This window comes from Micropterus salmoides, unplaced genomic scaffold, assembly GCF_014851395.1.
Source record: "Micropterus salmoides isolate LMB-PRFRI ecotype aquatic unplaced genomic scaffold, ASM1485139v1 Ms_hic_scaffold_7, whole genome shotgun sequence".
Lineage (NCBI taxonomy): Eukaryota > Metazoa > Chordata > Actinopteri > Centrarchiformes > Centrarchidae > Micropterus > Micropterus salmoides.
Window position 1 is genome coordinate 16,362,995 of NW_024044459.1, and position 102,212 is coordinate 16,465,206.

General features: G+C 40.7%; 5 protein-coding genes across 10 annotated transcripts; 2 read left to right on the top strand and 3 right to left on the bottom strand.

Annotated features, from left to right (window-relative positions):
• Positions 1 to 2,451: 2,451 nt before the first annotated feature.
• erap1b (endoplasmic reticulum aminopeptidase 1b) lies at positions 2,452 to 19,703 on the bottom strand. Of its 2 annotated transcripts, XM_038703572.1 has the most exons (21): positions 19,462 to 19,703; positions 17,837 to 17,914; positions 16,294 to 16,404; positions 10,662 to 11,186; positions 10,288 to 10,426; positions 9,942 to 10,076; positions 9,597 to 9,717; positions 9,044 to 9,198; positions 8,652 to 8,765; positions 8,186 to 8,317; positions 7,803 to 7,934; positions 7,260 to 7,343; positions 6,822 to 6,979; positions 6,305 to 6,384; positions 5,997 to 6,180; positions 5,549 to 5,705; positions 4,937 to 5,121; positions 4,628 to 4,789; positions 4,292 to 4,432; positions 3,895 to 3,976; positions 3,230 to 3,400 (listed from the first exon to the last, which is right to left on the bottom strand). In XM_038703572.1, exons 4-21 carry the CDS (start codon positions 11,153 to 11,155, stop codon positions 3,230 to 3,232), a joined length of 2,826 nt encoding a protein of 941 aa, XP_038559500.1. In that variant the 5' UTR covers positions 11,156 to 11,186; positions 16,294 to 16,404; positions 17,837 to 17,914; positions 19,462 to 19,703. The 2 variants fall into 2 exon arrangements, with proteins under 2 accessions (XP_038559501.1, XP_038559500.1); XM_038703573.1 differs by lacking the exons at positions 16,294 to 16,404; positions 17,837 to 17,914; positions 19,462 to 19,703 and adding an exon at positions 11,653 to 11,988 and having other exon boundaries at positions 2,452 to 3,400.
• A 6,493-nt stretch (positions 19,704 to 26,196) lies between these two features.
• On the top strand, positions 26,197 to 35,902 carry naaladl1 (N-acetylated alpha-linked acidic dipeptidase like 1). The gene is made up of 19 exons (XM_038704503.1): positions 26,197 to 26,396; positions 26,757 to 26,929; positions 27,483 to 27,604; positions 29,161 to 29,280; positions 30,269 to 30,461; positions 30,654 to 30,747; positions 30,839 to 30,943; positions 31,111 to 31,196; positions 31,306 to 31,425; positions 31,517 to 31,602; positions 31,965 to 32,028; positions 32,366 to 32,433; positions 32,542 to 32,633; positions 33,159 to 33,252; positions 33,726 to 33,807; positions 34,070 to 34,243; positions 34,792 to 34,879; positions 34,976 to 35,068; positions 35,500 to 35,902. The coding sequence occupies exons 1-19, from the start codon at positions 26,197 to 26,199 to the stop codon at positions 35,675 to 35,677; spliced, it is 2,232 nt and encodes a 743-aa protein (XP_038560431.1). The 3' UTR covers positions 35,678 to 35,902.
• A 3,284-nt stretch (positions 35,903 to 39,186) lies between these two features.
• LOC119892090 (protein FAM214B) lies at positions 39,187 to 69,005 on the bottom strand. 2 transcript variants are annotated; one of them, XM_038704182.1, is made up of 10 exons: positions 68,644 to 69,005; positions 47,692 to 47,878; positions 47,258 to 47,418; positions 45,536 to 46,880; positions 43,892 to 43,950; positions 43,443 to 43,542; positions 42,394 to 42,552; positions 41,465 to 41,533; positions 40,936 to 41,141; positions 39,187 to 40,665 (listed from the first exon to the last, which is right to left on the bottom strand). In XM_038704182.1, the coding sequence occupies exons 4-10, from the start codon at positions 46,706 to 46,708 to the stop codon at positions 40,512 to 40,514; spliced, it is 1,920 nt and encodes a 639-aa protein (XP_038560110.1). In that variant the 5' UTR covers positions 46,709 to 46,880; positions 47,258 to 47,418; positions 47,692 to 47,878; positions 68,644 to 69,005; the 3' UTR covers positions 39,187 to 40,511. The 2 variants fall into 2 exon arrangements, with proteins under 2 accessions (XP_038560110.1, XP_038560111.1); XM_038704183.1 differs by lacking the exon at positions 68,644 to 69,005 and adding an exon at positions 54,626 to 55,151.
• A 1,136-nt stretch (positions 69,006 to 70,141) lies between these two features.
• Positions 70,142 to 76,352, bottom strand: cenatac (centrosomal AT-AC splicing factor). Of its 3 annotated transcripts, none has more exons than XM_038704184.1 (12): positions 76,231 to 76,352; positions 76,043 to 76,130; positions 75,416 to 75,582; positions 74,849 to 74,947; positions 74,684 to 74,750; positions 73,696 to 73,758; positions 73,194 to 73,261; positions 72,979 to 73,093; positions 72,842 to 72,872; positions 72,228 to 72,329; positions 72,011 to 72,143; positions 70,142 to 71,290 (listed from the first exon to the last, which is right to left on the bottom strand). In XM_038704184.1, exons 1-12 carry the CDS (start codon positions 76,290 to 76,292, stop codon positions 71,164 to 71,166), a joined length of 1,122 nt encoding a protein of 373 aa, XP_038560112.1. In that variant the 5' UTR covers positions 76,293 to 76,352; the 3' UTR covers positions 70,142 to 71,163. The 3 variants fall into 3 exon arrangements, with proteins under 3 accessions (XP_038560112.1, XP_038560114.1, XP_038560113.1); XM_038704186.1 differs by having other exon boundaries at positions 76,224 to 76,331; XM_038704185.1 differs by having other exon boundaries at positions 76,043 to 76,342.
• A 1,429-nt stretch (positions 76,353 to 77,781) lies between these two features.
• On the top strand, positions 77,782 to 88,831 carry LOC119892093 (zinc finger protein 239-like). Of its 2 annotated transcripts, none has more exons than XM_038704188.1 (2): positions 77,782 to 78,066; positions 87,273 to 88,831. In XM_038704188.1, exons 1-2 carry the CDS (start codon positions 78,060 to 78,062, stop codon positions 88,097 to 88,099), a joined length of 834 nt encoding a protein of 277 aa, XP_038560116.1. In that variant the 5' UTR covers positions 77,782 to 78,059; the 3' UTR covers positions 88,100 to 88,831. The 2 variants fall into 2 exon arrangements, with proteins under 2 accessions (XP_038560116.1, XP_038560115.1); XM_038704187.1 differs by lacking the exon at positions 77,782 to 78,066 and adding an exon at positions 86,600 to 86,901.
• The last annotated feature ends 13,381 nt before the right edge of the window (positions 88,832 to 102,212 follow it).

Genomic DNA, 102,212 nt, shown 5'->3' on the forward strand with positions numbered 1-102,212 from the left:
ACAGGATGTTGAGGTAATAGGATATAAGGAGGTCATCAATATCAAAGTCTGACACAGCACAAGATGTGGTCTAAATATTATTTAGTGTAACACAGTTTCAAAGGACAACAAACCTGCCTTGATTTTTTAATTTATCAGATAAACTGGGTTGAAAAGATTCTCCTAACCCTATGCAGACCTTTTAAAAACCCATTACATTACCTGGAAAATACATTGCCACAAAGCTGAGAAAAGCACTGTTTTTGGTTCATGAAAAGTTGTTGTTTTGGAGATGCATTTGTTTTTAATAGGACAGTACAAATTTACTGATCAGGTCAGCAATCAGGGGCATATTGGCCCTCTCACACTGTTCAACAGATATATTATAGCACATAGAAAAACACCCTTGAATCACAAGTAAATGACTGTTCCTGTCATTCATATCAACAGACTCAGATTAACAGCCCAAAAACTGTTCCAGACACAGATCTTATGTGTCCCTACAGGAGCCTGATGCTGAGACTAAATTTAAGCAGGTTTGCCGCAGGTATCACTATGAACATGTTCTCACTCCCGCTTGGTCATGGCTTAGTGAAATTTATCACAGGTTTTGCAAGATATTTTGATATTTGCTACCATCAGGTGCTACCAAAGGTGATAAATCTTGATCAAAATTAACTGAACTCATCACTTGAACTTGGAGTGAAGTCAAATTTATTTATATAGTGCTATATCACAAATCACATAGCGCTATATAAATACATTTTTTTGTACAATTTGTGTAGTATACAACGCCCTCTGTAGACCCTCTGTTCAGGAAAAACTAAATTTCAAGCCTTTAAGCTGGAGAAAATTTTAAGAAACTTTGAGAAGAGCAACAGTGGAGGGATCCTGCTCCCAGGACATACAGATTTTGAGGTGGTCTAACAATTCCACTTTTTACATACAGTAAATTATTACGCACAAGCAAACAAAAGACCACAAAGATCACGATAGGTATGTGAGGTCAGAATTCACAATACATGATCAGCAAGCACATTGGAACACAGCTCAAGTCTGTAAATACCGACTAAACAAATAAGCAGCTGCAAATATGTTTACTTTGAGATAGGCCTACTTCATAATAAGACAGAATTTGATCAGTAACAGAAAGCAAAAGGATAAACTTCAGACTCTTACCTCCAGGCCAGAGACGACTTTCCTTCCCAGGTGTTTGACTGGGAGAGAAAACTCACTGGAGCAGAGTGCAGTTTCTATTGCGGGTGTGTTGATGGGGGGGAGGTGTGTGTATGTGTGTACATGGCGTGGCAATGAACACCAGCCCTGTGGTATATATAAGCCCCAGCACCTTAAGAACCGAAGTATGTTTAAGCTTGTGTTTAGCTAATACACATATGTGTATAAATATGTGCTTATATATTTGAATTTATGTGTTTTATCAGTTGGACTGTGTGTTTTATCAGTTTGTGCTAAAGGCTCGTCAGAAGGATTTATGGTAGCATTAGAAGATATAAAGAAGCCGCATCCTTCTGCGCAAGGAAATATTAAAACTCCTGAAAAAGCAATCAAGGGAGGGAGAAAGAAGACTTCAAGCCTGTTTCCCAAGTGAAGAGTGCCTTTATCTTGAGGTCCTGTTGTGTTTACATGAGTATAGTCAGTACTGGTGTTCCAGAGTCCAAGCAAGAGGTGAAGACACCCTTCTTCTTCTTTTATTTTAGACAGCTGCCAAAGCACTTGTAAAGCACGTGTGAACCCACATGCGTTTTTCTTTCATTTCAGGCATTGTTTTTCACAGGGGCTTGAACCAGGATGATGGTGGCTTGATCAGATTTAAAGTGGGGTTACTTGCAAAAGACTGACACAGAGGAGCTGTCAGGATTTAGATAGCCTGAGTTATGGGCAAAGAGTATAGTAAGTTCTTTGGTATGGGTCAAGCTCCAACACACCTGCATCCTACATTTACCAACTCAACACCCATGTCTTACAAACTCCAAACACCATCCCTGTTTGTCAAGAAGGCTGTCTGTTCTACAAACCCAAGCCCAGATAACCCCCTGATGACATCACCAGAGGTTATTTGAGAAATGTCCTTTGGAGCACCAGAATACATTATGCACCTTTGTCACAGGCCAAATAACACTGCCCTTGACAAGTAAAGGGATCTTATTGGAGTTTCCTTTTAAAGACAAATACTCCTTGAATAGTTCTACTACCTGCTCTAGTTCCGTTTTATACTGTGCAAGTGTGGGCATGTGTGGCTGAATAGAAACACCGGTGAACTAAATGGCTGTAAAATTACCTAAATGTAATCTTTACTGCTGGCAAAGTGTATGACCTGCTCATCATATCAGAGGAGTGAAAAGGTACAAAGGTTACATCCATATAACTCCCAGGGCTTAACATCCAAAGATTACCAATATTACTGTACTAACAATAATGGAATACATATAATAATAGAAATACAAATGAAAATTAAGTCAAATTAACTTTATTTGTCCAAAATATAATTTAACCATTCTCCTTACAAAATAACAGAATTGCTTTGAATCCTGTCTTACAGAAAAGGAATTTTGCAGTAGCATAAAACACTACTGAGTTGTTGAATAAACTTTTTTTTTGTAACTTCTTATCTATAGCGCACTTTCTTTTGTCATCTAAGAGAATTTCAAAAAAGTAAAAAAAACAAGAAGGACCAGTGGTGTCAGAATTCATAATTAGGTTCCAATATTGGAAATTCAAGCAAACAATGCAAAAACTGTATATGATTTGATTTTACAGCAGTGTGCTTTTGAATTTTACACATATTCAGGTCAGTTGTGGTTTAACAACCCTTACACAGTGCATAAATCTAACAAGTGCATTAGGATAACTTCAGATGAGGAGGAGTAGTCTGGTACATTAATATGAAAAAAAAAAAAAAAGTATATTTAGTATTTGTACAACACTGTACAATTTTCTTGCTGTTGCTTTCTGTGGGGATAATGCAACATGAATGAAAATGTACTTCACAAAAACAGGTTTCACACAGGAATCCTCATACATATTGAAAATGTCCCCACACAGGATCAAGTCTTCATTTGCTGGTTATGTTTTTTTTTTTTTTTATCTTTATGTTTAGCAAATGTAAGTCAAGAGTCATTGGTGTTAAAATCAAAGTTGAATTTCAAGAGATGGTCCAAGTCTTGCGACTCGCATCCACACCTCTTGTAGTTTCTGCCTTTAGCGACATACTTTTTTGTTTCCCCTGAAGCTACAAATCGTCATGCACGGCTCTGCGGGTGTGTTTGTCCAACCAGGCCTGGAGCACGGAAAGATTGGTGTCCATCCAACGGATGTTATCCTCTATGGTCTCGTAGGTCTGCCGGATACACCTCATCTCTGAGCCCGTCTCCTCGGTCAGGGAGCCAAAGAAGTTTCGTACCTGAGTGCATACAGTGTAGGTAGACTTAAAAACATATCCAATATTTGACATAACTTCCACCAATTCATGAAATAAAAAAAGCTAACCTAGAGAGAGAGGTTAATTTTGTGTAGTCAGAATACAGTGACAAATTCAGATGAACACATTGTATTTAGTTACTTAGAATGCCCTCTTTTTGTTAGTAGTCAGAATGTGAAGTTACAAAACCCAGTGATCAATAAATCAATTCACAAACTGCTGTTCATGGCTAGTAATTACTGTTCCCATTTGAATTAGTATTTTCATTGTTTTTGAGCATTTCATTTAAATTAGGAACTTAAATACAGAAAAAAAAGGAAAGACTGTAGATGAAATGTGGATTTTACTCTTATTTAGACAGATAAATAATGAGATACATTTCAAATGAAAAACTTAGGCCAGGTTCTTTCCATAGACAGACATAAGTAATAGAAAGCCAAAGGAGTGGTCTATAATGGACACACATCCTTGCTTACCTCATCCAGCATCTCCCTGGTAGAATACTGGTTGGTCACCCCAGTCACCATGTGTGATATAGTGTTGGAGCCCAAGTCAAATCTATGGCATCAAAGTAAACAGACACACAAAACCAAAGTTTCATTGTTTTCAAAAAAAGATATTTTACTGACTCGTTTAGAATCTTGAGGGTAGCCCATTTGAGTCTTTCTTATAACATGAAACACTGAAAAACACTCAATTGTAAAGTGTATATAAATACTGAAATTTAGAAGCATGTGTATGACTTGTCTGCAGGGAAGCTTGATTTAACAAGTATTTTATAAACATGAAGCATTCTTGGAGTACCAATAGATGCAAATCTTGTGTGAAAATTAGAGAGGAATGTATAGTATATGCATGGTGGTGCTGACTGACTTCTTGATCATGGTGTGCCAGTTGGCCCGGAGGAAGTCCCAGGCCAGCTTGTAGCCATGGGGGTTCTTGCTGACAGAGACGACCACATCTGGGAGGTCCTGAGTCTTCATCACCTCACCGTGGAGGCTCTGCTCCATCATCCTGCAGACAGACATAAGCGTAAAATGAAAGGGTAGAGCGAAATAGAGCGGAAGACAAGAAGAACGAGGATACTGAAAGGGCAGAAAGAAATGGGAATTAAGAAACCCAGGGGGAGATAGCAGAGAGTAGGGAGTTGGAGAGTGTAAAAAGAATGGGAAAGATAATGCTTGTAGAAGTGTGATATAATGTACCCACCACTTGAGCTTGTCCTGCAGTGGGCTGACGGCCATTGCAACCTTCATACGGCTTTTCACAGACAACTGCAGGGAATGGCGGTACTTTTCAAACAGGAAGTTCCACCCCTCTGGTGTTCGAGCTCCAATCACAAACACTGCCATGGTGACGTCGACAGGCAGGCTGAAAAACAGAGAAGACTTTCAGTTCAGTAACAATAAACATCTCTACGTATGATTGCTTATCAATATTAAAAGTGCAGCTCTGACTACAGGAAGTATTTGTGGACAAATATCTAAAGGCGTGCTTTTTAGGACTATGATCTCTGACCTCATGGTGCCATCCGAGTCCTTCCACTTGTTAAAGAGCTGGGTGGCTTTGGTCAAACATGGAGCGTAGTTCCTGACGCAGGCGAACAGAATCAGGTAACTCCTTAACATTCGCTCAGACACTGATCCAGAGTCAGTCCATTCCTGCCGATCAATCAGTCCCCGGAACAGATCCACGATGTAGCCCTGAGAAACACATGTAGTCAGTGTATAAATCTGACATGCTGACCATGTATCAATTCAGATTTTGCCAACTGATTAACCGTTTTAGCAGTTTATAGATAAAGGTTTTACTATAAATAGATGGGATTGGTTGGATTTAAGTAAACAATTTTTAAAAGTTCACTTTTAGAAAGACAGATAATGAAGAAATTACTATTTTTAATATTGTAATTTCCATTAAGAAATTTATGAACCAGAAATATGACTTCAGCTTTATATTCATGGTTTTTTGACTGTGGGTTTGTTTTACAGACAAAATAATCAATTAATGAAGTGTCCCAAACCCTGTGTAGCAATATGAACAGGTTCACCCTTAAGGCAGACCACATTCATGCATTTTACTGACATACTGTCAGTTTTCTGATGTGCCATAAACGCTGCCTTCGCTAACCTTCATCTGGTTCTCCAGAGCAGGCATGTCTCTCTTCTCCATCAGTTTGTAGAGAGGCACGAGCTCTCCAAAGCCCTGAGTCACGGCCATGATCTCAGTCTCTTTGGACAGGTACAGAGACAGCTCCAGAGCCGTGTCCAGCCTCACCTTCCCTATACTGCAACACACATACAATATTTTTTAGGTTAAAAGCTTAAAAATGGCTGATTAAAACCAATCAACCAATCAATTTTGAAAACCCACACACCAGTTTCAGGTAGTAAGTAAATAAAGATGCTGATTTATATGCTGGTGTTTGGCTAAATGTTCTTTATGGGAATTGTCAGCTTGATTAAAATTTTTCTTGGAGCCAATCAGATTCCTTCACTAAACTGATATATAGTGATACTATAGTGTGATGCAGGACAAACAGCACATTCAACTGTCATTATCAGATCTTTAAACTGACCTGACCAACTGGAAGACGTTGTGGATGAGGCTGGCACGGTCGTTGCTGGTCAGGGCTGTGTGGTTGTGTAGCAGCAGTTTGATAATAGAGTTCCACCCTTCGCCTGCGTAGTGGACCATGTAGTAGCCGCTCATGTCCACATTGAACTTCACCCAGTCCACCTCCTCCGGCAGGTACAGGACATCTGCAGAGAGGAGTGAAGAGAAGCTTTGAGGTGACTTGTAGAATTCAAATTGTATGTATGTGGATAAAGGACATAAATATAGCCATCTAAAAATCATCCTCATCACACTGAGCAACACACGCACCAGTCTTGGTCTTCAGTAGGAAGCGGTGGATGGTGTTGGAGGCGCTGGTCACGTAGGTCAGCGGGATCTGCCAGTGGAATCTGTCAACACAAATGAAAATGAATTAATAAACAATACATTATCACACTGTTTAAGACGATACACTTAAAATCATTGTGGAAATAAAATGTAACAATTACTGAAACTATATATTTAGTGAAAGAAGATGACACACTTTTCACTGCGTGCTTCAAAAACCACTACACAATTACATTATTATCCCCAAAAGGAACTGTTTAGAAAACTGCACTTTTGCGTTTTTGTAAGCCAGAAGTTGCAACAAATGATGCAGCGATTTAGCTATAAAATGATGGATTTTTTAATTTAAGATACGACATGTCTGTTGTATTTCAAAATTCCTTCCTTTGTCACTATCTGGTGGCAGCATAAAGAATGACACCGTGGCTTTAAAATATATTTGAAATGCGGGAAGGGGGATCAACAACTGATACTTTACACTCATCTTCTAACATTTTACCCTTCAGTGAGGGAGGTGTCGTCTGTCTTCAGGTACCGCTCCTGACTGAGCCTGACCTCGCGACCTCTGACCTCCACAGTGACCAGTGGGAAACCCTCCTGCAGCGTCCAGGTGTCCATGATGGCTTTGACATCCAGCTCATCACCAGAATACCATTTCTGCATTATGTACACACATAACACATTTAGATAAATTATGTATCATAATAAACAGTGACAGATTTGTGGCGTTGTGCAATGGACACTATAGAAATACAAAAATACTGTATTTGTGTAGTAAGTAGCAAAGTATGTATGTATAATAGTAAAAAATACTGAGAACCATAAATATGACACGGGTGAAATTCCACTTTGATTAATCATGCTTGCTGAGCTTAACTCTCTTTGCTCGGTTAGAGTGCTTTGTTGAACCTGGTTGTTGCAAAGCATGAAGACTTACAGAGGCTCCAGACTGGAGGTCACGCTTGGAGCAGAATTCTTTGTGTTTCTTTTGGCCTTCGTCCAGATCATCTGAGTTGCAGATCTGGTGGGGAGGCGCATAAAACTTTAGCAGAGAATCATAACAGTGAAGACACATTGAGCACACAATCTTAAAAACACCAGGTCCCAAATGATGTATTCACAACCATTCTAGTGATACTTGGAGGTTACATAAGGAGGAAAATAGTGGTGATGGCGTAATGGATAAGACTCATGCCTTTGGGGTAAGAGACCTGGGTTCAATCCCCCACTGTGACCCATCCACCATTGTTTCCCTGAGCAAGACACTTCACCTTAAGTTGCTCCAGAGGCATGCTAACTCTGACATATATAGCAATTGTAAGTCGCTTTGGATAAATAAAAGTGTCACCTAAATATGTAAAATAAATATTGCTTATTTGTCCTCCAAACAAGATTTGCATCACAAGTTAAAAAACAGGTAACACTGGGACAGGCCATATTAACTACCGAGATAAAGTTAAGTGAGAACCATATCACTCACATCAGTCAGGCTCTCCCACAGGTGACTGTTGACAGTGTTTTGGTAGCTGTAGCGCTTGAGGTATCGGATGATGCCAATCTCAAAGACCTCAGGAGTCAGGAAGTCCCGCAGCATATTCAGAATACATGCTCCCTACAAAAACCAAAAACACAGACATGCTGAATAGTATGTCTAAAATCTAAAACCTTTCTGTTGTTTCCGCTGTGAATATCTCACCTAAATTTTAATGTTTTGTTTTGCAGTTTGGGTTACGCTTTTAGAATAACTCATTATGATTTAAGGAAAATTACTTTTGATGAGTCTACTTTCCCCCAGATAATTGTTTCAACAGTTCCATCATCCACATGCATCAACACCAAATGGTTGGACACATGGAGGCTGACCTTGTCATATGACACATCGTCGAACATCTCCTGGATCTGCGTGGGGTTTTCCACGTGGGTGGAGACTGGGTGAGAGGAGCTGAGGGAGTCTACCTCCATGGCCTCAAAACATTTCCCCAAGAAGAAGTCATCCTGGGAGAAAGAAAGTGTGTTTACAGTAACACACCCATGGCAATGTCAACATAAACTAGAAATACTGTAGTTTGAGGTAGCTTATATGTGAGTCTTCATAGTCATATCTAACAAAAAGCTGATGGCAAAAGAGTTATTCAGCTAATGTACAGTACTATACTTTAATACTACACAGTACCATTAATATCTTTTTTTGCTATGACAGTAAACAATTTATGAATTTAATTAGAAACAGAGACAGAAATAGAGATACACAGCAAATGAGAGGATCAAGATCAGGATAATTCACATGTTATAATTAAGACACAGTCAGTTCCCTGTACTCGGCTCTCACCACATGCAGCTCTGGGTAGGTGATGTCGAGAGAAATGAACTCCATGAACTTGGCGAAACCCTCGTTGAGCCACAGGTCATTCCACCACTCCATCGTCACCAGGTTCCCGAACCACTGGACAGGCAGGAGAACATGTGAGAACAGCTTCACGTGCAGGAACAGTGTTTAAAATACAAATGCATCCTCACGTCTGGTCCTGTTAAACTGCACTAAAGACTCTGGATGTGACAGATCTGTAACGTGCTGACATTTAGCCTCAGCTTGTAGCATAAGACTGCGTCTTCCAACTTCAATCCATAATCGGCCCGTTAAAGTGAAGCAATTGTTCTTGAACAGAATGATGAACATTGACTATTTTCTTTCTTTTTTTCAAAAACATGCAGGCCGGCTACCTGGTGTGCAAGCTCATGGGCGATGACCTTGGTGATACCCAGTTTGTCTGAGGCTGAGGACTTGTCAGGGTCAAAGAGCAGGCCCGTCTCCCTGTAAGTGGTCAGACCCCAGTTCTCCATCGCACCTGACTGGAAGTCAGGGATAGCAGCCAGGTCTGCAAGGAACAACAGCAAGCACATAAATACAAATAAATGTGGTACATTCATGTCACCTGCTGGTCCAACTAGGTGTCTCTTCAATTCTCCTCTGAAAATTATTTTTTGGGTGTTAATTATTTCTATAGGTATTGCTGTTTTAATGTCAAAGTGTTTAATGTAAAAAAAAAAAATGGACATATGTTTAATCTAGTCAGGGCACAGAGCACTTGCAAAGTTACTAAGTACTGTAAAAATATGTACATTACAACATAAAACTCTGACTAATTCAGTTAGTTCTTCGTGAGTCAAAACAGTAAACTTAATCTTTACAAAACGTTTTACAAAATAAATACTGCAGCTACTGCTATTAAAAGTGGCTACGTCTTAATAACATGGTAATAACATTTCCACTGACCCTGTTTGGGAAGCGGGTAAGGAATATCAAAATAGTCATCATAGAAGTCCAACAGCTTAACAGCAGCATCCAGCGCAAACGCGGTCTGGTTGATCCTCTCAGGTACAGCGTAGATTGAAATCTGATGGGAATCACAGTACAGAACAAACTCCTCTGTATTAATCTTCAAGCAATATGCTTAGATCAGATTAATACTTAATATATACGTTATATCAAAGGAAGCATGTTGTTATGTGAGAATTTCAAATGTTTACTGTATACATAATTTTGAAAATGTCTCCGAAATACAGTCTCTGAGTAAGAGAACTAAATGATGGCATGGCCAGCGCCTGTTGTCCTCCTCACCTTGACACCGTGCTGCGTGGTCCTGCTCACAGACAGGAAGTCAGACACAATGTAGGCCACCAGGTAAGTGCTCATTTTTACAGTGGTGTCGAAGTGATCCTCAAGCAGGCCACCTGGCAACTCCACTGTCCTTACCTGAGAAACACAGGTGTGTAGTGATGAAAATTAAGAAAAGAAAAGGGTCAGTCGCAGAAAGAGTACGGTGATTAGAACCTTATGGGAAGTAGTAACACTTCTTTCCTGTGTTGTGCGCTTCTTTATTAAAGTTTGATTTTGTCAACCAGATTTTATTTGTAATAATTGCTCACTTGTATTAAAACAATGTAATCTGATTATTCGTGTGTACCTTGGGCATGTTGGATATGGTAATGTGGCGTGGCTCTCGTATCATCTGTATGGTGAAGTTGGCTTTGAAGGCGGGCTCATCAAAACAGGGGAAGGCTGCGCGAGCAAAGGTGGCTTCAAACTGCGTGGATGCCAGAACCCTAAATATGTAAATAAATAATAGTGAAATAAAAGTTATTTAATGTTTAACACAACATGCTGTAAGAATAATAAAAGACTAATGAAAGCTGCTATGTAGCATTTTCAAAAATCTATTTATCACTGCCATCATTACCAAATATATTGTGTTTGAATTAATGTGAGGCTGATTCAGTGATTTTAAAATGATACATAGTACTCCTTTAAAAGAAACATATTAGTTATTCCTGCCCTTACCGGACCTCCCCACTGCTGGTGCGGTAGCTGCTCTTGTAGAAACCGTGAAAGCTGTCAGACAAGTTGGCAGCAAACTCCAGCTGAACTTCATACTTCCTACCTTTGGTCAGCACCGAGTCTGACAACAAGGCGAGCTGGTGGAAACGAGGATACTCCAACACCTGGAGGGGCCTCACACCTTCAGGTGCAAGAAGCAGCACATTGGATACTTGCATCTGCTTGGCATGGAGAACGATGGTGCTGGTGTCTTCGTGCACGTCCAGCTGGATGCGAACTACGCCGGTGAAATCGAGCGTGGTCAGGTTGGGGTGGATGGTAAGGTCATAGTGGAGGGGGGAGACGGTTTTAGGAAGTCTCATGTGCTCCCAGGGGAATGGCTGGCCGTTGGTGGCTATGGGGACAGCCTTGGCTTGGCCTTGGTTTGGTAACTGCGCTCCTGATGAAGAAGGGAAGGGAAGGAACAGCAGCAGCAGCAGCAGCAGGAGAGGTAACATGGTGAGAATGAAAGCAGGAAATCCTTTTCACCTGTAACACAAAGATCATATAAATGCACGATGATGTGTAGAAATGCTTTATTGTACATAACCTACATTTTATTTACATAACACATCTTATTTCCTAAGGACCAGGGGACAACCTGGGGACAGTCCTGGTTGTTCTTAGAGAACAACCACGACTGAATTTGTCCACTGAGAGAGCATGTAGCATCACATTTCTTAGGTGTAGGGGTCACATTCTTAACATCTATCTCGTTTTTCCAAAAGCTCACGACTGTGCAAAGTTCATCAAACGACTGCTAAGCAAACACAGGGTAAATAAGGCAATGGCTACACACAAACATGACAGGTGGGCAGGAAGTGCATCACGTTTCCATTCATTTATGGTCACGAATTCCTATTGAGAAAACTCCGGCTGGTATATCTATTGTTATCTTACATTGTTAACATGAGTCAATTGCGTACCATATAGGCCTATGTCAAAATCAACTTACCGTGTCGTCTTCTGCACGCCGATATAGCACAAATAATTCAAGAGTGAAAGTGAAACAGACGAACGACAAGTTGCATGCTGGGAGAGATCAGAGGAAACGTCCAATGCGTTTGATGTCAGTTGAGGTCATTCAGTGTGACTCCACTACCTGCAGCTGTGGTGATATGATTGTGCATTTCAGATAAAATGATTTTTTTTTTTCATTTCAGGACGTCGTTTCAATGTCTGCAGCTTGTACAGAGAATCCAGGAAGTACGAGTAATAAATACATGCGAAACCACCAAATAAGTAACAACTGTATCACTCTATGGTTATACAAACGTACTAAAGCAAGAGCGCCGTGTCTTAAAATAGGAAATTAAAAGAAACATCGACTGTGAACAGGAAGTTCCCGCGTTGTTGTGTTCCGCAATAATATATTTATCCTCTAGAGGGTACCATTGCTTTGATTTAAGACTATTTCTGTTTCCTGTAGAATCATGTGATGTTCAGTTTTGTTCAGTCCAGTCATCCTATGTAGCCTACATTTGACCAAACTAACGAAATTAATTAAGTTTAATTAAACTGAAGAGTCAATTATTTCTTTTCCAACACCAACAGGATTCATTATAAAATAAGAAACTAAACTCAACTGTTTGACCAGCAAAACATACACTATGGTTCATACTGACTACTCTGTATCCAAAGCACATTAACTGACTGGTTAATAGAATAGATCAGTTATAAAAATGTACAATTAAAAGATGTCTGTGAAAATTCTACACAGTTAAAAAAAATCATCATCTTTCCTCAAACCCTGAAGTCAAGTGGTATGATGTGGCATGATGTATTGAAGATACAAGTAGACCATTGACCTGTTTGAGTCCATCATCACATCAAATAATAAAATAGTTTTAATTGAATGTACAGTTTACAACAAATGTAGGAGGCAGAGATGGTCACTTCTACAAGTTCCTCGGGTGAAACTCAACAATACACTGGACTGGACGCATACAGGAAAGGACAGAGCAGGCTGTTCTTTCTGAGGAGGCACAGGTCCATCCATGGGTGCACTAGGCTCTTACATATGTAAGAGCCTAGTGCACCCATCTGTAGTGGCCAGTGTCATCTTCTTTGCTGTGGTGTGCTGTTGAGGTGGCATCGGGACTTGTGGCGCTAACAAACTGGGAAAGCTGGTAAAGAAGGGCAGCTCGGCGGTGGGGATGGAACTTGACAGCATGGAGGCAGTGACTTAGTGGAGGACGAGAGAGAAGCTGAAAGCCATCAAAGACAACCCCTCTCATCTTCTCTATGCTGAGCTGAGGCAGCTCAGGAGCACTTTCAGCCACAGACTTGTCCAGTCCTGCACCTCAAAGCAAAAAGAGGCTCATTTGTGCTCACAGACATCAGAGTGCACAATGCCAAAGCACCCAACATTTCCCTTCTCCGCTGATAGACTCTTTTTTTATTTGACATAATGTGTATATATTACTGATTCTAATTTATTGTTTGTTATTAATTCTTTGCACTACATTCCCCTGTGCTGCCTCACCAATTTGAATTTCCCCCATAAGGGATCCATAAGGAAACATCTTATTATTATATATTATTTTATCTTATACACACACACTGTAAACCCGAATAAGTTCAGAATACTCAGAATATTTGTGGAAAGCGATTACCTCAATCTTTTTAAGTAGTGGTAATACTATTTTTGAGTAAACCTTAACTTAGATATAATAATTTTTTAAAAACCTTTAATTTAATTTCCGCATACAAAATTACATTGATTCACTGATGCTTATTAAAATTAAATTCCACTAATTCTTTATTCAATAAATGTAATTGTGCACAACAATTCAAGTTCTCTTTATTAGTATCATCTTCTCACAACATCTTCGTGTTTTCTACATTTAGCAGACACAAAATAATGCACATCTTGCATAAAGTGTGGACAAAGAATGGACAAAGTAATTGACTGCTTGATCAGATAATTAACCAGCAAGAGTTTTGATAATCAATTTGTTTTCATTCTTTTTTTGCAATAATGTTGAACATTCTCGATATCCAGATTCTTAATGAGATTATTTGGTGTTAAGTGATAATAACTTGAATCTTGAGCTAAGTTAAATTTCCTTTTACTACTTACTTTACTGTGTTTTGTGGACAAAGCGACTATGCATAATTTTATACCATCAGCAGCACTTTTAATTAAATAATATAAAAGAGAGCTTTAAATGTACAGTTTTATGGAATCATAAGCCAATAAAGATAGCTAATAAAGATTGTGTAAAATAAGAAGTCCCACACTATGCAAATTTTTAAGTCAGGTAGATGAAGTAATGGAACAATATCAAGGTTTCTGCAGGTTTCAAAGACCTTTTCAAGACCATTATGAATGAAATTTAAGACCTATATCACAACTTAAAAAAAAAAAACTCACAAAAGGAAATGCAGTCACAAATTGCAAAAAAAATCAATGTATTCAAATTAGGGTAGAGTGATGTCTACAAAATTGGCATCGGATGATGTCAACAATGAAACACCGGGATGGACAATGACATTGATAATACGTAACTAACAAGCTGGCATGCAGTGCACCTGCTGACGTGAAAAATAGATCACCAGTAGAAAAATCCAGAAAAATAAAGAGTTGTGTCTTTTTGACTTAATAAAACTTAACCTACTGCTGATGGATAAACTCAGGGGAGCAGACAGGGAGACAATAATAAACTACACCCGAAAAGCTAAACTTGCTAAATAAGTCTACTGGGGATTGAATTATAATTCAATTCCGCATAATTATTAGATCTCGGAAAATTCTTTAGTTTTGATGCACTCCACAGTGATTTTATATTCATTGCGCAGCACTAGGGCTGGATGATATGGCCAAAAAAGTTATCACGATTTTTCCTCAACAAAATACACATCTTAATAAAAAAGTTAAGTCCTAATTCAAGTGAATAAAATCAAACATTTATTCAATATTTATTGAACATTTGTTATATTGATATTGAAAAAAAATATATCGTGATAATTATTGTTATTAATTTATTGTCAAGCACTAAGCAGCACCAAGCTGTTTTGAGCCTCACCACCTTATAATGGCAGGAAAACAAATGACCTCAGAATCATTATTCTGTATTATTATAAGCATTTCATTTGTACATCAAATCCAAAAGAATAATCTCCTTATTAGCTTAAAAGGACTAACTTTAGTTTGCATCCCTAATTTGCTTTAACGTTACTAACCTCAGCTCCTCCGTGGTCAACACCGTCCTCTTTTAATGTATCTATCAAGATGTCCAATAAAGGACAGAGCTGTAACCAACTTAATGCTGATCTTATCCTCCGCTAACTTTCACCGTCACTTTTTGTCGCACTCTCCCTCACATTCGCTTGTCATTTGAAACAAGATGAGAGGGAGACAGCCATGCGTTGAGTGTTGCCATAGTTTATTGAAAATCATTAACGATCGTGTGAAATTTTAACAGCGGCGCTCATTTATTAAGCAGCGACAGTAGACTTCAAATACGTTGCTAGAGACTGGTTTTAAGCCCTAAGATCTGTTTTTCCATCCAAGAACCGATAAGGTTGCACTTCCCCATAGCTGAAGAATAAATCTGTTTTATATCTGTGGTACAATCCGAAAGACTTGTGCCAATAACATGAAAGCTGCCTGTTGGTCTTTGTAGTCGTAATACAATTTGGACTAGCGACAGAAAGAACTACACCACCATGGGAGGAAAAACCCTTCTGGAGAGCTATGGTGCCATTTCAATGAGCATTAGAGGTAGCGTTACATGGACGCTGGAAAATAAATATCCGTTTCAAATTATTTAAGACCTAGAACACAAACTTCAGCGAATTTAAGACTTTTTAAGGCCCTGCAGAAACCCTGCAGGACGTCTACCTGAGAGGTGCTGTTATCAGAGCAGCTCCTTTAATCTGGAGGTCTCAGAGTGATTGTCCAAGTGACAGAAAGTGAAGGTGAATCTCAGAGGAGGAAAATATTCTGGCAGTAAAAGTACGGTGTTGGTGTGTCAGTCAATAAATGTTTCAGCTTCTCCAGAATAACAAAAGTCTGTTCCCAAACGGCTAGAGAAGTGAAGCAGATTAACCAACATCTCCCCTTCAGACTGGAAGCTGAGCAGGAAGCTAACAGAACGTCTTTTAGTTAAATTTATAGAAAGTAACAAGCAGCTGTATTTTATTCCAGCCTACCCATCCAGCAGAGAGAAAAGAGGTGTTCAGCACAGTCCTGAACACAGACTTAACATTGATGGGGTACAATATTTGGGTCACACATAGCGACTTGTCAATCACAAGGTAGCCCCGCCCTAATGCCTCCCATGCTTTCTGGTCTATTTTCCTCTAAATGGGACAATAATTTACTAAATGAACATCATGCTGTGTTGAAGAAGACTTGAAACTAGCGACTGAGACCATATGTGATCCAGTGGAGTGGAGTCGCCCCCTGCTGGCTGTTAAGAGAGAATGCAGGTTTGAGGCTTTACTTTTCAAACCTGGAGGTTCCTTCTTGGTGAAGACACAAAGCTGTTTCCTGGTTTCACAAATCAGACACATAAAATATCAAATTTCCAAGACGCAGATTGTCAGGTTGTCCTCACAAACAGGAGCAGGTGGAAGTGGGGCTACGTACCGAGGTGCTGCTGGAGGCGCTCTCATCCTCGTTGTTGGTGGGCAGAGCCGCTCCTTTCCGGGAGCGGGGCGAGGAGGCCGGAGCCTTACCTGGGCGAACAGGTCGCTGAACCTGTAGCAGGAGGAAGTGAAATCATCAGCCACCACAGTCGGTGTGTGTGTGAGTGCGTGCTTACCTCATCTTGTGGAAATCGTCACAGCTGACCTGAATGGCCAATTCAGAAGTGCTTTCCGGAGTTTGTACATGAGTTACATTAACATTTAAATAGTGCTGACCCTGAGTAGTCGAAGCTTCGATGCTTTATGGGCGGAGCATCGAATCTTCTCCCAATCAGTTAATATAAAGCCTATTACAATATAAATTTCAATGTTTAATGCTGTAAATAAACATGTAAAAAGAAAAAAAAAAATCAATAAATGTTTTTAAAGTGCGTAAATAAACCTAAAATTGTAACCCTAACCCTGGGTCGTTAGTGCACATGTGTAGGCGTAGTGTGTATGTGTGTAGTGGCAAAAGAGGACTTGCTGAAGAGACAGAGACCCAGCTTCACCGGTGTTGTGCCGAGTTGTCCGTAACTCGAGGGACTTAGATCATTTATCACCGTTGATGAACCAAACAAAGAAAATTATAGCATTTTTAAATTGCTGGATACTCGAAATAGACCCGCGAGGAACCGCATTGGAAACTGCATGCAGTTGCACGGCATGCACGCAAAACTGTGCACAAGACCAGTGAATGGCAGGCGAGAGAGAGAGAGAGAAAGGGGTCTTCAAAAAGCCTCAAAAAACACTCAGTTTAGCTGGAAATTTACAGTGTACGTTGAATGAACAGAGACTGAAGCTCTGCAGCTTCTCAAGATTAAAGCGGAGCCACAATGTGTTAAGTTATTTATCAGTGTTACAACAAAACCAAAGACTTATAAGTTATGTTATACTGTTAACATGTTTAATTGGTTATTAAAAACATCCTGGATATAAAAAAACTAAGCTAAAATGTAATCACAGTTAAAATTATAAAAAATAAAAAGGTTAACAAAATAATTTACTTTAAAAAAAACAACATACTAACATGACATGCTCTCTCTCCTGCTGACAGCCATTTAATAAAAAAAAAACTTTACACAGAGCAGCGGACACAAGTCGCCTCTATCCTGACAGCTTGCCATGGTAGCGACCTGTCAATCACAAGGTAGTACCGCTCAAAAGTATATACTGCATTATCCTCCATTTCCCCCTAAATAGGACCATAATTTGCTAAATGAACATCATGTTGTGTTGAAGAATACTTGAAACTAGCGACTGAGACCATAGAAGCATTATGAAAGGTGTTTATAGAGGTTATAATTCAGCTTAGTAGTAGAGTCATTTTACCATTATTTCTAATGAACCGGACTTCTTTCTGCAACCAGCAGACTCGCCCCCTGCTGGCCGTTAGAGAGAATGCGGTTTTGAGGTTTCGAGTTGGTTTTCCGTAGTACATTTCATTACATTTCTTACTAAATGTTGTTGATATTGACATTTCTGTGAGTACACCGAGTACTTACATTGCAGGTTTTGAAGACGTCAGTCATCCGCTAGCAGGTTCACTGGAAGGCAACAACAAATCCATCCAGCTGCAACTACTAAAAGACAAGTCAAAATTAAACAAACACAGTGACTCAAACAATGGGTGAGAAATAGAAGCTAACTATAACCTTAAACATAACAATAGAAGAGATTTGGAAGCCAGTGCAGTAGGGCTGGACCCAAATATTCGACTACTCCTTCATGGGGTTGGTATTCAGCTCTGTCCCGCACAACGCTGCACACACACCAGCTTGCATCGGCCTTTTCAGTTTCTCTCTTGCTGTATCATACAGCGACAGACACATAAAGGCTGCTATCTGTCTGCTTTCAACTTTTTATTGTCAGCCGTATATTTTACTGCCCAAAAAACACAGCTTGCGTTTTGAACTTTTTCACCCATGATTCTGTGGCAACAAACGCAGGCTGCTTGTGTAGAAGGCCTATAGTACATCTCTCTCTTTTTGTGTCTCTGCAACTGTCAGTAGACTGTATGGCAACCGATCATGGATGGAGTTGGTCTCATGGATGGATAGAAAAATAAAAAGTCATACTATATAAATATAAATCTGAGCAAAAATTAGGATTTTCTGTCTTGGGTTATGTTTTCAGGGTACCCCAAGAATTTAAAAATAAGCTTGTAAATGGCTTTTAAAGCGATGAGAAATGACAATTGAAAGTAGATGACTATCCTCCTAGTCATCACAAGACAATATCATAATCAAATTTCAATATTGCAGTACTGAGGTCCCAATTTGTATTGACTGACCAATATGTGGTCAACATTGTTGCTATGGCAAAGATAATCTTAAACTAACCTGAAGGTCATAAATCCTGACGATCTCTACAGGGCCTCTACTCTCTTGGCCTTCTGCCTGTACAGGACAATCAGTCGTGGTGTGTATCTCTCAAGCTCGCAGTAGAATTGGTTGCATAGGTTCAACATTTGTAAAGCCATTAACTCAGCAAACACCTGCAAACACATAAATGTATATAGACTAATGGTTTCCAACTTGGACCTTGACAGAAAAACATAATGCATCACCTACTTGTTTTAAGCAGGATGGCTGACTGTATGGCAAAAAGAAGATAGTTTTTACCTCTGAATTGTACATGGACTACTGCACAGATAAGAGAAAAATTGCAGGGTCACCTAACTTAGGTTTTGCTGCATCACCTTGGCAATGCCTCTGATGAAAGAGTCTATAAGTTAAATATAAACATATTAAATACTTATCATAAAATCATAATAATTACACAGTTCCAGCTGATCTGACTTGAAAATCTCCCAACTGGAGGGGTTTTCATACCATATTTAACTTATATCAGTGAAACTAGGTTCTATTGTTCCACATTATGTATGTTTTTACTTTTGAGGAACCCTACATCTTACTACAAACACTGCATTCAGAAACAGCGTGTTAACTTATATGAAGGCAGAGCTTGACTGTCTCCACAGTAACGTTATGGGACTAATGTAACGTTAACTAAGTGTAAAGTGAACATTAACATTACCTCATTGTGTTAGCCAGCTAACTTCAAGTAATGTTAACGTTAGCCTTTCTGTTAACATCACTGCGCCTGAAAACAGAACGTTTTCACTTACCAGACCAAAGCCCATGTAACAAGGAGAAGCCCCTGATGAAAAATCACAAGTGTTGCAGACTGTCTGGAAAGGTTTCAGCCACTGGTGATATGTTAGCTAACAGTTGCTAACGTTAGCATAACAGCAATGCGGCAAACTGACTCCACATACTGAGAGAGGCTGCAGCTGTCCGGTTCTGAGGAGCTGGATGTGCTCAGCATTATGGAGGAGGAAGACTTCCAGGAGCCGGATCAACGTCATCAGTCAGTGCCCAGCTATGACGAGCTCTTGGAGCTGGTGACACGGGCAGTGGGCAAGCTCCAGCTCGATTGGCCGCAGGCTGTGCCAGACACACATGCTGCGAGCAAGCTGGATGAGTGCTTCCTGCGGCGCCGCGTGCCGCCTCCGTGCCAGTCTCTGCCTTTTTTCACGGATTTGCATGACGAGTTGTGCAAATCCTGGGGCAAGCCCTTCTCAGCATGTCTGACTACTCCCCCGCTCTGGGTTTACAGCGACGTCGTGGGGGTTAAGGGTTTCAGCTATGGGACGATGCCCCGAGTTGAGGATGCTTTGGCCAGCTATCTCTCACCCGGTCTTGAGTCGTCCCTTAAAGAGACGGCGCTGCCCACCAAGCCATATCGCGTGACATCTGCTCTGGTGGGCAAGGCGTACATGGCGGCGGGCCGGGCTTGTGCGAGCCTGTACACGATGGCGGTTTTGCAGGCATACCAGGCCAACCTGCTGAAGGACATAGACTCAGGAGGGGGCCCCTCTGAGGAGGACATCGCTGAGCTCCGCAGAGCTACGGATTTGTCACTCCGAGTCACAAAAGAGACGGCCCACGGCATTGGCCGCTCCATGTCAGCGCTGGTGGCCACGGAGCGGAGAGGGAACACGTGGGCGGACGCCGTCGTCAGCAGGTTTCAGCATGCCAGGACACAAGGATAGGCATTCCGGCAGTATCTCCTGTGCCGGTCTGGGTCCAGGATGGCGACGGCTGCAGAGAGACAGTCCCAGCCGTTGTCCAGCTCCTACCGCCAGAGCCAGAGACAGAGTGTCGCTTCTCGTGGTCCCCCTCAGCACACCCGGGACTCGAGGCGGCGCTCTCGCCCACAGCCCCCCGAGACAACAGATATGAGAACCGTTCTTCAGTCTTGCCGGGGTCGGGGGAAGAGGTCCTGAGCCACATCTCCATCCGTCCCTCTCACAGGAAGTTCCTGAGGTTCGCCTTCGGGGGCGCGGTGTACCAGTATCGGGTTCATCCATTCGGCCTAGCACTCTCCCCTCGCACGTTCACCAAGTGCATGGATGCAGCTCTGGCCCCGATGAGGCTCCTGGGCATCCGCATGCTGAACTACATCGACGACTGGCTCATTCTGGCCAAGTCTCGGGAGTTAGCGGTTGGGCATCGAGATGTAGTCCTCGCCCACCTTCAGCATTTGGGGCTGCGGCTTAACGCGAAGAAGAACGTGCTTACGCCCGCCCAATGGACTACGTTCCTAGGGGTGGTGTGGGACTCGACGACGATGCGGGCCCACCTGTCGCCTGCATGCGTCGGGTCCATTTTGTCCTCAGTGACCAGAGTGAATTTAGGCCGCACCATCACTGTGAAACACTTTCAGAGGGTGCTGGGTGTCATGGCGGCAGCGTCCAGCGTAATCCCGTCTGGCCTGCTGTACATGAAAACCCTGCAGTGGTGATTAAAATCCAAGTGATTCTCCCCAAGGGGAAATCCGTTCCGTCTGATACGGGTTACGAGCAGGTGCCTTCGTTCCCTGTCAGTATGGAGGAAACCTTGGTTGCTGTCCCAGGGTCTCGTGTTGGGAGCGGCATGTCGCCGGACAATTATTTCGACAGACACCTCACTCACGGGGTGTGGCGCGGTCATGGACAGCCACTTTGTGAGAGGCTCTTGGCAGGAGCATCGTTTCTCTTGGCACATAAATTGCCTGGAAATGTTGGCGGTTTTCAGAGCTCTGAGGAGTTTTCTGCCCCATCTCCGCGGTCGCCACGTCCTTGTCAGGACTGACAACACGGCAGTGGTGGCCTATTTGAATCACCAGGGGGGGTCTGCACTTGCGCCCATTATGCAAGCTGGCACATCAGATCCTCCTGTGGTCCCAGCAGAGATTGCTGTCTCACAGTGCGACGTATATTCCTGGGACCCAGAATCAGGGAGCAGACCTGCTGTCGAGACAGGGGCTGAGGCCCGGGGAATGGAGACTCCACCCAGAGGTGGTGGAGTTATTGTGCAAAAGGTTCGGCCCTATAGACGTGGACCTGTTTGCGTCCCAAGAGACTACGCACTGTCCACTGTGGTTCTCCCTCTTGCCCCCAGCCCCGCTAGGGCTGGATGCCATGGTGCAGGTGTGGCCGAGGCTGCGTCTGTATGCTTTTCCCCCAGTCGCTCTGCTCCCGGTGATTCTGGAGTGGGTCCGTCAGGACGGTGTCAGCCCACTGCTAGTAGCCCCGTTTTGGCCGGCCCGAGTGTGGTTCTCACCGTGGCAGGTCCCTCTGAGGGACCTGCTGTTTCAGGCGGAGGGCCAGGTCTTTTACCCTTGCCCCGTCCTGTGGAGACTGTGGAGACTGTGGGTCTGGCCCCTGAGGGGGCTCAGTTCCTTGAGGCGGGCCTGACGGCGGGAACAGTCAGGACGCTGCTCAGCTCCAGAGCCCCGTCCATGAGAAGGACATACGGCCTGAAGTGGAATGTGTTTGCCACCTGGTGTAGAGAATGGGCGGTGGACCCAGTTACCTGCCCGGTGACTATGGTACTGGAGTTTCTCCAGGACTGTTTCTCTGCTGGCCTTTCCCCGTCCACCCTCAAGGTGTATGTGGCTGCCATGGCAGCGTTCCACGCCCCTATGAGGGATGGGCCTCTGGGGAGGCTTCCACTGGTCGTGCGCTTCCTCCGTGGAGCCTGGAGGATGAGACCCGTGACTTGTTCCAGGGTTCCCACTTGGGACCTGGCAGTGGTTCTCGAAGCACTGGCTGAGGCCCCCTTCGAACCCCTGGAGTCGGCTGAGGCCAAGCACCTGACCCTTAAGATGGCCTTTCTCCTCGCTATCACCTCTCTGAGGAGGGTGGGGGATCTCCATGCACTTTTGGTTTCTCCTCGATGCCTGGAGTTTGCCCCGGGGTGGGTCAGAGTCATCCTGCACCCCTGTCCGGGCTATGTCCCTAAGGTTCCGTCCAGGTTGGCAGGGTCTACGGTGCTGCAGGCGTTTCACCCCCCATGGAGTGCCTTGCTTCATAGAGCTAATGTGTCCGGTGTGCCAGCGTGCTTATATACGCCTCCAGTTACGCTGTCACACGCTACCATTCTAGCAATGCCAATAGGATTGGAGTAGTTTCATTCATGATTTCAGCCCTGCCACGCCCAGAGGCGTTCCCATAGTGTCGTCACCGACGCAGTGTCTCGTTCCCCTTCTCGGGGAACAAGGGTTAAATACGTAACCCAATACATTCTCTAGGCACTACGTGACGCTCACTTGTTCCTGTTCTCGCCTGCCTGAGTCTTTCATGCAGCCGTGTGTGTAGTTGCTCGTCAAAGTCACTTTTCGTTAATCAACCAATCCCAGCCTGGAGTAGGCGGAACATTAAAAAAGGTTGAGGCAATACAGCAAACTTTAGAAATGTTTAACTCGTTGTTCTGTATGCACAATTTTTATTATTGACAAGTTAATATGCATAAACAAATAAGACTGACCACCATGTAGAGCATTTTTCTTGCACAAGAATTTAGTGACTGAAAACAACCCACAGAAACTGCTGTTTTGTCCAACTGGAATTAATATGAGGTTACTAATGGTAAGCTATAGTAGCCTGTAATATTATCTGAAATTATAATGAATATACAAACATTAGCACTAATCAAACCTTAACCACACTGGTGTGAGCTAATATCAGAAAATGATATTATTTGTGACACAGCTAAATCTCTACTAATAAACTATCTGTAGACAGATTATCCAAATAGTGTAACATGTAAATATATTATGCTAACATTATACTTATCTATTTAATATTATTAATGTGTATGTATGCATACAATTTTTGTTTATTTGTTTATCAAATGGTCAGAAATAACACGAGAATGCATAGATTTCGGTCATTACTTAAGTCATTGTCTTTAATGAACGCGTACCCATCATGCTTACTGTCATGCGAAGTCACCCTCCAGAGGCACATTCTGAGCCATGAAAAACCCTGACTGTGTGTGCAATAAAACCTTCCCAATTAAAAAAGACAATACTTTATCAGTACACCTGTCTGTAAGGTAAATCATCTGTCCTCAGTCTGTCATCCTGTAGGCTGTTGTTTACTAGCACAGCTAGTGTTAACATGGCAATTACCCAAATGTTAAAAACAAGCTAAATAGAAAGCTGTCTTTCTGCAGCCTTAAAATTTGACACATTGTTGTAAACTCAGCTGCTGGCTGAGACAAACCAGCCAATCTTCCCTCTACCAGGTAACGTTACCTGCAGGCAGTGAAGAACAACAGAGGGGAAGAGGAGGAATGATACAGACTGAGTGTTCAGTAAGCAGGTCTCTCTATGTTGCAGCTGCAGGAGATGATGTGTCACATGATGATGGGGAGCCTGGTGATGTTCAGGAAGGAGTCAACATCCTCAGTGAGACTCTCTCAGAGGACACCTGTCCTCACGTCTTCCACCTGTGTCCACCTGTCCTCGCGGCGGCTTCTTCTTCATCATGTGTCCACCTGTTCTTGTGGTGGCTTCTTCTGCTTCATGTGTCCACCTGTCCGTGTGGTGGCTTCTTCTGCTTCATGTGTCCACCTGTTCTTGTGGTGGCTTCTTCTGCTTCATGTGTCCACCTGTCCGTGTGGTGGCTTCTTCTGCTTCATGTGTCCACCTGTCCGTGTGGTGGCTTCTTCTGCTTCATGTGCGCTCAAAATTGCTTGTTGCTGCACAATGAATATAAAATCACTGTGGAGAACATCAAAACTAGCTAAATGAGTTTTCCCAGATCTAATGGTTATAAGTCAGGCCCAGTAGATTTATTTAGCAAGTTAGCTTTTGGGGTGTAGTTTATTATTTCCCTGTCTAGTCCCCTGAGTTTATCCATCAGCAGTAGGTTAAGTGACGTCCATCCATGTTTCATTGTTGACATTGTCCGATGCCATTTTTGTAGAAATCACTAATTTGAATACATTGATTTATACATGTCAGAGGTTGCCCGCCTCTGGAGCAACTAGGGGGTTAAATGTCTTGCTCAGGGACACATTGGTGGATGGGTCACAGTGGGGATTGAATCCAGGTCTCTAGCACCAAAGGCATGTGTCTTATCCATTGCTCCATCATCACCATTACTCTGCAAGTAATTTTGTGACTGCATTTCCTTTGTGCATTTCTCTCTTGAAGTTGTGATATAGGTTTTTATATCATATTTTATATTCATAATGGTCTTAAATTTGACCAGGTGAAACCTGCAGAAACCTTGATATTGTTCCATTACCTCGTCCACAATTTGCATAATGTGTAACTTATTTTAAAAGTTTTTTTTGTTGTTTTTTTGCTTATGAAAACTCCACATTTAAAGCTCCCTTTTATATTATTTAAGTAAAAGTGCTGCTGATGGAATAAAATTATGCGTAGCTGCTTTGTCCACAACACAGAAAATTTTATTTGGCTCAAGAGATTTAAGTTATCACTTAACACCAAATAATCTCATTAAGAATCTGGAATTAGAGAATGTTCAACATTATTGCAAAATGAAATGCAGAATGAAAACAAATTGATTATCGAAACTGTTGCTGGTTAATTATCTGATCAAGCAGTCACTTACTTATTACTATTCAGCTTTATGCAAGATGTGCCTTATTGTGTCTAAATGTAGAAATGACGGAAGATGGTTAAGGTTTTGATACTAATAAAGGGAACTTGAACTGTAATAATGGTGTTGCATTTGTGTTGTTCAGGACTATCGGAAAACAGGTATTTTGTAAATTTCAAGTTGACTAGTAGTAATTTTGTTGAGTGAGTTTCCATTAGTATTTGAGTCGAGTACAATGTTTTTTGAGTAGATTTCCCTCAGAGTATAAGTTGTGCACAATTACATTAAGTAAAGAATTTGTGGGATTTAATTTTAATAAGCATCAGTGAATCAATGTAATTTATCATGCAGAAATTAAATGTGTTAAAAAAAATTTATTATATTTAAGGTTTACACAAAAATATTATACTATACTATTAAAGTTTATTTTTTATTAAGGTAATCACTTTTTCACAAATATTTTGAGTATTCTGAACTTATTTGGGTTTACAGGAGTGTCCCTTCGAAGCAGAACAGTCAAAAGAACATGGAAAATAAAATTCAAATACAAAGCAAACTATTTGCATCCAAAACCTCTTTTCAAAAAATCCTCTCTAAATCATAATCTCACTTTAGAAACTGAGCATTTAAACTTTCAAACAAAAATACTGAATATAAGATCCAGATATCTGAGATATTAACATTGAAAATAAATTTAAACCCACTCACACACTAAGGGATAAAGTCCATCTTTTCTGCAAACATTAATGAGTAAACTTTACACTGAGCGTGTCTCTTTCTAATGGGAGGTCCCTTCAGCAGCTACGCAAGTGCTGCAGTGATCATTTTGGGAATCATATGTGAGGATTCGTAGGCACACTACAAAACGTTCCTGATCTTTGGAGATAGCTCCCTGTCAGGCACAAGATTCAAGTCCAAAGAGAAGCTACTTTCTTTTTTGAAGACCTAATTCCAGAAAGAAGAATGATAAAGCAGGTGTTGATTGGGATTCTGTGTGGTGCTGCCGTACTGACGGTAGGTATCTTAATCGGCCACTATGGTATCGTCAAAAGCAGCAGCTCTGCACCATCCTGGGTGAACGATGTGGCGAAGGATGTGGATGAGAGCCTCATTGAGAAGTTTCTGTCTGAGGTGGACAACATCCAGATTCAGGAGAACCTAAAGTGAGTTTATGAGTGATCAAATACAGATTATGTTGGTCAATCAGTTATGATTTTCATTTTGTTTAGCGGCTTAAGTGATACACATCGTGAGAACAGCAGGTGAGAACAAAGAGGGGTATTATAAAGAGATTTCAACCTACTAAAATAATCAAGCTTTTCGGGTTTCACAGGGAAGTGTCTCCGTCTACATCTACTCATACACATTCTTAGTCATGGGATTAATTGAGGTTCTTAGTTTTTCCCTACAGCGTCACAATCCCTTTGTGGTTTCCTCTTTAAATTCCACAAAAGGCCTTTAAGGTTTTAGACATATCCAACATAATATTTTATCAAACTTTTTGTCCTGATCTGCCTCCACAGGGAGTTGACCAAAGTGCCCCATATGGCCACCACAGCAGGAGACGAGCAGACAGTGCAGTTTATGCTAAAGAGATGGCAGGACCCCGAAACCGGCCTGGACCAGGCCTGGAGAGAGGAGTACATGGTCTACTTGTCCTTCCCTAACCCCAAGAAACCCAACAAGGTCACTGTAGGTGGGTCTACAGGTTGTTGAATGTGTTGGAATGAAAGTAGGGACAGTCTCACGCTATTCGGCGTGTTGTTAAGGCTGACATTCACCTGTCTAAATCAAATAATCAGATTATAAAGTTCAGGCATAAAGAGTTATTAACAAGACTGGTAACTCTCCAAATGAAACATCACATTAGATGGAGTGGGTTGTGCTGTATAATTTACTGCTGGGGAAGCTGCAGTAAAACTGGGTTTAAATGACCTGTAACATTTTCAGCATTATCACAAGGAAGCAACAGTCCTCACGCTCATAAATTATTTAATTTAGCTCATGTTTACCATCATGTTTCATCAGAAGCACTTTAGCTGGAAGTGTTATGTTTTTTTGTTTTGAAACATTTACTTTCCATACAAAATCCAACTTCCCAAGAAAACTGGAACTAATCTAAGTCCAGAGTCTGAAAGAGTTTGACTTCATTTTTGTGGTTTCTAACATTCAGGAGGTTTTCATTACATAACGTGCTAAGTTTCACTTTACTTACTTGCAGACCAGTCACCATGAGTTGTTCATTTCAGTGAGCCCGTCTGATTCCGTGCTGCACACTGTCAGAGAAAAAGAGAAGCCTTATACTTCGGACAAAGAGGATCCTGAGGTGGTTCAGCCGTATGCTGCATTCTCCCCTGCTGGAAACACAAAGGTACAAAGGCTGCATCCCAACAGATCTGCAATTCTGTTTAAAGCTCCCTGAAAAATCTACGATATGCCCCTGAGATGAGTTAATTTCATTAATGAATCATTACATTTAATTATTGAAAGTATCTCTTAATCCAATATTTTGATCAGACTAATAATGATCCTGGTTAGCACCAAACGGAGCTGACCATAGCCTGGCATTCATTGCCTGATTATACACAAATCAGAAAAATATCTGTATATCATACAATTTTAGAGATTGTGATATATATGTTGATAAACAGACCTCCTTCAATGAATGTAATGGGATGAATACACAGAATAAACGGCCTCATGCTCCACAGGGTTCCTGATGTAAAGTAATTTTAACCTCAGTGTTACATAGTTCTTTAAATCCTTACTTGATATAAACATTTAACCAAATAAAATTTGGATAAAATACTAATTTTTGGAAAAAGCCAAAAACAGAAATCAGTTGACAACCTTTGTCTTGGAAGCCAAATCTGTGTCACCTGAGCCAACATAACACCTGTACACCATAAAGAAGCCAATTAGTACCATATAGTTACAGAAAAGGCATCCAATATTTTATTGCACAGCTAAATTGACAGCTAAATGGACAGATACGAAGCTAAGAGTCTGTGTTTATGAGACTTTAAATGAAGCATATATAGTATCTGGAAAGTAACTCACTGAAACTATAAAAATCATGTGATTGTCACATCCATGTCTCACACAGTACAACCTTATCTGTTATAACCCTTGAGGCCCCTTTCTTAAGTTCTTATGTCTCCTGTTCAGGCTCACGTAGCTATTTTACTACCTCTTCTGACAGAGCAAAGCATGTCAAGTCATTACTTGACTTGAATGATGACTTAAACAAAATGGTAAAATGCAACAAAAGTAGATCTGAAGCTTGAGGGAAGGTTTAGTTTATATATCTCAGTACAATGTGAAAACCTTAAAGAGGAAAGAGATGAAAAAATAATTTGGTAATGATTATACTTTGTCAGATATGACTGGTAGATTGCTGGTGCTACAGAACTGTTTCCTAACAGATCGTCAAGGCTAAAACCTTCTATGTCTTATCAAGTACTGATAACATGACAAGTTATGATGTAGACAGAGTTGACAAACCAAGAAGAGCCCATCTGTTGAGGGTGATAAGGACAGCTATCAGAGGAGGAGGCCATACTAAGGATTGGAATGAATGAAGGCTATAATAAGGATTTAAAGAAAGATGCATACTGTCTTTTAGTCAGAATAATATTTGAAATAACAGAAAAGCAATAGAGTCTAGTGAAAAGGAGCAGTCTGATGATTGGGGAAGGAGTTGTTTGAGAATATGAAGGACTGGGTACATAATACTTATAGAAAATGATCTGCCAATTTCCTTTTCTCCTAGATTCAGTTTACAGTCTTGTAACTATAAACTAGAAGAAAAAAATGCACACTGTGTTCACATTTATGTTATAAAAACATAACACATTGCCTGGCCCTGACATTGGTTCACTTCAGTTGATGCTATTGACACAATGTTGACTTTTATGATGGTTTTAGGGGAAACTGGTGTATGCCAACCAGGGGAAACCCAGTGACTACCAGCTGTTGAACCAGACAGTAGACCTCAGAGGAACCATCGCCATCACCAGATATGGTGGAGCAGGAAGAGCTGATAAAGTGAGTTGCACTTTGTGCTAATTAGAGAGTTAATTCTAGACTATTCAAAATCAGAAATACTTTATTGATCCACGGGGGAAATTGTTGATCAGGTTTGTGTTTGGATATTTTTTGTGAAAAATAAGCAGAAACAATTTGTCCAGGAGAGAGAAGACTTTATTGTGCTTAGTGTACAGTGTTTGCAGAATTTCCAAAAAATGTGATTTTTATTTCAGCAGGTTTCACTCAGCTATTTAACCTCAGTGGGGTCGTTATCTCGTTAGAGAACGATGGTCGTTCAGTCTTGGCCACAGGTAGTCTCAACGACTGTAACGACTGTCGTCACAGCAACAAGGAACACTAACGAACCAGCGGTATCGATGACCCGAGATAACGACCCCACTGAGGTTAAATAGCTGAGTTTCCCTGCCAGTCAGTCAGAACTGAAGAAGTCCTTTGGATAAGGGACGAAACGTCTTCCAGTAGCTTCAACCAAGCTTCAACCAAGTCCAGTTGCCCTTTCATTTTAACCTTCGTTGGATAACTATGACCTGGATGACTGAGAATCTTCATAGACATATTTACATTATTAATTTAGCTGACGCTTTTATCCAAAGCGACTTACAATTGCTATAGATGTCAGGGGTCGCACGCCTCTGGAGCAGTGTGCAAGTGTCTTGCTCAGGGACACATTGGGGGATGGGTCACAGTGGGGGATTGAACCTGGATTTCTCTCACCAAAGGCATGTGTCTTATCCATTAAGCCATCACCACCCCATGATTTACACTACATCACCAATCTGCACCATATAAGTAGGATTTACCCTCAAGGTTTGAATCACTTTATCAGCTAAAAGTTGTTTTTTGTTTTGTTTTGTTTTTTTTCGCTAGCAAAATCCCAGATTAGTCAACACTGACTGCAAATATTGCAAGCACAAAAAATAAGGTTTAGTAAAGCATGCATTCAGTGTTGTATTTACACAATAAATGCCATGTGTTTCTACTCTAGGCTATCAATGCAGCACCCTTCGGTGTCATTGGTGTGCTTGTCTACACAGACCCTTTGGACATCAACGATGGTCTCATGTCAGACACCAATGAGACATATCCTCACTCCTGGTACATGCCACCCTCTGGTGTGGAGAGAGGATCCTTTAAAACTGGCTTTGGAGACATGCTCACGCCCTACATGGCTGCCAAAGGTAACCAGTGACTTGTGTAAAAACAGTACACAAGGTACACATACAACAGTGTATTTCGGGGGAGGGACTTTTCTGGCTACAGTACATGGAGCTTCAAACACACATATATAGATAAGATCTGGTCATTTTTCATTCATCATTTTATTTGAATATTTAACTATGAGTTCTTCTGATCTATGAATTATTTTCCAGAGGACACCTACAGAATTCCAGTCAAGAACATTACAGGGATCCCTCCCATTCCAATTCAACCAATCGGATTTGAGGATGCCTACAGACTTATCTGGTTTGTGATGAGATGAATTTGCTTGTGGAATTAATACAGCCCAAAATGGGAATGAACAAATTCAAACTTGTTTTTCCATTGGTCATTTCAGTGAGCTAGGCGGACAAGCCGCTCCAGCTCAATGGCAGGGAGCATTTAACTGTTCATACAACTTTGGCAGCCCGGGGTTCAAACATACATCGGCTTTCAACAACAGGTATTCAACTGGCAGAAAAATTCAGGCACCTTATTTCTCATTGTTTTTTTTCATCATATCAAATCTTTTACATCTTGGCAGTAGGGAGCAAAATTCCAAATACATCCTGTTGGAGCAGCAGCATTGCAGTGTTGCTTCATACTTCTGAAGTTGAACCTCTGTTTCAGTGATGTGAAAATGGAAATCTTCAACTATGAAGAGGTGAAGAACTCATCCAATGTGATGGGAGTTATCAGAGGGAGTGTCGAGCCAGGTGAGACTGGGGACCATGTCCAAAGATACCATTCAGTATCATCTGTTTTCAGCTTGTAATTACTCGGAGGCTATTGTGTTTGTGCTCTGTGTGTGTGTTTTTTGTTCAGACAGGTATGTGATCTATGGGAACCACAGGGACAGTTGGGTTCACGGTGCCATCGACCCGAGCAGTGGGACATCGGTCATGCTTGAATTGAGCAGAGTGCTGGGTAGGATGGTCAAGCAGGGTGAGCAGAGTTATAGCTGAATGAAAGACTGTCACATTGGTTTGTTTATAGTGCTGGATGAAGAGTTGAGCTCTGATCCTCTCTGTGGCAGGCAAATGGAGGCCTCGCAGGTCCATTATCTTTGGAAGCTGGGGAGCAGAGGAGTTCGGCCTTATTGGGTCTACAGAATACACAGAGGTGATTTACAAACAAAAACTGAGCAATGTGTAAATGTGAGTCTAAATGGTTGGTTTTAAAGTAAGACTATGTAAATTTTGAAAGAAGAAACAACAGTCTTTCTTTATAAATGAAAAGATGAATTCAGCCTGTTGCTCGATTCAATACACTCAGGAGTTTTGCTGATAAAACCTTTCTTGGTCTGGTGTGACCAGTAGCTTATAGTGGCTAACGTTAGCTAATGAACTAATGCTCTACTTGTGCTACTATTACACTAGATTTACCGTTATTCTGTTATTTGTCACTGAAGTGGCAAGTTACATACACTTACTACTTATACACTCACACTGACAAATGTGACTTTGATCTTGTCTTCTCTACAGCAATACTTCGCCAAGCTCAGTGAACGAGCTGTTGCTTACATCAATGTGGATATAGCTGTTTTTGGTAAGAAGCACCTGTCAGGAGTATCATTAAAAAATATATATTGCCTTTAAATAGTCTCAGTCCGTGGGTTCACCTGGACAGATGCAGCCACTTTAGTTAGACACATTATCACTAACTTTCTAAACTACAAAACATTTAGAAATTTACATTATTGCTAATTTGTCAGCCGTCAGATGTTTGGAAGAATGTCCTTGAAACTATCTTGTTGACTGACAATTACTTTGTGGTACAAAATGTTAAATGCATGAAGAAAAATTCTGCCACCGTAGGATGTATTCACTGACAGCAAATCTTAGTGATGTTAGTCCAAAATGCTCATTCATCTTCCACTACTCAGCCAACGCCACTCTCAGGGCTTCTGGGATGCCATCAGTCCAGAATGTCATCTTCAAAGCCGCAAAACAGGTGAGCTCATGCATCAGCTCGGGTGTTTCTCTCCAGCATTTTAACTTGAACAAAACTGTTGTCCACACACCACCAGGAACCTGTCACATGTAAGTGTTTGTTCTCCAGGTCGATGCACCCGGACTGGACTCCACATCTGTGTACGACAACTGGATCCGATATTCCAACAGGACAAGCCCGGCCCATGGGCTCATTCCCAGGTAAAGAGCTACAGCTAAACCTCTATAACTTACCCACATCTTGCACTGAATCCTGGGAGAAGAGTTATTAAGGTTTTTATTCATTGCTAGTTGAAGGTTTGCTGAAGTGATTGGTTATTTGCCCGTTACTGATCTAGACCAAAAGTCCATAATCTGTAATGTATAGGTTTAAAAATAAAGAACAGGCAATTGGGCATTTAAAACAATGGGGTTAACTGTTCAAACCCTGGATCAAATGTCCAGCAAAGGAACACCACGACCATACAGATCTAAAGCTTAGACTCTAGCAGTAGTAGCTCCATACATACTTAACATTATTTTTATTTAAAGATCCTACAAATCATTGCATCTTTGTCTAGCTAAATAGTACCTTCCATACAGTATATAGTTTATTATCTGTGTTGTGAGGTGATTTGCATCATGAACTTCACATATTTACGTGTACTGTATGTGTCCCCACAGAAATGTCAGGTCTGTCATGTTCTCAATAAAAGATGCATCTTGTTTTCTGTCTTCCTTTGACAGGCTGGGGTACCTGTCAGGAGCAGGGAGCGATTACGCTGCCTTTGTCCATTACCTGGGAATCGCATCCATGGACATTTCATACACATATGACAAAGTATGTAAAAACAATCTTCATAAACTTGCTGCCTTTGACTTCCTGTAATAGATTTTCGTCTGATGAATGTGAGTGCTGTAATGTAGGATGTAGAAACACTGTATGGTAAGAATTATAATTTCAGAAGTTCTTCACCTGTAATACAGTTTGATTTTTGCACCTAAATATGCAGACCATGGAAGGCAGCAGCAACAAACACGACACATCTCTTCAATCTATGGTTCAGTGCTGTGGCCATGAATGAAAGCGTCATTTAGTTTCTCTTCCTTGGGTCCTGCCACTTGCATCTTAAATTTGCTGCACTTTGCTGTCTTTGTGTTTACTTTTAAGTTCTCTCATTTTACCTTCTGTTTGAAATAAGTTGTCAGCCAAGAAATATGTCATATTGGCGTGCACATGTGTGAGAAGTCAGAATAGAGCTGAACCCATTGAGTCATGTTAGCACCATCATATTTATATTTCTCTTCGTACAGAGTAAAACCAATGCTCGGATTTACCCTGCATACCACACAGCATACGACACCTTTAACTACGCCTCAAGGTTCATTGATCCCGGTGAGCAATAATGTCTCATGTTATCATATATTGGATTTTGTTTGTACAGCCAGTGGTAGAAGTCCCAGTCCTTACATTTTTATATCATGGCACTGCAGATTATGCTTTCTTTTATGTTAAACCATTGGACATTTTAAAATATATTTTAACAAAACCCTTGCATTTCTCAGCCAAGCAGTTTCTACTCATTTTCTCCAGGAAAGCATTTTCCCAGCGATTTCTCTTGTGTATAACATCTCATTCTACCACCTCCTCCTCCCAGGGTTCGTCAGTCACCAGGCCATTGCCAGGACAGCAGGAAACGTCCTGATCCGATTGGCTGACAGCCTGGTGTTGCCATTAAACTGCAGTGACTATGCTGAGACTCTGGAGGACTACCTGAACACAGCAGTGACCCTATATCAGCAGAAACTGCAAGCTTGGAATATCTCAATGGGTAAGTACAGGGCAGTTCGAGATGTTTCAGTGATGCACAGGAATATTGCAGTACACAACACAGACTAGGTAGGTAGGTTTGTCACAATATAACAAGTCATAGAGTGAAACTGAGTTTTGTAACTTCCTTCTGCTACATAGCAGAAATTATACATTAATAAAGAATCAATTATGAAAAACGGTAAACAGAATAAATAGTATGCAGGTGAATCAAATCTAATCCTATCTTTCAAATGGAGGAGTGGATGTTGTGTTTTTATGTGCTTTTATCTTGGGCCAAAGCAGCTCAAAAAAACACTTGACTAACTTGATCAATTCCAGTTGTTGGATGTAAGATCGACAGTGTCTCTGACTGGTACCTGCATTAGCCAAAATGTTATTTGTAGGAGTAAAAAATTGAGGACACAAGAGCTAAAATGTCTTCAGTCTGCACTTAAGAACAGAACTAACAACAGAAGCAGCATCTGTTTCTCCTACTAGCAGTCAGAGTATTAAAGAAGGGGAAATCTTTGCTGAGAGGCTGCACAGCTGATGTGTGTCTTGTTTCAGAACCACTAAAACGGGCAGTGGCCAGCTTTCGCAGCGCAGCTAATCAGTTGGACCAGGTGATTCGCAGTTCAGACCTGGCAAATGAAACGTAAGAGCACAAAAATACATACAGTATAAAGACATATTGCTACCTCCTTTGCCGTACACATAGAAATTAATGCCAGCTCTGTCTCTCTTCTCTTAGACCTCTGAAGGTCAGAAGGATCAATGACCAGCTCATGCTACTGGACCGTGCCTTCTTGGACCCTCTGGCCTTCCCAGATAAATATGCATACAGGTAAGTAGATGATTAGCCAGTCTCATGACTGCATGCTTTATGCAAAATAATGTTAAAGAAAGTAGGACGAATGGGGGCTGTGCCACAACAAATTTTTCATCCAGGCTGAAATATTTAAACAACTATTGGATGGAGTGCCGTGACATTTTGCAGAAACCTTAATGGTTCCCAAATGATAACCTGTAACCTACTGATACTGGGATGCTTTGGCTTTTTCTTTATGTCACTATGAGGTTGACAAATTAAGTTTTATGAGATGTCTTTACAACACTTGGATGGGTTGCAATGAAATGTTACATGACATTCATGTCTTGTATTGTTTAAGTACCCTACCTTGACTTTTCATATAGTGCTGTCATCAGGTCCACTTTATTGTGACTTATTACACCTCTATGAATTATTCACCCTTTATTTCCCTGTTCCCTTCACAGGCATGTTATCTGGGCTTCAAGTAGTGCCGGCAAGACAACCTTCCCAGGTCTCGCAGATGCATACGCCAAAGCTGAGTCATCAGAACAGTCCAGCGACTGGGACAAAGTGCACTACCACCTTTCAGTCCTGAGCCAGGCCATCGATGGCGCAGCCAGTACACTTGTTGACGTCATATAGACATAGATGAGGAGCAAGGAACTGCACTAACTCAGGAATTTCATAAAAAGACAGGGAGATGCAGCCATTAAACACTCATACACACACACACACACACACGCACATACAATGACTATATGTGTTAAGCTGGCCATGATGAAACTATTTATGGATGCTAAACTGTAACATGAATGATGTCTTTTCTATTAAAGCACCTCATTAAAGATGAACCAAAACAGTTGTTAATCGAGTTCAGTCAGGACAACTTTATTTGCTTTCAGTAGTTATGTTTGGCGGTGTGCCTCTGTTCTGAAAAGCCATAAGCCAGGGCAAGTACACCTCTCTGCCCTTCCACGTGCCAATAGGGCGCACCTCCCTACCCATCCATGTGCATACATGGAAAGCTTGAGGCACAGAGAGCAGCAGCAAAGATCCCGCAGGGTACAGAACAGAGCAGCATCAATACAATTACAGAAATACACTGGTCAGGAATAGCCTGAAAGGAGGAGATGGGGTGGTGATGGGTTAAGTGAATGCTAAAAGGGAAATCAACTGAGCTGCCACCTGGTGTAGCTGACTTAGACATGGGCTGCTTTCGGCTGATGCACTGGGATTTTGATCTGTGCTTGACTTTGTTGCCAGCCTGAACTGATGCAATGCTTGAGTTGTACTACTTATTTAAGTGTACACGAACAGTTCAAGTTTGCTATTATCAACATAGGTTAAAAGCACGTGTATTTGGCAGCACATATTTTACTGCAGATAACTGATCTCTACTGTGAGAACTAGTCTTTCTGCATTGAGTAGTTAATATCAATGAGTACCATAAGAGCAATAATGATAATACTCAAAGGCAAATCTAATTGACAGTGGTCACTAATGACATAAGAACACAAATATCCACCTCAGTAAAGTAGTAGAAGACATCATCTTATCTTACCATGTCCTCATAAGAGAAAATCAATGACCAGCTCTCTGATTTTGTCTTTTTTCTTCTTTTTTTTTTAAACTTAATGGAGTATGAATCTCATCAAAGACAAGATAGCTGAAAATCTCCAAGTCAATGTTGGCATTCCTTTTTAAATTTGTAAAATTATGTCTGAAGGTTATAAATGTTGCTGATTGATGCATGGTAGTATTTCATTTTGTTTTCAAATTTAATTCTTGTTTTTATATACATTTAAAGAGCTGAGTAATAGCAGAATAATTCCAGAAACGTTTTCTATTCTCATTGTAGAGACCTAATTTTACATAATTAACATTTTAGGGTCTTGACCGAGACATGTGGTATTTTTAAATTCCAATGGTCAAACACAGCACATTTCTGCTTGAGCACAATCAAGAAATAATGACAATTTCTTTTAGATATTAACATAATCTATGTGTGCTAAAACTGTTTAATCTGAAAGGAGTGGTAAGCAGTCATAACTCTGAGCCACCAGCCTCTCTGGGAATGAGGAAAGCAGGAGTTAATGATCAAAATCATCCTCCACTGCATGTAAGTTAGACAGATTTGTGCAAAGGCTTGTCATGTTAGGATGAATGCCTAACAGCAACACTTGCCACCTCTGCCAAGGATATCTGGTCATCAGCACTTTGATTTGTGCATATGTGTTTGCAGCAACATGAGATGACCATCGGTGCTTCAGAGGGTTTCAGTATGGAAAATTTCAGCAGCACTGACAAACAGCACCTCATCAATAACCTGCACTTAACATGGGCCTCAGTTGCATTCAGCCCTGTACGTGGAGCCGCAATACTAGCTCCTGCCACCAGGGGTCAAAATATGCTTTGAGACATTCATATGGGTCAAATCAGCATTAGGGATTTGAAGTGTTGCTGTCACAAAAACTGAGTGAGTTCTAGCTACAAACCAAGTCAAATCAGCCTGACTCAGAAGGTAATTTATTTCAGAGTCACCTTATGATAATGCTGTTAAGCCTAGGTAATAGTCATGTATATTGAAGAGGTATGAAGGAAGGGGGAAAAGGCTACTAAGAGATATGGGAAGAAGAAGGAGCTTGGCTACATGGGTTCTTTCTTTCCTGTTCAAAGTCTCCTGTAAACACACAGGGACTGCTGGTTTTATCCACTCCCTCCCCTCTGGTTAGAGTTTTCAGTGTTAGTCACACCCATCTGAGCCCTTCGAGCCGCTGCAGAAGCACAACTTGGGGGTAGCACTGTTGTTTAAATGAACAACTGTGCGTTTGTGGATGAGAGAGGTGGGTGGGTTCATTTTATTTTTAGCCTTTATTCTCCATAAAAAAGATTTGGTTCTTGATGATTGTTGAATTACAAACACCGCTATAAAGTTGAGTCATACGAAGTTAAATGTTTTATTTAGCGACATGGTAAGGTGCTTTCAAAGCAACATGAGACACCTGGAAGAGCTCCAGAGGCAAGCTGCAGGTGTATCAGTCACATAAACCGCAAAACGTTTGTTTCTCCAAAAAGAGTAACAGAATATATGAGTTAAAGGCAACTGGCAGGGATATAGAAGACAGAAGATATACGTTATTTATCCCAATAGGAGAATATGTTTTGTATTTCTTATAGTGGACAGGTGCAGTATATAACATTTGACAAACAACCTAAAATTAGTCACGTGTGTGTTTATGTGATTTTGTCTAACCCTATATTAGAAAATACACTATCGTGGAAACCATCTTGTCACATAAACTACATAGTGACATAAATAGTGAAAGATATGAAATAATTTTGCAACTTCAGTATCAGGTCATAATCTTTTTTTTTTATTTATCTTGTTTAAAGTTAATTCTTCTGACATTTTAAACAGTGAATTGCAGGAATGTTGGTGATATATATATATATATATATTTATTGTGCAGTGTTTTTAGTTTGTAAATATTTACAGAAGACTGATTGTTTTAGCAGTTCTGCACTTGGCGTTCACAGTTTGACATTAATACTTTTAGAACTGCCCAGAACAGTTATGAACAAACAGAAGTCTGTCTGTTCCTAGCCACTGAGCAGTTTCAGTGGAGCTGTAGAAGCAGGGGAAGGAAGTACTTTCTAGCTTAAAGGTTGCTCTCATTCCAATTTCCATTTAATGCAGAGTAAAAAGCTCATTCTAAGTGTACTGTAAATTAACTTCTGTAAGCTTGATGGAACACTACTTTCTTTGTGAACTGATCTTGTTATTGAGGACTTCCATTGCAGATAATTCTCAGATGGTGCACAATGAACCTAAAATATAGTAGTATAACACACATTTCTGGTTTGAAAGTTTTTACTTATCAGTAAGCTTCCTCAGAAGATTGCTTTTCAAAACAGAAGCGATTCAAAGCAAACTTAACTGACTTTCCTTCTGATGATGAATGTAACTATTAGGTGCAAACATTACATTTTATAATGACACGCTGAAGAAACTGTATTTGAAATGGAACACATCTAAGTCCCTTAATTGGGTCAGTAATTGAGTGGAAAGCCAATGTTCAATAACAGCAATGATGTGGTAAAAAGTAGGATTTCCACAATGATTGTCAATCAAACACAACAACAAACGCAGGTGCTACTCGCCAGTCGCAGAGTTTATTCTTTTAAATATACATAGACTTTTTCCTCATATTAAATACCCCACCACCCTTCCCTCCCTTATCATCCCTCCCTCCTCCCATTTCTTCCCTCACACAATTCTTTGCTTTCTCCGTTCCCCCCTCCAGAGAGAAAGCCCGTCCGGCTGAAAAACACACTCTACTTTGTGCAGCATATTGCTTATTAAGACATTTGCGAAAACATAAATTAAAAATACTACGGCTTTTTGTTTTTTTTAAATTTTTTTCCTGATCCAACATCAGACTGATCTGAACAGAATCTAAAAAAAATAAAAATAAAAACAGCACAGTGTCCCTCAGTCTGGCTACATATAATAAACTGGATTCACCTGTTTTTCATGACTTGGTGTGACCCTCCTGGCTTGAATTGCACACAGTGGTCTGTACCATGATAGGTGAAATGGTAAGAATAGAAATTTATTCTACAACAGACGTCCTGAGTTTGGTCAAATCATGTCCGTGTGTTGTTCATCATGTGTTAAATGATAAGACATCCAATCAAGATAGCTGATTCCATTTCAGCCTTTGCTTTCACTAGGGTTTGTGTCCCTGCTCACCTTCGCAGGTCATAAAGTGTGTAAGTGCGTGAAAAGTGGAAGGGGGAAATCATTTTATTCACCCCACAATCAGTGATGTGCTTATTGTTTGTGGCCTTTTGTCAAATCGAAATTTGTGAAAAATGATTGGTCCGATGAGTCGGTTGGAGCTGCAGGCAGAGTGAAGGACAGTGTGATACGGCACTAGAGGAAAATTCAGGTGTTTAAGTCACAAGGCATGCATGTTAACACTGAACTCAGAGTCTCCACCAGAAAGTGTTTCAGCTGTGACGTGTGTGGTATGTGCTGTGCGTGAGTCTTGTCAGTCTGTTTTGGTGTGTGTCAGTGTCGGTGACTCTCTTTATTTGTACAGATGGAGGTGTTGTAGAAGTCCTGCTTTTGACTGCATGCATGCTGGACTGCTCCTACACTAGTATTTCTAATATTTTTTATATATTTTCAGTGAATGGAAAATACAAGGAATGTCGTGTTTGGTTGATTGACATTGTTCACCAATTTGTTTTTTACTTTAAATGGAGAATAAATGCATAAAAAGCAGGACTTTTGCTATTACCAACTCTGTATCATATGTGCATGTGTGTCTTGTGTGCATGTGGCGTGTCTCATCAAGTCTTATCAAGTTTTGGGTCCATCATTCTAGCAGTCTTTCTGTTTCCCTCCCTCCTCTTCAGGAAGCACAGGAGGGGCGTTGGCATTAGGGAGGGTCAAAGGGTCAGGCGGGGGTCACACACGGGGGGAGTACTTAGGGTTTCTTGGCACCTCGGTGAAAGATTTCAGCTCATAAGGGATCCCTGTGTCCACTTCGATGGATTTGCGGGAGAATAGCAGCCGGATATCATTGTGCAAGTAGATCTTCCCAGATTTGGAGCTCTGGAATCTGAGAAAGTCAAAAAAAAAAAAAAAAAAAAGTTTGTGTAAAACACTTTCTTTTAATGAAGTGTACAAATATTTTGCTAATTATGTGTGTAACTACATAAAATTATTAAGAATAAACATTTTGTTCACAGTGTAACACTCACAATTAAACTTTTTAAGTTATTATTATAATCTTGAGATACGTTTCCAGACACCACAACACAGGCTAATAAAGCATAAACAAAAATATCAGGTGTAAAAGTAATGCAGACAGCTGAAACCTAGGTCATACCTGAGATGTATCAGGTAACAGAGAATCTTCTTCCTATCTAGCACTCCGCCCCCTGGAGACGCCTCGCCTTTCCCCTCAACCCCCTCCTCTACAGGCACCAGGAAGATACGGTGGCGCAGGAAGGTCATGTGATTGACTGGCATGTCGCCAAAGTTGTAGGTCACCAGGAACATCTTCACCACAGTTTTGTTGGGATTAAATAAGGTCTGAGAACAGATGTCCGACCAAAGTCAGCATTTCAAACAGCAAGAAAAATAAGACTGCTGTCAGTGGTTTTAAGCAAACAGTATACAAGAGGTTATCTTTTAAATTTAAACCACAAAAAACTACTTCACACAGTTTAATCTATGTAGTGATCAGTACATGACCCCTATAGTATGATTTTTATGACATATTCTATGATGGCATGGAATATGTTGAGGTCATTAAAATCATAAAACATTATGGTTGCACAGATGAGATATCTCTGAAAGATTTTTTTATCTGCAACCTTCTCCTGAGCAAAGAACGAGAGAAAAGACAAACTTACCACTTGAATGGTCCCTGCTTTGGGTATGCTGTATCCTTTCTTTCCAAGAGGCTCGAGGGATATCACCCCCTGTGAGGGAGAGAGACAGAGACATGGTACTGATTAAATGTCCTCAGTCACTGTAATGGCGAAATAACACGTATTCTTTGGTATATGTTAATAGCTGTAAACCTCTACATCAGGATGAGGATCTGGATTAAATGCACTAAAATTAAGGAGGAACCGTATGAGGGCAGCATTACAATAGTCATTTAAATTTCTGGTTACATCTACTGATGAGACACAAAAACACAAAAAAACAAACTAAATGAAAGCGGACTAACTCTGAAATCACAACATCATGCTGTAGTTACAAAGGCAGCTACACAGGGATTCCTATTACATTAAATGCCAATTAACAGTTCAAAGAACTGATCAAAAGAGGCCTGACATTCACCACTTTTATAGACAATTCAAAGTCAACATGAGGCATGAAGTTAATTAAGAAACTGAAAACAGCTGGTTTCCAAATGGCCCAGTGTCCAATTGTGAGCAGGACTAAAGTTGTTCACATGCTAATGCTGGTCCTATCTTACTAAGGACTTATGATTATATATGATGAATGTATAATATTCAGTGCTGTGGACAGATGTGGGAAAAGTCTTCACGATATATGCATGAAAGGAAAAAGTTGCCACTATTTTTGCATCTGGTTCTGAAGAAACAAGCAAACATCAACCGTGTTGAAGCCATTTCTATATTTGTTATTGTTTTGGGTAGTTGTTCTGATCTAATTTTTTTTCAGTGAGGTAAATATTTTCTTTCTAGCAAACAAGCTACTTGCCATGTGCAAAAAACAGAGTTGGTTTTCTGTTTGGTTTACTGTTTGTGCTTGATTAAGTGCACACACACAGTATCTTGCAGACACACACACACACACAGAGACTGACCAGGAAGGGTGAGGGTGCGCTTTGCTCTGAGATGTCGTAGTACGTAACCTGCACAGGCAGGGTGACATGCTGTGGGCAATAGGATCCGCTGGCACCGATCTCTGCCGTAAAGCCTTCGATCCGGCCTGAGGGGGAGAATCGTCCCTTCAGTATGGACTCCTGGGATACACAAGACAAGGAGAAGGGGGTATATAGTGACGAATAGGAGCCTTTTAAAACTACTCTTTAATATCCAATGTGGGTTAAAATCAAGGGCAAATGGACTTTGTTGAAGATACATGAAAGTGCTCTCATCCAAGGGCTCTCTAATACTCTAAAACTGTAAAACGGGCAGGGTTTACGGCTGCAGTCTGAGTCAACTTTGGCCGTAAAATCAGAGAAACACCCTACTTAGACTGTGAAATCCATATTTCGTTATCTTAACTGAAATCAAAGAAGTGTTGAAAACAATAAAAAATAAAAAAAGATGCATCTGCAGGCCAACAACAAAGTAAAGTGTTAAATCATGAACTAACATTATTACATTGTTACCTGTTTTAAGTCATTTAAATGCTCATATATTAGGACCCTCTGTTTTTAAATTAGCTCCACTAAGGAATAATCCTGGGCGAGGCTCTGCAACAATTAGAAAAACAGCTAAGCCTACTACACACACACACACACACACACACACACACACTTCACTCTCCCTGCACCTTACTTTCCATTATTATTTTAATTTCCTTTGTTTGATTTTAGCCTGTGAATATTATAAACATCATAAAAGGTAGAATTTATGGCTGAGCTATTGTACTGAAATGCAATAGCTCTGAAATGCATTACATTGTACAGGTGCACCTAATAAAGCGGCCACAGAGTGTATGTCTTCAAAGACAAGACTGTTCCCGGCTCCACTTGGAATGGGTTAACAGTGGTTAAGGTTGGGTCTGCAGTTGGGCCTGTCAATATGTCATGGACACCAGCACCACCTTTGAGTTACGTTTGTCTCCTGAAGTTACAACACAGAAATCACACGGTATTAAATAATACATATTAAATAAAATTTGTACCTCGAAGTTGCCAAGTAGTGATCTGCTGATGGAAGATGAGGGCCAACTGGAACGTGTGGAGCGGCTGGTGTCTGTGTGTCTGCCGCTGCGCAGCTGGCGACTGAATATGACCACAAACACACACAAAACAGGCCGGTGGTTAGTGGCTAAGATTACAAAAATGTCGTCTTAACCGAAATTTCATATGCCTCTTAGTGTGTCTGAGTATTCAAGTCCAGACAACAGAACCCTTTAATTTAGAATAACATAACCTACGCTAACTCCCTCCTTCTTTCCCTCTTATGGCTTTGCTGCAGTCAATCTGACCGACATTCAACTGATCTCATCCATCGACACGTGTGCATGTGCGCGCACACACACACACACACACACACACACACACACACACGCTATATCTTTTTAATATCGGCATTTGTTATATATATATAAAAAACTGATGGAGCACTCACCTTTTCAGCCTCAGACCACTTTTTAGCCGTCTTCCTGATCTTGTACATTCTGCAGCAGTCTGAAAAGAGACAAAAAAAAAGGAAATTCTGTTTTATTTCCCCCTTCTATTAATCTCCTGATTCATGCCAGCAGAGACAGCTATTCACAAACGAGTAACTTGCTTGAAATGTTAAAACATTAAATACACACAGAAAATATTTGACCCTCAAATGAAGAATAAATGGGCTTGTGTTTGTGTTTTTCCGTGGGAGAAATTTGTATGTGTAATTGTGTATTTCAGGTGTCCTCTTACTTACAGAGCACTGACTACTGGAAGTTGCATCACACGCATAAACATTCCCCATTTCCAGGCAGCCATTCATCGTACAGGCCACCCAACTGTCAGGTGACTCTTCACTAGCCAAACCAATGCTACCTGCTACCTGTTTTCTCACAGCAAACTTTTTACTCATGGTTAGTTTATTGGTATTAGCTAACCCTTGGTTACACTGGCCCTCTACAGAGCAGAGCTCTTTGTCAGCTTGTCGTCTCCTCATCACACTCAATCAGAACCACAGATGGCATTTTAGAATATTCCTCTCGTCTCCCCTTTCTGAGCCTCTTAAATATCTTTTTCTAACCTGTATTAACTGATATATCACCTGTAACCGTTTGGCCTCGCTCCTTTCCTATAACTCACTGTTCTCTGTATCCCATCTTTCTTAAATCCATCCGTTTCTCCCTGTGCTTCCCCCTCACACTTACACTAAACACCTCTAGTCACAATGATCCCACCACTGTATGAAACCTAACTAGTAAACTAGTGAACCCTATTGTCACCATTAGCACACTCCCCGTCCCACAAACCCAAACACTCAAAGCTCTTTCTGGCCTCCTAATGTTCAAAAATGGCAAATTCAGTTCCAGAACCATTTTTAACAGGGAGGGTGTGTGTGTGTGTGTGTGTGTGTGTGTGTGTGTGTGTGTGTGTGTGTGTGTGTGTGTGTGTGTGTGTGTGTGTGTGAGAGAGAGAGAGAGAAAGAGAAAGACAGCACACTCATGTGGGGAACAATGGACCCTCCCTCAATGGGCTTTATTCTGGAGCTACTCCTAGCCTGTTCCAGCGTGGCGTGATACTGAGCCAGCCATCACTTCATTCTGTCACTTTTATTCTTAGTTTCTCTGTATTTATGCCTCAGCCTCTTTTCCAGGACTGTCAAGGCTCACAGATGTCTTATCATCAATTACAGACTTTAAACAGCTATTCCTTATTTAGCCTTTTAGAAGCCTCTGCATACAGTGGACTGAATGTTTTTGGTCTAAAAGCACATTATTTGCATGCAAATGTGCCGTTTTTACTGTATACTGCAACAAAATCACCTAGCACAAAATATTTCCATTTCCATCTTTACATCCCTCAGGTATTTTCTGATATGATTCTGTGCCTTTTTTGACCACAACTGCTCTGTTTGCCACTGTTCACTGTGTGCTAAGCTAACATGCAATGTAGCTACCCGTACACCGTGAGTGTTTCGGTCTTGTGAATGCTAGCTATTAACTAGTTCTTGGAACTATAGGCTGATGTAGTTATTTTGGCAAATTAGATTACTCAAAGCAAATTTCTGAGTGAGATGTATGACGTGTATGTGTATGAGTGTGCTGACCTTGGGCCGGTCCCATGCAGAGGGCAGCAGGTGGTTCCAGTAAGGGGCAGCTTTAGCATCAGTGCTGCGACATGAGGTCGGGCCAAGTCCTGGAGCCAACAATGACAACCTGCTTCTCTTGGATGTAGAGGGTCCCTCATCTTCTGAACAAGACTCCCCTGTGTCGCTTGGGGACAGCAGCCTCTTTTTGGCTGGCCAGTGGCCTCCAGAGGACAGACGGTGGCCATTACTGCTGGGAGTTTTCTCCCAGGAAGCCAGGCCATTAGACGAGGAGGCAGCCTGGGTGGCACTTCGCTCAGGTGGGGAAGATTCAAGTCCAGCTTCCCACTCAGTGGCCTCCCCTGGTTCATGCAGCTCTGTGTGGTGTGGGGGGGAGAAAGGGCCTGGTGGGCTGGTGGGGCTGGCAGGGTTTGGAGTTTCATACACGGGCATTTCATATAGGTGGGGGCTGGGCTGGCCTCCAGATGAGCCATTACTACAGCTCTCATTTCCAGGGCTACCTAGTGAGTAGCCCCCGCTAGGTGGCTCACTCTTGGCTGAGTTTCCGAGGGAATGGCCCTGGTCACAGAGATGCCCATGTGGGTCACACATTGGGGGTGATTTAGGTGAGAGTGGCGCAAAAACATCAGGAATGGGCCTGTCATGATTGTGCTGGGTTGGGCGGCGGGAGGGGTTGTGGCTTGGGGAAAGTGGTGGAGACCTGGGTGACAGTCCTCCCTCAGAGTCTCTGTGCTCCATCTGTGTGTAAGAGTATACAGAAGCAGGCCCACCAGGGGCAGTCGCTAACCCCATCCCAACACCTTGAGCCGGGGCTGGCCCACACAGCACCCCTCCTTCCAATGCCTCCTTGTCAGAGGAGTCCCCCAGGTGGGGGCGCTTATGAGTCAACTGGGGCTCCTCTAGACCCCTTTTCACACCCAACCGGACAGGCCTCTGTTGGGTATCAGTGTGGGATTCGGTGGAGGTAGAAAATCCCCCCAACTGGGAGAAAATGGAGAGCTGGTAGACCTTTTGGAGCCGCAATTCCTCCTGTCCAAAGTGCCTAGGTGCCCCTGGTCTGACGCCAGGGTCTAGGCCATGTGTTGGGGCTGTGGGTGGAGGCAGGTCGCCCCCCTGGGCTGGAAGCTCTAATGGAGCCTTTTTGTGGGCTAACTCCACATGAATGTGCCGCATGGTTCCTATGTTTGAGGATGAGAGTCTTGACTAACTTATGTGCAACAGGGTCAAGTAGGTCCTCACAAGTGCCAAGAGGCAGAGCAAGATGTTCCACAGGAATAGGAAGTCCTATAGTTCCTGTTGTGGTGTTGTCAAACAGTGTGAACCAGGAAGCTGAGCTGCACAGCACCTGAGAGGAACAAAATATATAGTTTTACTATTCAGAACAGACACTCTGACACTTCAGCCAGGTGTGTGCAGAATACCCCCATTTTATTTTTATTTCAGAAGACATGCAGAACTATATGATAAACAAGATGATATAACAAATTACTCCAGGGTGTAACTGTTTTACAGTCTTGGCTCCTTCCCTTAATGTGACTGCAAAATAATGGTGTGACTTTCACTATTGGTTTTGTAGAAAACCTTTTCAGCCCTCAAAAAGGTGCAGGGAAAATCAGGCACTTATATTTATAGATATGGTCTATTTGAACATAAAAAGGCATAAGTTATCTCATGTCTAACTAAATGATATATTGAAGACAATGCCCAAGATCAGCATCTTACCTCTGTGCTCGTCCTTGTCTAATTCTGCCCGTGTGGACAACCTGCATCTGGCACAACATCTGGAAGTTGTGTCTAAAATGGCAGCTGCCATTAAACAACCAAGATAGGTAAACAGTAAACAGTAAAGACCACAGAGGAAGCAGGGGTGAAGGAGCTATGACCTGAGGAGAAATAAAAAAGGTCAGTGAAAATGCGATAAACAAACACCATGATGAATATCATAGTTTATGAATTAAAGTTACTACAGTGTGTTTATGTATGAACATCTTGGATATATATATATCCAATAATAAAAACTGTTTTAATTTGTTTTAATACTTAGAAGTTATATGTAATTCGTTTACATGAACCGCATTACATTTGTATGTTTAAGAAAGACATTTAGTATAGAATGGTCTGAAATTATAAGTTGCCATCCTGAAGGCAAAACTTACCAGAGGGGCAGAGTGTCAACGATGTAGGAGGCTCTTGAGAGGAAATTTTTCTGAACCAGAATCGGAAATAACTCTATTGGGGCTGCCTCTGTGATGGGCTGATAGCCAGACACGCCCTCCTTGGTCACCTGGGCGTGAGGTGTGGCACGGCTGTGGCATCATGACAGGGTCATTCCACCCAGAATCACTGAAAAGACAGAAAGACAGAAACAAATCAAATCAGTGGTCAGTCAGTTGCCTTGACTTTAACAGTCATTCAGATGAGAATATTCCTCCTGAAAAACACACAAAGATTATGACAGATATTGATGTCCACACTCAAAATTACCCCAAAGAAAGCCACAAAAACAAACGAGCGTCCTCATACCTGTGTATACTTGACCAAACATACACTACAGATGTAGGAACACATACTGTGTAAAAGTTAGGAAGTCAATAATAAAGCCTGTTTCTGAACTTGAGATGAACACAAAAGGCAAATCAGTTAAATAATCCATAATAAATTCATTCCCTCATCATTGAAGTACTCAAGTTAAATGAGGCAGAAATATTCCTGTCATTCCCTTTTATTTTCTATAGCCAAAATACCCAATTTTGAGTTAAAAAACACTCTGGGTTGAGGATCGAACTCGTGGAGCAGAGAATTGACGTTTCCAGTTCTAACTTGGCACTAAATGGTGCTAGGCCAAGAGAAGTGGGACGTTTCCCGACCCACTTGGACCAGAACTTGGGAATGTGTGTGTGTGTGTGTGTGCGCGCGCTGTTGCCATGGCAACCGGTAGCCCAAGGATAACGGCTCCTTTGTGCTTGGCCACAAAGGGGGAGAAAATGAAGCAGGCAGAGAGAGAGAGAGAGAGAGAGAGAGAGAGAGAGAGAGAGAGAGAGAGAGAGAGAGAGAGAGAGAGAGAGAGAGAGAGAGAGAGAGAGAGAGGACGATGGGGGGTGCTGGGGTGCAGGGGGAGGCAGGCAAAGATGCTCCTCTGAGAAAATATCTACATACAAAAACAAAATGGCTGTCCTCCATGAGGTGTGTACAGCCAGCCAAAAAATTCAACACATTGTGATAAAGGACTATGTTCTATTAACCAAAAGCAGGCAAAATAATTTGATTCAAGTGCTTATACATTTCATCCAAAACTTGAAATGTAAACTGTGACAACTGGAGGAGCCAAGAAAGCTACTCTGACCAACACCCTGCTGGCACCCATGTAAAAATCAGTAAAGAAGCGAAATACATTTGTTTCCTAAATTACAGCAACCAGTTACTTCACCCTCTAGCATTTCCTTTTGAATCATCTTGACAAAACAGTGCTGACGCATAAGGAGATCCACTGGATACACAGAAGTAGATATTGAGAGTTGTTTGTGGTATTTTCCACTAGATTGAAACACACCTGAAATGAATGCTGAATACAATTCTCAAATTGCTTCACAAATATGTAATGATCAAACTACTCTAGGTGACTTGCAGCAGGTGTTTAAAATGCTTGGCTGACAAATACTGACAATACTTATATGAGCATGTATTGTGTTTCATATCATTTCTCAAACCGAACTCTCCATTCATCTCTAGTCCTTAAATTTGACTTCAAAGAAAGGAGGGATTATCTGTCAAAGATGACACAAGAACGAGAGGAATCTAGACAAAAGTACATAAAAAGGGGAAAAAAAGAGACAGACTGACCCTCCACTCCCCCTATATACATTAAAAAAGGATGTCAGGAGTGAAGTCTTTGTCACCTGTAATTACACACATGTCATATGGTTTCAATGCAGTCACACAACCCTACCTTTGGTAGAACCCAGGTTGCGCAGACATATGCACAAACACATGAGTGCCTTTCCCAAAATTCAGGGCCAAACCAGAAATGTCCCAGTCACACAGGGATATCTGTTTATTTTATTAGCAAGTCAAATGACAAAAGATAGGCAGCATGTCAAAGGCGTATGAGTTCAATTAGCACAATACAAAGAATCACCTCCTCTTGTTGTCCCCTCCCTCCTGAAGACAGGTGAAGTCTCCAGGGTGAGCGCCCAGGGGCGGACACGGAGTGGGGGATGGGGATAGAATGGAGAGCAGTCAGCAATGAGTATTTATAGTCACAGCCTATGTCAGAGCTCACTGGGAGTACCCAAAGGTTCTCTGCTAGATCCCACTTGATTTCTGACCTTATTTTGAACTAGCTGAGCCGGAGGCTGGCAGAGGCTGCCCATCCCTTTTCAGGCTTGATCCAGGAGCCAACAGAGGAGTAGAAACACTCTGGCTTCTCCCCAAGAAAGGCCTCAGGTTGCTGGGCCTGTGTGCTAGCTTAGACTTGAGTACTTAAACACACCATTACTGCACTGCTGAACACAGTATTGGTTTACACTCACACTAGCACCTAATTTAGTCAATTAGACATTTTCACCCGTAGTCTACAAGTACAATGTGCTCTGTGTAAAATGCACTTGATCTGCGCACACTTGAATGTGTGCTACTCACAGTCAAGGATATGAAAAAACTAATTACACACACACACACACACACACACACAGGGTGCTTCTGCTTTTGTTGTTACAATCTCCTTGTACTTCTTACATATTACCATGGTTTGAAGTACATCTTTTGTAACCAAACCACTACCACACTACTGAAGTTGGTCCTCTTTTTAGAACAAACTCCTCTACTGTGGAGCCGGTAGGAATGTTACTTTTGCTTTAGCCATACTTATTTCAGTGTGCGACAGTATGAGTCATCACGTTAAACAAAATGGAATATTGCCATTATCACAATACGATTTTTTAAATCATATTAAAAATTATAATAATATATCATAACCAATATGATATGGCACATCCCTAACACACACATTCATTTCTTTGCTGAATTGTAAATTGATGCTTTAGTGATGATTGTATGCTGTTCCTCAAATGTTAAGTCGCTTTGGATGAAAGCGTCTGCCAAATGAGTAAATGTAAATTTGCAAATCTGTAACCGCCAACAGCAAAAATTACAATTATGCAATCAGCATCATTGGCAATCCAGGTGCAATGTCAATGTAACATCTGCAGCATATCTGAAAGTGGAGCAGCAAGCAATCATTCAGAAAGAGAGAGCGAGAGTAGGAATGATGAGATGACAAAGGAATGGGAAACGCCTGATGTGAAGGAAGCAGCCAGACAGAGAGAGAGAGAGAGAGAGAGAGAGAGAGAGAGAGAGACAGACCATCCAAAGATCTTGAGGAAGGTATAAATAAAGCAGGAAGATCTCCCCAGTGTCGGTGCCAACTCAGAGTATCCATGGCTACAGTGCATAAACCAGCATTTAAGACTTGTTAGCTCATAGCTTAAAAATTAAACTGTCCCAAATGGCAACCCTCCGTGCTTATTAGTGAACCTTTTCAGATAAAATATGCCTAGTTGAAAATGGTCCAGTGGACAAATAACTGCTTCAGAAAAAAAAAATAAAAAATGCTAAAAGCAGGGCTACACAGAGGAATGTATGTGGTACTCAGAAAACAGTATTTAGAAGGCTTCTCAATTTTTCAAACTAACCCTATTTTCCCATGTTTTTGTGTCTATTTGACTAATTGGACATTTATTGAAAATGGTCCAGTATTGAGAGAACAGTCGCTTTGTCGCTCTCGGCAAAGCCACCAGACTCCATTAATGAAAACAGTAATTCTACCTTGCAGAACATGAGAGTTGCTTTTCTTCTAATGTCTCTGTCGGTTAGTTTGTTCGTGTAATTGTGTGACTTTGTTGTTTGTTGTTGTAAAGGGTTGAAAACACCAAAGTCACACAATAACACAAACTAACTGATCAAGGCAGTGATGGGTAAAATTACTATTTTTGTCAAGGGAGTCTGGTTATTTTGACAGGAGTGTTACAGTGACTTTTTCTGGTTAAACAAAAAGGATCTTACTCTTTAAAAAAGGTCCGTCTCTGTAGGGATCCTTTCCATAATTTTGCCAGACACTTGTAATAACAATCTGGACATACTTTGATTGGGCTGTTGACTGCAGCATGCTCGCTCAATACAAGACCAACTTCAAAAAGTGTCACATTGACACAAAAACATAAGGTCATGCTCATTTGCATGTTCAAAGGAGGAGGAAATACAATGTGTGTGGGTGAAATAAAGACAAACGAGGGGGAAAAAAAGTGAAAAACAATAACAGAGGCTGCTTGGGCACAGGTACCCAATGAGATCAAGATCCTGTAAAGTGGTGAAGACTCATTTTGATCCAGATCTAGGTCTTCGCCAAGACAAACATAACAATGCATTTTGTCTTGGCGAAGACCTAGATCTGGATCAAATGAGTGAGTCATGTGCACCCAAAAAATATTTATATGGAATTAGCCCATAATCAAACCTGGGGAATGATTTTCCAATAGAAATAAGCCAAGGACAACAATGGGAAAATGAGATGGGACTGTTAAGGGAGAATTTGTATGTACAAAGATAACACAAAGGTCACTGTTCAGGAATCAGATTTTACTTGGAGATTTTGCTTCCAGTCTAAAATCTGATCTGGCTACTGACTTTTATTGTGGAAAAGATAACAGTCAAAATTCACCAGGGCATCCCAAACTAAGCATCAGCATCAAATAACACTAGCGCACTTACTCACATCATCTCACGTGTAGGGACTGAGGTCAAAGTGTTCAGTGCCTTTGACTGGACACATGCCTGTTGTGGAGGTAAAACATTTTGTTCAGGAGATAGTCATGACCTTCAAGGAGGATGTTTAGCTGCTGAGGAAATATGTGCAGTCTGTGTCTGTGTGTTCATAAAAATGCATACACGTCTGCACATTAGAAACTTTGTGTGTCGATATGAGTGTATGAGCACCCTTTTGGCCAAGAAAGACTGTGGTCATGAGGTCAATGGCCATCAGTCTTGGGACAGATGACTTATAGCACATCAGGAGGTATTTCATATTATCATCATCATCATCATCATGAGAGTGGTGGTGCTGGTAGTAAAAGACTAACTCAAAGGCAACACACACACACACAAACTGGGTTATTTGTTCTATTGAATAACTTATTAAGAGCTTGTTAGACTAAGACACTCATCAGTCATTGGAGTGACTGCAGCATCAGTATGTTAAGCAAAAACATCTGCAAAACAGACAAAAGTACACTTAGGGCCCTGTGGCTCCCTGTAAACTTTGAAATGCTACACATGGGTGGAATGAACCACACTCAAACGCACAAAAGTATACATAAACATGTCATTAGGAGGTTTGCTGACGCCTCTGACCAAGAAACCAGCTCTCAGTAAAAATGTATGGGCAGAGCGCACAGCCAGCACCTCTCCTCAGAAATACCCTGACATCTGGCCTGTGTACATTCATCACAACACTCGAATTGGGCGTGCACATGCACACACGCACCCCCCCCCCCCAACAAACGCATACCGCATTAAAAGCACTATCACTTTCTGTCTTTCAGCAATTAAAGAAACACTCAACAAAATAAACAATTCAAATAAATATAGCAAAAGGGAATACAACAATCAATTACATTGAATCTACACTTGGGATTGTTTACGGTCTTTATCAAATGTGAAACAAATACAACCACTGCATAAATCAGATTTTTTTTTTCCTGAATGCTCTCATTTGCTTTACTCCATCTTGTTTACGGGAGAAAAACAGCAGCTCTATTTACACCCTTCTGAATTTACAAGGACTTGCCTTACTTGTTTAGAGATGCTATTGTTTTATTATAATACACCACTAATTAGCCAATAGAGTTGCAAACTTTGATAAAGTAAAGCATCTGGCTCTTGAGGAAAATTTCTACCATTTTCACCAAATGTTTTTCCTCCCTTTTAGGAAAACTTTCACAGTAAAAAAACAAAACAAAAAAAGCGTGAATGTTCTATGTTAATTTCTTCCATGTTTGGATTTAACTCACTCCAATGCAGAGATACGTATCAAAAACTTCAACCTGGACAGCTGATGGCAAACTTTTGACAGTCTCCATCCCCCTTTAATAAATAAATAAGTTTAGTGACAGAGGCCTTCATAGAGACACTGTGTGTGCACCAATGCAATGCCACAGTAAGCAATGATGTATTTTGCACAGCATGCAAACTTGACAGTGAATGTCTCCTTTTATGTTTTGCACCTACTACCCCCTTACAAGAGAGAAGAGGGCATTTGGGGTCAGTGGGGTAACAAATTCAATCAGTCTTTTGTGAAAACTTGTGTTTCTATCAGCTCAGCTACACTCAGCCCTCCTTGTGTCCTCATTCTTCTCTTTACACCCTGCCTATAACAGAGGTGTGATAGCGTCAGCATGAAGTTAGCAGCCTCCCAAATGACCCGATTGTCTCATCAGCTTTTAGCAGAGACCCCACCCTAGCTACTCCCAGGACTGTACTGGGCCTGGAGGCTGATAAACACACAGGCACACACACTTATGCACACATTGTCTAACACAAAAAGTTGGTATGTGCTCCTGCTAACATCACCTGTTGATTAGATTACAGGAGCCAACTAGAGTTTGGAAATCTGATGTCGCTGTGCATACGGGGATGGAATGACAGCCGAGTGTGTTTGAGTTGCAGACAAAGGCAGAAGACAGGAAGTAGCAATGAAAGACAAAAAGGGAGACAGGTTTCGTTGATTGAAACTGATAAACCTCTGAGCGAGACAGTGTTACACCAAACGCATACAGTACTCAGGCTGGCGAGTCATGGCAATCTGAACTAAGCTGGCTCAGTGACATAGTTGCTGAGAATGCGGTTTGACACGGGGTGCCTTTCTGTCTCTCCCTGCCTCCCTCCGTCTATATGTCTGCCTGCCTATCTGTCTGTCTGCCTGCCTGCCTTTCATGTGGCCATTTTAGGAGACGTTGAGTCACTCGAGCCCAACTGACAGTATAACGGGAGCAACATTAATACACTTGACTTGACAGCAGGAGAAGTTGTGACACTCACCCTCTTAGAAAGATGGGGATTATCTCGCTGTCTCACTCTCAGTCTCTCTCCTTCCTTCCTCTGTTTTGTCTGGTAGCTGGATGGATGACTCTGCTGCCTTTTCTTTCTGTCCTCTGTGTTTCCACTGGGTCAGCCTGCCTTCTTTCTCTCTCTCGCTCTGTCTCTCTCTCTCTCTCTCTCTCTCTCTCTCTCAACTGGCTGTTTTTTTGTCTATCAGTGCTTCCTTCCTCCTGAATAATGTTGAGAAAGACAGCTACATCTTGTGCTGCCTCCCTCTGCTTGCTTTGTCAGGAGGCCTGTACTATCTCTTTCTCACTCTCAGTGTATCTTGCTTTCTTCCTGTCTACCTCTCTCCACCGTCACACATACACATCAAAACCCCATCAACAACTCGCCACCCACCCATCTCGTTCTTGCCCTCCCTCTCCTTTTCTCTCTCTCAGGCTCCCCCCCCCTTGCCCTCTTTCTTCCTTTCTCTCATTCGCAGCCCCTCCAAAATATCTTGAATACAAAAGCCTCTTCACATGCTAGCGTTCCCCCTTTCCTCTCCTCCCATTCCTCCTCTAGCTCTCCTCTCTTCCTCTATCTACTCTCAGGCCCCTCCTTTCAACCCTGCCCTCTCCGTCTCTCTCTCTGTTTTCTTTCTGTGGGTTTCCTCTCAGCTGATAGAGCAAGGCATGCTTTGCTCACTCAGCAGTGAAGGCATACAGAGGAGGGGGGAGTGTGTGTGTGTGTAGGGGGGGGGCTTCAAGGTGATTGGCTAGATTACAGGGGGGTCAGCTGTAGTGCCTGAGGTCCTGATTGGTCAGGGGGAGGGAGTGAAAACACGGAGGAGGCGCAAGGATCCAAAGTCCCACCCACATGCTCCTGCTTGGCCTGTTCTGCAGAAGAGAACGACCAAATAGGACTTTCCCCCAACAGTGTGTGCGTGTCTTAACTGTCTGTCCTTGACAGCTTCAAGCATGTTTTGTGTACAGTGTATCACTTGTGTTACTTCTTCCCATAGTTTGCCATCCACATGTGTGAAATGTACACAGCGCCTATAGCCCTCACAAGCCTACAAAAGCAGAAGGCTTATCTGCTGCTGGAGTACAGATACAGAATGAAGCATCTGAAAAAGTTTATCAGCTGAGTACCAGGAGCAGCCCTTAGCTGTGTGTGTGTGCGTGTGTTTTGCCATCTGTGAGCCAATAAAGAACAGCATGTTGACTAGGCAAGAACTAATTCAAACAGACTGCCGTGGTTAAAGCATCACACACCTGTGTATAGGCTCTCTTACACTCACACACACACACACACGCAGTTAAAGCACTGTGCACAAAACATACTTGAAGCTGTCAAGAACACATATTCACACACAACATCAGCCTGACCCTCTTGTCACAGACACAAACTCACACCTACCCGGTTAGGCTTTATCCTTAAATAGGAAGCCAGGGCTGACGTGTTATCAGATGTGTGCTGGTCGAGACCTGTGAGACAAACATGTTGATAGCTCTCTGTCTCTTTGTGCCTGAGTTTCTGTCACTGTCTTTCTCCGACTTCTCATCGTCTATCACCTGTTCAGTTTCTATTTGTGCTACCTTGTGTCTGTTTCCAAAACAATGGAAATTTGCCAGTTGCTGCTGCTTTGCCATCTAATCTTCATCATACAGAAACATGCAGATGACATACGTAGTTTTGTGGTGGTTTTCCTTCACCAAATCAAGGGTCTAAGTATATAGGGTGTTATAAGTCACGTCTAAAGCATGTATAACGTGTGATTTAGGGTTATTTAAATAAATGTGACACTAACACTAGGCTGAGTTAACAAATCATTATTAATGACCTTGAAACAATTGTTTTGATGATTATGTTCAGAAATGGAATAATTATCTGAAAGTGGTTCATCTATGGTTTCCAGTATTTTCTGTCATACGCTCCTTCTGGTAGTTAAACAAAAACTTCTTTGTGGACATAAAGGGAGGACGTGAAATTACCTGCAACCACCAGACCAAATGCTAGTAAATACTGGCTACCTAATTTGTGCTCTACCAACCTAATTGGGAATATGAGCATTTCATTTTTTGTACCTGGAGAAAGTGGATGAACATGTTCTTATATTTTTGTAATACACATATAATTTTTAATGCAATATGTTGGATAATATCCTAATTTGTGACAATGCACTTTAATATGACTCCGTGTACTTTATTTAACAAGCAACATACCAATTCATATTATAAATACACAAATAAATAAAATTCATAAATAGAAGCATTTTATATTACAGTATATTACTCTCTTCCTGTGTTTTCTAGATCCTTTGACTAGTCATTAAGCCTATAAAATGTTCATTATAATTTCCCAGAGCCCAATGTGACATATTCAAATTCAGAAAAAACAGCCCAAAACTATCTCAGACAAATAAAACATCAAATCCTAACATCTGGGAGGGAATGTTTCAAATGTGTGCTTGAAAATTGACTGTAATGATTCATCAATTATTGTAATAGTTGATGACTGCTGATCAGTCTGCTGATTAACTGACTAACTGTTTCCATTCTGCATGTATGTATAGATGGATGCAGTTTGTATAGATTTGTGTGGAAGTATGTCACAGTTGTTTTGGTGCATGGGTGTGAACGGTAAAAGTGTGCAGAGATGAGGTTTGAAAAACGAGACGCAGCTTCAGCTACGTACCTCCAAATATAGCGATGTGGGGATAGAGGAGAGAGAGGGGAGGGGGGGAGGTAGAAGATGGTGAGATAGACAGAGGAAAATAAACTGACAGAGAGACAGGGGGAGATTAAAATGAGGCTAAGTTTCTGTCGTGGCACAGCCTCCTTTTAACAGCCAAGCCTGTAAAAACTGTAATAATGGGGACTTCCTGCCATCAAGCAGCACTGCTATTTAGGATCTTGTGTTTCAGCTTACACACACACACACACACACACACACACACACACACACTTCGGTCCCTTTAAGAGCCCATGTTGCTTTCCATATTTGGGAAAATGGGCGTGTCTTCTCTATGAAGACCAACCTCCATTCAGGGACACTGTGAGTGCAGCTGAGGAGAAAAACACATTGAAAACACTCACTCACATTCCATCAAACGCAGGCATTGATGCAATCTTGACTTAAGTGCATGGCGGTGTTTGTTTTGATCTCTATAGGTTAGGGTTGGATTTTAAGCCACGGCATGTGAATTACAGCTTTTACACACATACACACACACACACACCTTTTTCTAGGCCTCTCAAAATGACACCAGCTGTGTTTTGGGCTGCACTAAATAGTCACAGCCTTCAAAAACTGAAGCGTTTCAATTTGACCAGCCCAAAAACTCCTTGAGTAAAGCTGTTAGTCACAATTTTAAATGACCAGTTTTATATATATATATATATATATATATATTGAAAACAAGGTCCAATTCACTCTCCTCTTTAGCGAGGGAGAGAACAAAGAGGAGAGGAAGAGGGGAGGAGGAAGGGTGGGAAAGGAAAGTGTCTGTGTCTATGTGTTGGGGGGGTTGGGGGGGTCTGTGTAATACTGAACATGTTTTAAGCAGCAGTCAGTATCAATTGAACATACAATGCAAAACCTTCTGCGTCTCTCTCTGCTACTTGTGTCACTCCGCTAAGCCCCTCCCACCAAACCCATAAGCAGGAGCCAGTTGCCCTTCGAAACCTCATTCCCCATAGGGTTCGCTCTCCATGGTGAGAGTCCCGCCAAGAGTCTTCTCAAAGACGCCCCTCCAACGCTTCGCAGGCCCTCAGGGACAGCTGCAACAACGGTGGAATGAGAGGCTAGTGCACCGCTGCTCAAAAGTTATTCCCCACTGTTTGTCGTCATGCCTCTTTGCCACTTGTCGATATGAACACCATGGCATTTAACATAATGATCCTAAAGCTCCGCGTAGAGCCAGGACATGTAGTATTTATTGTTGTCAGAAAAAGAGGGATGGGCAGTTCTTTCATTGCTGGTGTTTCTCAGCCATTGTGTTTGCAAAACTATTGAAGCCGTACACGGAGGGGGGCTGCGCAGTGTATGCATGAGCTGTGATTGACACACTGGCTCTGATTGGTTGAATGGCATTAGGAGCAGTAAGAGGAGCCAGAGGAAACTGATTTTTTCCACATATTATCTGTCTCATGTACTGCTGTCACGATATAGTGACAGTTTTAGTAAATATGACAAAAGGTTATTTTTAAAAGAATTTAAAGAGGAGTAGACCCCTGCGTGTGTTGGTGTCTGACACGTCTGTGATGAGAGAGCGCTGCTCTGAGACAGCAGCAGAAGCAAATTTCACAGCTAATACTTACAAGTACATAAGAAGCAGTGACGTCTTAACGTGCTGGTTCAGATCAGTTTGAAGTTTGTCATGCATTGTGTTTGGTTTTACTGTAACAGTTAAGTGAAGTAGTATGTGGTAATAAGCTAAAAATATTGTAAGGAAGCTGATGTTTACAGTCTGAAATTAACTTTTCGGCCCGTTTGACCGGTCCAGCATTATTTGAAGCTATTTCAAAACATTTTTTAAAATAAATACAACACTTTCCCCATTTTTAGTGCTACACCATTGACAGTATTAAAGTTTGAAGTGCTACTTCAAAAACTGGCTTTCCCCCCACTTACACAGCACATATGTCTGAGTTTCCATTTTCTATTTTTAGCAGCCTCAGTTATGGATCACCACATGGTAATGACATTAACTGCTTTCTATTGTCAACATTTCAACCCTTATTTCTCTGCAGGCCAGAGTGTCTGCAGAGAAAGACACACACACACACACACACACACACACACACACACACACACACACTTACAGTAGAACAGGACCTCTGAATAGGATGCTAGATAAGATGACCCCACCCAAAATCCCACAAATAAAACTAAACAATCATCACATAACCAGTCCCTCCAGGCTGTTTCCCACACAGAGCAGTTTCTTTGTATTTACATTTCTAGAGCAGTGTAACAATCCAGTGAGATGAGCTTTCTCTGGAAGGGTACGTTTAACCAGCTGCATGTTAATAAACAAGATTGCAAAGCTGATAAGAGACATGCCTATTTAAGTATAAGCACTTGACTTTGCTGCCAATATAAATACTATGTGCATAATATGTGTGTGTGCACTTTTCTCTCTTTGCCATTTAAGCAAATTAGCTGGAAATATTTGACCAATAAAAAGCTTGTTAGCTTTCACTTTGTTTGGATTGCATAATTCTATACTCAACTTTCTATCAAGTGACTACATATAAGCGTCATATGATATAACAGTGTGTATTAAACCAGGGTCTGGGTCAGTTATAATTAAGAACGGGGTTCGGTTTAAATTGGGCAGGTGTAGTAAACACAGATTGCTCAACATAGACACTTTTTGTTAATCCATTTTTAACGCCAGCAGTCCAAATTAAGCATTCCCAAAATATCTTCTGTTTGTTTTTCAATTACTAAATATGTCTCCACATCCTCTTCTGCAATCATTTGAACCATTCATTTATTAATCCAGTAAGAAGCAGCAATGTGAGATGACAAGATTCTGTAAATGTGGAAATTTCTTGTTTCTTATCCTGTAATTGATCCTGTAATCGGCTATTTACAGATACAAAGGTTTGGTGTAATCCAGTTGAATTCAATCCTATTTTGCCATAAGGAATAAAGGAGGTGGAGGAGTGGAAGTTTACTCTGTGATGCTTTTCAGTGTCTGATCAGAAGATTTTGAATACTTGAGGGAAAATGGCAATAGAAAGGGAAGAGAAGGACAAAGTCAAGTAGCGACTGATGTGTGTGAAAAAGGAGAGAGAGAGAGAGAGAGAGAGAGAGAGAGAGAGAGAGTGTGTAATGGGAAGAAATGCAGAGATGGGGAGGAGTGTGGCACCCTGAGTCTTGGTGACAGGCCGGGCCAGCTCAGAGGATGGAATGTTCCAGAGAAATATGTTGCCTATTCATGGAGGACAGGAAATAAAGCTCTCTCTCGCTCTCTCCACCTCTCCTCCCTTCACTCTCAGTCCTCACTCCTTCACTTCAGCTGCCTGTCTTTTTACCTCTCTCTGTGACTATATGTGCCCCCTACCCCCACACCCTCTTCTCTGGGCCTTTGGGTATTTTTTCTGCACCTCTTCCTTCAGTTGAAATTAATTCCCTTTTCCCTTTCATGCTTGGGGAACTCGCACAGCATGGTGGTGTTCCACCACTCAGACTGGTGGCAGCTGAATGTAGTCCAGTCTGCCATCTGGGCAGTGAAACTAAAATTTAAAAATTTGTTTCAAAATCCCTTTCTTTCACTATATAGCTCACAAATAGGGCACACGGTCACTATTTAACCAGCCAGCCTGATGATAATTAGTAACTAGCCAAAGTGGATGGTGGAGAATATTAGCATCAATAAGGTGATAACAGATCGCTTTTATACCCAAGTTTGTAAGAGTGTAAATGTAAAGTAAATGTGTGATAATTTTCCAACAGCCGAATAAGTGGAAAATTTGGAAACAAAGCACAACTTTACAATGACCTTTAGGACAAGTGTTAATCTAAACTAAAATATAAGTGAAGCTTGCACATATGCATGTTTATGAACACACACATACATAGAAAGTGGCTAATCCATTTTGGTATAGAGGGGAGCATTACAGGGTGAAGGGCAGGGGGAGTTCTGGCTAGGGTTAATCCTGAGATCAGTCCAACACAAACACACAGACTTGCGGGTCGTTAAGCAGCAGTTGATAATGACAAACTTTGGTACCACAAGAGTAGCTCCTGTAACGTAGGCAGGGCACATTCTATATTTGCCGCTACTAACATGCATCAGAATCCAAAATAAGTTTGACACAGTGCCATGTATGTACTGATATGTCTCTTTATATGAAACCTCCCATGTCTCAAATTACATGCAGAACCTTTGAGTTTAATGTTGACATGCATATCTGCATGAAAATATAATACAGATTTTTTGATTTAGTAAATCCAAGCAGGTCACAACACTACAATTTATAGGCTGTAACTTAATCACTTATGTATATCTTTGTCTTCCTAAATGCACCATCAGGGGCTATAATGACCTTAGGGAAAGGCAGTGACGCTAAATGCTAACATCAACATACTAACATGCTCTTGATGACAATGCTAACAAGCTAATGAAGCGTATCTTTAGTTAGCTTGCCTACATTTGCATATTCACACTAAATGCAATGTGCAGCTGAGGCTGATGGGAATAGCATTTGCATTCGCTACTAAAAAAAAAAGGAGGAGGCAGCATATGACATCAGGAAAGACCAAGCGGGAAGCTTCAGGTCTGAGAAGTGAGGGCAATACAGAAGTCCTTTCAACCTGCATTCTATCGAACGGCCAGCAGGGTGCGACTTTTCTGGTTGCAAAGTCCCGCTCCATTAGAAATAATGGTAAAATGACCCTATTTCTCACCTACTTTATTACCTTAGTGGAAACTTTCCTAATGAGTTTATGGTCTCAATCACTAGTTTCATGTCTTCTAAAATACAGCAAGATGTTTATTTAGTCAATTATGGTCCCATTTAAATGAAAATATATCATAAAGCAGAGTATGCCACAGGGCGGGACAATCTGTGATTGACAGATTGTTACCATGGCGACCTGTCAATCAAGCTAGAGTGACGTCTGACGTCAAGAGGAGCAGACGTCTCTGCAACACATTACATAGATGTCTTTGACATAATGTCAGAGCTATTACTTCTTCACATTCATTTCATAATATTTGTTAATTCTTTTAATGTTTTAAACTAAAAATCTGATTATATCTTTACCTTTAAGAAATCAGTAATGTTAATACAATTTATCCTAGGGGGCACATACCTGTATCATGCATCATGGCAATCCATCATATATTTGACAAGCCATTTTACGCAATACCTCAAATGTCAGCCACTATGGGTGCTGGAAGAAAAGTCAGGGCATCACCAAAGCGCTTTTACACTACATCGCATTCACCATTCACACATATTTATACACTGAGCCTCAAGCTGATGATACATGGTGCAACTTTCTGAGCAATGTTGCTGGCCAATCTTGCTAGTGGCAAGACCGACTATGTTTGAATGGATAGCGGTGGGCCGGGGTGGGGTGGCGGGTCAGCGGGAGTAGGGATTACGGTAGTCATCTTTACTCATTACCATTGACGGCAACATTGCCCAACAACATTGCTCTAAAGGTTGCTCTGTGTATCATCATCTTAAGTGCTCAAACAGAAAATAATGCTCATATACTTTCATACACTGGTGGAATAGCCACCAGGGGCAATTTGGGGTTCAGTATCTGAACCGCCAATCTTCTGATTAACGGGCAACCTGCTCTACCTTCTGAGCCACAGCCACCCTTTTACCCCTGTATACATCATCTGGGAACCAACATTTTTTTTCATCCAGCAGATGTTATATTTCACACAGGAAGTGAAAATTTAGACCAGCTGGTGGCACTAGATGAGGTAGAGTATTTAAATGTAGTAAATAAACCATTTTCCCAGGTTTGGTTTGGTTTAGCCACAAAAAAATATCTTGATTATGTTATGATGATTCCAGATGAGTCTCACAAGTTAGCTTCTCACTGGACACTCAAACAAACATGCAGTATATTCAGCTTAACTTAAGAGGGTGTCATTTCTTTAGCCCAACAGGTGACTACTTCAACAGTGTCGTGACACTGAATGTGTCCTCTGCTTGTTACATTGGGCCACAAACAAAAGGGACCCTGCTAAGACCTCAGATAACTGCAGTTTGGACAAAACCATTCCGGCTCCGTTGGCTCTGATGAGACGCACAAGACCAGCCAGGCACACACACACACACACACACACACAAACATTTATACTATAGCACAGTAATGCACCACAACTGCTAGTATGCAAATAAAGACACAGATATGCCCCAATAATAACCAAAAGGCTTCACTTATTTATTTTTAACAAAACACTACTCCTTGAAGTTGGTTCTGTATACCACAGCTTTAAAGCTCTCTGGGAGGACATGACACGTGCTATTTTCAGGCCTGCAGGAAATACACAATTGTGTGTGTTCTTGCCAACGTCCATGCAAAAAAGCTTCCTATTCATTTTGGATTACAAGAAGGTCATTAAGCTACATAGATACAGACATATATACAGTACGAACTCTGCAACACATTACATATATGTCTTTGACATAATGTTAGAACTATTACATCTTCACATCCATTTCATAATATTAGTTAAATTTTTGAATGTTTTAAACAAAAAATCTCTATCTCTCTCCAATAAATCCAGTATGTAAAATAATATAATTAATGAATTTCACTCAAGGGTATCACAGTTTTCCAAAGGGGAACGCTTTTTTATTATGTACGTCAATTTAAGTGACAAATGCTGCATGCAAAAGGTCAAAGCTCGTCATACATACACACAAGATGGAGAGATGGGAATAAAGGCAGCACAGAGAGATAGAGGGGGGTGATGCTACGCGAGGGGAACGTGACAAATGACAACATACTGTAGAGTAACGGACATTGTGAACAATTCAAGGACAAAATGGAGAGGGGACAGAGAGTGAACAGGTCTTAGCTTGATAAGCTCTCTGTTGACCTATATAATGCACCGAGATACATCAGCCTACCTACATCTACTCATTGATCTGGGACGTGTATGGAAACAATATATACTGAGTAAATGGCAACATACATAGAATTATATTTAGCATGTGTATGTATGTAATTCATTTGGATAAAGTATGAAACTCAACCTACTTATGAAGCTCCCAGCACATTTTTTCTGTTGATCGATTGGTCTAACCCACTGACTAGCTGATTATCGTTTCAGCCCTACGGTAAATGATTAGCATTTTCGCTTGATAAATGACTTAAATGTACATTCACAAATACTGTTAGCAAAGTCTATGACAGCCAGAGATACAATCTCACATACCCACACTGCATAGAACTGGAGGGTGTTGTTTCAAACCATGATGATTTATTCAGTGGTAACACCCTAAACAAAGATTGGCCAGGATTTAATAAAGTGGCTGAAGTGATCCCACTAACACACTGAGATGTAAAACTTCAAATGAATCAATGCTGCCTAGGTGACTACATCATTATTTTGAGTCTTCACTCTATTATGGCATTGCTGTGTTGGGTGCAATGCTCCATAGACTTTGACCCTCCACCACCTGCAAAACAGTCTTCCGATGCTCACTTAGCATCCCTGAATTCACTGCCAAATAGGTTAATCTATTAACCACAGTGGGTCAGTGCTAGGAGAACACAGTTACAAACACATGAACACTTCAGGTTTGTAAGAGGACTAACTAGTTCCTTTTATTGACAGATTGTTAAGTGGACTAACTGACCTTTAACGGTAAGCCTGAAGCTAGGTTTAGTTAGTGTGTGCGTGTTCGTGTGTGCATCTGTGTGTAATGTGTAAAGGCCAACAGAGTGAGGGTTTCAAGGTTAGAGTGTTACCATTCAAAGCTGCACAGGTGCTATTTTAGGAATAAGCTGTTATTAAGAAAGAGAGAAAAAGATTTAAAAAGGTCCCGTGTGTTTAGGAGGATCCTTTGGCAGAAATGGAACACAATAATCATACATTTATCCCGGATTATTTATCCCCTTCTATGGGACTCCATTGGTAAACTTGGTATTTCACCCAGATGGGCGTGGTTTTGTAAGACTTCGCATGCTTCAGCGAGCTCAGTGATCTTCTCAGCCTGTGCTCTGGGTGCATGTTGATGCATGTCAAGTATGACGGCATACTGAATACTATACTGTCTATAATTTGTATCCTGTATATGGTCTTACACCTACATTCATGGAAATTGATAGTCTGCTGTGTAAACTCATTTGGGCTGGGCATCTGTTTATGCAAGATACTACATTGATATACAGATACCCCATCTGAGGAGATTTTTGTTGTTGACCTTAATTTAGTCCATCAAAATGTTTAAGACTATTTAGTTGTAACATTATATAGTTATTACATATTTTCCAGTATTATGTTATGATGCTCAGTTTAACAATTTATCAACAGTCAGGTAAAAGTCATTTGAATAAAAAAATGGAAGTCTAGTTGTGGGTGCAGCTGTGCCAGCAGTAACTTTACAAGGAGTGTGTCTTCGCAAATCGATGATCACATTTTTTAAAAATCATCTCCGTTTGAAGTAAGAATTAGGCGTGAGGTCTCATGTAAGTTTAATCTTGGGGTTAAGGCAAAGATTAGGTTGATAAATAACTTTTTGGGTTACAATTTTTCTAGCTTATCCAAAAAGTGGCGAGATGACTCAATGCGAGCCAACGAGAATGTGCATCAGCACACAACACTCTGTGCCTGTGTCTCCCCCTTCTATGGAGTCTGCCATGTATAACTACCACGTTCCTACTGCTGGCTCTAGATATGGCCTTTTGCGTTATTTGCGGCCACCATAGTTTCTCCTACAAGCTTGGAAAGTGAGCGGTGTTCAGTGGGTTGCAATGTGCAACTTTACCACTAGATCAACACACCGGCCCTTTAAAACACACCTTAATGGGTAACAGCTATTTAAAAAAATGCCAGCCAGAAAAAAGTCTTCACTCTGGAGACATTTGGTTATCATTAGGGTGAAAATATAACTAAACACACACATGTCAATAGGAGGGACTTTATTTTTAAGCATCACTGGTGGGTCTATAAGATTTATATTGATATACAAGGTTGAAGCTACTAAGACAAGAGAGACATTGTTCCTGTCAGTCAACCAGTCAGCACTGGTTCTGGGTGATGGCTTAAGGCTATGTATTAAAAAAAACAAAAAAACATGTATCACAGTGACATACACATGCTTGCGCATCTACATTTGTGAGGAGCTTCCCTTCTCTTACCCTTAAATCTAACCCTTAATCCCTATATCGCTTTATTTAAAGAGGTAATTTAGCTCCCACAAGTATATAAGGACAATATATGCATGCACACATACACACAGACAAACACAAGAGATCAATATAGCCCCAGAGTAGTGTTGAGAACAGGATCAAACCCATATAATCATCTGTAATCTCTGACATCAAATCCTGCAGAGACACATTGGAGGGCTGACAACAAGCCTTCATCAGCTCAAAGCGTTTAATAGCCACCCCCACTTTCCACACACACATAAAAAGCGCTGCCAGGTTCAGACACTAAAAAGGAGAATTGTAACCATGAACCATAACCACACAGTCGATAGCCATAAGAGGTATGGGAGGATGGATAGTGTCCCTTATCTTGGAATCCTTAACGTCACAGATTACCAGATGATCTACTCATGAATAAAACTAAGCTGAACTGCAGATAAGGTAAGAAGAGTAACTTGCAGGCTAATGTTTGACAGAGGCTGTAACATTGTCAGTCAGGGTCTAATCTATTCAGATAGAATCGAGAGCCTCACGTTAGCATCATGTTGACCATAATGCACTCATCTCATATAAATAACCTAACTTGGTACTCATGACTCCATATATTAGCATGAAAAAACACCCAGCTACTCATTCCCTCACTTGCACTTGCCTGGGCAGTATGCATATAAGCATACAGTATCCTTCCCTGAGGCTGAATATATTGGTAGTTTTACATTTTGAAGTAAGCAAATAGACCAGTCATCACTAGGGATTCCTGGTGCGGTTTTCCTTCATTGCTAAAAATGTCCTACACGCATCCTTGCTGAATTTTTTTAATTTTTTGATCAACCCTCCATTCCTTCCTCTTCTTTTGATGTGAGAGGATTTCTAAAATTTTTCTTTGTCTCACCTGAACAGACGGAATTAATTTATTCTCTTTCTTTCCCTAGTGTGTTTTAGCTTTTGGGAACTTAAGTCAAAGAGTTATTGTGCACAGGACAAGCCCAGACCCGGGACCCAGGCCTGCTGAACAACATGCACCTCGCCTTCAGGGTTGGTCATGTTTGGTTACAGCAACAATCTGCATGACGTCACACTCAGCTGAGGACAAAGCCCACTGGTTTCTCCCAGACAGAGAGGTGGGGGGTGGCTGTCACAGCATTGCAAGGACAAGCAAGAGAGAGAGGAAAAATGTAGACTTGCAGATGGATTTGCTGCAGCAGTGTGTGTATGTGTGTGTGCGCATGTGTGCAGAAATCTTTTTACATACATGTGACACAGCTGGTGGATTCCCATATGCATGTGTGCAATATGGGTGATGTAGAGTGAGACTGCATACACTTGTGCCTAATGTAGATGTCAACGTGATCATGCCCTGTTTTTCAGGACAATATGAGGCAGTTTATTGCTGCTGAGAATAATAACACTGTAATAACTCTACTCTTTACAATTTATAGATTTGATATACTGCAACAAGGGTTTAGTGCTAACAGCAATGCTCCCTTCACTGAATTATGCAATGCAACTCCCAAGTGCAATCCAAGGGAACAATACCCTCACTGCACTCAGTGCTATCCTCTGTCCTGTAAGCTTACAGTGATCATCATCACTCCACCCGCTGAGCTACAGTCATAATCTCACAGATATATGCTTGTGCTGGTTTATCCCTCGTTGTGGCCCACCAATGCACAATGCCAGGAGGGCATGAGTGTGCAGATATGACCAAATTAAATATTTGCACGTGCATTTTGATGACACACACACACACACACACACACACACACACACATAATGGTGAGTAATACACTGAGATATGTTATCACTTTGTCTCTAACCACCGCAGGCTGCACGCGCGCACACACACACACACACACACACACACACACAGCTTTGAGAAAGGCAGACAAAGCAGGGGAACGCCCCCTACACCCTGCAAGATATGTCAGGTCATCAGCTGTTTTAGACTGGATTCCAGACATTCTTTGCTCAGATTGACAGATTAGTCAATTGAGAAAATGATGACTCAGAATGCAAACAATTACCTGAAATCATCTAGAAATTACTAAATTAAACTGAAACCTTTGTGAAATTCCCATACACATCGATCTTTAAGTTCGCATAATACAGATGATTAAGAGGTAACGTTAACTAGCAAGTAAAATCTGAAGATTTTGAAGCCTACTTACCTAACGAGAAAAAAAGGTGGACTCAGGAGGAATAACACAGCCTCGCAGCCTGGACTGACGCGTCCCTGTCGTCTGGGAGTTCAGCCTTTTTGTTATGTCTCTGCCGTTGTCGGACTCCAGGTAGCTAACGAGGGTGTGGGGCGAAAATCGACCTCGAAGCTAAAAGCCGTTAGCCACCTTAGCTACTGTCTGGTGGGTAAATTAATCGGACAATTTCAGTCTCGTCCTCCCACTCTGTCTTGCAACATAGCTCCTCGTAGCTGACTACGTCTCTTCCTCTCTGTGCCTGTCGGTTTTTTTGTGCTCGCAACTGTTTTCGTTGTTTCAACCTTCGCCTGAAATTCCTACTCTGTCCCTTTAAGCAACAGCGATTCCGGGGTTTGCTGGTTAATATATACAGAAGGCGGAGCTTCACAGCCAGCTGAGCACCTGTCATTTAAGCGATTGGCCGTTTCTCCTAAGTTTAACCAATCAGCACTCAGAAATTACGCCTTCTTTAAAACATGCAGATTTATTCAAGATCCTGCTCTGTGATTGGACTATGGATTAATTAAAGAAACGCCCAGTACACGTGCTTTTTCTCCCCTCCCATACTTTAAAGCCAAGGTTGTGGCTGTTGCGCTCCGGCTGTATAGATCATATATATATATATAGAGAGAGAGAGAGTTTAAAGAAAACTCAGACAAACCATGATGTGACATGAAAACAGATGCTTTAGACGGTTATACAGCGCTGACATCAACATGTAGCACACCTATTTGCGGTTTACGCCCGCTGTTAAATTCGCAGTCAAATGTACACCCTTCCCTTTTCTTCGGTTTGTACTGAATCAGCCATAGCCATGTTGTCACAGAGCTAAAAATAGATCAGCTACACGTTGTATCCCCGTATTGCCTTGCAGCTGCACTGAACTCCACGCCCATCTACCCAGAGCACACTGGGGCCTGATTATACTTTGCTGTGGAGAGGAAGAGGCCTATACAGATAAAAGAAGGGCCTACAGAAAGCTCAGGGAGTGGAATCTAGGCTATTGCATTTGGCCATTCATCCATCTCTGTGCGGATGTCCCCCCATTGGCAATACGACCTCTGCATATTTCATAGTCATTGCAAAATCACCTCTTTTTTTTAATTCGAGATGTGTTATGAGGCATTATGATACCACAAAACAGGTTGTCAAGTCATATATTAACATTTTAAGCACCACACAATTCTAAAGATTCGAACGTCCTTTTTTCTAAAATGAAAAGATTATTAAACATTCCAGTTTTTAAGAGCGCTGAATCTAAATGGCTGATTCCATTGAAACAAGATGCAATTTACATACATATACTTTACACAAGATACACCTTTTTGAACATTTGTAATGGTTTTCACAGTGGCCGATATTATCACAGCTGATCTCAAAGTCAAACATTTGCGTATGCAGCCCTTTCCTGTAGTTCATCACGTAACGCGATCTGAAACGGGAAATGAAAGCTCGTCATTTGGCACACAGGTTCACTGCAAAAAAGAGACGTGTTTATTATTGGATGTCTTAGAAACAGTGAAAACTACTGCTCTCATTCTATTACTGTTTAGGATCGTTTACAAAAACATTCATAGGTCAGAGTGCCAAACTAGCACAAACATGGACATACATCCTTACAAAAAAAAATGACACAGTGGGTTGGGATTTTAACATGTTTTCTAAACGTCAACGCTTCTGTTATTGCATAGCAGGTTAGGGGAGAGGCTGGCGCCCCCTGCTGTTTACTCGACAGAGCAGTCATGGTGTCTTCAGATTTCAAAAGTGCTTTAGTCTACTCAGTAACTTGCTGATTGTGATTGTGGACTAAATGTGAAAATTTGGGCAGGAAAAGTTTTTCATGTAGGCTTTTCCCTCTGGTGCCTTGGAGCCAATAACTGACCAACTGAGTGGCAGCACCGATTTTGTTAAAATATTAATTGTGTGTGGCAGGTAGGGCCAAACAATTAATCAAAATCTTATCGAAATCACAACATGGTCTACTGCAGTTTTAAAATCGCAGGAAATGCAACATTTGTTAAAGGCAAAATGTGTGTCAATATACCATTTTAAATTAAATGTAGTCGTGCTGCAGAGATGTCCTGGCCTACACATCATATTCTACAGACTAAAGAAAAAAATATTTTAGTACAGATCCTTGTCAATGAAAATAATTATGTAGTAATTGATTATGTGTTGTGAAGTTGCACCATGTAGTTTTTATTTAAAAAAAAAACAAAAAAACACAATAATCAAAAAGAAAGTTTTTAACATAAATAAATCCATTAGGCACTGCTTCATGTAATGTGTAAGCTAATATCTTTACAGCAAATTTTGCCAATTATGTTTACATAAATCCCCCCCCCCCCACACACACCTGCGTGTCTAACAGTAGGGTGTCTAGTTAGCCTGAGCATTTCAACCAAGTACAACTCCTCAGAAACATAGTATAAAACCACATTCACATCTTGCAAACTATATACACGATATCACTCTTAATTTCTCACACACTACTCAGATTAAAGTGTTGTCAGAATTTGTCAGCTGTTCTGTCTTTTTTGCTTTCTTTGAACCCTCTGCGCCGTGCTCTCTCTTCCTCTTCCGTTTGCTCTTCTGTCCTTCCTCTTGTCTGAACTGGTGCCTGTTGAATAAAAAAAAAAGTGTCACATCCTCCTGCAGAGACCATTGCAGTTAATGCACTGAAATGAAATTTAAACCTCATGTGCCTGATGTAAATTAGCCCTTTAGTCCAACTCTGCTAAAGAAATACAATAGGGTAAATAAAGTGTTTTTGCATTTAAGTTTTGGCAGCTTATAAATGCTAAAATATTTTCACATTAGTAGGTAAGTCATCTCTAGCTAGTAGAATAAAGACAGGATGTTGTCAGATTGGCCTACATCACTGGCCACTTTAGCAGGTGACTGTCATGCACAGATCTTTTGCTTTCAAAAGTCTTAGTTTGTTGGAAGATCACAGAAGGTCATCAACCACCTTGTACTCTATACTATCTAGAGCTAAATATTTAGTTTGTACATTAACGCATTACTCAGCTGACATCTGGGAAGAGTGAATGCCACTTCCAGCTCTATGAATAAATTATGTGATGTTGCAAATGTATCCAAATATTTTCCAGTTATAAAGTGGGCGAAGTGTCCCTTATGGTGTTTTCAGCAAAAATGAGACTGAAATGAACACTGCAAAACACATCAGGAAGATTGCTTCTCTAAAAAGAAATGGGTGTCATTTGAAAAAGCAAAACAAAACATCTGAATTAACCATGATAACTCCAACGCACCCTGAGGATCATCTAACTAACTGGCTAGTAGTGCAGACGAAGACCAAAGACTCTTGTGATCTCACCTGGACTGCCAGCGTCGGCCACTGTTCCACACTCTACCAAAGGAGGGAAGCCAGTTGGCGTCTGTATGCGAGCTGTGATCAAAGTTGGCCCCCACTCTGTTCGGTGGAAGCTTCCTCAGCTTCTCTTGCTCCTCTGGCAAAAGACAGATGAGCCCATTTTAAGTATACTTTTAAATAACAACACACAACTTAAAACATCTCTGTGTGAGATGCCTACTCTGTTTGAGGAAGTCTTGGAGCGATGGGCCGATCTCTGGGTGTGCTGCAGTTCCGGAGGTCCCTTCCAAAGGATCATCCTGGAGCCATGGAGGGACGGCACCTACGTCACAGAGCCTCTATGCTTACTGTTCATCAATCACAGGAGGTGAACTGAGCTCATAACTATTAGAAATACTGAGTTTCTGCACAAGCTTTGAAAAGCATGGAAGTTACAATTGAAAATTAATAAATGTTTTATGAAGTTGAAGAAAACTAATGTTTATCGCTTAATATGCAAGCACACTTTTTTCTTTTCTTTTTAGCGTAAGAAGGGGATATTAAATATTACTAAAGCGCAAAATATAATAATAACAACTATATATATATATATACACACACACACACACACACACTATTTATTTATATATATTAAATGGATACATAATAATAGCAATAACAGTTCAACTCAACTTCCGAAAAGTTGGGCTTACTGTGAGGCTATTTGTAGTAGATTGGTATACACTGCAACATTTTTGTGTTATTTTGACACCCTCCCCCCCATCCCATCTATTTCCAACTTGGCATTTCACCATATAGTACCTTATCATAACATAAATTCATATATCACTGTACCTGTATGAACATTTCCACTGTTTGCTGAATCCTGTAACAGAGAAAACAAGTGATCAAGTGAGGTCATCGTGTTAAAATACAGCAACAAAAATAATTGTTGAACATATTCACTTTCTTCATGAGAGCAGTCCGTCTACCTGATAACCTATGAAAGTCAGCCCTTGTCCTGGTGTAGACCTCTGTGTTTCGACAACGGAGTCGTCAAAGATGCTCCTCGCCTGCTGGCCTGATCCTTGACACATAAACTGAGAGCTGTTCCCAAGACAACAAGATGATCCCCAAACCAACAAAAGTCATTTCATGTACTATTGATGCAAAAAGGATAAAATGTCATAGGCAGACATAATGTTACCTGACAGCATCCTCTGCAGACATGTCTGTGCCGTTGGGTCCATTGAACAACTCTGGCTCTGCGTCATGCTGATATTGATTCAGGAAAAGCCAACAGTGGTTCATAGAGGAAGTCTGAGCACCAATCATGCTTCATCTCAGCTTTTATCACCACAATCCTAACATGGACCTTTGTCCCAAATTGTAACATAAACCCTATTTCTATTCATGTTTGTTTTTCTCTTCTAACTTCGATCCATTTTCTAGGTTTGCTACCTAAATTTTTTTACTTTAATCTGATATAATAACTTCAACCTTCATTAAACCACCCTAGCCATTAGATTTTCTGTGGCTGGTTTTTAGAGATCTCCAGATCCAGATCTTTGGTTACTCGTTTCGGTTGTTACAATCATTTAGCTGAAGAATGGTGGCATTTCCCATTTTACATGCACCTCAAAATCATGGAAAACAAGTGGAGGCCACAGTGATGGATACTGCCACTGCATCCAGTTTGGACAACAAACCTCTAAAAGAGACTGAAGGACCTCTTGACGAAGCTTCTCCTGGGCCCGGATTGAATCGGCTTCCTGCAGCCATGAGAAGAAAAATAAAACAGATTACCATCAGTGAATTTCAAGTCTGGTTAAAATAAAACTCCATAGGACACTTTTTAGCCATGCTAGTAGGGATGGCAATGTCGGTCTGTCCAACACGTTGGTCCTGACTGAAATATCGATGGTGTACATTGTGACTTGCTTAAAATCAGCCTGTTAGCATTGTCTTTGTAAGTGTGTTAGCATATGGACATGTGCATTTAGCACCGCTGTGCCCAAGTACAGCCTCAGAGACCCACTAGCACGACTGTAGACTCCTGTCAAAGGGCAATTTCTGTATTTTTAAACTAGGGCCCTATTTTCACATATTTTGGTGTTGAAATGACTAGTAGTTACCAAAAGTTTTGGAATCCGTGTAGTACAGTAGATGGCTTTGGCCAGCAGCCGCAACCCGGCTGCAACGTATTCTTTCAGGGCAATTGTGCCAGTCAAAATTTTGTCACTGACGAACTCAGACTGCGATACGAGGTGTCTGACAACATCGTGGAAATGATTCCTATGAGTAACACCTGGAGATACCCTTTGTTTTCAACAAGAAACAGAAGTCTCGCTCAAGGACAATTCTCGCTCTGAAATCTCATGAGGCGCTAGTTGTTGCAGGAAGATAATGGTGGAAACATGAGTCAGACTTGGAGGGAGGAGATTGTTGTGTTAGAGTACTGTCTTGCTAGCGGTTCCTCTGTGTACACAACAAACTAACCCTCGTTTCCTGCTAAAAACAAGTAGCGTCACTGAAGCCACCTACTGCACGGATACCAAAACCTTTTGTACCTACTAGTCATTTTGACACCGAAATATGTGAAAATAGGCCCCAGGTTTAAAAATACTGAACTTATTCTTTAAGCTGTCGTCAAGATTAATGCAGAGTTCATTCAAAAAAAATAAAATAAAAAATTACCTGTTTAATGAATTCATCCTCCTTCTCCACAAATGATTCCAATGCCTTTTCCACTTCAGCTTTAAACCTTAACAAAAACAAACAATTATCCTTGCAGATAATCTTTTCCAAACAACCTTTATAATATTATATTATTAATATAAACTTTTGGCTCACGAGGCCTACTTTTCAGTTTCCTCCTCTGTGATGATGACCTTGTCTCTAAACTTGGGGTCGGCCTTATTGTCCCACCAGAATTTGTGCGTATTCTTCCTGTGTTCTGGGCTGAAATCAGACAGATTTGAAATGTCAACCAGAAACCAGAAGACAAAAGCAGTTTATCGCACAAATTCATAAGGACAAAGGCACGAGTAGGAGAACTTTGTCAAACCCACAGATTTTTCACAAATGTGTAGCTGTTAGTTTGGGCAACATGAGCTGGATCTAAATTGTGGAATAAGCACAAGATATGCTATTACAAATGTGGCAGCCATTATAAATTAGCAAATATCCTTGTGCACTTTCCCACTTAAAACACTATGTTTTTGTACTTTTCCATTAGCCATAATGAAGCACTGAGCAAAACATGTTAGATACATGTTCAGTCGCCATCACAAAAACAGCTATATTTCTTCTGTTCTCCAAGTATACAGTTTAAACCCCGGGGTGCTCTATGTTGAAAACTGTGTGGTTGTACTGGGTGAACATGGGCATCAGTGAAAACATAACAAGCTAAATAAAAGTTAAACTCACGTAGCCATGTGTTCTATCAAGCCTCCGTACATCACAGTCATGTTGCCATCTGTAACATTTCTTTCAATTTCAAGCCCACAGCAGTAGCACCAGAATGTCTGCTTGTGCTGGGTGCCATCAAACTTTTCTACTTGGGGTTTTTTAAGTGTTCTGCGAGCTTCCTTCACCTGGGAGACAGTGGATGAAACAAACACAGGAAGCACTCAAATTAGAAGTGATGCAGTCTAATACAACAGCCTTGCAATAAATTCTACCTTCATGAAGGTTAAAATGCTGTTTAGGTTATTTGAAAGGTTGTTTGTGATTTTGTTGAATTTTACTGGGTTATATTTACAGTTGCTGCTAATTATTTACACCTCTTGATATGTCATTGAATTAATGAGGTGAAACTAAATGGCAATTTGTCTCATCAGGCTAGAAGCACTAGTCGTTCACATAACCTTGAAAAGATTACATTTTACAAACTTCTGGACCATATGCACGGGCAGTCTCAATGGGCCCTTCCCCGCATCCATGGCTATTCATTCTAGTATTCAGAACTGTGGGACCTCCTCACATGAAAACGTAACGCACAAAATCCTCAATACATTAGACAACAGTTGACGTTAGTTAACCTAACTTACTCACCTTTTCTAAGAATTTCAGTAGAACCACTCTAAGTCTGCTTTGGTGATTTTTTCCGAAGATATGTCCCTTCCCCGTGAACGTTGTCTGTCTGCATATGGCACAGTAATATGCACCCATTAAGACGGTTTGCAAACACCAGAAGATAGTCAAAAGCTGAGGCTGAGCCAAAACCAATCATTACGATTTACTGTTTGGTCTTCTTTCCATCGACTTGGGGTAAAAACATAGACTGTAAAACGCTATCCAACATGTCCCGTTAGCACGGCTAGCGCCGCTGGTAACCTGCTACAGGAAGCGATGCCGTCATGATTTGTGTCCCCCTGGAAACAGACAGGATGTGGAGGTGAGTTACTGTTAAACTTCTTCACCTTCTTCTTTATGTAGAATTGCGGCAGTGTAGACGCTGTTGAACTAATTAAAAAATGAATTAATCCTTACATACACAATCATGTGTCATGCAGCAACTGAAGAACTGCCTTGGAGATCAATTTATGTTTCTCACTGTGTCCAAACAAAGACGCAACAGATAAAAAAACTCAACTCCAAGTAAACCAATCTAACACAGAATACCTTTATTTCTGCCCTCTTTTCTAGAGGAAAACATGCCCTACTGTCTCAAGACTCAGACATTCATACAAACCACATACGTACTTTCCAATGCTTGTTAAACTGCTCCAACTCTTGTTACCCCTGGATGTTTTTACCCCTCTACATTTATGCTATATGACAGTCTACAGCAGTGCCTACGCAGATTGAAATTTTACACAAAAAAAGTTTAACTGTTTCGCAGACATCTAAAATTGGGAGACAACCCCTGTTGTGCTGTATGACTAGTTGGTAGAGGAAAGACTGTTCCTGTAAGATCAAAGGGGGTTTCACTCTGGGATAGGTGCTCTCTTGTTTGACCAAAAGTAACGAAGAACAGTAAAGTACACCCTTCCTAATTGGGAAGAACTTACCCAAACGACCAATATGGACCTAAGCCATGTGGAGGAAAAAGGACCCGTCCAAATACCCAGAGGATATAAACAACTCATTTTGTGAGAATCGGGACTGAAAGGTGTAAATCTGAAAGGAGGACCAACTTTTCAGACCACTGCAGTGTTATTTGTTTGTTCTGTAATGCCATCTCTTTATTCACTAATTTTTGTAATTAAATCTTTTGTTAATTTTGATTTAGACCCAGCCTCTCCTTTCTCAAAATCTGACAAACGCAACACTACCTAGGAGGAATGAGAACACCAGGTTCAAGCTAAACTGGTGTCCTGTTCACATAAGTTACTGTACATCCTGATAGTTAAATTATATTTCAGTTACCAGAGGAGTCTGACAACTGGTATTTAAAGGAAGGACGCTGGTGACCAGGGAGGAGCTGAGGCTACTAAAGTAAAGGGATGTAAACTAGTCCTTTTAAGCAATTGAGGCTTAGTAATCAACCAGAGATCACATAGAAAAAATTTTAATCGTGAGGTGCCAAGAGATTCTCACCCCTATCTTAGTGGCATGAAGGAGTAGGCTATATTTTCAACAATTACATTAAGGTTTGCTAAACATGTTCCGTTTTGTTCCTTCAACGACTGCATTAGGCTACTCATTTTTCTCTTAACAACAATATTTCTTTGAAACAATACATTTTTGACCTTTTAGTACCTTTTGTACACTACACTTATGTGAGTGAATTGTGAACTGTTATTAGCCACTACTACTCACTTCCACTGTCGGAACATAACAGTGTGACACTCACCGGAAGTAAACAACACAAGCGCTAGTAGCGTTTACCTGCAGGCGTGTTGAAGTAGCTGGACGAAGATATTGTTGTCGTAACTCCACTGATAATTTTATCTGTATTAAACATCAATGTCTTCATTTGAGTGTTTGAGGGAGTTTGTGAACGAGCGAATCTGCCGCTGCTGAAGAAATATTCGGAGTTTTTAAGAAAACTATCATCGAGTACGAGGAAGAGATCGACCGTCAGCGCAGACTGCTGGTTGCTGCTTGCAGACCCATACAGATACTCATGATAGGTGAGTATTATTAAAACGTTCATTGTTTAATAACACAAACTATGTCTACATACATAGTGCAAGCGGGAAGCTTCACCGGTGTTTCGGTTTAACAAGTGGCCCAAATGGGAATATTTAAAATTCAGAATAAGAAACTTTTCGATCTCGTGTAGTAAACAATTGAAACAATCTGCCCTTTTAGAGGAGACTGATTTGACAAGGGGGATAAATCTTTGCTGTAACGTTAATAAACCCACACTTACGGATTCTGACAAAAGAAAACTACTTGCACTACAAACCAAATTAGACAATATTTATACAAGTAAAGCAAATGGAGCCTTCATCAGATCCAGAGCAAAATGGATCGAGGAAGCAGAAAGAAACTCTTGTTATTTCTGTAGATTAGAGAAACCCCGCTGGGAAAGAAATAACACAGGAACACTGGCATTAATGAAAATGAGTGCTCTGATCCTAAAAGTATATCCAATTAAATTTATTCCTTTTACAGCATATTTCTCAGCTGACAACAGAGGCCTTCTTTAATAAAATCAGAGGTTTTATTGCCCAAATAAATGAGGACTTCCAGAATACATGTGAGTCAGAGATCACATATAATAAGCTTGAAAAATCCTTGCAGTGTCTAACTTTTATAAACATTTCTGGGAGCATATCAAAGCACTTCTATTTGAAACACTCAACGCTCAGCTTTAAACAACTGGTCACTTCACGGACATTGAGGCAAAATGTAATTGTTCTCATTCCAAAACCAAAGATCCCAAAATCTTGGACAACTGGAGAAAAGAGGGTCTCCCTCAAATAATAAGTGACACTGAATTGGGATTTATGAGAGGTAGAACAATAGACAATAACGTTCGCCTTGTCCTTGATTTACTTGAATACAAAGAGCATATAAAAGGACGATGGCTTTATTCTCTTTTTGGATTTTTATAAGGCGTTTGACACGGTTGAATACCCCTTTATTTTTAAGGCTCTGGAACTCTGTGGTTTTGGGGAAACATTTAGAAACTCTATAAAATGTTTTTTATAGCTCAGTGTCTCTCTCAGGTGGCGCTACGCCTTCGCTTGGAGGTATAAAACAAGGCTGCCCCATCTCACCCTCACTCTTCATAATCACAGCTGAAATGCTGTCAATCCAAACAGTTTAATGTCTTTGATAACCACATAGTTATAAGTCAGCTGGCTGATGACACAACTCTGTTTCTTAAGGGTTGAGCAAGTCCCAAAGGCTACTGAAACCATAGCCTCTTTCTCAAAAGCATCTGGGTGACAACTGAACTTGAGGCAGCATATGGCATCCCTATTAAAACTACTGTCAAATACTTGGGTATACACACAAGTTGAGTGAAACCTTAAAGATACGGAACAAAATGGATGAATGTAAATCAAGATTAGATAGATGGTTAAATAGAGATCTTTCTCTTTTTGGTCGCATCTATATAACCAAAATGAAAAGTCTTTCACGATGCCTTTACCGAGCCTATTCTCTGTCAATCCCCAACAAAGCTGCCAAAACCATCAATACATAAAACTTTGATTATCTAAAAAAAAGCGACTATAGTGAAAGACTATGAAGACGGTGGGCTACAAGCTGTAGACTTTGATTGTATAAATGGAACCTTAAAGACTAAATTGTTAAAATCCTTTCTAGCAAACCATGGAAGCTTCTGGTATTGTGTCTCCAGGCAATTGTTTCAGAAAATTGGAGGTATTGATTTACTTTTACGCTTTGACTGTGATGTAACTGTAACTATACAGTGTAACTATGGAGTTACTATAAAACTGCAGTCCATTCACAAGTTCTGTTATATTGGAAACTACTGTACAAACACAATTTTACTCCCCATGATGTACCCATTTGCAATTGCAGATTCATTCTCTTTAGAAATAAGTGCCTGTATTTCAATGAACGATGGAAAATAATATTTGGTCTGTCACCCATTTGCGTGACATCTATGGAAATGTTTTATCTTTTGAAGACTTTGTTACAAAATTCAATTTTCAGTGCAACCATAAACATTATGACAAGGTTGTCCAAAACGTCCCATCTGCTTTCTTTCTGATGGTAAAAAAATGCACAACCTCATACGTTCAACCCCCCTCATCTTCCTTCATTGATGATTAGTGGTCACCAGTTCGGTAATAAGACTTTGCAAAACAAAGTGTTCCGTGATGTCTTTACTCTTACTTTATATCCAGTGCAACACAGCCGAAACTATCATTGTTCTTTGAAGAAACTATGTACAGATTTCTTAAAGTTACCTTTATTACCAAAAGCTAAAGAGCTTCACTTTAAAGTATTTAATGACATATATCCTTAGAGAAACCTCCTCTCACGTAGATTTAACTATGATCCAACTAACTGAATATTCTGTGATGAGGACATAGAGACCACAGATCATTTGTTTTTCTTCTGCATTTACAGTAACACATTCTGGTGTGACATGTATGATTGGCTCGAGGTAACATTACATTTGGAATTATAACGAAGGACAAAAACTATGAACTGCTTTTAAACTCATTAGTTATCTTGGGTAAATTATTCATCCAGATCTGTCTTCAAGAAAGAATTTACATTGTACTACAAATCCCTGTTGTTCATGAAGAGGAAAACAGCAAAAAAAACTTCTTAATTTTATTGAAATGAAAATTAACTGAAGCCCATTAATCAATGTTTTGTTACTATGTTTCTTTATCCTCATTTATTTTATTTATTGTTTATTATTTTTATTATTATTTTACTTAATTTTGTTCCTTAAAGTTGTTTTTGTTATCCTACATGCTCTGTTCCTTGTTAGCGCTGCATTTATTTTTATTTTTACTTTTGACTATGCCAGATATTGTTGTAAATTGTATAAAAAATAATAAAAAAAAACAAAACAATGGGTGACGTCACAATAACTACATTCACTTCTTTTATACAGTCTATGGTATCATGTTCCTTTTGTTCTCTGTCCCTCCAGAGCTCCCACAGCAACATGTCTGTAAGGAGGAAGAGGAGGTTCTCGCTGACCAGCAGCTCTGTATTGAGGAGAGGAACTCCAGTCTGGACCAGGAGGACCCAGAGCCTCCACAGATTAAAGAGGAACAGGAGGAACCCTGCAGCAGTCAGGAGGGAGAGCAGCACGTACTGAAGCAGGAGACTGATGCCTTTATGTGGATTCCTGCTTATGAGGAAAGTGACCATAGAGAACCAGAGCCAAGCAGAGACCACCAGCTCCTCTCTCACAACTCTCATGTACCTGAGAGCCAAGATCAGACAGGAGGCAAGCATGAAGACTCAGGATCAACTAGAGTAGCAGAATCAGAGCCACAGAGAGAGAGACCTCACAAAAGTGAAAGTTACAGTAACAATGTATACAACTCTCTCAGGTCAGACTTTAACTCTAATGCTCACATACGTAAAACACTTTTCCCATGTGATACTTGTGGGAAAACATTCCATTGGAAGTCCTGTTTTAAAATACATTTAAGATCTCACACAGGTGAGAAGCCATATACTTGCAAAACATGTGGGAGCGCATTCAGTCGTAGTGATCAGTTGACAGTTCACATGAAAAAAGTCCACAAAGGTGAGAAGCCATACCTTTGTAAGACCTGCGGGCAAACATTCATAACCATATACCAATTGAAAAGGCATAGTGTAATCCACACACATAAACTGGTATACAGCTCTGACCTGCTGACAAACTTAAAACACACGTCTTGATAGAAAAATTTAATTTTAGTTTCCGGGGAAACTGCTTTTGGGAAACCTTTCAAACAGAATAGTACCTTGAAAAGCCACATAGAAACCCACACTAGTGAGAAGCCATTGCTCTGCAAAGATATTTTGATGCGATGTCTCAATTGGCAAGGCATAAAAGAGATGATTCACTTCCGGTAGTTTGTGGTCAGAACACATGAAAACTCACAGAAGTAAGGAGCCACATAATTACACAGGAGAAACCATCTAGCTTTGTGCAATTTTTGTTGTACAGTGAGGTCATTGTTTCTGCAAATGTTTGACCTGTTACATGATTATTTTAGTTTTTACTAATTTTATTAACTACCGCAGAGCTGAATGTTGAAGCTGAGAAACGCTCTCTTTTTTTTTTTGTCTGCAGGATGGCCTCTAATTTTACAATTTTAGGTATTTTGTGATGGTGTTAACTTGATATAATTCTTTAGAGGTGACACAAAAACACATATCATACATGATCAGACTAAGCAGTACTGAATACAATGATCAGTTCCCAAAGGAAAGTTTTGTACAGTGATAATGTCAGAATACCAGATTCACAAGTCTAAATCTATACATTCATTAAGGCTGCTGATGGTTGTGACTGACAGCCAAAGTAAAAGTAGTCACATTGAAGAATACTTCTCTTCAGAGTGTTAAATTATTATATGCCAGAGGTGTTTTAATATTGCAGCTCACCGGCTGGAGGTTGTGTAAAAGCATGATTTGATATTGTTTGGAAAGTCGAAGTGTCTCAAATTGAACAAGCAGATATGCAGTGGTGGAAGTACTGTTCTTATGTACAACATTTATTGTTCTCAAATGACCAAGACTGCGTGTACATTCCACACCGATATATAAAAGACATCCAATAAAAACACCTATTTTGAGGTATATGTTCTTTGATTACTTTCAGTTTGTCACATAAACTTAGACTTTACTACATTTCACTTTTTAGACCACCGCATTTACTTAAGAGCTAGTTAATTTGCTGACTAAGATTTTATATATAAAAGTATTATTATTGTTAAACTTGTTAAACTACCCATCAGTATGTGAACAAGGTAAATAATCTAATGGCTCCACCTTGACCAGTAACACTGACAGGGATAATTGTACATGAGTACTTTCATACGTTCATACTTGGTAGTAATCTTGACAAAAGTACTACCGGAACAAAATATTTTAAATACATGGGACTATTCAAGTCTGTGTTATTGCTACTTTTACTCAGTTTTCTTAAGTTGTTACACTCCAGCTGTTGTGTTTTTTTTATTTATTTAAAATAACTGTCTATTGCTTAATTTCCATGTGAAACGAAGCGAGACAAATGCACAACCCGAACTGAAAGCGGAACGAAAAGCCAACTCACTTTCACTGCCGGAGCTTAACAGCGTGACACTCAACGGAAGTAAACATACAATGGTAGTGAAGTGCATGCATGGAATAATCAGGTAGGCAGTAGTTTCATTTGTAATTAAGCAACAAATGGGTGTATCGCTTATGGATCAGCAGCAAAAACTTCATTAAAGAAGTTGGAGGTGGTGCAAGCTCAAGCCTTGAGTGGGGCTGTAAAATCAACTCCTGTGTCTGCTCTTCAGGTTGAGGTGGAGGAAATGCCGCTGAATATTAGATATAAACAGTTAATGATGCACTACTGGGTAAATCTGCAAGGGCAGTCTGAGGATCGACATCCTACAACAAAGATACATCTCCCATGTTGGGAGAGTGAAAGGGCCAAACAAGGGTGTTTTGCATGGAAATGTGAGGAAATAGCTGGAGACATGACATTAAGTCAAGGAAGATATATCCCTACAGTGCCATTATCCGTAACACCACCCTGGATGTTTCCTTCAGTGTTAGTTGACTTATATTTTCTGGGGAAAATGCAGGGTCAAAAAGGTTGTGGAAATATTGCAGTATTGGTTGAAGATAGGTTACAGACACTATATCAAACATTTTCCAGGTATATACAGATGGATCCAAGGATCCTAATACAGGCAGAACCGGTTTTGCTTTCAGTATTCCTGCCTTACATGTTTCTGTTAAAAGAAGGACATCAGATAATTTATCCGTATATACAGTCGAGATGTTGGCAATTGTAACAGCATTACAGCGGATAGAAGAATTACAAATTAAAAAAGTTATTCTGCGTAAAGACTCATGCTCTGCATTAATCTCACTGCAGTCATTTACATCTCACAGCAGGCAAGATATGGTTAAAGAGATCTATGAAACGTACAGAATTAAAAATATGAACATGCTGATAACATTTATGTGGACCCCAGCTCACAGAGGGATCTTGTGCGTACCACTCAGTAAATCTGAAGCCAAAGGAATAATCAAAAGAAACATCATTAAGGAGTGGCAGAACAGCTGGGATACAGGAAATACAGGGCGACATCTCTATACGCTACAGCAGGATGTGGGCACAGGAAGGACAGCTAGAAGAATCAATAAAGAGGAGAATATCTTGACAAGGCTGAGGGTAGGGCATACTAGACTTAATAAAACACTGCACCTAATAAACAAGCACCCTTCAGGATTATGCGAACACTGTCAAATGGAGGAATCAGTAGAACATGTAATTCTTCACTGTCAAAAATTCTCTCGGGAACGAGAAACATTAAGGAGGGAAATCAGTAAGCTTGGACAGGAAGAATTGAGTCTAAATAAATTTATTTGGCATTGAGGTAGGGAAACTATTTCATTATTTGAAAGAAACTGGATTGATCAATAGGGTTTAGTGAACAGTGAAATAACTCAGTAACTAATCTTTGTTGTGTTTTGTTTATTTACAGAGGGTAGGTGAGTAAAGCTTAATTTTAATAACACAATAGAGATGAATACGGTTTATATGTGATCCCAATGGTTTAAAGCTATGCTAGTGTTAATTTCTTCCCACCTCAGCATGTTTTCTTTACATCACAGTAACTTATCTTTTCTTCTCTGTCCCTCCAGATCTCCCACAGCAACTGTACAGCGCAGAACCACAGAAGAAATGTAACAAAAAAAGAAGTCACATAAATAATATACACGACTGTACCAGGTCAGATTTTAACTGCAATACTCGCAAAGGTAAAAAAAACAAAATAAAATCCGATGTGATACTTGGTGGGAAAATATTCCAGTTTAAAATACACTTGAGAACCCACACAGGTGAGAAGCCATATACTTGCAAAAAATGTGGGAGAGCTTTCAGTCGTAGTGGTCACTTGACGGTGCACATGAGAAGACTTCATACAGGTGAGAAGCAGTGCCTTTGCAAGACCTGCGGGAAATAATTCTGCACCATGTATTCATTGAATAGAATCCACACACATAAACTGGTATACAGCGCTGACCTGTGCACATAGTGTACATTTTAATAGACTATATTTCAGTTTTCAGATGAGTCTGAAAAAGTGGTTGTTAGGAAAGGATGTTGGTGACCATGGAGCGGCTGTGGTTAGTAAAGAAAAATTAGGGAGCAAACTAGTCTGTTTCACCTGAGGAAATGTTTCTTTGGATTTTCTTAAAATGTATCTGATCAAATAAAACTAGGCTTCAACCTTGCCTTAAACCAGTCGTTCTTTCCTGTTATCTGTGTTCAGTTACAATTTTATAAACCCCTCACACATTTAACAGAAAAAACTATTTTAAGAAGTTTGCTCACCAGTCTTGCTAGCAGTACTGGTGGGGCTGACGAGCTGAATCCAAGGGGAAGGCAGACGTCTTCACACCGACTGATACCATGTCACCACTTAAGGTGAGTTAGTTTTTAGGTGTTCTACCTGGGTACTTTATAGTGGCACAGCATATTTAGGGAATTGCATGGGTCTGGTCTCTTAAAAATTTGGGTTTCCAAACACTTGATTGGTAGGAATTCGGACGAATGTGTAGCATCTCCATGTTAATCTATTGTGACACGCCTCGGCCTTAGCTGACGTGCCACTGGCAGCAGTGCAGATGAGAGAAACACTTTGGGAAGACTCAAGCTATTGTAACCAATTTTATACCTAATGATTGGTCACGTTTCTAAATAACATATGGGATGGATTTTACAGATGCAAAAATGTTAGAAACAATTCACCTCGAGTTCATCTCAAACTGAAACACACTGCACACTTTTTTGATTGGATCAATCGTATCTCGAACTTTTTTATGCCAGTGCACTGATGCAAATCGGTGAATCCCACACAGTAAGTCCCACACAGGGATTTACTCAAATCACATACTTAAAAAACACCTCAGGTTTGTTAAACTAGCATTGTTTTATCCTTTATATGACTGTATTACTCACATTTCTGTAAGCAATTTCTCCCAAATTCACAGATATCATAACTGACTGATCTTGCAGGTCATCTGGATAATCACTATTCGTTTGTTGCTTCTACCTTCATACAAAGTTGCATAAATAAAATCTTTGCCTGAGTTGTCTTATTATGGAAAGTATAAAAAAGATGTTATCTAATTTGATTATCCATCTACCCTCAATTGACGTGAGCAATGTCTCCTTTGAATTAGGGCGGATGGTAACACCTGCTGATGGTTGAGAGGCTTGACAAAAATAACACTGGTCACCTGAATGAATCACAATCACAATATTTCCGTATATTTTTTTTCTTTTGTCACACATATATCTACGGTACACGGTCGGTCGGATGGTTGGTTGTCTATGTCTCTGAACTGGGGACTTGTCCAGTTGGTAGCCCGCCTCTCGCCCATTGTTGGGATTGGCTCCAACCCCAACGCGACCCTGCACGGATCTGGCACGGATCTGGCACGGATAGGGTTAGAGCGTTGAAGATGATGGATGACTTCCACTGTCGGAACTTAACAGTGTGACACGCACCGGAAGTAAGCAACACAAGCGCTAGTAGCGCTAGCTGCATGCATTGAATTAACTGGAAGAAGATATTGCAGTCGTAAGTCAGCTAATTATTTCATTTGTAATTAAGCAACAATGTCTTCAGTTGAGTCTCTGAGAGAGTTTGTCAGCGAACGACTAACTGCAGCTGCTGAGGAAATATTTGGAGTTTTTAGAAAAACTATCGTCCAGTACGAGGAAGAGATCGACCGTCAGCGCAGACTGCTGGATATGGTTTGTAAACCTGAAATACAGTTACACAGGACAGGTGAGTGAAGCTTAATAATAATAACAATAATACCACATCACAGATGAATTCTATTGATATATATATAAAATATGTGACTCAAATTGTTTAAATATATATACTGAACTAATTTGCTCGCATTTCTGCATAACAATTATTTATTAAACAATGACCTCACTGCACAACAAACATTGCACAAAGCTTGATGGTTTCCCCTGTGTAATTATGTGGCTCCTTACTTCTGCGTTAATAAAACAAAACAACATATATATATAATAAAAGTGGCAGTGGTTTAAAAGTGTACTGCTGTTGATTTGCTCTCATGTCTGCATGTTTTCTTTACCATCACAGTGGTACCATGTTCCTAATAACGTTATTCTCTGGCCCTCCAGAGCTCCCACAGCAACATGTCTGTAAGGAAGAGGAGGTTCTCGCTGACCAGCAGCTCTGTGTTCAGGAGAGGAACTCCAGTCTGGACCAGGAGGACCCAGAGCCTCCACAGATTAAAGAGGAACAGGAGGAACTCTGCAGCAGTCAGGAGGGAGAGCAGCACGTACTGAAGCAGGAGACTGATGTCTTTATGTGGATTCCTGCTTATGAGGAAAGTGACCACAGAGAACCAGAACCAAACAGAGACCACCAGCTCCTCTCTCACAGCTCTCATGTAGCTGAGAGTCAAGATCAGGCAAGAGGCAAGCATGAAGACAGTAACAATGTATACAACTCTCCTGTGTCAAAGATTCACCTTATTTCTCACATGGGTAAAAAGTATTTAAAATGTGACACATGTGGGAGAGCTTTCAAGTATGAGTCCCATTTGTATATGCACATGAGAATCCACACAGGGGAGAAGCCATTTTCTTGCAAGGCCTGCAGGAAAAGATTCTTTGACATATCCACATTGAAAAGGCATATGAGAACCCACACAGGTGAGAAACCATATACTTGCAATGCATGTGGGAGAGCTTTCAGTCAGAGTGGTCACTTGACAATCCACATGAGAAGAGCCCACACAGGTGAGAAGCCGTACCTTTGCAAGACCTGCGGGAAAGGATTCTGTATTGTTTCATCATTAAAAAGGCATATAAAAACCCACACAGGTGAGAAGCCGTACCTTTGCAAGACCTGCGGGAAAAGATTCTTTGACATGTCGTCGCTGAATAGGCATAAAAGAGTCCACACAAGTGAGCAGCCATATACTTGCAACACATATACTTGAACATGAGAACAGTCCGCACTCATGAGAAGCAGAATTACACTGCGAAGGTGTTAAAGGCATATAAGCTCACATACAAGCAAGTAGCCATGTATTTGAAAAATATGTGGGAGATGAAGTGAGGAGCCACATAACTGCAGCTCTTGTGGGAAAGGTTTCACTCAAATAATATACTTGGGGGAAAAAAACCCAGAGGATCAATATACACAGGAGAAACCATAGAGCTGAAAATCCTGTGCAGACGTGTTCTACTACTGAATTAAATACACCTTTGCTACATCTCTGTAACTGAATGTATACATTTCATATTGACAAGAGGTTACGATATCTTAGTTAATCAAGTAGTACATTGTCAACAATGTCAAGTTTTGTTGAACTTACCTCGTTTTCTTATGAGTGGATCGTAAACCCCTCTCTGACAAGTGATGTTGGGTCACTTCTGTTGTCATTATTAGGGCAGTGAAAGACTGTTTTTCTGACCTCATGTATTTACATAAGAATAGTTATGTTCAGAGGGAATAAATTATAACATGTAAGAGGTGTAATGTTACAGCTTACCGGCTACAGGTTGTGTTAAAATATGATTTTAAACTGTTTAGTAGGTCGATCAGTGCAGTGGTGCAAGTACTTACTGTATGTTCACATTGATTGTCTTCAGATGGCCAAGATTTCATGTAAATTCCACACAGATATGAACTCTGTAACACTTACAATAAATGAAAAATTGAGGTATGATTGATTACATTCATTTTATGTTACACATGCTTCTACTTTACTACATTTCACAGACAACTGTACTTTTATGGCCACTACAATTACTTGACAGCCATAGTTATTTTGCTGATTAAGATTTAAAATTTAAAGCTTATAATTGTCTTATTAAATATACCGTATTAAAATATAAATTACTATGTGAACTATGTTTTTAAAACAATTATTTGCTCCACCTCAACTGGCTGTTGCTAAAGATGCTATGTACACTTTCTGGCCTCAGTAACACTGAAAGGGACCATTGTGCATGAGTAGTAGTTGTAGTAGTTTTTATTTGAAATTGTTTTCAAAATAGCTCAAAAAGACATCAGTTAAATGCCAGTATAGAAAAAATAATATACTTTCCCAGAGAAAACTACCACAATTCTCATTTGAAACTGTATGAAAAGAATTTAGAGACAGTTGAGACATACAGAGTATGTGCAGCTTTTTATTCACGGATCAAAACATCCTGATAATACAGGTTCTGCAGCTGCAGTTCCTATCCACATAGCAGGGATATGCAAAAACTTCAAATTCGAAGGTGTATACTGTTCTAGTCTGTTGTAACTCAGTACAGTCTTAAGGCAGGTGCATCCAGAAATCATCAGGACATTTGAAATAATGGCAACACAAACAAGAGTAAAAACTGAAGGCGCTGAGGTCACATTAATTTGCGTTCCTGCACATATTGGCATTCTGGGTAACGAGAGGTGAAAAATCTGGCCAAACAAGGTGTTAAAAAGGAAAACTTAGACATCGGTAAGGTATAAAACTCAAAAAAGGTGGGAAAGGGCATCATATGGAATGAAAATCAGTGGCAGCAGCACTGAGAGGAGATAAGAGGAAGAAGTTCACATTTTATTCAAAATAGATTGGATGTTGTGAAAAACATAGTGACTAATTTAAGAAGAGGACACTGTAGAAATAGGAAAACATCTGACCGGTCTCTTGAGTACGTTGTCATGGACCAGAAACTGTAGAATATGTGCTTCTGAGTTGCAGGAACTATATCTTAGAGAGAAAGGACATGGTGGAAGAAATAAAAAACGACAGGCTAACAAGCAGGATTAAAGAGAATTCCAGAGAGTGGTGGAAGTGGACAAGGCAGAGATGTTGGGTCAGCTTCCTAAAGAGAAAGAGGGATGACGACAAACCTGTGGGGGGGAGGCAATGTAGACATTAACTACCACCAGAAGATAGCAGTAATGCAACACGAAGGACGCAAGCTGCCGATGAACCTCAAAGAAGAAAAAGGAAGTAAATTGAAGCAAATAATAGGTGCGTTCGAGATGACTGCGACTGGTTTTCGCCGAATTGATAGTCTGCATGAGGTCAAACGCACCTGTTGTTCTCAAAGAGTTTTGTGAACAGTTTAATGCCACTTGTTACAGTAGATACAGTTTGGTTGATGGGAAACAAGCCTGAAAACTAAAAATAGCATAAAACAATTTCCATGTAAGCTGTATTGTAGTTCTTTTACCTCAAAAACATGTACATAACAGCTAAAGTTACTTTATCTAATCCTAAATCCTATGGTTGCAACATAGGTAAAACTGCACTCCACCTACACTTGCTACTACATCAAGTGCTACACGTTATGGCATCAGTAATCAAATAGTATATAATTATATGGCACTAACAGGCCATTCTGCATAATAATCCATGTTAACGTCTTTTTTAAAATATATTTTTCTTATAGTACTTTTTTGTTTTTAACATTTTGAATGTACTATGTATTACATGGTTGTATTTCTACTTAATCCTAAATACTTTGTTACATTTTTATGTAAAAGTATTATCTACAAAGTAACAAAAAAGATGGTTGTTAAAAATAGTAGTTTACAAAGGATGTCCCTGTGCAATGAATTGGTAGATTTACATCCTTGCCACTGACAATAGACACATAATTTTGAATGAATCCCATCAGTTAAAAGAACAAAAAACTCCTACACTTCCACTGTGGGAACTTAACAGTAGCATTAAGTAGCTGGATGCATGTATTGAATTCAGACATCAGCTCTTTTGAAACCACATACAGGTGAGAAGCCACATTCACGCAAGATATGTGGAAAAGATTTCAGTGTCTTTAAAGTCCACACGAGGACACACAGGTGAGAAGCCATACTGTTGAGACACCTGTGGGAAAAGATACTGTGGTGTGTCTGACTTGTCAAGGTGTGTATGGTTGCATAAAGAGACGTAGTGTTGTATTTGTAAAATATGTGGGAGATGATTCAGTTCTAGTGGTTTGTGGTCAGAAGTACACAAGAACTCACAGTTTGGAGGAGCCACATAATTGCAGCACTCGTGGGAAAGGTTTTACTCAAACCACAAACTTGAAAAACACCTGAGAATCAACATACACAGGAGAAACCATAGAGCTGAACTCCTGGCGAGACATGTTCTAGGAATTCTAATGTATTATTATCATGACAGCTACATAACAAATGTCTTGCAAAAGTTAATAATTATTGATGACAGACTATTCCAAAAACACAACATGTCTCCTGCTCTGCTCTGCTCTGCTCTCCAACAACAATAAACACACGAATCATCAAATAATCAAAATTAACATTACACTCCCATTGGTAGAGAGAGGAGGGGCTGGTTTGTCTCAGCAAGAAGATTGCTTCTATAGTTTAAACACAGATTTGTTGTTCACAATGTGATGTTAGCATAACAGGGAGAGTCGACAGTGAGTTTACTGTGTCCTTTTGGATTTTAATGCTTCAGAGCTGCACTAGCAACATCACTTCTTCTTCCAGCACACCTGTAGGCAGTAGCAATGAGGACTGACACAGAAACGCTACTTGGGGGACTGGTTCCAGGGACTCTGCAATCTCATGCCTTCCCATGGCAGTAGCTGGATTTGTGGTGCTCAAGCAAAATAAATTATGTTTGTTTCATGAACGCACTTTAGAATCAGTGTAAAACCGCTACAAGCAAACAACAAGCCCTGGGTGACCCTTGACTTTAACCAACGTCTTAATCAGAAAATGTGTTTGTTCTGCAGAAAAGATTAAAAGCAAGGTGGTTGATTGTAAGGTATCATGTAAAGAAAAATTAGAATGTGTTTTTAAAGATGATGCTAGAAGAGCATGGCAGGGATTCTAAACAATCGCAGGCCATGCGCCTAAGAGGCAATGAATGATTGTTGCAAATGAACTCGATATGGCAAATTACTTAAATAATCTTTACTGTAGGTTTGACACACGTGATTTTAATTTAGAACAGGCTAAGGCCATCATGAAAGAGAAGGATATGGCAGATGTGGATAATGTAATTTCTTTAGATGAAATAAGATCACATCCTTGCAAAGCTATTAGGCCAGAGGGCATCTACTGTAAGACTTCAGGGGCATGTGTGCAACAGCTGGCATGGCCTTTACAGAACCTGTTCCAGCTGTCACTGGACACTGGGAGAGTCCCCAACCTGTGAAAAAAGGTCTATAATTGTGCATATGCAGTGATAAAAGGATTTGAAAAGATTATGTTAATTCAATCTGAGGTGTCACCACTTTTGGTTCCAAACCAATTTGACTACCGTGCAGGAAGAAGTGTTGAAGATGTGCCACTGACTATGATCAATAATTTATTTATTTGTATTGGTGGATTTTAGCAGTGCGTTTAATACCATCCAACCCCACCTGTTGGTGGACAAATTGGTGGATCTTGCAGTGAATACCAAGCTTATTTTGTGGAGTAACAAATTCTTACAGGAGCCCCCCATTTTATACATTCTGTACACCAAGAAATGCCCGGCTACAGCTTCAGCTCACGCTTATTTTAATTATGTAGATGACACAGCACTGGTAAGGTTACTAAAATCTGACAATTCATCAGCTGAGGATTTTGAGAGGGAGACACAGAGTTTTATTCAGTGGTGTTCAGCTATCTTAGAGGTCAATGTAAAGAAAACAAAGGAGATGGTTAAAGATTTTAGTAGTAATAATAGTCTCCCCTTCCAAGATTAATGGTGAATTAAATGAGCGGGTCTCAATTTACAAGTACCTTGGAGTTAAAATTAATGATCACTTAAGATTCAGTGAATGCGCACGGATAAAGTCTAACAAACTACAACAGAGGTTGTTGAGTGTTTAATTTCTTTGACCTGATCTGCACCTTCGGGAACATGCATATTCAAGATCATGCCAAACTGCAGTGCATGATCATGACGGCAAGTCGGATCATTACAGTTGATCAGGTGTTTGCAACACAGCAGTACAATGACTTTTTCTTAAAGAAGGCTGATCAGATCCTCAATGTCCCCTCCATGAAATTCTGGAACAGTAGTAGGTCAAAGGTCGATTCCCGGTGCAGAAAACTCGAACAAGGTACAGCGAATCATTTGTGCCTACAGCAGTTTAGTTAGATTTGATCAGATTTATAAGACTTTATTATATTAGATTATTTATATTGTATACTGTACATTGTATAGGATGTATATTTTATAATGCTAGCATTGTACAGGATACTTTATTGACCAATAATTCCTTTCTTCCTGCTCAACCACATCTACGCACACATGGACTGTGAGGGTCATGTTATTTGACTTCTCCAGCGCTTTCAACACCGTCTGGGTGAGAAGCTCACAGCGATGCAGGTGGATGCCCCCCTCGTGTCCTGGATTGTTGACTACCTGACTGGCAGACCACAGTATTCGCGCCTGCAACACTGTGTGTCAGACAGCGTGGTCAGCAACACTGGGGCCCCGCAGGGGACGGTCCTCTCTCCCTTTTTCTTCAACGTCTTCACCATGGACTTCAACTACCACACAGAGTCCTGTCACCTTCAGAAGTTTTCTGATGCTGTGGTTGGATGTATCAGCAAGGGTGATGAGACTGAGTACAGGGCTGTGGTGGGGGACTGGGTCACATGATGTGAGCAGAACCATCTGCAGCTCAACATGACAAAGACTAAGGAGCTTGTTGGGGATCTAAGGAAAGAGGTCCTGAGGTCCTTCAACATTTGCCGGACAATGTTTTATGAGTCTATGGTAGCCAGTGCTATCCTGTTTGCTGTTGCATGCTGGGGCAGCAGGCTGAGGGTAGCAGACGCTAACAAACTCAAGAAACTGATCTGCAAAGCCAGTGACGTTGTCGGTGTGGAGCTGGACTCTCTGTCGGTGGTGTCAGAGAGGAGGATGCTGTCCAAGCTACATGTCATCTTGTACAATGTCTCCCACCCACTCCATGACGTGCTGCTCAAACACAGGAGCACTTTCAGTGCAAGACTCATCCCCCCAAAATGCACCACAGAGCACCACAGGAAGTCATTCCTTCCTGTGGCCATCAAACTCTATAACTCCTCCCTCTCTGTGGCTGACACATGGGCCCTTAGTTATTTATACTGGACATTATTACCTGTTTTTGTGCAGTATTATCTGTTTAATAATTAATGTGCAATATTCTCTGCTGCTATTTATTCATTAGTGTTCACCATAACAATTTAATACCATAACGATTCTTTAATATTGTAAATATTGTACATACTCACACTCCTTTATATTTTTCTTTATATTTTATGTTTATACGGTTATATAGTCTTTATTCTGCCTATTTTTAATTATTATTTCTATTCCTGATGCCTTGATAAGTGTGCAACTGTGACATAAGAATTTCCCCTCTGGGATCAATTAAGTATTTCTGATTCTGAACTTGTGTCCAAATATCCACAATTCAGTGTACCCAGTTTACTTAAAATTCCACAAGAGTCAAGGAAAGGTTTGAGTGAACTTTTTAATCCAGATTTTACAAAAGGCCTGGTCCATTACCAGCCTATGCTGTCCACCATTTAAAAAAACAACAACACTTGATCCTGTTTAGCAAACTTACGGTCAAAAACTTGTTACAATCCCGACTCCTTGCAGATCTCTTCACCTCCAGCCATATATTGTTGTTTTTTTTGTTGTACTGCCCATGCACAGCAAAACTACTCACCACCTAATCAACAATTACAAAAAACACAATATCAAACACAGAATCAACTTCTGCATGAACATATGGCATGCGATTATTAACAACAATTCACCAAATAACAATGTGTGTGTTGTATATGCTACACTTGAATTTCCCCTTGTGGAATAATAAAGTTTACCAGGATCTTGACATTTTACAGGATGTCTTGGTAATTTAGAAACACCACCACAAAGCTCTAAGTACACCTTAAAATTATACATGTCATCCACATGTCAGTGCACCTACTTTGGATAATAAATATATGCAAGACATTGATTTAGCAAATAATTTTAATAATTACTTTAATTCTATTGGGGAAAAACTCTTTAATAAAATAGTAGCCTCAGGGGATCACTTTCGACCATTATTTGCGGGGTTCTTCTGCAAATTCTTTCTTTATGAAACCAACTAATTGTGATGAAGTCTATAAAATAATTACTAATTTACGAAGTTCGAATACTGCTGGTGAGGATGAAATTTGTAGTAAAATTCTGAAAGCCATAGCATTTAATATCAGGGAGCCATTGACTTATTGTATTAATCTCTCTCTGCTTGCTGGAACTGTACCAAAAAGGACAAAAATTGTACCAGTGTTCAAATCTGGGGATAAAAATGACATGTGCAATTATCGTCCGATATCAATCTTGCCCACAGTTTCTAAAGTTTTAGAGAGAGTAGTGTACAATAGGCTATATGGCTACCTTGATAAACTTAATATTATTGCTTCTTCTCAATATGGTTTTAGGAAGAAAAGAACTACATGTATGGCGGTACTCAATCTGATTGAAAAGATCAATGATGCCATTGATAAAGGCGAGAGTGGTATTGGTATCTTTTTAGATTTATCTAAGGCGTTTGATACTATTGATTTCGACATCCTATTAAATAAATTACACCATTATGGAATGAGAGGATTAGCCCTTAGCTGGTTCAGAAGTTATCTATTTGGTAGACAGCAGTATGTAAGTATCAATGAACAAATTTCAATAAGCAAACCCATTAAATGTGGAGTCCCTCAGGGATCCATTTTGGGCCCTCTTCCTTTCTTAATATATATAAATTCCACAATGGCTTTGTACAACGTTTGAAATGTACGAGTCTGAGTGTAGTCTGTAGAGGTCTGCAGATTTGGAACAAGCTTGAGGAAAACCTTAAATTGGTGCATTCTGTCTCCGTTTTCAAAAAAAAATCTGAAGCAAAACTTGCTCTTAACATATACTTTTGATCATTTTGGAAGTGTTATATTTGTTCTGGGATCGATCTTTTGTTTGTTTGTAGTGCTTGTGTTGTATTTATATTTATTTGTTTTTATGGCGTGAGTTTTTTCTTGAATGTTATATGTTGTATGTAGATATTGGGCCCCCTCTTAAAAGCTTTAATAGCTTCTTTGGGGTTCCCCCTTTTCACACAATAACCTTCCTGTTACCATTGTAATTTGTCCTTAAAAATGATGATGTGTGTGTGTAAAATAAATATGAAATAAAAAATACTGTAAAGTTACTTTAACTTGCTAGCATAAAAATACTTAGCTAAACATTACTACTAGTTAGGTTTGATTTTGTTCAGGATTTCATGTGTGGAACTTACACGCAATCTTGACCATCTGAGGACAATCATATTTGTACTTACGTACAGTACTTGTAGTTATCGTCCACTGCATATACAGGTGCTGGTCATATAATTAGAATATCATCATAAAGTTGATTTATTTCAGTAATTCCATTCAAAAAGTGAAACTTGTATAATGTATACATTCATTCCACACAGACTGATATATTTCAAGTGTTCATTCCTTTTAAGTTTGATGATTATAACTGACAACTAATGAAAACCCCAAAATCAGTATCTCAGAAAATTTGAATATTGTGAAAAGGTTCAATATTGAAGACACCTGGTGCCACACTCTAATCAGCTAATTAACTCAAAACACCTGCAAAAGCCTTTAAATGGTCTCTCAGTCTAGTTCTGTAGGCTACACAATCATGGGGAAGACTGCTGACTTGACAGCTGTCCAAAAGATGACCATTGACACCTTGCACAAGGAGGGCAAGACACAAAAGGTCATTGCTAAAGAGGCTGGCTGTTCACAGAGCTCTGTGTCCAAGCACATTAATAGAGAGGCGAAGGGAAGGAAAAGATTCAATTCAATTCAGTTTTATTTATATAGCGCCAAATCACAACAACAGTTATCTCACAACGCTTTTCATAAAAGAGCAGGTCTAGACCGTACTTTGTGATGTTATTTACAGAAGCCCAACAATTCCCACCAAGAGCAAGCACTAGGCGACAGAGGCAAGGAGGCAACTTCCTTTTAAGAGGCAGAAACCTCGAGCAGAACCATGGCTCAGGGTGGGCGGCCATCTGCCTCGACCAGTTGAGGGGAAAGAGAGAGAGAGAGAGAGAGAGAGAGAGAGAGAGGGCAAGAAAGGAACAGAGAGAGAGGTGAGAGGGATGGAAGGCAGCCAACACAGTATACACACAGAGGTACAGACAGTAAAGGTGACGTTGCTATAGACTAAATGAAAAATGGTACAGATATTTATAGTAGTGTTAATGATAATAATCATAATGTTAATGATTATAATAACAATAATAACAATAGGACTAGTAACAATAATTGTAGCAGAGGGTGTTGAGCAGGAACACGGGGGCAGCAGGTGACTCGCAACCACAGATCTAGGCTCCACAGCTCCAGAGCCAGAAACACCTGCAGGAAGTGAAAGGAGGAGAGAGGAGAGGGACGAGAAAGCACAAGACTACCGGAAAGAGGAGAAGTCGAGTTAGTAACATGCATTAATGGGATGAAGTTGCATAGAGAGTGAGAGAAAGTAGAAGAGAGAGGAGCTCAGTGCATCATGGGAAATCCCCCGGCAGTCTAGGCCTATAGCAGCATAACTAAGGGATGGTTCAGGACTCACCTGAGCCAGCCCTAACTATAAGCTTTATCAAAGAGAAAAGTCTTAAGCCTACTCTTAAATGTGGAGATGGTGTCTGCCTCCTGAACCCAAACTGGAACCTGGTTCCACAGCAGAGGACCGTGATAGCTGAACGCTCTGGCTCCTAGTCAACTTTTGGAGACTCTAGGAACCACAAATAACCCTGCATTCTGGGAGCGCAGTGCTCTGGTGGGGTAGTAAGGTACTATGAGCTCTTTAAGATAAGATGGTGCCTGACCATTAAGAGCTTTGTAGGTAAGAAGAATGATTTTAAATTCTATTCTGGATTTTACTGTAAGCCAATGCAGAGAATCTAAAACAGGACAAATGTGATCTCTTTTTCTGGTTTCTGTCAGAACACGTGCTGCAGCATTCTGGATCAGCTGAATGGACTTTTTCGAGCAGCCTGATAATAGGGAATTGCAGTAATCCAGCCTCAAAGTAACAAATGCATGGACTAGTTTTTCTGCATCATTTTTAGGATGTCCCTGATTTTCGCAATATTACGTAGGTGAAAAAAGTCGGTCCTTAAAATTTGCTTAATGATAGACTTAAACGACATGTCCTGATCAAAGATAACTCCAATATTCCTCACGGTGGTGCCGGAGGCCAGGGCAATGCCATCAAGCGAACCCACATCTTCAGATAATGCGTCACGGAGGTGCTTGGGCCCCAGAACAATAATTTCAGTTTTATCTGAGTTTAACATTAGAAAATTACAGGTCATCCAGGTTTTAACATCCTGAAGGCACATTTGAAGTTTAGCTAACTGATGAGTTTCATCTGGCTTGATCGATAGATATAACTGAGTATCATCTGCATAACAATGAAAGTTTATGGAATATTTCCTGATAATATTGCCTAAAGGAAGCATATATAAAGTGAACAGGATTGGTCCGAGGACAGATCCTTGTGGAACTCCATGACTAACTTTGGCGTGCATGGAGGACTCATCGTTAATATATACAAACTGAAATCGGTCTGATAAATAGGACTTAAACCAGCTTAGAGCGGTTCCTTTAATGCCAATGAAATGTTCCAGTCTCTGTAATAGGATCTGATGGCCAATGGTATCAAATGCAGCACTAAGATCTAATAAAACCAGTACAGAGACAAGTCCTTTGTCTGATGCAATAAGGAGGTCGTTCACCAGTGCTGTCTCTGTGCTATGATGAGCTCTAAATCCTGACTGAAAATCCTCAAATAAACTATTGCTCTGTAGAAAGTCACACAGCTGTTTAAGAACTGCTTTCTCCAGGACCTTAGAGAGAAATGGAAGGTTAGATATAGGTCTATAGTTGGCTAAAACATCTGGATCAAGTTTGGGCTTTTTCAGAAGAGGTTTAATTACAGCTACTTTAAAGTACTATTTTCCTCTATTAATGACGAGTAGTACGCTGCTCTGGCATTACGGAGGACCTTCCTATTAGTTTTAAGACTATCTTGCCAAATTAAACGAGAATTTTCCAGTTTGGTGGAACGCCAATTCCTCTCAAGTTTCCGCGGTATTTGCTTTAATTTGCGAGTTTCAGTATTATACCATGGAGCTAACCGTCTTTGTTTTAGTATTTTCTTTTTTAGAGGGGCTACAGAGTCGAGTGTCATTCGCAGCGAGCCTGCAGCACTATCAACAAGATGATCGATTTGGGAGGGACTGAAATTAGCATAGGAGTCCTCCGTTACTTTGTGATCAGATAATGAATTTAGAGCTGATGGAATCGCATCCTTAAATTTAGCTACAGCACTATCAGACAGACATCTTGTATAGAAATTTTTGCCCAATGGCGTGTAGTTCAGCAATACAAACTCAAAAGTTATCAAACAGTGGTCGGATAAAGAGGGATTCTGTGGGAACACTATTAAGTGTTCAATTTCAATACGGTATACCAAAACAAGGTCGAGGGTGTGGTTAAAACAGTGAGTCTGTTCATGAACACTCTGAGAGAAGCCAATGGAATCTAAAAGAGAGATAAACGCAGTACTGAAGCTGTCATTCTCATTGTCCACATGAATATTAAAATCCCCTACAATAATAACTTTGTCCGTTTTAAGGACTAAAGTTGACAAAAACTCTGCAAATTCAGATAAGAATTCAGAGTACGGACCAGGTGCTTGGTACACTATAACAAAAAGAACTGGTTGCAGTGATTTCCAACTTGGGTGTAAAAGACTAAGAACAAGGCTTTCAAATGAGTTATAGTTTAGTTTAGGTTTAGAGCTGATTAGTAGGCTAGAGTCAAAGATAGCTGCAACTCCACCTCCTTGGCCTGTGCCTCAAGGAATTTGAGTATTAATATGACTGGGAGGGGTGGATTCATTTAGGCTAACATATTCTCCATCACCCAGCCAGGTTTCAGTAAGACAAAATAAATCAGACACCGTCACTATAGGGTTTTCACTAAGTAACTCCTGAAATGGAGGAGCAGAGAAGTGTGTTAGACTGCGACTCTGCGTAGGGTTTTCGGTGGGTAACTGCTGAATTAGAAGGGCAAAGAAGTGTGTTAGACTGCGACTCTGCCTCCTGGTCTCAACTCTGGGTTGTCATGGATTTGGTCCACTAATAAACTTGGCCAGATTTCTAGAAATGAGAGCTGCTCCTTCCCAAGGGGGATGGATGCTGTCTCCGAATCAGACCAGGTCTTCCCCAGAAAGTCTGCCAATGATCTACAAAGCCCACATCGTTTGCTGGACACCACCTCGACAACCAGCGGCGGAATGACGACATGAGGCTATACATGTCATCACTGGTCAGATTTGGTAGGGGTCCAGAGAAAACTATGGTGTCCGACATTGTTTTTGCATATGTACACACCGACTCAACATTAATCTTAGTGACCTCCAATTGCCGTAACCGGGAGTCATTACCGCCGACGTGAATAACAATCTTACTGTATTTATGTTTATCCTTAGCCAGCAGTTTCAAATAAGACTCAATGTCGCTCTGGCCCCAGGGATGCACTTAACTATGGCCGCTGGCTTCGCTAACTTCACTTTTCTCAAAATGGAGCTGGTTGATAGTGCCCCGTGGGCTTTGAATGCTTATGACTATTCCTCCTTCGGACAGTCACGCAGCCACCCGTTCCTGGCTGCACAGGGGATGCTGGGGGACGGCTACCAGAGGCTAACTCAGGCTGTTCCGCACCGACTACCGGGGACTGGCTAGCTACAGTAGCTAAAGACTGATCTACTAAGGTGCGGAGCCGGACTTCTAAATCAATGAGCCTCACCTCCATGTCTAAAAATAAACTACACTTATTACACGTACCATTACCGCTAAATGGAGGCAGAGGAGTAACTGAACATCTGACACACTGAGCAGGAGAAAGTAGGAGAGCGAGAGGGAGAAGGAGAAGCCATCGCTAGCTGCTGAGCTAATGTCACTAACGGCTATGCTAAAGTACTGTAGCGTTAGCTACCAACATTTTTGAACAACTATGAGATTAAACAGCAGTCACTAAAAGATGGAAAGAACTGTGAGTGCTTTTAGCGGACAGTTGGCCGCTGTAATCTAACAAATTTAACTGGTATTTTAGTGAGAGCAGCACAACACACTACCAACACACAAGCACCGGAAACGGAAATGCGTCAACACGCTTACCGCAGTACATCGGCAACGTCAACCATCCCATGGCAACCGGAAACTGATGTGGTAGAAAAAAGTGTACAAGCAATAGGGATAACCCCACCCTGGAGAGGATTGTGAAACAAAACCCATTGAAAAATGTGGACTGCAGCTGGAGTCAGTGCTTCAAGACGTATGCAAGACATGGGTTTCAACTGTGGCATTTCTTGTGTCAAGCTACTCTTGAACAAGACACAGCGTCAGAAGCGTCTCGTCTGGGCTAAAGACAAAAAGGACTGGACTGCTGCTGAGTGGTCCAAAGTTATGTTCTCTGAATTTTGCATTTCCTTTGGAAATAAAGGTCCCAGAGTCTGGAGGAAAAGAGGAGAGGCACAGAATTCACGTTGCTTGAAGTCCAGTGTAAAGTTTCCACAGTCAGTGATGGTTTGTTGTGACATGTCATCTGCTGGTGTTGGTCCACTGTGTTTTCTGAGGTCTAAGGTCAACGCAGCCGTCTACCAGGATGTTTTAGAGCATTTCATGCTTCCTGCTGCTGACCAACTTTATGGAGATACAGATTTCATTTTCCAACAGGACTTGGCACCTGCACACAGTGCCAAAGCTACCAGTACCTGGTTTAAGGACCATGGTATCCCTGTTCTTAATTGGCCAGCAAACTCGCCTGACCTTAACCCTATAGAAAATCTATGGGGTATTGTGAAGAGGAAGATGCGACCCAACAATGCAGAAGAGCTGAAGGCCACTATCAGAGCAACCTGGGCTCTCATAACACCTTAGCAGTGCCACAGACTGATCGACTCCTTGCCACGCCGCATTGCTGCAGTAATTCAAGCAAAAGGAGCCCCAACTAAGTATTGAGTGCTGTACATGCTCATACTTTTCAGTTGG

What these genes read in the sequence shown, in the direction of transcription:
- erap1b (XM_038703573.1), bottom strand. Translation starts at nt 11,155, where the DNA reads ATGTTACCTCTCCTGCTGCTGCTGCTGCTGCTGTTCCTTCCCTTCCCT. An exon ending in ACCAGCAGTGGGGAGGTCCG is followed by an intron (nt 10,427 to 10,661) that starts GTAAGGGCAGGA and finishes TTACATATTTAG; the next exon opens with GGTTCTGGCATCCACGCAGT. An exon ending in TGGCACACCATGATCAAGAA is followed by an intron (nt 3,977 to 4,291) that starts GTCAGTCAGCAC and finishes TTGATGCCATAG; the next exon opens with ATTTGACTTGGGCTCCAACA.
- LOC119892090 (XM_038704182.1), bottom strand. Translation starts at nt 46,708, where the DNA reads ATGCGGCACATTCATGTGGAGTTAGCCCACAAAAAGGCTCCATTAGAG. An exon ending in CTGCATGGGACCGGCCCAAG is followed by an intron (nt 43,951 to 45,535) that starts GTCAGCACACTC and finishes GTCTCTTTTCAG; the next exon opens with ACTGCTGCAGAATGTACAAG. An exon ending in TGTTACCTGATACATCTCAG is followed by an intron (nt 40,666 to 40,935) that starts GTATGACCTAGG and finishes TGACTTTCTCAG; the next exon opens with ATTCCAGAGCTCCAAATCTG.
- cenatac (XM_038704184.1), bottom strand. Translation starts at nt 76,292, where the DNA reads ATGTTGGATAGCGTTTTACAGTCTATGTTTTTACCCCAAGTCGATGGA. An exon ending in GATGGAAAGAAGACCAAACA is followed by an intron (nt 76,131 to 76,230) that starts GTAAATCGTAAT and finishes TGCCATATGCAG; the next exon opens with ACAGACAACGTTCACGGGGA. An exon ending in TTGATAGAACACATGGCTAC is followed by an intron (nt 74,948 to 75,415) that starts GTGAGTTTAACT and finishes GTCTGATTTCAG; the next exon opens with CCCAGAACACAGGAAGAATA.
- LOC119892093 (XM_038704187.1), top strand. Translation starts at nt 86,730, where the DNA reads ATGTCTTCAGTTGAGTCTCTGAGAGAGTTTGTCAGCGAACGACTAACT. An exon ending in AATACAGTTACACAGGACAG is followed by an intron (nt 86,902 to 87,272) that starts GTGAGTGAAGCT and finishes CTGGCCCTCCAG; the next exon opens with AGCTCCCACAGCAACATGTC.
- naaladl1 (XM_038704503.1), top strand. Translation starts at nt 26,197, where the DNA reads ATGATAAAGCAGGTGTTGATTGGGATTCTGTGTGGTGCTGCCGTACTG. An exon ending in GATGCCTACAGACTTATCTG is followed by an intron (nt 30,748 to 30,838) that starts GTTTGTGATGAG and finishes TGGTCATTTCAG; the next exon opens with TGAGCTAGGCGGACAAGCCG. An exon ending in TGTGGATATAGCTGTTTTTG is followed by an intron (nt 32,029 to 32,365) that starts GTAAGAAGCACC and finishes TCCACTACTCAG; the next exon opens with CCAACGCCACTCTCAGGGCT.